Genomic DNA, 144,179 nt, shown 5'->3' with positions numbered 1-144,179 from the left:
CAACACAGGTTTTCCTATTGCTCATTTTTACATGACTGACAAACAATTGCAAAATGACCTACTTTGTTGCAAAGATTGCATGTGACATTTTTTGCAGGACACGGCTTACCACTTCTAAAATGTGGCAAATTACCACATCTAAAACATCTATTGCTTTGTTTAAAAAATGTGTCAGATTTAGTGTTATCTTTACTTTGAACATTTCCGGCTATTCTAAGTTTTTGTTTAACTACGTTTACCTTTTCAGTTTTCTTCTCTTCCAACTCCTTCACAGATATTTGGGAAGTCTCTATGCTTTTAGCAAAGTGAAGTGTTTCTTCAAGTGACGGGTTAGTTAATGACAACAATTTTTGCTGAATCATCTTATTCGAGCAATGACAAATAAATTGATCTCTAACTGATCTGTAAAGTTTTTAAAATGACATTCAGCAATCAATCTCCTTAATGCAGAAACATAAACATCAACACTTTCTCCAGACATTTGTTTTCTCATGAGAAATTTGTGCCTTAAGACCACAATGCTAGGTTGCACATCAAACCGTTTTTCTAATTTTTTTAACACATTGAGTGTAATCGTCCAGTTGTTCCTCATGAGAAACTTCAATGTTAGGCAAATGCTTGAAAATGGCCCGGCCTTCAAATCCCAAAGAATGTGTTGATTCCAGGATGAACCCCAGATTGAGTGCGTGGTTCGTGGGTGTCGGAGCAGCTCCCAGGGCGGTCGGCCACCAGGAGTCGTCCCATGCAGAGGGAGTGGGGACGAGGATGAGGACCTCAGTCTTGTCCAAGTTCAGTTTGAGGCAGCTGAAGACCATCCATTATAAATTATATGGAAAACACTCTGGCGGAAAACTTGCCCAGACCATCTGGTTAGAAGGTGTAATTAAGTCTAGGCAGCGATGATGTTTGGAAATCCTGACATTCTGCAGCGCTTACTACCGCCTCCTGGGGGAAACGTGAGAGCCCTTGCAATTTTTTTTAAACCAATTAAGCACTGACTAGAAGGTGTGTAGTATTGCCCAAGGAACTAGTCTGGGGCACTGAAAGCAAACTCAGTGCTGGACAGTGAAAAGAGACTGCACTGCTGGTGCATACAGACATAAGCGGGCTAGACGGGGACCAGGTAGCTTGCATCTCATCTGCCACTGATGCTTCTGTAGAGCTAAATTATTGGCTCGGGGAAAGGGGGTTGGGGAAGCCAGAGGTGGAATTAGTTAAATGAGATGCATCCCCAGAGACAAACCAAGGCCTGAAAATATTTGCGCTTTTATGCTAAACAAAAAATCCCCCAAATGCTGCGAACGCCACATGAGCAGGAGTCTAATACTGCCATTATTTTACTCCTATTAAAAATATGTGGTCTCTGCCCATTAATTCCAGCTGGGGGCGGGGCGTGGAAAGGGCGAGACAAAGGGCTGAGGCAAGGTGGTGCTAGAGGGAAAACAGAAGGCTGTTGAAGCCTGGCTCGCTCCCTCTGCAGCTGGATCCTTGGCTGGCACTAAGGTGTGTGATGACAGCCCCTGTCACCCAGGCCAGTGCAGGGCCGTTCTGGTGCAGCTAAATTTAGTTCAGCAGATGTAGTGGTGCCAGGAAAGAGGTGGGGGGGGGATATGTGTGTGAGAGATAAGAGGGTGACCAACTGCATCGCCAATGATGGCTTTCTTTCTATACCTAAATAAAATGAAGTGGTATTTTCTTTATTCGCATCGCTGTCCATCCAACCTTTACTCCACCGCTGTGGGGAAGAGCACATGCTGCATCTCTGCATATTTAACTGAATAGGTTTCGCATGCAAAGCAATGTTTAAAAGATTCAATAAAACGGCATATTGTCACAATTTCAATTTTAGTAAGCGAAAAAAATTCTTGATGTAAGGAGGTGCAAATAAAGCATTCCTGGATAAACTAATACTACTGTAATGGAGATTTTTTCCAAACCAATCGTAATTTTATTTGTAATCTGTATCTTCATTTTAACCAAACAGGTCAGCCAAGTCATTCGTACATTAAAGCGAAATTTTATAATCGAGCCGTTCGCAAGGCTGGAGGGGGAAGGGATGTTTTGATTGTGGGTTATTTGAACAAACGCGCGCGCCTCGCGCTAAAAGTAAAACAAGATAAGGCTGGGCGCAGGCGCGTAGTGGTGCGGGCGTGCACGCACACACACACACACCCCCTTGTGGGAGCGAGCAGGGGAACCAGATAATTACAAACGTGTCACCAAAGCTCGCTCCTGCAAGGGAATCGCCAAATGTGCTCACTTTGCTAATGAAAGCAATGCAACACATGCACGTTTTTGCCCGAAAAAGCGAATCATTTTCAAGAGGTCTTTGCCTATGCAGCGCGTGCACTCCGTAGGCGAGACCTAAAAATGGACATAATCAACAGTTTTGTTAACTCAATTGAGTGAACCACAATATGCATGAACAATGAATTGTATATCACAGTGTGTTCCTATAGTAATCGGTCATAAATCCGTGCACATCGGCGTTTTTTAGAGACAAAGACGAATGAACGTGCACACCATAGAACAAGCTTCTTAAACAGCTAAAAAAAAAAAAAAAGAAGAAAATCTGAAGTAGCTGTACACATCAGCGAATAGAAAGAAGCAAATGGGTTGCTCAACACGCAGCAGATGGTAGAATATAATGCTGCCAACATGAATGATTTGATGAAAACCACATCCAATGAGCGAGAAACTTCAGAGCGCGTAAGCGATGTTAAATATAGCTGCGCGCATCAGCGAATTAAAGTTGAAGCTTTGCGCATTAAGTAAAATGAAGCTGTGCACATCAGCAGAGTAGAACTGTAGCTGTATGTGTTAGGCAAACAGGACTCGTAACCATGGATATGGTGAAACCATGGAGCCGGCGAAGTAGATGTGGAGTGTACGACATCACAGTGGGCGGTAGAGTACGCGATGTAGACATGCAGCGTGCGACTTCACAGTAGGTTGAAGACTGAGAAGATCGCAGTGTGGCCTATCTTTGTGGAACACATAGAGACTCGGTGTGAACCGCAGACAATCACCGAGGTCTGGAGAAGAAACAAGGCAGCAGCAAGCAACCACAACTCACACAGCAATGGGGCAGTGACAGAGACAACATGGAAGAAAGGTAATCTGTATTTTATCTGAAGACTTGACGTGAAAAGTACTTGCGATTAAAGATCACGGAAATATGCATAGGGTCCGATAGTGTGCCGGCAGCTCCAGGATCGTCGCCAAATGAAGTGTGTGGTATCCCACAGGAACAGAAGACAGGGATACACATTGTAAATCATAAAATGTTTAATCGTACAGGAGCTGCCGGGGAAAACGACCACCCAGCAAAGAAACCAAAGTCAAACGTCCGAAATAGAACGGTACAGTGCCAAGAATAACAGAATTCCACATTCCAACAGCAATCTCAGTGCCTGCTCACGCTCATGTTAGGACCAGAGATTGCTGTTGGGATGCTATAGATGGTCGCTCTATTCTGAGGAAAAAGGACACTTTTTTATGTAACTGCCCAAATAAAACAGGAAACTCTTGTGCTCAATCGTGAACGGCAAACCCAGGTATACAGCAGCTGTTTGCCTCCTCCTAGGCTCATTATTATATGACAATAGACTCAAGAAGTCTATCAGACCATTTAAAGGGTTGCAAGTATGGAGCCTCTAGGTGCTTCATGGATATTGCATTTCAACAAGTTAAGAAGATTTTATGCAACTAGGTAGAAGTCAACTGGGTGGATGGCACTTCTAACATCAGGTAGGGTGGAGTGGGGAAACTGCTTGTTTGGTGCTTTCCACTGAAACTGGACACCCTGTAACAATAATTGCTGATCTAATTGCGGCTTCAACTTTCACAGTGATCTTGGAAGACAGTTGGTTGCTGAAACATAACCCTCAGATTAACTGGGTTACAGCGAGTATTCATTACATTTTGTGGAAGTCACTGTTTCTAGTGGAAGGGCTGCTCAAAGAACAACCCAAGTCACTTTTGACGGTACTCCTAGACTAGAACCTATCAGGTGTTCCTGAATCTTAAAACGATTATGGAGATGTTTTGAACAATAAAGGAACAGATACATCACCTCCACACTAACCATATAATTGTGACATCAATTTACAGCCTGAGGCGAAGATTCCTTATGGACACATTTACCCATTAAATCTAAATGAAGATCAGATCCTGAAAGAATATTCTGATATTTAAATACGGGATTTATCTGCCATTCTACCTCTCCTGCAGAAGTTCTCATCTTGTTCATCCCGAAACCTGGAGGAGACTGCTGGCCTTCTATAGACTCTCATGGAATTAAATGAGCTCACCATCGCTGTTGCCCAGGTTTCTGTTTTGCTCAAACAGCTGCAAGAGGCAAAGACTTTCACAAACCCTGATCTGGAAGGAGATGATTGGAAAACTGCTTTTAAGACCGGTCATGGGAATTGTGAATATTTAGTAATGTCATTTATTTGTGTAATGTCTAGCTTTTCTAAATTTTATTAATGTTGTCTTTATGATATAATAGATTCCTTTATTGTCCTTTAATGAGAACATACTCATCTTTGCCAGCTTTCTTGAGAAACATCAAACCCATGTGAAAACAGTACTGGAACTTCTAAGGTCTAATTCTTTGTGTGCTTGGGGAGAAAATGTATATTGAAACGTAAAGAAGATGGCATTTAAGGGTTCCCTGTCTCTGACACAGGTATCCACTTGATAATGACAAGGTTAAAGCGGTCAGAGAATGTCCTATCCCTTCAACAGTCAAAGAAACTCAAAAGGTTCACAAATCAGTAGTTTATTGAAGACCATTTCAGGATGGCCCTCCCTAAGAAGGATTGTTCTCACCAAGAAGGATGTTTCTTTGAATTGGAGTATGGATCAAGAAAATGCCTTTCTACAACTCAAGGAGGCCTTTATACAAGCTCCCATATTAAGATATCCTGATCATATTTATTGTAAAAACAAGATGCTTCCTCATGTGCAGTTGGAGCAATTTTGTCACAAATGTATCCCAAGACTCAAAAGCTAGTCAAGAAACTTTTGGGAAGGAGAAGCTTTCTCAATCAAGGGTTGGACTGACCATAAGAATCTTGATTACCTCAAATCAATGAAAAATATAAACCCTCAACATACACATGGTCTCTCGTCTTTTCATAGTTTCAGTATAATAGATCATATCACCCTGGTAATTGCCATGGAAAAGCAGATGCATCCTCTAGGACTTCGAATGAGGTTATCCCAGTAACGGAACCTCCTACTATTACTTTGTTAAAAGGGACCCCTCAACGGGAAGCGGGTTATCAGAAATTCAACATCAACAGAGAGCAACCTCCAGGAAAGAATGGATTCAAGAACAACCAGAAAAGAGGAAATATCACCACAGATATTTAATCCATGATAATAGACTTTTTGGACCCTATGTTGCTTCCCAGGAAAATATTTTACAATTGTGTCAGGACAATCCAGTATCAGCACTTAAGATCAGGTCCAGAGACACTTTTGGTGTGACGGAGGAATTAAGACTTATGTAAATCTTTGTGGAATCTGTTTTCAGTCTAAGAAGGCACACATTTAAAAAAAACAAAAAAAAACAGGGCTGTTACCATTGCCCAGTCTAACCCAGCCTGGACACACAATCTATGGACTTTATTGTGGAACTTCCAAGGCTGAGGGAAGAAGTCATTCTGGTGGTGGTTGGCTATTTTACCAAATGTGCCCATTTTATAACTTTCAGCAAACTACCCATTGCCCTTGAACTAGCTTTGATTTTCCTCAAGTAGATCTTTAGGTTACACAGGTAACCTGAGGTAATCATCCCAGATAGAGGGGCCCATTTTATTGGTCATTTTTTGAAGAAATTAGTGAAGAGGGTGGGAGTTTGTTCATTTACATCCACTAGTTACCACTCACAGACAGTCAGACAGAGATTACATCAAAAGTTAGAACAATATTTATAATCATGCAACATCAAGCATAGAGGATAGAGTGGTTACCTTTAATTTGCTTACAAAAGTTCATTGCAATCAGCCTCAGGGCACTCTCCATTTTACTGTTCTTATAGCTTCTACCCTTACATTTGCCATGACGTTCTAAGCCCCTCTAAGAAGTACACGGTGCAGCCTGGGTTACATCACAACCTAGAAAAATGTGTTACAACAGCTTTCAAAAGCAACCTATTAAAAGATTCTGACTGACACAGACCACATCATCCCCAGTATACTCTAGGGGCTCTAGTATGGCTATTTTCCAAGAATCAGTTTACTCCAGGGTCCCACCATAGAGTCAGTCATATTTTGAGAGTCCTTTTAAGATCAGTGGGTTAGTCTGTTGCAGAGCCATGAGATTAGCACTTCCCTTCCACTGGAGTATTAATACTGTGGTTCATGTCTCCCAGACAAAAAATGCTTGACACATAAGCTAGTACACCACAACCTCCAGTCATGATTTATTGGTCTCCTGGATATGAAGTGGAGAAATTGCTGAACGAATTTCTTAAGAGGTTCATGAGGAAACCAGGCCCGCAACAAATAAGTGGGCAGCCTTTGTGTGAAGTATTTTCATGAATCAGTCTCAGCATAGGGGTTTTCCAGAGGTCAGGCATACAGAAATAGATTTTCAATCAGTGGTGACACAGTTTTCCAGAGTCCCTAACAAGTTACAACAATGGCATAAATATACACAGGCATGGAAGCTCTGTACACTGGGTAGATAAAAACTGGCATGGCCTTTATGGCTGGTGCTGTAAACCTGTAGTAAGGGGCATTCCTTTGACGATGATTCGAATAACTTCCAGGACTTCAGATTGGGTAGAAGGGAATAAAGTTTATTCCAATAACAGATGACCCACGACTTGCTCTTTCAGTGACTCAGTCTTCATCTGAGTGTTACACCAACATTCTAGAATCAGACAGAGTCACATAGAACACTTACGCTCCGACGACACCTTAAAGTAACCACAGACATATTGTGTAATTACATAATACATACACTTACTACACACCCTCCCTTTTTACACAAAAAAGAAATTGACACAGACTATGGGAATAAAATTATCTTTGAGAAATAAGACAATGAAATGTAAACCACCAAGAAAAAACAATAAATAAATAAACTGAAAAATTAAGTCATAACGTAGTCACGGAAACGGAGAAGTGCTGACCTTATTCTCAAACCAACAGAAGTGCCACAACTACCATCCCCTTCTCCTGTATGAGATGTAGAACAAGGTGAGATTTGATGTGATGATGTTACATTAGAATCACCTCTATCAGATTGATCTGAATGACTAGGAGACGAGTGACTGAACTAGTTTGAGTGCAAATATTATCACAGACACCAAACCAATCCGAACCCAAATTTTCAATTACATCGGTGTTAAGTTTGTTTCCACGAATAATGTCAGCTTGTCTATTGGTTATTTTAATCAGTGCATTTCTGTTCCACCAGCCTCTATCCTGTAAAAGAACAGACATGCGAGAAACCTTTATAACTTGAACAGGAGATGAAAATTTTGAATGACCTTTGGAAACTTTAATTGGTTTCCTGATCAAAACCCAATCACCAGGAAACATGCATGCGCTTATCATAATCATGCTTGTAGTTATCTTGTTTTTTAATTACATTCTCTCTAATTTTGTTTAAATCAAGAGGAGCATGAGAAGATTTCTCAAATAACCATGACGGATTAAGTTTTGAGGTTGGTATGCGGCCTCTTAACAACATGAAAGGTGAAACACCTGTGGTAGTGTGTGGTGTGGTATTGTAGTTCCAGACTTTCTGGAATAGAAAAGAAGGAATGTTTAAACCACTAATGACAGCTGTTTGTACAGCATCTTTTAACAACCTGTTGGCACGGTCAACAAGTCCATTTGTAGCTGGACTGTACAAAGGAGCTAGAGTATGTTTGATATCTAATTTTCTTAAAAACAAGTTAAAATCATGAGCGGTAAAATGAGAACTATTGTCCGTTAAAATGTCATCAGGTGTTCCTTCAGTGTAAAATAAACTTTGCAAAAATAAAATGACTATCAGAATCTGCGTTTTTGACAAAAGAAAAATAGATCCATTTTGAAAAATAATCTACAGCCACAATAAGATACTTTTTGTCAGAATTGAAAACAGAAAACGGACCGGAATAATCTAAACCAATTTTCTTCCATGCTGCAGAAGGCCATTGAACGGGACAAAGAGGAGAATTAGCAGACTTCCAATGCTTGTCGGAGCAAAGACATTGAGGACATTGATTAATATGAGTTTTGATTTGATTGTCAATACCAGGCCACCAATAGATTTGTTTAATTTTGTTAACCGTAGCCGTGGTACCTGGATGTCCCTCATGAGCAAGAGAAATAATCATGTCCCTAATGCCTCTAGGAGGAACAAATTTATCTTGCTGAATTAAAATATCATAAGAAAAGGATAATTCAGAAGCAATTTGTGAAAAATGTCTTTCTTCTACAGAAAGACTTCTATCCAAAGGCCAACCATTAACTAAAAACTTTAACATTCTGCAAGCAATCATCCTGCTCAAACCTCCGTACCCAATCTTCCTGAGTGATTTTGTAACTTTGTACGACATCTTCGACAGAAAAAACACATTCAAGCTCTTCATCAGAATCAATAATTCCTTGACTGTGAGGAAGAGGAATGCGTGAGAGGCAATCGGCTCTAATATTTTTACCACCAGGAAGATATTTGATATCAAAATTAAATTCCTGAAGTCTAGCTAACAACCTCACCAACCGAGAAGATGCTTTGTTGGAGGAACTGTCACCAAGCATGTACATTAATGGTTTATGATCTGTAAAAAGCTGAAACTTAGTTCCCCAAATATACATGCGAAATTTTTCCACTGACCAAGTACAAGCTAATGCATCACGCTCAATGGTACTATAGTTGAGTTCAGCAGAAGTCAATGAACGAGAAGCAAAGGCTATCGTGGACTCTTGACCGTTAACAATCTGCATGTTTTTTTAACAAATTCCTAAGAGGCTGTACAACAAGGGCATATCCTTGAACGAAGCGAGCAGAATACTCACTTAATCCAAGAAATGCTCTCAAAGAATCCTCGTCTGAGGGGGCAGGTGCAATTTTGATAGCATCCAATAATGAATTTTTAGGTTTAATACCTTCACTTGATAGATTGTGACCTAAGTAATCCACATTCTGGGCAAGAAAATTGCATTTCTTCATATTGACGGTCATACCTTGTGTTTGTAAGTTTTGCAAAACTTTTTCAATTAAATTGTAATGTTCTAAAGATTCGGAGTGCACTAATATATCGTCCTGAAAAGCTTGAATGCCGGAACAATTCTCAAAAATTGTGTCCATCTATCTCTGAAATATACTGGCAGCTGATGCTAACCCAAAAGGAAGTCTCTTATACATGTAAACCCCAAATGGAGTTACAAAGGTAGTTAAAGGTTGAGATTTAACGGACAAAGGAATTTGGTGAGACGCAGAGCGTAAATCAATAGTAGAAAAGAATTTGCTGCGACCCAACTTTGCAAGCATATCATGAATTTTGGGTAAAGGATGTGCATCCACAACAATGTTGCGATTGAGAATTCTCAAATCCGCACATAGATAAATATCACCAGAGTGCTTACGTGCCACTACCGCTGCAGAAACCCACTCTGATGATTCCACAGGACAAATAATATCTTGAGAACACAATTGATCAAGATGTTTTTTGAGATCATCTCTAACAGAGTGGAATAGGACGTACTTTTTGAATAACTGGAAAAACTTTCTTCTTCAACTTTATAGTGTGTTCAAAGTTTTTGACTAAGCCAACATCTGAACTAAACACAGATTTGTATTTATCAAACAATCTACCAAGAATAGGATCCTGTGTTTTGTTATCGTCAACAGATAAAACAGGAAAATCACCAAGGACAACAGGTTCAGGATGACCAGGTTTCAATAGTATTCCCAAACCCGCTTGGTCACGCCAACCTAAAATGTCTCTACCATCCAATGCAACATAAACCTTTGTGTTAATAACCCTTCCTTTAAAATTAATAGTGTCATTAAAATACCCACGCATGATGTCATATTCACCAAACGCTTTGGGATTCACATCAGTGGAAATTAATTCTGTGTTTGGCCATAACCTGTAAAATGTCTTCTCATCTAGGATGGTGATTGGCGAACCTGAATCAGCCATTACATCAATGTCAATTTGACCTATCAATACCTTGCAATTAGGCCCTTTAACTTTTTTACCATCAAGAGAATTGATATGTACCAATTAAGAAGACACATTTAAAGCATCACAAATTTCATCATCCGTGTAAATGTAGTTCACTTTGCTCTTGTCCTTAGGTGCTCTACACATAGTAAAAAAATGACCAATTTTTTTGCAGTTATTACATCTCTTGCCTTGAGCGGGACAATTAGGGTCATTACCCACATGAAATTTTGATCCACACCTGTAACAATAGATGTTAGGTTTACGCTCAAACATTTTTTTTCCTTTAAACGATTGGTAATAGCATTAACATCAATTTGGTTACTATTATCGGACGATATGTTCATAAGATTGGTGTTGTTGGATGCACAAGCAGTCTCGACTAAAAAAAATTGCGATGTAACAGAGCACTCAATGCTCTTTGCGATAACAGTAACTTCATCCAAGGTTGGATTTTTACAACTCAATATGCGTTACTGTATTTTTTTGTTGTAACAATTAAATACTAATTGATCCCAAAGCGCAGTATCCAAATAGTAACCAAAATCGCATTTTGAAGCAAGAACCCTTAACGTTGCCAAATAATCCTCTATAGATTCTTCTGATAACTGCTTTCGTTGAAAAAAAAACATGTCTTTCAACCATTGAGGGCTCATCTTTGTACTGCTTCCCCATGCGAGCTAAAGCTTCAGAATATACATTCCAAGAATCATCTGATGCTGGATGTTGAACAGTTGGTAAACTGTCGAATAATTGTTGTCCCGCATCACCCAGACGATTAAATAAAATGGCCCTTTTCCTTGATGAAGAATACTCAAGTGCATCAATTGCTTCTAAATAGTTAGTAAATACACGTAACCACTTGTGCCAAGGCGTAGGTGGCTTACCTGCAACCTTCAGGAAAGATGGTGGAGCTACAATGCTCTCATTTGAATTAGGCATTATGAATTTTAAACACTTAACAAATAAAGCTCTACTCTTTTTTTTTTTTTTACTCTTCTCTTAATAAAATATCCAAGGTAACTGGCTTCGAATTAAGGCAAAACGAGAAGAAGAAAAAAAACCGATCTCCGAATAACGTGGCACCAGTGTCTTTGAATGGAAACAATCCCAATTGTGCAAAATGGCCGCTCCAGCGTGATGAAGCAATCACACGTTGACGTATTCCCGACATTCACCTGAGGCGTGTCAATAATGAGCAGGCTTCCGAGTTCCGATCCTTGGAGTGAGAGCGTGAGCGCAAACACCAGGGAAGCATGCGCTCGGAATTGAAGACGGGATTCAAACAATGCCACCGTCAGCCGATCAGCATGAAAAAAAAAACGTTGCAGGACGAGACACAGGTGACTGAAAATGCAATGTACTCACAAGTGCCCAAACTCAAAGAGTACTCCAGTCATATGTAGGATGCAGCAGTTGGTGGGTCTTTTTCATTTTCTTTCTCCACTTCCCAGTATTTCTCGGTTAAGCGCATTTCCTCAAATCAAAAGCGCTCTGCCCGAACAAATCCCAGTGCGTCGTCAATATATGTAGTAAGGGGCATTCCTTTTACGATGATTCAAATAACTTCCAGGACTTCAGATTGGGTAGAAGGGAATAACGTTTATTCCAATAACAGATGACCCACGACTTGCTCTTTCAGTGACTCAGTCTTCATCTGAATGTTACACCAACATTCTAGAATCAGACAGAGTCACATAGAACACTTACGCTACGACGACACCTTAAAGTAACCACAGACATATTGTGTAATTACATAATACATAAACTTACTACAGAAGCTCAGCTCGGAGGGGTCAGCTGTTGGTTTCACTTCTCGGTTATGAGAGGCAGTGCCAATTAAAGGGACAGCAAGCATGGAGTATTGTGCTTGGCAATATTGTTTGTTAGGCTTTTTCCACTATTGACTCAGTAAACCCATCAGCCATTCTATTACATTTTTGTGTTTCCCTCCCCACGGTTTCCTCAGAGGTTAGCTCTGTTTTCCCGCTTCCCTCGGTTACATGCAGTGCTTTGTTACTTACCATTTGGCATTCTTTTATTGATGGTGTTCACGTACCAATACATCTACGATCAAAGCTCTGCTGGACTGATTCTTTGTACCCTTTCTGGTCTCTGGCTGTATGCTGGTAGGGGCATTGGTTACAGACCTTACCTTACTTTATCTCAGTTAGCAGTCTGAGACTTGGAGTGATACGCGATTGTTAAAGATTTGCTTCTAATGTGTTGAATGTATTTGCTATAATAAACGTGAAGGTTTAGCAAGTCTTTGTCAACTTATGAGAAGTGCACAGCCACCTTATCTTCCTTGTCTTTCTTACCTTACCCCTCTTTTCCCCATGGCAGTGTTATCTTCAGGGGTGTTATTTATCACACTGAGAGTGGGCCATCTTAGGGAGAGAGGCAAATATTACGTTTATAAGTGTGGCCGCTTTGCATCAGCATGTGTAAGAGCAGGCAAACCTACACACCTAGTTCAACCTCTGCTCCAGCACATGCAACTGCTCACTAATAATTGGTGTCCCTCTCAGTGGAAGCCACTCCACCGCGCCAGCCTCACTGAGATCAGTGCGCCACCACTAGGCCCAGGCCGCTAGGCGCTGTCAGTGGGGCAGGCTTTCATCTTTTAGTGCAGGCCTCTCTTTTCACTGGGTGGCAATTGGGGTACAGATCGCACTCCGCCGCTAATGCTGCTAGTCCCCGCATGCCTCTGACACAATCTGGCGAGGGTAGGGACAGCCGTCCCCCAGTCTATTCAGGGCCCTGCAGGCAGAAGGAGCTGGCTTCACAGTGACGGTCCGCTGCAGTGCCCTTTGAGTCCTGGTACAGGCGCCAGCTCACCTTCACCTCTGACAGCCCAGATGCCCCTACGTGCTGTCGCCCCACCGCACACCCATGATCTCGGCGGGTGGACTCACCGTTCCAGCCGCGCTGCAGTTGAAGGGGCCTCCAGCAATCCGGTGTTCACAGTGGAAATCGCTTTGGGCCTCAGGCAGTTGTGGCCCCCCCAGGTGGGAAGTGCTCTGGAGCGCAGACCAGGGAGACCGAGATGCGGGGCGCTGCTTGAAACTGTTCCTTCTGCCGTTGCAGTCCAGTCGGGCCCCCTGTCGCACAGGCAAAGTCACGGTAGTGCGCTGTGCAGGGGACAGCCAGGGCCTACAGGAGCCACCGCGCCATTTGCTCAGCGGGCGCCATTTTACAATCAGCCCCACCAGAGTCGCATCGTGGCATCGTGAGCGCACCCGGGCCTCCACAGGACAGCCCAATGCCAAAATAGCACTCAGAGGGCTGCAGGAGTGTCCCGGGGGGCGGCGGTATCCGCTGCAATTGGGCTCCGCATCAGGCGCTTCAGTGCTCTCACGGCCAAACCACCATTTTGTCTCAGTCTTTCCAGCTACCACAGCAGGACATCGGGACAGTCTTGCCGCCGGGCACATCGAATTCCACTCTCCCCTCAGTGGTCCAGCGATCCGCAAGGCCCCTCCGAGTGGCGTGGGGACCGCCACTTGGCGCAGCTTGTCCGTTCACCCCGCCGGCCAGCAACGGCCGCAGGAATCACAGTCCATCCGCCATCTTGGTTACGGACTCACGGGCCAAAATTCCATCCGTTTGCTCGCAAAAGCAGAGATCGTGGCATTGCACCGCTACCCTTCAAAGTGCCGGCATCGTCCAACACCCAGCAACGTGGCTGCTGGCTCTCCCCGCTGTCTCTGCGGGTCAGGATCACGGATTACAAGGGAGCGGTGGTTGGAGCTCTCTAGCTCACGTCCATCCTCATCAGCTGCAGGCCACGACCCCCGTGGAAGGATCTCCTGATGTGACAACTGATGTGACAACTTCCTCACCTACCACTGACACCATGTCTTGTAATTCTTCTTGTAGTTTAACCAGATAACTTTCAGGAATTTCTTCTCCTAAGTTGGCAACAACACAGGTTTTCCTATTGCTCATTTTTACATGACTGACAAACAATTGCAAAATGACCTACTTTGTTGCAAAGATTGCATGTGACATTTTTTGCAGGACACGGCTTACCACTTCTAAAATGTGGCAAATTACCACATCTAAAACATCTATTGCTTTGTTTAAAAAATGTGTCAGATTTAGTGTTATCTTTACTTTGAACATTTCCGGCTATTCTAAGTTTTTGTTTAACTACGTTTACCTTTTCAGTTTTCTTCTCTTCCAACTCCTTCACAGATATTTGGGAAGTCTCTATGCTTTTAGCAAAGTGAAGTGTTTCTTCAAGTGACGGGTTAGTTAATGACAACAATTTTTGCTGAATCATCTTATTCGAGCAATGACAAATAAATTGATCTCTAACTGATCTGTAAAGTTTTTAAAATGACATTCAGCAATCAATCTCCTTAATGCAGAAACATAAACATCAACACTTTCTCCAGACATTTGTTTTCTCATGAGAAATTTGTGCCTTAAGACCACAATGCTAGGTTGCACATCAAACCGTTTTTCTAATTTTTTTAACACATTGAGTGTAATCGTCCAGTTGTTCCTCATGAGAAACTTCAATGTTAGGCAAATGCTTGAAAATGGCCCGGCCTTCAAATCCCAAAGAATGTGTTGATTCCAGGATGAACCCCAGATTGAGTGCGTGGTTCGTGGGTGTCGGAGCAGCTCCCAGGGCGGTCGGCCACCAGGAGTCGTCCCATGCAGAGGGAGTGGGGACGAGGATGAGGACCTCAGTCTTGTCCAAGTTCAGTTTGAGGCAGCTGAAGACCATCCATTATAAATTATATGGAAAACACTCTGGCGGAAAACTTGCCCAGACCATCTGGTTAGAAGGTGTAATTAAGTCTAGGCAGCGATGATGTTTGGAAATCCTGACATTCTGCAGCGCTTACTACCGCCTCCTGGGGGAAACGTGAGAGCCCTTGCAATTTTTTTTAAACCAATTAAGCACTGACTAGAAGGTGTGTAGTATTGCCCAAGGAACTAGTCTGGGGCACTGAAAGCAAACTCAGTGCTGGACAGTGAAAAGAGACTGCACTGCTGGTGCATACAGACATAAGCGGGCTAGACGGGGACCAGGTAGCCTGCATCTCATCTGCCACTGATGCTTCTGTAGAGCTAAATTATTGGCTCGGGGAAAGGGGGTTGGGGAAGCCAGAGGTGGAATTAGTTAAATGAGATGCATCCCCAGAGACAAACCAAGGCCTGAAAATATTTGCGCTTTTATGCTAAACAAAAAATCCCCCAAATGCTGCGAACGCCACATGAGCAGGAGTCTAATACTGCCATTATTTTACTCCTATTAAAAATATGTGGTCTCTGCCCATTAATTCCAGCTGGGGGCGGGGCGTGGAAAGGGCGAGACAAAGGGCTGAGGCAAGGTGGTGCTAGAGGGAAAACAGAAGGCTGTTGAAGCCTGGCTCGCTCCCTCTGCAGCTGGATCCTTGGCTGGCACTAAGGTGTGTGATGACAGCCCCTGTCACCCAGGCCAGTGCAGGGCCGTTCTGGTGCAGCTAAATTTAGTTCAGCAGATGTAGTGGTGCCAGGAAAGAGGTGGGGGGGGGGATATGTGTGTGAGAGATAAGAGGGTGACCAACTGCATCGCCAATGATGGCTTTCTTTCTATACCTAAATAAAATGAAGTGGTATTTTCTTTATTCGCATCGCTGTCCATCCAACCTTTACTCCACTGCTGTGGGGAAGAGCACATGCTGCATCTCTGCATATTTAACTGAATAGGTTTCGCATGCAAAGCAATGTTTAAAAGATTCAATAAAACGGCATATTGTCACAATTTCAATTTTAGTAAGCGAAAAAAATTCTTGATGTAAGGAGGTGCAAATAAAGCATTCCTGGATAAACTAATACTACTGTAATGGAGATTTTTTCCAAACCAATCGTAATTTTATTTGTAATCTGTATCTTCATTTTAACCAAACAGGTCAGCCAAGTCATTCGTACATTAAAGCGAAATTTTATAATCGAGCCGTTCGCAAGGCTGGAGGGGGAAGGGATGTTTTGATTGTGGGTTATTTGAACAAACGCGCGCGCCTCGCGCTAAAAGTAAAACAAGATAAGGCTGGGCGCAGGCGCGTAGTGGTGCGGGCGTGCACGCACACACACACACACCCCCTTGTGGGAGCGAGCAGGGGAACCAGATAATTACAAACGTGTCACCAAAGCTCGCTCCTGCAAGGGAATCGCCAAATGTGCTCACTTTGCTAATGAAAGCAATGCAACACATGCACGTTTTTGCCCGAAAAAGCGAATCATTTTCAAGAGGTCTTTGCCTATGCAGCGCGTGCACTCCGTAGGCGAGACCTAAAAATGGACATAATCAACAGTTTTGTTAACTCAATTGAGTGAACCACAATATGCATGAACAATGAATTGTATATCACAGTGTGTTCCTATAGTAATCGGTCATAAATCCGTGCACATCGGCGTTTTTTAGAGACAAAGACGAATGAACGTGCACACCATAGAACAAGCTTCTTAAACAGCTAAAAAAAAAAAAAAAGAAGAAAATCTGAAGTAGCTGTACACATCAGCGAATAGAAAGAAGCAAATGGGTTGCTCAACACGCAGCAGATGGTAGAATATAATGCTGCCAACATGAATGATTTGATGAAAACCACATCCAATGAGCGAGAAACTTCAGAGCGCGTAAGCGATGTTAAATATAGCTGCGCGCATCAGCGAATTAAAGTTGAAGCTTTGCGCATTAAGTAAAATGAAGCTGTGCACATCAGCAGAGTAGAACTGTAGCTGTATGTGTTAGGCAAACAGGACTCGTAACCATGGATATGGTGAAACCATGGAGCCGGCGAAGTAGATGTGGAGTGTACGACATCACAGTGGGCGGTAGAGTACGCGATGTAGACATGCAGCGTGCGACTTCACAGTAGGTTGAAGACTGAGAAGATCGCAGTGTGGCCTATCTTTGTGGAACACATAGAGACTCGGTGTGAACCGCAGACAATCACCGAGGTCTGGAGAAGAAACAAGGCAGCAGCAAGCAACCACAACTCACACAGCAATGGGGCAGTGACAGAGACAACATGGAAGAAAGGTAATCTGTATTTTATCTGAAGACTTGACGTGAAAAGTACTTGCGATTAAAGATCACGGAAATATGCATAGGGTCCGATAGTGTGCCGGCAGCTCCAGGATCGTCGCCAAATGAAGTGTGTGGTATCCCACAGGAACAGAAGACAGGGATACACATTGTAAATCATAAAATGTTTAATCGTACAGGAGCTGCCGGGGAAAACGACCACCCAGCAAAGAAACCAAAGTCAAACGTCCGAAATAGAACGGTACAGTGCCAAGAATAACAGAATTCCACATTCCAACAGCAATCTCAGTGCCTGCTCACGCTCATGTTAGGACCAGAGATTGCTGTTGGGATGCTATAGATGGTCGCTCTATTCTGAGGAAAAAGGACACTTTTTTATGTAACTGCCCAAATAAAACAGGAAACTCTTGTGCTCAATCGTGAACGGCAAACCCAGGTATACAGCAGCTGTTTGCCTCCTCCTAGGCTCATTATTATATGACAATAGACTCAAGAAGTCTATCAGACCATTTAAAGGGTTGCAAGTATGGAGCCTCTAGGTGCTTCATGGATATTGCATTTCAACAAGTTAAGAAGATTTTATGCAACTAGGTAGAAGTCAACTGGGTGGATGGCACTTCTAACATCAGGTAGGGTGGAGTGGGGAAACTGCTTGTTTGGTGCTTTCCACTGAAACTGGACACCCTGTAACAATAATTGCTGATCTAATTGCGGCTTCAACTTTCACAGTGATCTTGGAAGACAGTTGGTTGCTGAAACATAACCCTCAGATTAACTGGGTTACAGCGAGTATTCATTACATTTTGTGGAAGTCACTGTTTCTAGTGGAAGGGCTGCTCAAAGAACAACCCAAGTCACTTTTGACGGTACTCCTAGACTAGAACCTATCAGGTGTTCCTGAATCTTAAAACGATTATGGAGATGTTTTGAACAATAAAGGAACAGATACATCACCTCCACACTAACCATATAATTGTGACATCAATTTACAGCCTGAGGCGAAGATTCCTTATGGACACATTTACCCATTAAATCTAAATGAAGATCAGATCCTGAAAGAATATTCTGATATTTAAATACGGGATTTATCTGCCATTCTACCTCTCCTGCAGAAGTTCTCATCTTGTTCATCCCGAAACCTGGAGGAGACTGCTGGCCTTCTATAGACTCTCATGGAATTAAATGAGCTCACCATCGCTGTTGCCCAGGTTTCTGTTTTGCTCAAACAGCTGCAAGAGGCAAAGACTTTCACAAACCCTGATCTGGAAGGAGATGATTGGAAAACTGCTTTTAAGACCGGTCATGGGAATTGTGAATATTTAGTAATGTCATTTATTTGTGTAATGTCTAGCTTTTCTAAATTTTATTAATGTTGTCTTTATGATATAATAGATTCCTTTATTGTCCTTTAATGAGAACATACTCATCTTTGCCAGCTTTCTTGAGAAACATCAAACCCATGTGAAAACAGTACTGGAACTTCTAAGGTCTAATTCTTTGTGTGCTTGGGGAGAAAATGTATATTGAAACGTAAAGAAGATGGCATTTAAGGGTTCCCTGTCTCTGACACAGGTATCCACTTGATAATGACAAGGTTAAAGCGGTCAGAGAATGTCCTATCCCTTCAACAGTCAAAGAAACTCAAAAGGTTCACAAATCAGTAGTTTATTGAAGACCATTTCAGGATGGCCCTCCCTAAGAAGGATTGTTCTCACCAAGAAGGATGTTTCTTTGAATTGGAGTATGGATCAAGAAAATGCCTTTCTACAACTCAAGGAGGCCTTTATACAAGCTCCCATATTAAGATATCCTGATCATATTTATTGTAAAAACAAGATGCTTCCTCATGTGCAGTTGGAGCAATTTTGTCACAAATGTATCCCAAGACTCAAAAGCTAGTCAAGAAACTTTTGGGAAGGAGAAGCTTTCTCAATCAAGGGTTGGACTGACCATAAGAATCTTGATTACCTCAAATCAATGAAAAATATAAACCCTCAACATACACATGGTCTCTCGTCTTTTCATAGTTTCAGTATAATAGATCATATCACCCTGGTAATTGCCATGGAAAAGCAGATGCATCCTCTAGGACTTCGAATGAGGTTATCCCAGTAACGGAACCTCCTACTATTACTTTGTTAAAAGGGACCCCTCAACGGGAAGCGGGTTATCAGAAATTCAACATCAACAGAGAGCAACCTCCAGGAAAGAATGGATTCAAGAACAACCAGAAAAGAGGAAATATCACCACAGATATTTAATCCATGATAATAGACTTTTTGGACCCTATGTTGCTTCCCAGGAAAATATTTTACAATTGTGTCAGGACAATCCAGTATCAGCACTTAAGATCAGGTCCAGAGACACTTTTGGTGTGACGGAGGAATTAAGACTTATGTAAATCTTTGTGGAATCTGTTTTCAGTCTAAGAAGGCACACATTTAAAAAAAACAAAAAAAAACAGGGCTGTTACCATTGCCCAGTCTAACCCAGCCTGGACACACAATCTATGGACTTTATTGTGGAACTTCCAAGGCTGAGGGAAGAAGTCATTCTGGTGGTGGTTGGCTATTTTACCAAATGTGCCCATTTTATAACTTTCAGCAAACTACCCATTGCCCTTGAACTAGCTTTGATTTTCCTCAAGTAGATCTTTAGGTTACACAGGTAACCTGAGGTAATCATCCCAGATAGAGGGGCCCATTTTATTGGTCATTTTTTGAAGAAATTAGTGAAGAGGGTGGGAGTTTGTTCATTTACATCCACTAGTTACCACTCACAGACAGTCAGACAGAGATTACATCAAAAGTTAGAACAATATTTATAATCATGCAACATCAAGCATAGAGGATAGAGTGGTTACCTTTAATTTGCTTACAAAAGTTCATTGCAATCAGCCTCAGGGCACTCTCCATTTTACTGTTCTTATAGCTTCTACCCTTACATTTGCCATGACGTTCTAAGCCCCTCTAAGAAGTACACGGTGCAGCCTGGGTTACATCACAACCTAGAAAAATGTGTTACAACAGCTTTCAAAAGCAACCTATTAAAAGATTCTGACTGACACAGACCACATCATCCCCAGTATACTCTAGGGGCTCTAGTATGGCTATTTTCCAAGAATCAGTTTACTCCAGGGTCCCACCATACAGTCAGTCATATTTTGAGAGTCCTTTTAAGATCAGTGGGTTAGTCTGTTGCAGAGCCATGAGATTAGCACTTCCCTTCCACTGGAGTATTAATACTGTGGTTCATGTCTCCCAGACAAAAAATGCTTGACACATAAGCTAGTACACCACAACCTCCAGTCATGATTTATTGGTCTCCTGGATATAAGGTGGAGAAATTGCTGAATGAATTTCTTAAGAGGTTCATGAGGAAACCAGGCCCGCAACAAATAAGTGGGCAGCCTTTGTGTGAAGTATTTTCATGAATCAGTCTCAGCATAGGGGTTTTCCAGAGGTCAGGCATACAGAAATAGATTTTCAATCAGTGGTGACACAGTTTTCCAGAGTCCCTAACAAGTTACAACAATGGCATAAACATACACAGGCATGGAAGCTCTGTACACTGGGTAGATAAAAACTGGCTTGGCCTTTATGGCTGGTGCTGTAAACCTGTAGTAAGGGGCATTCCTTTGACGATGATTCGAATAACTTCCAGGACTTCAGATTGGGTAGAAGGGAATAAAGTTTATTCCAATAACAGATGACCCACGACTTGCTCTTTCAGTGACTCAGTCTTCATCTGAGTGTTACACCAACATTCTAGAATCAGACAGAGTCACATAGAACACTTACGCTCCGACGACACCTTAAAGTAACCACAGACATATTGTGTAATTACATAATACATACACTTACTACACACCCTCCCTTTTTACACAAAAAAGAAATTGACACAGACTATGGGAATAAAATTATCTTTGAGAAATAAGACAATGAAATGTAAACCACCAAGAAAAAACAATAAATAAATAAACTGAAAAATTAAGTCATAACGTAGTCACGGAAACGGAGAAGTGCTGACCTTATTCTCAAACCAACAGAAGTGCCACAACTACCATCCCCTTCTCCTGTATGAGATGTAGAACAAGGTGAGATTTGATGTGATGATGTTACATTAGAATCACCTCTATCAGATTGATCTGAATGACTAGGAGATGAGTGACTGAACTAGTTTGAGTGCAAATATTATCACAGACACCAAACCAATCCGAACCCAAATTTTCAATTACATCGGTGTTAAGTTTGTTTCCACGAATAATGTCAGCTTGTCTATTGGTTATTTTAATCAGTGCATTTCTGTTCCACCAGCCTCTATCCTGTAAAAGAACAGACATGCGAGAAACCTTTATAACTTGAACAGGAGATGAAAATTTTGAATGACCTTTGGAAACTTTAATTGGTTTCCTGATCAAAACCCAATCACCAGGAAACATGCATGCGCTTATCATAATCATGCTTGTAGTTATCTTGTTTTTTAATTACATTCTCTCTAATTTTGTTTAAATCAAGAGGAGCATGAGAAGATTTCTCAAATAACCATGACGGATTAAGTTTTGAGGTTGGTATGCGGCCTCTTAACAACATGAAAGGTGAAACACCTGTGGTAGTGTGTGGTGTGGTATTGTAGTTCCAGACTTTCTGGAATAGAAAAGAAGGAATGTTTAAACCACTAATGACAGCTGTTTGTACAGCATCTTTTAACAACCTGTTGGCACGGTCAACAAGTCCATTTGTAGCTGGACTGTACAAAGGAGCTAGAGTATGTTTGATATCTAATTTTCTTAAAAACAAGTTAAAATCATGAGCGGTAAAATGAGAACTATTGTCCGTTAAAATGTCATCAGGTGTTCCTTCAGTGTAAAATAAACTTTGCAAAAATAAAATGACTATCAGAATCTGCGTTTTTGACAAAAGAAAAATAGATCCATTTTGAAAAATAATCTACAGCCACAATAAGATACTTTTTGTCAGAATTGAAAACAGAAAACGGACCGGAATAATCTAAACCAATTTTCTTCCATGCTGCAGAAGGCCATTGAACGGGACAAAGAGGAGAATTAGCAGACTTCCAATGCTTGTCGGAGCAAAGACATTGAGGACATTGATTAATATGAGTTTTGATTTGATTGTCAATACCAGGCCACCAATAGATTTGTTTAATTTTGTTAACCGTAGCCGTGGTACCTGGATGTCCCTCATGAGCAAGAGAAATAATCATGTCCCTAATGCCTCTAGGAGGAACAAATTTATCTTGCTGAATTAAAATATCATAAGAAAAGGATAATTCAGAAGCAATTTGTGAAAAATGCCTTTCTTCTACAGAAAGACTTCTATCCAAAGGCCAACCATTAACTAAAAACTTTAACATTCTGCAAGCAATCATCCTGCTCAAACCTCCGTACCCAATCTTCCTGAGTGATTTTGTAACTTTGTACGACATCTTCGACAGAAAAAACACATTCAAGCTCTTCATCAGAATCAATAATTCCTTGACTGTGAGGAAGAGGAATGCGTGAGAGGCAATCGGCTCTAATATTTTTACCACCAGGAAGATATTTGATATCAAAATTAAATTCCTGAAGTCTAGCTAACAACCTCACCAACCGAGAAGATGCTTTGTTGGAGGAACTGTCACCAAGCATGTACATTAATGGTTTATGATCTGTAAAAAGCTGAAACTTAGTTCCCCAAATATACATGCGAAATTTTTCCACTGACCAAGTACAAGCTAATGCATCACGCTCAATGGTACTATAGTTGAGTTCAGCAGAAGTCAATGAACGAGAAGCAAAGGCTATCGTGGACTCTTGACCGTTAACAATCTGCATGTTTTTTTAACAAATTCCTAAGAGGCTGTACAACAAGGGCATATCCTTGAACGAAGCGAGCAGAATACTCACTTAATCCAAGAAATGCTCTCAAAGAATCCTCGTCTGAGGGGGCAGGTGCAATTTTGATAGCATCCAATAATGAATTTTTAGGTTTAATACCTTCACTTGATAGATTGTGACCTAAGTAATCCACATTCTGGGCAAGAAAATTGCATTTCTTCATATTGACGGTCATACCTTGTGTTTGTAAGTTTTGCAAAACTTTTTCAATTAAATTGTAATGTTGTTCTAAAGATTCGGAGTGCACTAATATATCGTCCTGAAAAGCTTGAATGCCGGAACAATTCTCAAAAATTGTGTCCATCTATCTCTGAAATATACTGGCAGCTGATGCTAACCCAAAAGGAAGTCTCTTATACATGTAAACCCCAAATGGAGTTACAAAGGTAGTTAAAGGTTGAGATTTAACGGACAAAGGAATTTGGTGAGACGCAGAGCGTAAATCAATAGTAGAAAAGAATTTGCTGCGACCCAACTTTGCAAGCATATCATGAATTTTGGGTAAAGGATGTGCATCCACAACAATGTTGCGATTGAGAATTCTCAAATCCGCACATAGATAAATATCACCAGAGTGCTTACGTGCCACTACCGCTGCAGAAACCCACTCTGATGATTCCACAGGACAAATAATATCTTGAGAACACAATTGATCAAGATGTTTTTTGAGATCATCTCTAACAGAGTGGAATAGGACGTACTTTTTGAATAACTGGAAAAACTTTCTTCTTCAACTTTATAGTGTGTTCAAAGTTTTTGACTAAGCCAACATCTGAACTAAACACAGATTTGTATTTATCAAACAATCTACCAAGAATAGGATCCTGTGTTTTGTTATCGTCAACAGATAAAACAGGAAAATCACCAAGGACAACAGGTTCAGGATGACCAGGTTTCAATAGTATTCCCAAACCCGCTTGGTCACGCCAACCTAAAATGTCTCTACCATCCAATGCAACATAAACCTTGGTGTTAATAACCCTTCCTTTAAAATTAATAGTGTCATTAAAATACCCACGCATGATGTCATATTCACCAAACGCTTTGGGATTCACATCAGTGGAAATTAATTCTGTGTTTGGCCATAACCTGTAAAATGTCTTCTCATCTAGGATGGTGATTGGCGAACCTGAATCAGCCATTACATCAATGTCAATTTGACCTATCAATACCTTGCAATTAGGCCCTTTAACTTTTTTACCATCAAGAGAATTCATATGTACCAATTAAGAAGACACATTTAAAGCATCACAAATTTCATCATCCGTGTAAATGTAGTTCACTTTGCTCTTGTCCTTAGGTGCTCTACACATAGTAAAAAAATGACCAATTTTTTTGCAGTTATTACATCTCTTGCCTTGAGCGGGACAATTAGGGTCATTACCCACATGAAATTTTGATCCACACCTGTAACAATAGATGTTAGGTTTACGCTCAAACATTTTTTTTCCTTTAAACGATTGGTAATAGCATTAACATCAATTTGGTTACTATTATCGGACGATATGTTCATAAGATTGGTGTTGTTGGATGCACAAGCAGTCTCGACTAAAAAAAATTGCGATGTAACAGAGCACTCAATGCTCTTTGCGATAACAGTAACTTCATCCAAGGTTGGATTTTTACAAGTCAATATGCGTTACTGTATTTTTTTGTTGTAACAATTAAATACTAATTGATCCCAAAGCGCAGTATCCAAATAGTAACCAAAATCGCATTTTGAAGCAAGAACCCTTAACGTTGCCAAATAATCCTCTATAGATTCTTCTGATAACTGCTTTCGTTGAAAAAAAAACATGTCTTTCAACCATTGAGGGCTCATCTTTGTACTGCTTCCCCATGCGAGCTAAAGCTTCAGAATATACATTCCAAGAATCATCTGATGCTGGATGTTGAACAGTTGGTAAACTGTCGAATAATTGTTGTCCCGCATCACCCAGACGATTAAATAAAATGGCCCTTTTCCTTGATGAAGAATACTCAAGTGCATCAATTGCTTCTAAATAGTTAGTAAATACACGTAACCACTTGTGCCAAGGCGTAGGTGGCTTACCTGCAACCTTCAGGAAAGATGGTGGAGCTACAATGCTCTCATTTGAATTAGGCATTATGAATTTTAAACACTTAACAAATAAAGCTCTACTCTTTTTTTTTTTTTTACTCTTCTCTTAATAAAATATCCAAGGTAACTGGCTTCGAATTAAGGCAAAACGAGAAGAAGAAAAAAAACCGATCTCCGAATAACGTGGCACCAGTGTCTTTGAATGGAAACAATCCCAATTGTGCAAAATGGCCGCTCCAGCGTGATGAAGCAATCACACGTTGACGTATTCCCGACATTCACCTGAGGCGTGTCAATAATGAGCAGGCTTCCGAGTTCCGATCCTTGGAGTGAGAGCGTGAGCGCAAACACCAGGGAAGCATGCGCTCGGAATTGAAGACGGGATTCAAACAATGCCACCGTCAGCCGATCAGCATGAAAAAAAAAACGTTGCAGGACGAGACACAGGTGACTGAAAATGCAATGTACTCACAAGTGCCCAAACTCAAAGAGTACTCCAGTCATATGTAGGATGCAGCAGTTGGTGGGTCTTTTTCATTTTCTTTCTCCACTTCCCAGTATTTCTCGGTTAAGCGCATTTCCTCAAATCAAAAGCGCTCTGCCCGAACAAATCCCAGTGCGTCGTCAATATATGTAGTAAGGGGCATTCCTTTTACGATGATTCAAATAACTTCCAGGACTTCAGATTGGGTAGAAGGGAATAACGTTTATTCCAATAACAGATGACCCACGACTTGCTCTTTCAGTGACTCAGTCTTCATCTGAATGTTACACCAACATTCTAGAATCAGACAGAGTCACATAGAACACTTACGCTACGACGACACCTTGAAGTAACCACAGACATATTGTGTAATTACATAATACATAAACTTACTACAGAAGCTCAGCTCGGAGGGGTCAGCTGTTGGTTTCACTTCTCGGTTATGAGAGGCAGTGCCAATTAAAGGGACAGCAAGCATGGAGTATTGTGCTTGGCAATATTGTTTGTTAGGCTTTTTCCACTATTGACTCAGTAAACCCATCAGCCATTCTATTACATTTTTGTGTTTCCCTCCCCACGGTTTCCTCAGAGGTTAGCTCTGTTTTCCCGCTTCCCTAGGTTACATCCAGTGCTTTGTTACTTACCATTTGGCATTCTTTTATTGATGGTGTTCACGTACCAATACATCTACGATCAAAGCTCTGCTGGACTGATTCTTTGTACCCTTTCTGGTCTCTGGCTGTATGCTGGTAGGGGCATTGGTTACAGACCTTACCTTACTTTATCTCAGTTAGCAGTCTGAGACTTGGAGTGATACGCGATTGTTAAAGATTTGCTTCTAATGTGTTGAATGTATTTGCTATAATAAACGTGAAGGTTTAGCAAGTCTTTGTCAACTTATGAGAAGTGCACAGCCACCTTATCTTCCTTGTCTTTCTTTCTTACCTTACCCCTCTTTTCCCCATGGCAGTGTTATCTTCAGGGGTGTTATTTATCACACTGAGAGTGGGCCATCTTAGGGAGAGAGGCAAATTATCTCAGCTTCAGAGAAACCATGATCAGTCTCCAGTATATTCTGGTTTGGCCATATTTTCTTAGTAGGTCTCTTGATTATGACTTTGTGTGTAATACCAAGTGAAATACACAAGAAACTTTGATATGATTCACATTTGTGCCATCATGATCTATGTATGAACTTGTGGGGGGAAATAGGTGTGCAACAACTATTCATACTTCACAACACAGGAAGTCTTCACTTGCACATGTCTAGTCAGTTGTTTAACATATTGTCAACCAACGTATTATATGTTTTTGATGCCATAATGTTTGTACTTCGCTTTACATGGGTTACATTTGGTGTTACCTCAACATAATCTTTCTCGGAACACTATCCCATTTAATTTATTGTAATGCATGGCATTTATGCGAAATATTTGGTCTGCTTCGTGCTGTATTGTTTACACTTTACTCATGGTCTTTGCTCCTCTCCTTTTTCTGTTCCTTGTTCACATAACTTTTCCTATCCATCATGTATTCCACACAGTTATAATCTTGCCCTCCCTTATCTTAACTTCGCTCTATTTCCATTATTTTAAAGCACTTTCGCTGTTCGAAATCATGTAGTTAAATATTGGAGATATCTAGTTTAATTCATAATTGCATATCCTAGATTCTTCCTTCAGTATAATAGTCTCTTTTCATGTTCTCTGAAGCCCTAGGATTGACGCTGTGCTCTGGAATTTCACTCACTTAACAGAGCACTGTATTCCTTGTAGACCTCTCACATATATTGTATTGTGAAATCTCCTTTTTCCTACTGTCTCCTTTGCATATATCTCTATTAAAGAAGTTCAATACAGTCCTGTTTCTCTGAAGCTTTGTATACCATATACTCTTTCAAATAGATAAGAGTAATTACTATTTCTAACTTTTCCCAAAATGTTTTGCCTGCTAATGATACCTGGTTGGACATTGTGGTCTTTCTATAGTCTCTAGTTCGGACAGTATTGACCTATCACTGGGCACTCCCAAGTCATGTGGTAGATCCCCGCTCTTCTTGATTACATCTCTGACATGCAGAGTTGGAGTTTTGGTATAGTCTGGGTTTGACGTTCGTCCTATAAAAGTAGTTAAATTGGATACTTTTGAATTGTTAATTTCTGGATACTCTTGGTGTGCGTTTCAATACTCTATTCCTAACATCATCTGGCATCTCTCCAAGTCTCATTCCCAATTGCATTAGCGGTAATTTCAAGGTATATATTAATGCTTTATCTTGGCGTCACAGCCTTTCTTTCTGACACCATTGTATTTAAATTTGACATTACTTGGTGTGGGGGTTCCCCATTTCCCTTCTTTCCAGATTGTATACATCTCAGCAGTCATTTTTTCCGTAAGCTTGGTGCTGGTCCTTTGGCAGAGCCAATTCAGTGGCTAGATCCTGAAAGGAATTGCGTATAATATTTTCTTATAAAGCACAAGTGGCCAACCCCCTCTGTTAACCAGATAGTTATAACACGATTCCAGCCCTTTGTTTGTAGGCCCAGAAGTCTCTGGATTGGTATCTATGGGAGTACGCCATTAATGTTGGGTTTCTGTGCCGGATAGGAGTCCAGCAGCATCTGGCTACTTTAATCTGCCTAGGGAGACTTCCCTGGGGGCCCTTTTTGCAGCATCAGAGCAGTAAGCCGTCCTATTCGAATGTGTATCTGGCCTCTCCTGAGGGTGTCTCTGCTTGCCGTTGTAGTTGTGCTGCTATACAATAAATCGCCAAGTCCAGGGCACCCTTTCCCTTTTGTGAATGCATTTCCATCTCGTTGTTAAATGTTCAGTGGCTTGCGACCGGATTTGGGAAGGGATACCCTTGGCAACCCTTCTATTTTGCAAATGCATTACCAACTTCTTTGAGGTGCTGGTAAATTTTCAATGTTTTGTGACCGGATTGTAATCACAAAACATTGATCGATAAAATACAGATTTGTCATTTGAAAGTGTCACCTACAACACACCCCTTCCAGATACCAAATCAGTATCCATTCAGAATACCATTTTAGGAGCCAGAAAAACGTTTCCAACTCCCAAAATAGAATTAGTACATAGGAAAAAGACATTTTAACAGTCACATATACTGAATTTTCATGATTGCAACCATTAAAATGCTTAGTACATCTGGCTCTTAGTATAGCTTGTAATAACAAAGGAAGAAAAGGGAGGAGTAGGTTCAGGTGTCAATGTTTAGTTGTTCCCCATTGATGAAATGAATTGTCAACGCTGTAGGAATATTGTTATATCATAATAAAATGTTATTTTATAGAGAATCAATAACATAGCAAATAATATTTCTTATATGAACTGTTGGTGAGAAAAGAGCGTCTTTATTCAAATGTGAACTTGTATATACCCATGTAACATCAGAAGTAGAGTTATGGTGAGCATGGATGTAAAAGGGGTAGCTCTTATTTTTTTTTTTTTTTAATACAATGCACATGAACTGACCTTGGGTCTTGATGTGTACGCAACCTAGGCAGCCCAGTTGAGACCGGCAAAGAAAAGATGAAAAACAAAACAGTTACAAAGAAGAACAGGGCCGAGGCTCTGCTTTAAGAAATTGATTAGCAAGTAAGAGAAAAGGTTCCAGTCCACAGCAATGGGTGGAAAAAAGGAAACTGCCAAAGATGTGCTCCCGCACAAGGGAAGGACTTTTGAATAGGCTGTTGTACACTTTGTCTGTCATCTTGAGAATGACAAATGTCATTTTCTCGGTGCTTCCACAATCCAAAATAAAATAAGATGGAAGCAATGCATTAGAATGAATTATTTCATATGGTTTTAATTATTTAGAGGTAAAAATCCTTAAATCCAGACACTGAATTAAAATATCTAAAAGTATAGTGAAAGTTATGGCATAATGAACATAGAGGTTTTTTTACCTTTATACTAAGGAGCAGGAATCAAATGCAATTTGCCAATTACTCCCCTTTTATCATTTCAACTGCCACGATCCAGAGGGTACTCCGCATCTGCTTTGGGCTCGCTTGGAAGTGATAGTGAGGTGTGAATTTCCATCCATCACCCAGAATAGCACTAATAGAATTTCCAAGCTTTCTGTCCGCAAATGACCAACGGAGCAGAAGTCCACAAAGTGTAATCCTTTTGAAGTTGGAATGAACTGGGAAAGTCAGAATGGGAGCTGGCTTGCCGAGCTTCAACAAGATGCCCTGCATGAACATTCTAGATTGAGCCTGTAGGAATCTGGTGAGAAAAATGGATTGCCTGCCCTTGTGGCGGGTGTGAGTTGTGAATAAAGTTCCTTGTCTCTTATTAAACTGTGATAATCCAAGAGTGTTGACTAACTGCTTCCCTTGGCCTCAGGGATGTAGATAAAGTCTGCATTGTCCGTTATCCACCTTTGGAGCTCTAAACGTGGCAACCACAATATGCCTATTGTGCTTTAATATTTTACTTCCTTCTTTGGCAACATTTTTCTCCCAAGTCTATTGTTTCCTACAAAGGAAATGTTACTGTGGTATCTTACCAGACGTAGAAGATTTGTGTCTTTGTAGTTTCTTTAATATGTCTAAGTTACAGGTTGGTATCCCTGTACATCACAATGGTAATCATGTACATCAGCTAGGTAATCCATACACTGCAGCTGATAGTTCATATACAACAGCCCCACCAGGAGCAGCCTACCTGCTGCTCAGCCCATCATGCACCCAAACATTCCATGCATCTCGGTCGCACCAACATTCCACTCAGAAGACTCACATTGACTGAGCAGCTAGGAGCTAGGTAAACTGGGATAAACATAAGTAATTAGGCAAGATATAACAGTTAACTTTTAATAACTATCTACACTCCAGTCTGGTTTTGAAGATTCCTTTTTTCCTTACAAATAACTTGTAGGACAGTTATATTTTTTATTTGTTTCATAAAGGTCACTAATACTGGTTAAACTCTGCAGTACAAGCATTTTCTCTTGGGTTTTTGCCAGATTGCTCATGCTACAATGAAGGTGAGCTGGGATGCCTCTGAGAAGCAAGTTCATCTCAGTGGGCAGCCACCAGATCCCTAATGTGACATTTGAAATACAGCTGCATGCTTGGCATCGACGCACTATGCGGGTTAAATACCTACAGGAAGTAGTTTCCCGTCCTTTCAGTAGGTGCAAGGTATTCAGAAGTTCAAAGGTTGAAAACAGGAAAGAGACCAGACCTAAATAAAACTCACTCAGCCTGAGGATTTGCAGGATAAGGTATTTGGGCTTCAAATTTAAAGGTTTGAAGGGACGATCCTGGGCATTTCACTGGCTTTATGATGGGGAGCAGTTTACTTTTTCAGTGACCAGACCAAAGTTGGCCATGATCTGAAAGTATTCCATAAAGCTGAGATGGAAAAAGCGACAGCTATCGTGCCACTTTTTATTTTCCTAATGGGCTACTAAACAGTTTATTCCACCATGCTGTACTCTCCATGTAATAACCTTTACTTCTCACACATTACCTTTGTGGACATGGAGCACTATATCTGTCTCTTACTGCCTCCTGTTTGGGCATTTTCTAACACTTCGTGCACAGGACCCTGGTGAGACAAACAGGCATATACACAGAAAAAACAAATCCGGCAAGAAAAGGTGTAAGCATGTAAATTTTTAAATCAGTATTTGGAAACTTGGACTGAATCCAGCTACATTAGGTTAGGATATGTGACCATTGGGCATTCGGACAATCTGGAGAAGTCACTCTATAAACATGAAAAAAAAAGTTTTGCTTTTTATTTTTTTACAAAAAACCTGTAAAGTTAAAAGATGGTTGAAGCATTATGTGAAAATACGTCAACACCACAGTAGGCAGAAAAATATACAAATTCAAAGAATACCAAAAGGGGATTCAAGAGGTGAGAAAGTAGTCATTTTAATACACCATGGAAGTTTTTCAGTGAAATAAATTTATTGAACGCATGGCAGCAGTAACCACAATTTGTACAGTAAATCTTAAAAGGTTTGACCTGAGAGAAAAAAAGGACTACAGTTTGACTTGATCACATGGTTCATACAAAATGGCCACCTTGCTGAAGCAAAAGTAGCCTCATTTCATGTAAAAAGGCGTAGAAAAATACATAAATGATTTTCATCTGAGTTTTTATATTTTTTTATCCAAAGAAAGCACCAACATCATCAAGTGCCATCAATCTTGCAGCAGTACAATATCAACATTGTCGTGTACGCCTTGAAGCAGTAGCTCCCCGTCATACGAGACGATGTTCTTCTTTTTGGCAGCCTTCAGCGTCCCCACCAGCGCCTCAAAGAGATTGGCACATCGGTCATCGGCAAAGAGGACCCCAAATTTCACTCTGCATTTTCCATCAGCACCTAAATCAACACAAACACAGCGTTAGCTCACGTCAGTACATAACTGCATCCAATCAGGCTGTGTGGCCTAACTTGAACTACAAAGTAGCTGATACAAGGTGTGAGCGGTTGGGTATTCTGTTTTTGAGTAGTGAGAGGAGGGCAACGGAGTGACAATATGATTTTGCACTGTTTGGGGTGACAGTTCACGCTATATAATTTATCACATAATATTTGTTAGAATGGTGGTGTGTCTACGTGCAGAGGTGCTTTTAGTTTCTCTAGTTGATAGGTGAGATGGGAATGGCTTGACTGACGTTGTAATGGTTGTGGTACAGTGCAGACAATCTGTGTAATTTATTCTATATGGATTTAGTGCTGTTGAGGATCTGTGTTATGCAAGGTTTATTACTTGCTCCTCTGTTGGGGGCATTGGAGTGTGGTGGTGTGCTAATTTATTCTAGTATGTTTGCTGCATGCGTTGTAGACATGTAGTTTTAGTGATGTGTCCAATTTCTTTTGGATTTTCTAGTAGTTCAGGCGTTTAGTCTGTTTTTCTGGTGTCGTTTTAGAGTGGCCAGACACCGGAGTAGCTTTTGGTGCAGTGTAATTGTGTGATATTCTTGCACCTGGTGCGTTTACATAGGTTTGCTGCATTGCTTATGGAGTCACAAACACTTCACATCACTCTGTCCCAGTGTCTACCTATCCCGAGTACATTTTCACATATATGGGCGGTCTCTCCTATCCCAGTATCAGTCTATGCCTATCCACACAGCAATCTATTCCATGCCAGATACTTATTGTTCCAATGTCAGAGTCTGACTGACTGTTTATCCCCCTTTCCAACTGTCCACAGGGCGGCAGAAAGACCACTAGACATCAGCGAAAGAAATAATAATGTAGGGGTCAGGACAGGCCCACCATGGGCATGGCCATGCCCAAACCTCAAAAAAGGTGCAGACTTTCTGCTACCAAGGGGAGTGGATTGAGGCAATTGCCCCAATTTGCCCACTAAACAGGCATTTCAACACAGAGGCAAAACAAACTAGGGTGCCGCAAGCTGGCTAAAATCAACCAAAGCCCATAAGTGGGGTTCAAAACTCAGCGGCCTGAACTGGATTTATTGGTTCGCAAAAGGGCACGGTGTGCTACTACTCTGCCTGCTCAGCCTGATGTCCGGCAGAGCAAACATGTCGCCCATTGGGGACAAAGTTTAGCAGTTGGTCACAATCATTCGGTCTCCAATCGGCTGGTCACAATCCATTCCACAACCACACTACCAAATTCCACCGCCGGCCACCCACCAGATTACGAGTTTTCTTGTTGTCTGGTGGGAGGTTCTTTGGCAGTCCGACAGCGGTGCCTTTGAAGAAGGCACCACAATGGGAGCGCCAAGGCCCGTCCCTGCATGGCATGGACTCTGCAGTCCATGCCGTGCAGGAACGGGGGTGCATGCACACAGGGATGGATCCCCATGGCATGAGGCTCCAGGGGGGCCTATGGGTCCCTCTTAGTTCCCTCACTGCCAGCCTTGTCATGAAGGGCTCATCACTATGAAAAGGCTGGCAGTGATGGGAGGAGTGCTTGCAATGAGTCTAACCATTGACACAGTAGTATTCCAACCCATCATTCTTTTGCCCACCGTGCCAACTCAATTTGTAACCAGCCATATGCAAATCAGTCTTAAACTTGCTGCTATAGGAACAGTCCAGACCGAAATGCCAGGCCAGGTCCTTCCTTAACTGGAACACTAGCAACCCAAAACTGGTCTCACACTTTTGGGGCTCTTCAGTCGGGTGTAGCTTGATTCCAGCGGCACAGAGAGAATGGGACACACGCCTGGACATACCTTTTTTTTGTGTGCAGATTTATATAGCGCAAACTCGACCCAAAGGTATTAGAGCGCTTTACATGAGCACCGGTTACGTTACACAAGGACACATTCATATTTATTTTTTATTTTTTTGGTAGGCATGGGGAGATTGAGTGATTTGCCCCGAATCACAGGATGTGGAGTCGACACCGAGGCTCGAACCTTGGTTTCCCAGCTCCAAGGTCGGCAGTCTGGCCGTGAAACCACATCCTGTCGGCCCAAGTACCCTTGGACACTTAAGGAATCACAAACTGCACAAAAGGTGAATGGAGGGATGCTTGCAATAAGTTTAACCAATGGCATTCGCTCCTTTAAACTACCACCGAAAAGTCTTCCCCACCTCCCCCGTCACCTCTTCGGCACTCCCAGTGCCCACAGATAGGCATCAAATAACCATTTAAACATCCTTTCCGCCCCTCAGCGAGCCCCCAGAAACAATGCACGCTACACAGCGAGCACAGACTGGTTTCGTGCCCTCACCAGGCTCTAATCGAGGGCACTGCATCTCAGATTCCAGACAGGGAGGTGAAGCTGCAGCCCAGGAGTCAGCACTAGTCCGTGTCAGACACCACAATGCTATGTTCGGATGAACATTGCAGGAGCTACGACAGTCACCAGTGGTAACGGCAGGTGGGGTTTATTCATCACCAGGTGTATTAATCCAGTGAGACCAATATTAAAGATTCTTTTATGAATTAAAAACAATATCCCTCAGCGCAGACATTGCAGCTCCAACTCCCATATTTCAGGTGAGGCCCAGTTGGCAACTAACATCAGCTAAGCCTACATCTCCTCAATAAACAGGAACAACCCAAAAGAGTGGAAATATATTCGTGAATGTGCAGTTTGCTGGCTGCAGGTGCCTTTGGGCTATAGGTTGTAACCCAGGTTCTGAGGAACCGGTCTTAAGTGACTTATAAATGTATTATGTGTACAAAGTAGCAGTCTGAATACTCTGCTTCTAAAAAGTGCAGCCTCTAAGCTTTTGCAGCTATTTTTAGGCGTACAAAAATACAAAGCTTTCTTTTAATATATTAATAACGCAGGAGGAGTGCAACAGGCACCACGCTGGCAGCTTCAGAGCGCTTTGCCGCAGCAAGTGGCCAGCAATTAGTATTAACACAATGAAGAGGCTAAACGTCTTAAGCTCAAGAGAGTTATTTTTATTGACAGCGATGCTGGTGGACTATTGTTTAAAGGTAATTCAGGGACGTACAATGTGTGCAGTGATTGTGTACTCGCATTCCTCTGCCTCGGATGTCTAAATGTTCCATATTATTTCTCCAATGTTCCATAGTGGATGAAGTATGGTTTCAGGATAGTTTACGGATATGTTTACATGTATTTAATTTTGAAAAATAGTGAGATTCGCCGTTAGGAATTGAGAGAGGTAAGACGTTGAGGAAAAGAACAGAGGAGGAGGAGGTACAGTGGAAGAAATCGGGTGTGATGAGTGAAGAGAAAGTGGTGGGAAGGCAATCGAAAGAATAGGGAAGAGAGTAAAAGAAGGGTGACAGAACAGGGGTGAAAAGTGAAAATGTTATAGAAAAAAATAGATCAGGAAAAAAAAGAAGAAGGTGATAAGAAGTAAAAGCAGAAGAGGAGTGAAAAAAGAAGAGTAGGAGCGGCGACAGGGAGAAAAGAAAAGAGAAGGAGGAAGAAAAGATGGAGAAGAGGTTGAAAAGAATCGGGGATGAAAAGGACTAAAAGAGGAAGCAGGGCGATCGGTGGGGGGGGGTGGGAGGGTCAGTTCAGAGGGGTATTATGCCCCAGGCCATGCGCTTCCAGGGCCGTGTGCTCCTTAAACACTTATTGAGAATCTCTAACTGCAAGAAAGCCTGCTGCCTTCATTGATATTGAATCAGATAACAAAAAGAAACCATGAGGATTTATTCAATTTAAATTAATTATTTAAACAGTCACAATAGTGATCTTGATTTCCAAGAACTCAGAAAGAAATTCGAAAAAAGAAACTTTCAAAAATGACCCAAGTTCATCTTTTATCAAAAATTATTTTATATATTTTCGATATTTTCATTCAATAAAGTAGTGAAACAATCCACTTAACATTTCATGAATGGCAACATAACACTACTGTCTCATTTAGAATCACTTCAGCAGTAGTCAATGACACTTTTTACAAACAAATACAAGCCATCCACATTTTGGCCATATGTTGAAATCAATCAATACAAACAGATGAATTTACTAACAGCATCAAATGCCTATTAGTTGTGTAAAAGAAGTGTCGTAGCGTCGACGTTTCGGTCTCACTATTGAAGGATCAATCACAGAGACCATCCTCAGGACAAAAGTTGCACCATGAATTTCATCGTGAAGTCGAAAATTTCAGCCTGTTATATGATTTAACAGCGTTCTTCAGTAAGGGAAGCAAGAAAAGGCGGCAACACTCGTCTACCCCTCTTTGATTTCTTTTATTCTTAATATTACTCCGGCAGCTTGACTTTCCCGTGCCTCACTCGCCAAGGATCGATCGATAAAAAAAAAAAGAGTATAAAAGATGAACTTGGGTCATTTTTGAAAGTTTCTTTTTTCGAGTTTCTTTCTGAGTTCTTGGAAATCAAGATCACTATTGTTTAAATAATTAATTTAAATTGAATAAATCCTCAAGGTTTCTTTTTGTTATCTGATTGAATCTACCCAATTCCTTGGGGAATATTGGGTTGCCCTATTGTTATACTTCATTGATATGGAGGCAGCTTTTGTCACAAATCCACTACATGTCACCAGACACCATGTTTTCTCTGTCCCTGATCTACTTAGAAAGATAGGGCTGCCTTTTGCACTGGCCAAAATAGAACAAGCCTTGGCATAGTCAATAGGTCTCGCCTTTGGGAACTTATAAGTGTTTAGCGAGAGATATTGACTTTTCCCATGTCTTTAAGCTGTGCTGTATAGAAGTCTGCAGCATGCTGAAAAGTTATAATAAAGAAGTGTCAGAAGCATTTTTGTTACCTTAGATATGACCAAGAAAGCATTATGTACAACTGAACGACCATAGTAAAAAAGTATTAATAATAAATAATGGCTTGAGGTTTTTTTGTCCTTTCAATGCTGGCAACTTGTATCTGCCTGTCCCAATGGCTGCTTGTTATGATTTTTGTTGTTAGCGGGGCATAAATAACAGGAGGGTGAAGGTCAGTCAGTTAGAGAGAGTGTGAGTGAGAGACAGTGAGTGAGTGAGTGAGAGAGGGCGAGAGTGAGAGAGGGCGAGAGTGAGAGAGGGCGAGAGTGAGAGAGGGCGAGAGTGAGAGAGGGCGAGAGTGAGAGAGGGCGAGAGTGAGAGAGGGCGAGAGTGAGAGAGGGCGAGAGTGAGAGAGGGCGAGAGTGAGAGAGGGCGAGAGTGAGAGAGGGCGAGAGTGAGAGAGGGCGAGAGTGAGAGAGGGCGAGAGTGAGAGAGGGCGAGAGTGAGAGAGGGCGAGAGTGAGAGAGGGCGAGAGTGAGAGAGGGCGAGAGTGAGAGAGGGCGAGAGTGAGAGAGGGCGAGAGTGAGAGAGGGCGAGAGTGAGAGAGGGCGAGAGTGAGAGAGGGCGAGAGTGAGAGAGGGCGAGAGTGAGAGAGGGCGAGAGTGAGAGAGGGCGAGAGTGAGAGAGGGCGAGAGTGAGAGAGGGCGAGAGTGAGAGAGGGCGAGAGTGAGAGAGGGCGAGAGTGAGAGAGGGCGAGAGTGAGAGAGGGCGAGAGTGAGAGAGGGCGAGAGTGAGAGAGGGCGAGAGTGAGAGAGGGCGAGAGTGAGAGAGGGCGAGAGTGAGAGAGGGCGAGAGTGAGAGAGGGCGAGAGTGAGAGAGGGCGAGAGTGAGAGAGGGCGAGAGTGAGAGAGGGCGAGAGTGAGAGAGGGCGAGAGTGAGAGAGGGCGAGAGTGAGAGAGGGCGAGAGTGAGAGAGGGCGAGAGTGAGAGAGGGCGAGAGTGAGAGAGGGCGAGAGTGAGAGAGGGCGAGAGTGAGAGAGGGCGAGAGTGAGAGAGGGCGAGAGTGAGAGAGGGCGAGAGTGAGAGAGGGCGAGAGTGAGAGAGGGCGAGAGTGAGAGAGGGCGAGAGTGAGAGAGGGCGAGAGTGAGAGAGGGCGAGAGTGAGAGAGGGCGAGAGTGAGAGAGGGCGAGAGTGAGAGAGGGCGAGAGTGTGAGAGGGCGAGAGTGTGAGAGGGCGAGAGTGTGAGAGGGCGAGAGTGTGAGAGGGCGAGAGTGTGAGAGGGCGGGCGAGCGAGTGAGAGGGCGGGCGAGCGAGTGAGAGGGCGGGCGAGCGAGTGAGAGGGCGGGCGAGCGAGTGAGAGGGCGGGCGAGCGAGTGAGAGGGCGGGCGAGCGAGTGAGAGGGCGGGCGAGCGAGTGAGAGGGCGGGCGAGCGAGTGAGAGGGCGGGCGAGCGAGTGAGAGGGCGGGCGAGCGAGTGAGAGGGCGGGCGAGCGAGTGAGAGGGCGGGCGAGCGAGTGAGAGGGCGGGCGAGCGAGTGAGAGGGCGGGCGAGCGAGTGAGAGGGCGGGCGAGCGAGTGAGAGGGCGGGCGAGCGAGTGAGAGGGCGGGCGAGCGAGTGAGAGGGCGGGCGAGCGAGTGAGAGGGCGGGCGAGCGAGTGAGAGGGCGGGCGAGCGAGTGAGAGGGCGGGCGAGCGAGTGAGAGGGCGGGCGAGCGAGTGAGAGGGCGGGCGAGCGAGCGAGAGGGCGGGCGAGCGAGCGAGAGGGCGGGCGAGCGAGCGAGAGGGCGGGCGAGCGAGCGAGAGGGCGGGCGAGCGAGCGAGAGGGCGGGCGAGCGAGCGAGAGGGCGGGCGAGCGAGAGGGCGGGCGAGCGAGCGAGAGGGCGGGCGAGCGAGCGAGAGGGCGGGCGAGCGAGTGAGAGGGCGAGCGAGCGAGAGGGCGGGCGAGCGAGCGAGAGGGAGGGCGAGCGAGTGAGAGGGCGAGCGAGTGAGAGGGCGAGCGAGTGAGAGGGCGGGCGAGTGAGAGGGCGGGCGAGCGAGTGAGAGGGCGGGCGAGCGAGTGAGAGGGCGGGCGAGCGAGTGAGAGGGCGGGCGAGCGAGTGAGAGGGCGGGCGAGCGAGTGAGAGGGCGGGCGAGCGAGTGAGAGGGCGGGCGAGCGAGAGGGCGGGCGAGCGAGCGAGAGGGCGGGCGAGCGAGCGAGAGGGCGGGCGAGCGAGCGAGAGGGCGGGCGAGCGAGCGAGAGGGCGGGCGAGCGAGCGAGAGGGCGGGCGAGCGAGCGAGAGGGCGGGCGAGCGAGCGAGAGGGCGGGCGAGCGGGCGGGCGAGCGAGAGGGCGGGCGAGCGAGCGAGTGAGAGGGCGGGCGAGCGAGCGAGAGGGCGGGCGAGCGAGCGAGAGGGCGGGCGAGCGAGCGAGAGGGCGGGCGAGCGAGCGAGAGGGCGGGCGAGCGAGCGAGAGGGCGGGCGAGCGAGCGAGAGGGCGGGCGAGCGAGTGAGAGGGCGAGCGAGCGAGAGGGCGAGCGAGCGAGAGGGCGGGCGAGCGAGTGAGAGGGCGAGCGAGTGAGAGGGCGAGCGAGTGAGAGGGCGGGCGAGCGAGTGAGAGGGCGGGCGAGCGAGAGGGCGGGCGAGCGAGAGGGCGGGCGAGCGAGAGGGCGGGCGAGCGAGCGAGAGGGCGGGCGAGCGAGCGAGAGGGCGGGCGAGCGAGCGAGAGGGCGGGCGAGCGAGCGAGAGGGCGGGCGAGCGAGCGAGAGGGCGGGCGAGCGGGCGGGCGAGCGAGAGGGCGGGCGAGCGAGCGAGTGAGAGGGCGGGCGAGCGAGCGAGTGAGAGGGCGGGCGAGCGAGCGAGAGGGCGGGCGAGCGAGCGAGAGGGCGGGCGAGCGAGCGAGAGGGCGGGCGAGCGAGCGAGAGGGCGGGCGAGCGAGCGAGAGGGCGGGCGAGCGAGCGAGAGGGCGGGCGAGCGAGAGGGCGGGCGAGCGAGCGAGAGGGCGGGCGAGCGAGAGGGCGGGCGAGCGAGCGAGAGGGCGGGCGAGCGAGAGGGCGGGCGAGCGAGCGAGAGGGCGGGCGAGCGAGCGAGAGGGCGGGCGAGCGAGCGAGAGGGCGGGCGGGCGAGCGAGAGGGCGGGCGAGCGAGCGAGAGGGCGGGCGAGCGAGCGAGAGGGCGGGCGAGCGAGCGAGAGGGCGGGCGAGCGAGCGAGAGGGCGGGCGAGCGAGTGAGAGGGCGGGCGAGCGAGTGAGAGGGCGGGCGAGCGAGTGAGAGGGCGGGCGAGCGAGTGAGAGGGCGGGCGAGCGAGTGAGAGGGCGGGCGAGCGAGTGAGAGGGCGGGCGAGCGAGTGAGAGGGCGGGCGAGCGAGTGAGAGGGCGGGCGAGCGAGTGAGAGGGCGGGCGAGCGAGTGAGAGGGCGGGCGAGCGAGTGAGAGGGCGGGCGAGCGATTGAGAGGGCGGGCGAGCGATTGAGAGGGCGGGCGAGCGAGTGAGAGGGCGGGCGAGCGAGTGAGAGGGCGGGCGAGTGAGTGAGAGGGCGGGCGAGTGAGTGAGAGGGTCAGTGAGTGAGAGGGTCAGTGAGTGAGTGAGAGGGTCAGTGAGTGAGTGAGAGGGTCAGTGAGTGAGTGAGAGGGTCAGTGAGTGAGTGAGAGGGTCAGTGAGTGAGTGAGAGGGTCAGTGAGTGAGTGAGAGGGTCAGTGAGTGAGTGAGAGGGTCAGTGAGTGAGTGAGAGGGTCAGTGAGTGAGTGAGAGGGTCAGTGAGTGAGTGAGAGGGTCAGTGAGTGAGTGAGAGGGTCAGTGAGTGAGTGAGAGGGTCAGTGAGTGAGTGAGAGGGTCAGTGAGTGAGTGAGAGGGTCAGTGAGTGAGTGAGAGGGTCAGTGAGTGAGTGAGAGGGTCAGTGAGTGAGTGAGAGGGTCAGTGAGTGAGTGAGAGGGTCAGTGAGTGAGTGAGAGGGTCAGTGAGTGAGTGAGAGGGTCAGTGAGTGAGTGAGAGGGTCAGTGAGTGAGTGAGAGGGTCAGTGAGTGATTGAGAGGGTCAGTGAGTGGGTGAGTGAGTGAGAGGGTCAGTGAGTGGGTGAGAGGGTCAGTGAGTGAGTGAGAGGGTCAGTGAGTGAGTGAGTGAGTCAGTGAGTGAGTGAGTCAGTGAGTGAGTGAGTGGGTCAGTGAGTGAGTGAGTGGGTCAGTGAGTGAGTGAGAGGGTCAGTGAGTGAGTGAGAGGGTCAGTGAGTGAGTGAGAGGGTCAGTGAGTGAGTGAGAGGGTCAGTGAGTGAGTGAGAGGGTCAGTGAGTGAGTGAGAGGGTCAGTGAGTGAGTGAGAGGGTCAGTGAGTGAGTGAGAGGGTCAGTGAGTGAGTGAGAGGGTCAGTGAGTGAGTGAGAGGGTCAGTGAGTGAGTGAGAGGGTCAGTGAGTGAGTGAGAGGGTCAGTGAGTGAGTGAGAGGGTCAGTGAGTGAGTGAGAGGGTCAGTGAGTGAGTGAGAGGGTCAGTGAGTGAGTGAGAGGGTCAGTGAGTGAGTGAGAGGGTCAGTGAGTGAGTGAGAGGGTCAGTGAGTGAGTGAGAGGGTCAGTGAGTGAGTGAGAGGGTCAGTGAGTGAGTGAGAGGGTCAGTGAGTGAGTGAGAGGGTCAGTGAGTGAGTGAGAGGGTCAGTGAGTGAGTGAGAGGGTCAGTGAGTGAGTGAGAGGGTCAGTGAGTGAGTGAGAGGGTCAGTGAGTGAGAGGGTCAGTGAGTGAGTGAGAGGGTCAGTGAGTGAGTGAGAGGGTCAGTGAGTGAGTGAGAGGGTCAGTGAGTGAGTGGGTCAGTGAGTGAGTGAGTGGGTCAGTGAGTGAGTGAGTGGGTCAGTGAGTGAGTGAGTGGGTCAGTGAGTGAGTGAGAGGGTCAGTGAGTGAGTGAGGGTCAGTGAGTGAGTGAGAGGGTCAGTGAGTGAGTGAGAGGGTCAGTGAGTGAGTGAGAGGGTCAGTGAGTGAGTGAGAGGGTCAGTGAGTGAGTGAGAGGGTCAGTGAGTGAGAGGGTCAGTGAGTGAGAGGGTCAGTGAGTGAGTGAGAGGGTCAGTGAGTGAGTGAGAGGGTCAGTGAGTGAGTGAGAGGGTCAGTGAGTGAGTGAGAGGGTCAGTGAGTGAGTGAGAGGGTCAGTGAGTGAGTGAGAGGGTCAGTGAGTGATAGAGAGTCAGTCAGTGAGTGATAGAGAGTCAGTCAGTCAGTGAGAGAGAGTCAGTCAGTCAGTGAGAGAGAGTCAGTCAGTCAGTGAGAGAGAGTCAGTCAGTCAGAGAGAGTCAGTCAGTGAGAGAGAGTCAGTCAGTGAGAGAGAGTCAGTCAGTGAGAGAGAGTCAGTCAGTGAGAGAGAGTCAGTCAGTGAGAGAGAGTCAGTCAGTCAGTCAGTGAGTGAGAGAGAGTCAGTCAGTCAGTCAGTCAGGTGAGAGAGAGTCAGTCAGTCAGTCAGTGAGAGAGAGTCAGTCAGTTAGTCAGTCAGTGAGAGAGAGTCAGTCAGTCAGTAAGAGTCAGTCAGTTAGTTGTGTGCCAAACACGCACTGGCAAAGCCATTAGGTCTGACACTTGTTATTTTTGGCAAGGATTAATACGAGCATTTGCAATGCAAAAGGCCTTGCATTTACACAAGTTTGAGCTATTGCCATTGTAATTGACAAAACCTTTTATTTATGTTTTGGTTTTTAAAACATAAATAAAAGGCATCGTTATTTACAATGCCAATAGCTCAAGCTTACGTAAATGCGAGACCTATTGCATTGCAAATGCTTGTTTTAAAAGCTGAAGTTCACGTGGGTGGCATTAAAAAGTCAAGCAATCAAATCTAATAGTAGAGTTCGTCATTAAATTACCCTCACCAGAAATGTTTCTTGTAAACGTTTTCAAATGAAATCTGCATTTTTTTGTTTTTGCATGAATTTAAGTCGACAATTGTGGCTCCTTTGACAAGTTCACTCATCAGCATTATAATTGTGCACATCCCTCCTCAGGGCAAGACACTGGCACATTGGTGTGAGGACCGTGAGACTATAACATGCGCTTCAGAATGTATCCAAAGGTCAGCTGACGTCAGAGGATGAATCTAGTCCTGCAGGGGAGGGGCCAGGACAACATGAAGGGCCCCGTTTTGTGGACAGCCAAGCAGTGTCCATTAGAACATGGTATATATAACACGAAAGTGACTCACCAGCTCAGGGGGACGCTCCTGGGAAGGGCCTGGCCTGCAGCCAGTTTAAGAATATGTCAGAATTGGAAGCCACAGCTGAAAAAGTTATTTTGAGCACTTCAGTCTTTCACTTCCTGACTTCTAACTTTGGAAGTTTGTCTACATTTCTGGCATCGGTAACGTTGGAGATGAGGCCGAATGAAACATTGCATCCATTTTATATTTACAAAACTGCTGCTGCAAATATTAACAACGTGTTTAATGAAGCGCTTGATACCGCACTTCTGCCATTTCTAAGCGCTATTTCTAACAATTGGTATTGTCACCCCTTTGAATCCTACTCAATTTGCAGCTCTAAAAAGGGTAAAAAGCGGAGCTGGTTTTGCCATTATTCAAACTCGCAACCTGTAAATCCCAAAAGATGTCAGCAACGAGAGTTTAACTATCCGAGTCATTTTGCAGAACCTGAGGACGGGGGCGAGGTGGCTAATTGAGAAAGCAGTGTATCCCTTCGAAATGTATAATAAATCATGTGTGTACAGTAAGGGCAAATATTGCCTAAAGAGTTTACAAAATAGGAATACAGTTTTACTTAAAGTTAACTTCAACTGCTCCAGATGTTCCACATAAGGCTGTGCGGCTCATTTTGGGGACACACAGATTTGATGTTGCACTGCCTGTCCTTTGATTTATTTAGAAATCGTGCCAACTGCACCCTGGGCAGCCCAGGGGATGGCTCCGAATTTTAACTAGATTTTGAAAGTCGCAGAGTAGGGAATCACGGAGTTCTCGCGAGAAGCGTGTTGGTGCCATTAGCAGGCAATCACCTCGCGTGTGTGCTGGATTCGACCGACTGTAAAATCTGGTGAGGCATCTAAAGTATTAAGCATGCGCGAGGGGATCACGTGGGTAAAGACGCAAGTGCCAATGTCCGTCACCCGACTACTCTAAGACAGTTGTGGGCACCGCAGTGACGTTAGGATGTCTCTCAAGGACTCTCACCTCATCGCCAAAGCCCTCGTGAAAACCGAAACACGTGAAGATTCAATATCGTGACAGTGAAAGCGACGTAGTATCAGCTCTCCGAGCTATACATCGGAATGCGGGGGTGCAAAAGTATAGAAACGTACTGATCTAACAAATTGGCGTATAACTCCGCAGTGCAGTATGAATTTGCGGAGTTGAAGAACCCAAAAAATGAATCATAGCCTTTATCCACAACCAAGGGACACCGTGGGCAGAAGTAGACTGACCATTCTCTTTTTATGATTAATGACCGATGTGCCGAGTTGTTTTAAAGTCTACCACTGGTCGTTTAATGCTGCTTCACTGCAGGTTCTTATATTATTTCCTATTAGCTCCTGGAAAGGTAAAATGTGCCTCTATAAAGCTGTGTGTGTTTGGGAGGCGGGCAGGGGTTCATCTCTGCTGCATCTATACTTCCCAGGCACCGGGTGTTCATATAATCATTGCTTGACATGGAAATAAAAAGCGCAGGTACTTACTAACCGCAGGTATCACGGAATACTCCGTATGAAGACGTATCCATACCGTCTCATTTTAAATATTGCAACCAGATATTAGGCGCAGTAACTAGCCCTTTCAGACAAAATAAGTGCATGTAAATTTAAGTCACTGCAAACCTTGGACCTTCACAGTCACCTCGTAGCCCTTGTTCAGTGTGCTGGGCATCAAGGCTTCAAGTTTGTCCCACAGCGAGGGTTTATTTAACCTGCTTTAGTCCACTAAAGACCTTAATGGGCGCGTACCAGTAAGCTCTCATCCATAGGAGACTACAATTGGATACTAACACAGACTAGCACCCACAGCGATGTAAAGACCAGTTTTCCCAAATACCATGGAGATGAGGCACTGCAGCTGCTCGCTCCCGCAGGCAAAACGCCAGGGGATGCGAGGAATGCAGCTGCAGCGTCCCACGAGTGGAGTGCGCGCTGTAAGAATGCGGTCGCAAAAGTAAAAGGGACAAAAACCAAGCTTTGAAATGTGACCCGAAGCAGGTGGCACACTGCGTGCCTCTGCACGTGACTGCAAGGTCTAGGCCGTAGGCGTCAACATTCTAAGAAAAGGTGGGACAAAAACCCGCCTTTGCCCAAATGCGTGCTGTCTTTCTTAGAAAGACACATGCAAAGGCCAATAGGCTGTCAGCAAAAAAATACACACGCACGAGCACGTGGTCACACTCAGAAGTCCTTACTAAAGCCTCGCTGAACAGCGTATGCGCGCTGGCTCAGGCGAGACATAAAGAGCATGCATTAAGTTTTGGGCCCATGCCTCCCACTAACACCTGACAAGCCTTAGTGGAAGGATGAGGTGATGGTGGAAATGGGGTTCTAAAAAAACGGAAAAGGAGGAGAAAAGACTCCATAGAAAAGAATAGAAGTGGAGAAAAAGATGGGGAGCATGAAAGGAGGAGAAAATTGAACGAAAGGATACAAAAGAAAGGAAAAAGATAAGTAAAGATGGAGAAAAACAGCATGTTAGATTATCTTTACTCAAGTGTACTCCTGTGGGTCACTCCTCTATCGCTACTGGGCACTCCTCAAGAGAGCACTAACTGACTGAATCTTCTGGTTTTGCTTGAAGGCTATTCCTCCTTAGCTTAAAAGGGGTACACATAAGATCAACTTCCACAGTTTCCTGTATTCAGTCTGCATCTGCGAGTTGCTCTCCTCCTTGTAGGGATCTTATACTGATGATCTGGTAGGACTTCCTCTGTCCAGTGCATGCCATGTACTGATTGCTCTTCTTTCATTCCTTGGTGAATTCTAAACAAACCCGTAATCAGGCAGAACAATAAATTGTAATGTATAGTGTATGCTCCCAACCCCTCACTCCTCTTCCTACAGCAAGCTAAGGGAAGATAAGAGCATGACTGGTTGCTCACCATGATGCCAAACCACTTCCCAAGTAGGAGTCACTGCAGTTGAACACACTTCCAACCAAGCATTTCCCCCAATGTCTAGCGTGCTTACTGTCCACTAATGTGCAGTTCTGCCTCGTCAGGCATATGAAGCACTGTGTGAATACAGCTACAATATGAAAGAATACATAGTACAGAATCCCAATTTGGTTGCGACCTATAGGGTTTTTAGGCCTCGTCTAGCGACGCAGCACATGCGCGCCGCTCGCCTTGGCGAGATCTATTGTTGCCGCTTTCTGTGCCGAAGGGAGACAGGAGATGATAGGCGCGGACAGGAGATGTGCACGCGTACGGACAGGAGATGTGCACTCCATACGCGTGCACATCTCCTGTCCCCGGAGGCTGGCAGTGCGCGCATCACGCACTTCGTTTCCCTCCCCCCGTCAGCTCCATGGAGCCAGCTTGTTGTAATCACTCTCCATTGAGGCACCGAAAGTGCCCTCAGCCTTTAATTGCTTTCACAAGGGTCAATATAGAGGCGGTAATGTTTAATTCAGTGCCAAAATCACGCTTTTCTTTCATCATTGCTGCTCCACGTCCATATATCTATATGTGCGCTGTATGCATGTTAACACTCCTGTGGGCGGGGGGCATAAACAATACCACCTGCAATGTGTTAACTACCCAAGTGTGTGCCCACACTTCCCTTCACTCCCAAGGCACCCGAAGCTCTCCTTCCGCATGCCCCCGAGGCCCTGCACTAGAAGTGGAAATTGTGGCACACTGAATAACAGTGCCCAGTTCCTTCTGTTAACTTGCAGACATGGAGAACTAGACGCAATTGTAATTCTTTTGTTTTTTGCATACATGGTGGCCTGTTCTGAACCCTGGCTGGCATGCAGCGTTTATGGCCTTCGGAGAGCTAGACATGCACTCAACCTCTTCTGCATAAAGTTCTTCAAAGCATTAATTGCAAACCAGACCAGAAGTATTGCTCTTTACTTGAGCACTAGTTACATTAAACATGCTTTTATTTTAGGCACGGTAATATGCAGTTATTTGTCCAGAATCACAGGATGGTGAATCGACGCTGAGACTCGAACCTGGCTGATCAGCTCTAAAGTAAGGAAGCTCTGGCCATAATGTCACTTCCTCTCCCCCCTGAGCTTTACACCGATGTTGTATGCCGATAAGCAAATAGATAAGATGCATGGGACCCATTGCTAGGGACGAGTGTGGCAACAATATAAACTTTTCTTGTTCAACTCAATATTGTAACTAGAGCTCAGTCCAAAATTACGCATGGCTTTAAGAAAGAAAGGCACATGGAATGCTTATGAATGTAATCTATGGTTCCTTTTAGCACACACTCTGTATTGGGGCATTTCAGTGCTTCACAACACAACTACACTGTTATTACAAGAGAGCCAAACATTACATTTCAAATATTTGCTCAACTGTTTACCAGTGCGTGTCGAGTGCCATATCTCGCATCATGAAATATTAAGCTCAGGCCAGGATTCCCACCGTGTTCGTTAATTATGATGGCGGCAGGTCTCGCTGTTGGGCCGTATCACTTGCACACATCGGAGATGTAATCTCATTCGCAGCGACCACCTGCCTTTTCAGCACGAACAGGCAAAATTACAAAGGCAAATGACTACGAAGTACCAATATTGCTCAGGGATGAGGGGGTTCATATATTCCAAAATGGTAGCAGCGGGGAATGCTGAAAAAGGTAATACTTCGGATTGTACCACCCTAAACCCCATGAACCCTGCTAACCACCGAAGGGTGGTTCTAACATCAATAAAATACAGCAGTCTTGTGAGACTTGCACTCACAAGGACGGTTCAAGATAAAGAAAAAAGTAGCTCCCAAAAGAAAAGCAGTGGATGGACACAGGTACTTGGGCCATGCTCCAAGGGACGGTTAAGCAGATAAACAAGCATTTGCAATAGGTCTCACTTTGACCTATTGGTATTGTAAATGACTATGCCTTTTGTTAGTGCAGGTGTTTTTTAAACGCATAAATAAATGACTGTCATTTACAATGCCAATTGGTCAAAATCTATTTCATTGCAAATGCTTGTTTTTGCATATAGTTGTGAGATCGTTTATTGTTCAGGGTTATTCAAGTGACATTAGATGGGTTCACAGTCACTTGAGCCAGTTATGTTGTTGTATGTAGATGAAAAAGAAGTCATGGTAACCCTAAACAGCTACAATTTAGAAGATGGCAATAACAAAAATATAGCACTACCTTTATTGAAAAAGGTATTATATTCAACAAAACGTTAGGTACGCCAACTTCCTGGGGGTACATTTTCACAAGAGGCAGAAATATTTCAGAATTAGTAAACTGCAATTAAAGTGCAAACCCAAAACGACCCAACCCTCGGGTGCATCAAGGACACTGATGACTGAAGGTGTCGTGCTGTCACAGGCTGAACAGAAAGCTAATAAGACACTATAATCAGAAAAGGCAGAAACTCTAAGGCTGAGAGCCTAATGTATCTTAAAGTATTAAAATGAAGCGACACCTACTCTCAGAGCAGAGTGAATTCTGTGGCAAAAATATGGAAATGCCGTTTCAAGACGCGAGCACAGAAAACTGGCTGCTGTAATGAGTGCACATTCACAGGTAGATTGGAAACTCTCAAATGGAAGATCTTGGACTATGTCTATCTGGGATCTAGAGGAGGTCTCAAGAGAAACTAGGGAGCTAATTCCTCTTTAGGTGCTCAGGTCTCCACCATTACTAATCAGCCACCATTTTGTTCTGCCTGTGCCCACCTGCACCTTGTCTGGAAGTAGAGTTCCCTAGAAAGTGGAGTCATAGGATGAGATGGCTACACCGCTCACTGAAACGGGCTGGCTCTCTATGGATTTCTCATGGAGATGGGCAGATAGGGCCGTTGCTGATCTGTATAATGGGCCCTCCTTGTACAAAGTTCGAGTTCCACACAGTGTTAATCTCTGGGGAATATGGCTGGTTCTTGGTAGTGTGTGGCTTTCACTCTCCAATTCTGACAATGATAGTGGGAAACAAGGAGGTCAGACTAATAAAGCAGAGAACAGTCGGAGGCCATTACAAGGGCCCTACCGTGACGGTCACGTGGATAGTCCTCACTATCCATGTGACCGGAGCTGAAATGGGGATGAGAAGCTGGATGGTTAAAACTCCTTTGTGATTTGGCCTTATCCGCACTCCGGTGAATGAATTTCCTTTGTGTGCATTTTCCACCTGGTTGGCCTCAGTACATCCAAGAATACATTCTCAGAACCGTGACGCATTTATGCAACACTCATTGGACAACGTAAATTCATCTCTAGTGCATGCTTTTTCCACAACCATTGCTTACAACAGAAATGCTGCACTCTATTTGCCTGCCATGCTTACCTCCTAGAGACCGGCTACCAAGCCTTCAGGTAGCTATGCCGAACATGCATATACAACAACACTGGTTTAGAAACAGCTTTTTTGGATGTACATATCAACTAAACCCAAGACTCACCACCACACATATCCCTAGATAGTGCATTATAGTCAGCCCTTGCCACATACATCCAACACAACACTAATAGCGCATATATGGTCTTTTACAGGATATCCATCAACAACAGATACTCTAAGAACATCACACACACCATTGTTCCAGTCTCACCTGCATATGGTCACACTCAGACAGCATAGCTGTTGACAGCGTAGTCAACTGAAATCTATTTAGTTGGCAAAGAACTGCCAAAACAACAGTACTGTCATAGGCCCTAGAAACATACTGATAAAAGCAGCAAAAAAAATAATTCATACTCATCTGCATAACATCGTAATTAAAACCATGGCCGGTATTATAATGGACATTGAGAAATCAACAATATAGCTAAGTCACCCCTTATGAGAATAAAAACAAAATATAAAATTCTGTGTCTGGCCTGGGTGAAATTTCAATTTCGCCAGTGTAATTTTTGAGGATTTTGCATTAAGTTTGTTACAGAAAATTCTTTAAATTACACGTCAATTAAAACAGAGTGATGACAAGCAATACAGAAAGCACAGTGTTGAGTCAAAAAAGACTAGAATAAATCTTTCTCAAATTCTCTTGGTTGTGTGTTGCAATTCTTTTATTTCTTGTGTTCTTCGTACAAAAAGTGTACAGCCAACGTGTTTCACCCCAAAGAGGGCTTCTTCAGGGCAAGAGAAAATGGTAAGCGCAATTCTTATTTTTCACAATTCAAGAAGCCGGTGGCAATTTAATTCAATAATATTCCTCCCCTCCACCCCGGGCAGGTATATACCACTTCCAGTCTGTACGCTTTTTGTACGAAGAACACAAGAAATAAAAGAATTTCAACGCACAACCAAGAGAATTTGAGAAAGATTTATTCTGGTCTTTTTTTGACTCAACACTGTGCTTTCTGTATTGCCTCATCACTCCGTTTTAATTTCATTGTATTTATGGCCATGTGGCAGTTGGTCATTTGAGGTGCGCATTACATATGTAATTACATATCAGTGACTAGACCAGGTAGTGCAGTGCGAATTAACCTTGCTGCCTCTCTCTGCTTAAATTACACGTCATTGTGGAATTACTTCATAAAATGATGACACTGGAGTGTGGAAACAATGAAATGACCAGAATTCAAACAGTCATTCGTGTGACTTGACAGGAAGAAATATAAATGGCCAATAATCAATTGACTGTTTTTTAAAACCAGACTAACCAGTTGTCACAACATGATTAAGTACTGATTAAGCATGCATCCATAGGCCTGCGATCTCGTCCTTTACAGACTATTTAAGTGTTTAGAAATGCACTTCGACATTTATAGATTGAGTAATGTATCTGTATAGCAATGTTTTCTCGCCACACTTCCGTTGTTATGGGCGATATATAACAAAATAACAAAACAACATTTTGAACGTATATATATATATATATATATATATATATATATATATACACACACACACACACACACACACGCACACAAAGAGATGGAACTCCCCCCTACTGCCCTACTGGAGTTTTAGGTCGGTGGAGGATACTGCATGGTCACACCCACTGCACATACTTTTGTAATGTCTTAATTTATAATTTTTATTATATAACAAAATAGCAAGCATCACACATCTTCAGCATATAATGAATTACATTTATATTCCTAGAGCATTCATGCAGGTATCTCCTGAATCTAATCCCTACTCTTTTAATGAGAAAAGCCTTTTACTGAGCCAGTTTTATGTGTGGTCTCTGGTTCCTGTGTCTTGAGCATCTCAGCCCTCATTTGTGCTCGGACTCTTCACCATGTACTGGTCAGTCCTAACACCTAATCAAAACAGTCTATAAACAAAAAGTGATCCAACACCTATATGATCAACTAATTACAACCAAATCCAATGTTGAGTTGGTGAGGGAATCAGTGCCCCGGATACCTGTAATACTTTAAAAACCACGGTAGGCCTGGTTGGGGGATTTCTCCACAGCTACACTAACCAACTCCGGTACTTCACACCCCAAATTAGAGGTAGGGCATGGCCAAAGCAGATATTAGACGTGTCCCTACTTACCACCCCCTTACAAGAGAATGGACAAATTGCTCCACCCCATAATTATTAATTGGCCCCACCCACTGTGTGCTCAGGAAAACCCAATCTTCTCCCCTCCACACACACTCCCTTCATTTCACCCGCACTCATAGGTGCGTTAAGAGTTCAGACTCTGATCTTCACCCGCACCCCTCGCCAATGTTCTCTCCCATGGAGGTCTCCAAAGTCCTAGTGTATCTGTATCTCACTCTTTGACTCTGCTGGAGAGGCTTCATCACCTCAGTGGCCCACAATTCACTCTTGATAGTGGTCTTTCTCTCAAAGGGCTCACACAGCGAGCCTGGCTCTGCACTATAGTCTGGGGCTCTATTTTGTTGCAGAGTTCCAGCCAGTCTTCGACCTCTTCTGGAGTGCTGAAGAAGTGAGATTTTCCTTCAGGCAACAATCATAGCATGGCTGGATACAACATGTGTTTAAGGTTCATGGCCTTGAGATTCTGTTTTACAGGTTCAAAGGATTTTGGGAGCATCTTGACTTGTAGTGGAGGGGAAGCATGTCCCCCAAGGGCCTTCTCCAGAATGAAACAGTGAGTGGGCCCGGTTGGTCTGAGGTCCATGGAGATGCATTTTCCAGGAATTATTCCACAGCCTGTCCCACTACCCTCTTGAAAACCCAACAAATCAGGACTCAAACCATCCTGCCCTCCCCTTTGCATCCTGAACCCTATATTTCAACTATATTTCAACTGCTGTGTAAGTTCTGATATGGATATGGATTTAAGCAAGGTTCCTAGATTTACTTTAGATTTCAGCTCTTCCACTAATGTTGGTTTCCTTCGATCCTTCACTTACTGTTGGTAAATCGGTCCTTAACAAATTGACCACCAGTGAGATTGCATCAGTTTTGTTCTTTAGGGTTTGGATAGATTTTTCAATTATGGCCAGGATTCAAGCCTCCTCCATTGCATCTTCTTGGGGCCCTGCTGTCTTAGGGGTAGCCAATGCGTCATATGGTAGACCAGTCCTGGTACCAACTGTTTACTGATCAGTTTTGGTCGGCTGGGTAGCCCTAGACTGCTTATTTTCCACCATCTTTGAAGTCCAAGTAAGTCAGGGAACATCATGCTAACCTTTGCGCCACCCACTCAAAAAACACCAGGGTGCTGCAATACAGAGTTGTTTCCAGAGTCAGCTTTTAGTGGAGAGGTACCATTTAGCCAAGGCAGAAGGTGGTAACATTTCAGAGGAAAATTGCGTCCCAGAGCCCCCACTCTTTACTTCATGGCCCCACCATCACACTCCAGTAGAGTGACCTCCAGAGGAACCCTCCTCTTCCCCTACATTGATTCATCTCAGCTGGGCAGCCCAGGGGTCACAGTCCCCCCCCCTACACCCACTACAATCGAGTTCGATCATATCCATTAAGATAGAGGACAGGAGACAGAGCAGTGAAGCGATGATCTGAGTGTGTCCCTGTCTCAGCCCTTGGTGTGTCCTATGGAGGGCACAGGATGTTGTGTTGCCAGTTTCCTGCATCACCAATGACTAGCAAAAGAGACCGTGGTCCTAAACACCACATACGCAAAGTAGAGCCGGAAGCAAGCCCCCCTCATCCAGGCACAACTCTTGTATCCTTCCTCCTTGCACTCCAGCTAGTCAAAGTGGTTTTCACAGGGCCTGAACTCCGGCCAATCCAGTCCCCAGCACCAGGTCCACGTTGATGCCACCCAGGGTGCAGCATACCCCACACCCAACCAATGGTCCAGGAGAGCTCTGCAAACTAGAAAGCTCACCTTATGAAATTCCAGGGGAAAGCCTAAAAATAAGGTTTTGATTTTGTTCCATTTTTACTTGGGATCGTTGCAGTTTCCATCTTGTTTTTTTATTATCACATTCATAAATTCTTTTGTTTGTAAGTTAGGAAGGTACACAAGAAACCTAAGTGTTAAACTGGTGTACCAGGCAAGAGAGTGTAAGACCAAGAGAACCTCTTAACTGGTTGAGGCTGATCAGTTTTATTAGTGAATAAAGCCGCTTTTGATATTGGCGTGGATAATATAATGCTTCGAGGTCTAGTTTTAAAATTTTTGTAAGAATTTTTTTATAGTTAGTTCAGATTCATCGTTTTTCAATACCACTGCTTAATGAACTTCGAGCGATTCTGTGACTTAACTTTTTTAGTCTGTGAATTAGACAGCATAATTACACAATACTCACCTTTTGTACCGAGGCGTTGAATCTCTTCTACTAAAAGCCCAACTTCATGAGCCACGTTCATTATTATACCTAAAACAAAAATAAGCATTAATTTTTGTTAATGTTGTGTGTAAACTTGATGTGTCACAAGTGGCTGTAACAGCGAGGTCTACTAGTGAGGTTTTCGCTGATACAGAGTTTAACAGTAAAACCGTGTAAACACGCTTGCAAACTTTAACAAAACAAGGCTTAGTATAATACTCCCAGAATTCTCCCTGATTAAAAGCAAATATTTGCAGTAGCTTGGAAGGAAGATTGAGGATTCTTTGCTTTCAAAATTGAATGTTCACAAAACAAGCATTGGCATAGCCAATAGGTCTCGCCTTTGGGACCTTATAAGTTTTTAGCCATGCAACAGTTGATGTTATTGCACCAAGGATATTGTGCTGCATAACTAAATACTTATAAGGTCCCAAAAGCGAGACCTATTGGCTATGCCAATGCTCGTTTCCTTTTAGTTCACAACCATAACTCCACTTTAACTATTGTTTTTCCATCGAAAATCTTCATTAATATATGTCATGTCTATACAAGTGCACGGTGCACTGTGTAATATCTATATATCTGCAAATATATGTTTGAAATATATTGGAGATTATATTGCAAAAATTAAATAGTAGACACGTCATTAACACAAGACTGTTAGATATACACTTCAAATAAAATAACGTTTCCACAACTACAAATGACATGAAAATATTTGGTACCTAACTAATACACAATTTCTTCTCAGAGAGACAGCTATATATAATCTGAAATACAATTGGAAAAATATATCTTTAATAATCTACATATAAATATTGAAAAAGATGCCATAAGTCCCCTACTACGAGATTAAAATAAATGTCAATTGGATTACATTACTGCTCATAATGTTCAAGCCGGATTGCCGCAAATAGTAAATAAGAGTTAGGCATTTTAAGAAAATGTCGTCTCCATGACAATTTATAATGGCATATGTATTCGCGCTAAAATGAAGCATTTGGTATTCGTCTCTAAATTGAAGGCTTAAGTGGCACATGAATGCCCACAGGTAATTTTAAGATCACAGGGAAGAACTTCCCTATTTAGTCAACATAGACCGTTGCACCAATTGGAAAAATGGACATATTTCAGATTCCGGAGGCATTGCAGGCTGAACAATTCTGAAAACTGTTCTGAAATTCGTCCTCTGTTAAAGGTGGAGGATACCTCAGCCCCTGGAACAATAATGGCGTCTTAGAGGCAGGAGTCACGTACATTACCCGGAGCTCTCCAGGGTGGCGTGCAATCAGAGGTCAGAATCGAGCCAACAGATGCAACGTAACGCTATCAGAGAATGGGCCAATTGAAAGCGGCGCGCGGACAGTCACTGGGGTCAGGGCTCACATAATTGCACTAAAGAGGAACACTGTGTAGTACACTTTTAGAACTATCATTTCAGGACAAGAATTTGCAATGCAATAGGTCTAGCATTTACGCGAGTTTGAGCTATTGACATTGCAAACGGTAATGCCTTTTATTCTTGTTTTCGTTTTTGAAACATAAATAAAAGGCATTGTCATTTGCAATGTCAATAGCTCAAACTTGCATAAATGCGAGACCTATTGCATTGCAAATGCGAACGGCTGTCCTGCAGTTCCCCCGGGGCACAAGCAGGCATCCACATCTGTGAGGACAGCTGATCTCAGCAAAAAGACAGAAGTGGATGCCTGCATGTGCCCCGGGGGAAATGAAATTTAAAAAAAAAAAAAAAAAAAAAAACACGAAGCGGCATTTTGTTGCTATGGCAACAAAATGTTGTGGGACTGTCTACAGTCCCACGGACACGCGCATGCTGTTTGCAATGGACAAATGGTGAGAGCAGGCGTCTTGTCCATTGCAGACGCGTGCATGAGAGCCCTCGCAGAATTGATTCCAAAAGGTGGTCTCCTGGCTAGGACAGCGCATGCACTGCTTTCGCCAGGCGAGACCTAAAAATGCAACTAGGAAAAAATGTTTTGCTAAACAACTGAAATTTTAGGTACCATTTCTTTGAATAGTCATTTTATGAGTGCATGCTAGTATTTCCAAAAAATATTAAAAATGGAAAATCGGTGGAACTAGTTTTAACAAAATTATGGGAAAAATGGAAATTAACAAGCATTGGCAAAGCGAATAGGTCTGACATTGATGGTCATCCTTTTGGTTGTGTCACTGTGTGTGGTGTTTTTTTTATGCCCAACACCATTTTTTTTTTTAATGTTCATTATTTTATTTTAAACAGCACAGCATATGCAATTTCTGAAATGTTACAGAATAGATAAATATTCATGATACATAATACATGTTAGGAAGCAAAAAAACATAATATATTATTGTTAACTATTAGACAGGCATAGAAGGAGAGGGAAAAAGAAGAAGAGGAGAGGAAAAAAAAAAGAAGAAAAAAAAGAATATATAGTTCAACGTATGATATGGAAGAGTAAATGAACGACTAGAAAAAAGTATGCAAACTATTACATATCTCAAGCTTTATCCAAAGCAGGAATGTTATTTAAAGTCCATTGTGGGTCAATGATTCCTTCCAACTGTATATAGGAGCACATATCCGTCTACCTAAAATGTTCCCTCTTTTACCCTTCCTTTCGTATATTCCCCTTTCCAGATTGAATATTGGAAGAAGCCGAGCAAGCTATACCTGGAATGTTGGTGCAGCTTGATCTAGCCAAGCTGATCCAATAGTTATACGTAAAACAGCCATCGCGAGAAAAAGAAAATAGTCTAGCATTGATTGCCCCTGGCTGTTATCCACCCCGAGGAGTATCAGAGCTGGAGTTAGTTTAGCTTTAAAACCCAAGGTAGATTCAAAGAATTCCATTATGGATGAATTGAGTCCGTCAAGACATGTACAGGTGGCGAACATATGAATTATATCAGCGTTAAATGCTTTGCATCATGGACAAGTAATACCCTCTTGACCCCCCTATTGTAATATCTTGGCCGGTGTATAATATAAAGAGAAGGCTGTTTTATAATGTTGGGCCTGAAGCCCGGCAGAACCAAGTACTATCCGTGCCATCTCTAGGGATTGAATAAAGTTATTCGAATCGACGCCCAGTCTATCCTCCCATTTCTTGCTGTCTTTTTCAAGGTCATCTGATTTTATTACAGATAATTCATTATAAATTCTTTTAATAGTACATCCCTGCATACTTTTTATTGCCTCAATAGTTTCAACCTTACTAAATCCGATAAGCTCACCGACCTTTTTGCTAAAAAAACTTCTAAGTTGAAGATATTTGAAAAAATTCCTGGTGTCAATTCCAAACTTATACTGAATATGCTTAAATGGGTAAAAGCCATCTGGACCTATTAGATCCCCGACTTTTGTAAGACCATGCATTGCCCATCCTGCCATAATTCTATCCGAGAAAATTTGTGGTAGCGTAGGGTTGCCAAACAGTTGTGTATAAAAGTTCATTCTTCCTAAGACTGTATTTTTCTTTAGTGCAGCCCATATTTTAAAAGCTGCTTGTATAGTCTTAAATGTGGTTCTCTTAAAATAGCTTGGCTCACTAAATTTCAAAAAACAATTTACTGCATCTTCCCCAAACAATAGCCTGTATACATCTGGTATCTTGTCTTCCAAGTCAGGTTATTTAGTACCGCCGCCAGCCAACCGACACATATACTGAAGTGCCGCCGCCCAATAATAAAGCTTAAGGTCTGGTACCGCCCAACCTCCTCTATCAAAAGGTAAAGTCATAGCGTAAAGCCCTTCTGGTTTTTCCATGTGCCCATATAAAATCGATTAAACATTATCTAACATGGTAAACCATTTTTTCTCAAATTTCAATTGTGTGTTGTGTTTTGACATAGTTTTTGTAAAACTTTATTGTTGTGGGAGCTGCCAGGCCCTCTCCACTATAACAAACATTGGCAAAAGCAAAAATATTTTGGGGTCTTAAAAAACACACATTGCAACGCTAGTTCTTGGCACTGAACAAACCTGCTTTGTGTGTGGAGATCTGCTCCTTGTGAAAGAGAAGAATGCGGTCACTCACAGTGAGGCTGGCTGATAGACAGACAAGATTGGAATTTTCATGAAAACAAAATATTTGGTATACCGAAGTAGAAGCCCAATTCTTAAAGAAAGTCACAAAAGTACATCCTTGGTTTATGTCCTTGCAATTGTACAGATTTATGGCTTTCATGAATTTACATGTATTTACAGAGGTAGGCCAAGAAACTGTACTCCTAGAAAATATTTGTGAACTGCATTTTAACAAGAGCAAACAGGCATGTGGAGACCTGATCATGTGAAAATCCTTTGAGTGCTTACAAGTTCACTTTCCCTCAAAGCACTTTTTTCCCCAACCCTAGAAGAAGTTATACTTCTGCCCTTCTCAAGAATAAAAATGTCCAACCTTTCGCCGTATGGGAAATAATTAGAGAAGAGCTGGTGAAAACCTCTAAATCAGGCAGGTCAGTAGGTTTACACAGATATAAAAGGACATTCTAAACCTGGATCTATTGCCAACTGCTACCTCCAGCCCCAGTATGCAGATCTGTGGAACGGTGGCAAAGTAGGGGAATTGCTAGTATTCAAACTCTACTATAGTAGGAGCACTGGCATAATCAGAAAGGTTATTATCAAAGCTCTTATATAATGAGATTGCTGCCATAATTGGTCACCGCACTACATAGCACCAAAGGGACCAGCGTATTTCTTTTTACAGGACAAGTAGATTTATGAAGCAAGCTGTCCCATGGACGAATAGCTATTTTATTAAATTCCCCACTTATCCCATTGACAAGTAGATGTTTTATTAAATTCACAATCTTAATGTCAAAAATCAACTGATATATAACGAGAATGCACCAAGAAAGCCAAGGGTTCCCGCCACTTGCAGCACATTTCGAAGAAATCATGGCCCACTAGTGAGCTCCAAAAAATCATCTCTGAACTCCATTCCCAGGACTGAAACTCAAACACAAGAACAACTCTCAGGAGCTTTGCAACTCACTTCCTCATTGGAAAAGCTATCAGCCAGAAATCCGATTTCCAAATGAGAACAGGCAGTGACACTTCTTTCATGTGCATTCAAAGTTCCCAACTTACTCAACTAAAAATATATATTCAACAAACTAAAAATGTTGTACATTAAGTCAGTGCTTAAGAAACTATGGAGTTGATGAATCGGGCACAGCAAGCTACAGACCAATTGCAAATGGATCAGGAGGGATCCATAACATAAAATATTTGCATGAAAATCTCGGGTAGCTCTATATGTGTGAAACCATTCCCTGGAAGCTCATTTAAAAAAAGATTTTTTTTTAATTATATATCTTTTTTTTTTTTGTTTGTTTATTCTAACAAAGCCACCTCACTTCTGACAGAAAGAATGGTTTCCCTCCTGGAAGACAAGTTATTTGCCGTGTGGGACAACCTCAAGACTATAGTAGACTCCAATGGCATGGAGGCCCTCCTTATCAACTGATAGTCAGCCTATAGCATTGTTAACAATATATGCTCCAAAGGCTGAGTGACCATTGATTCTAAGGTACCCTTCATTACTGGATTAAATCCTACCTGAAAGGCATACTCAAAATCGTTACACTTCATTCATCACTGCATCAACCACTGGACGAGCCACCGAACAGGAGCCATCTTTCTACAATCAAGGCTCAGATTCTACCAGCAAAGGCTGAAACTCAGATACACGCTTGATCAACCCCCTTTAAAAAAAAAATCACTACTGAGCACGTGATCTTTTCCATTAATAACGAGCAAGCTCTGAAACCTGTTCCCAAAGAAAATACAGATAATAAGAGATAATTGGACTTAAAAAGGCCATTGTAGGTCCTTTGTCAGCATCAATCCAAACTAATTTCCCAGCTCGCCTGGTAGTCACTGGTAAGGCGACAAAGTCGAATGTCATTTTCTCTGAAATGGGTGCAGCTTACTTTGCACCCAACACCATCAGACCTCTAAGGTTAGCATAGTGCACTCCATCTCAGACTGCTGTTGACATTGTCAGCCACTGGGTTTACATTCCAAGAGACAAACCCAACAGAAATAAGTAATGCTCTGAGTGGCATTGCTGTATTTTATCTATTATGTTGACAAAGTCCAGACGTCAACCTGTCCTGGTCTATAATTTAGGCCAATGAAGGGAAAAGACCTAAAAAAAATAGGAATTGTGAAGGAATTACAATTTTGCCAAGACAGCGTTCTTGATATTTTAGGCTCCTCACACATCATTGGGCAGACTGAGTAGCTTTAAAAATCACCCAATTGATAGAGGAAGGGATCAGAGTTACACGCCTGTTAAGAAATAGCAATGCTTCTTTTTCAGCTGAAAGAAGAAAGCCTTTGCCGATCTGGATTGATTAATGGCTAGCCCACACATGGCATATAAAAGTTGATTTGAGGCCAAAGCTAATTTTTTTGCAACAAATCTATATATAGGACATTTCAAATTACAGCCAGTCGTTTACTTAATTGGTCAATGTGGAGCAAACCCTAAAAAAGGTACCTTTCACCAACACAACTGGTTAAGACCTTAATAAGAATCCACTAGACAAGCTTATACATCAGGCCCATGACTAATATTTATGCCCAATGGAGAGGCCATTAAGGAGGAAGATCGTGTTTGATTAAATCTTTGTCCCTGAGAAAGGCGGTTGGTAGACTCTCTCTCTTTCTTCTTTAGTGGAGGCTAACAACATCGCATACCCAAGTTCCCTGTTCTAGAAGTACACAAGGTACCAAATAGAGTTTTATTCACACCTAATCCAATTGATTGCTCCCCAACTTCTAGTTCTCTCAGAACAGGATCAAGTGTATTTGCAAAAAGATACTTTTCAGTTGTTGCAGAAGAGGGTAATAGAGAGGGCTCTTTTGTCTGCAGGTTTTATCAGCAATGTGTTTCTTGCACGCAAAGTAAATGAGGTTTTCATCCAGTCACAAATCTTAAGTTAATGAATGGTTTTCTCCTATAAAGATATTTAATAATGGAGGATACTCATCATCTCAGGGACTCCCTATTGGAGGGGGAAATTGGACAGTAATGGTGGACTTAAAGATGTTCATCTTTCATTCCTGGTTAGACTCTACATCGTCAGTTTCTTCAGTTTGCATATAAACAAAAGATTTTCCAATTCAGGTCACTTTTTAATCTTTCCGTAGCCTCCTAGTGTTTCACCAAGCTCCTAAAGCCAGTAATTGCTTCGCTGAAGTCCAGAGGAATACAGCTGACTCTGTATCTGGACGTTGTGTTGTTCAAGTGCCAGGGCACATTGAGCTTGGGGAGTGAAATCGATATGTCAGTGATGGACAGAAATCTGTTCTGGTTCTTTCTCAAATAAATTCTAGAGGTTCTCAGTTGATATGGTTCAGGCATTTGTTTATTCAAAGCTATAAGAGAAATATGGGGTGGTATGTGTAATGTTTTTAGGCACATTATTTTCCATGTTTATACAATCAGGAAGCAGATTGGGGGACCAGGTTTCTTCAGAAAAGAAGTGATCTGGCTTTGGATCAGGGAATTTGCATGTACATAAACATGCCGTGTTGATATGCATGATCTGTAGCTCTGATCTGCCTGCTGCTCATCTGTTGGAATTTTCTCATGTTTTTCAGTTGGCTTTGGGATCTGGAGGTGGGAGCTATGCGGTTTCCTCCAATCTTGGAAGCAGTCTTCAGACCTATCCATTGCAGCCTTTGTTCCTTCTTTCATGTATTAAGGATCCGAGGACTATGGAAAAAAAGGCGCGTTGGTCTTGGTGTCTCCCATTTGGCCTGAGCAAGTGTGGTACTCTTAAATTATGGAGTCAAAGAACTTCCCAAGATAGGTCCATCCTTCTCAGACTGCAGAGAGATCCGCTAAGATCTCATTGCGATTCATTTCTTCTAGTCGTGTTCAGCCGATGATTGAAAGGCTTCAGGGGTTATTTGGATGCCTTTGGGATAAAAAAATATCAAATCATTTTCAGTCATCTGAGATACTTGGGCTCCATCAAATCAAGCAAAATCTAGAAACACCTGGTCTGTCTGGGTGAAGCTGGTGGTGTAACAGCACACCAATCCTGTTTGTGCATCTCCTGTAGAGCTGGTGTTTTTTTTTGTACCACTGTTTTCTTAGGTTAGGGCCCACAGTACTGTTAGGGGATAAATATATCTGTAGGTTTGGGTGGTCATCTTTAATTAAAGGGTGAGCTGGTGGGTTAATATTTTCTAGTCAAAAAAGTCCCGTACATTCCATTCAGATTGAAGTTTTGCAGTATTCAGTTTTGCATGATATTAAGATAGTTTTGGACTTCTCGTTGTAGTGGTGGCCTAAGGAATATTAATCATCAAAAGCAAGTATCTACCAAGTGGCCTATGCTTTTGTGTTTCATTTCCTTTTGAATGGTTTCAGATGTGAAAGTGCTACACTTCGAAAAATGAATATTCTTTCTACTAGTGGTATCTTTATATATTGCAATCCTTCATCCCACTTTTATTCATGATGTTGAACATTGTACTGTTAAATGGCTTATTTTCTGAAACACAGGCTATGGCTTTCGTGTCCTCTTCTGCTCGCATCTTTTTATTTCTTCCCCATCTCTAGTAAGAGGGGTTATATGGTTAATGACTTAGTCCAGAATTGCTGTATCTGTCTTTGGTGCTTATTCAGTAAAAAGAGCTAATGCATCGGAGACATTTTTTATTTCTTTTAGATTGGATGACATTATGAAAGCAGCAGACTAATCTTATGCATTTACTTTAAGAGCTTTTTATTATACGCATGTGGCTCATTTACCTCAGAATGTGACTGTCTAGCTCTAAACTCGTCACCACTGAGCTTCCAGTCCTGCCATCGGATGCAAAATCTCCCCTACAAGCATGCCCGAAGGTTTCCAATTCTAATAAAGACACAGGGGCGATGATTATCCCTCCCAACCTCTGCGTTGTGATGTCTTTTTTCTCTCTCTCAGTTTGAAGTCCAAGTCCACCTAGGAGTTAAAGGGTTTTTGGAGTTGCAAGTTCTGGGAGCTGTTTGTCGTCTGCCAATAAACTTTCTGCTTTCAATTCCAGAGGACATTAATAGCTGGACTGTCCACAAAGTAAAGGAAGATACCATCGTGTATCTGCCGGACAGCATTTTAGTTGGCGTACGCTGTGTATTTTTAAAACGCGCTATATTGTATCGCGCTGCTGCTGCTCTTGCGGTATCTACCCTTCCACCTGGCATCTGTGGGGACAGTAAGCGGGGGTTCTAGATTAGGCTCACCTGCACCATAAATTGTACCCTCACCCGCACTTTGCGGGATTCAGTCAGTGGGGTCGGGGTGCTTCGTGCTTCGTCCGCCATCTTGGGTAGGGCTGAGGCTTGGACATTCGTAGCGCCATTTTGGGTGGGGCTAGAGGCTCTAGCAGCCGGAAGCCCGCGCATTGGAGAGCTTATTTAAACTGCTCTCTTTCAACTCTCCTTAGACTTCTACCATCGTGTATCTGCCGGACAGCATTTTAGTTGGCGTACGCTGTGTATTTTTAAAACGCGCTATATTGTATCGCGCTGCTGCTGCTCTTGCGGTATCTACCATTCCACCTGGCATCTGTGGGGACAGTAAGCGGGGGTTCTAGATTAGGCTCACCTGCACCATAAATTGTACCCTCACCCGCACTTTGCGGGATTCAGTCAGTGGGGTCAGGGGGCTTCGTGCTTCGTCCGCCATCTTGGGTAGGGCTGAGGCTTGGACATTCGTAGCGCCATTTTGGGTGGGGCTAAAGGCTCTAGCAGCCGGAAGCCCGCGCGGCGTAATACTATTAATAGGTATGGGAAAGCAGGCGCGCAGCGGATGCGCGCAGCGGTCGCGCCGTAGTTGCGCCGGAGGTGCGCCAGAGGTAAGCCCGTTTGCGCCCGTTCGCGTCCCGGGCGCCTCTGGCCACTCACTTGGTCGACAACTATGAGGATGGTAACAACTCACCGTACCGCACGGGGGACGCGGCTCTACATCGACTACGTCCTTCAGCGGCCAAACCTCTTTCCTGCGGCCTACTGAATGTTCGCTCTCTCGTGAAGCATCATGCCGAGATAGCCCTGTTACTGGAATCCTTAAAAATGGATATACTGTTTGTAACGGAAACATGGACCACGACGGACGGTGGGTTGGAACTCGGTTGGGCTTGCCCACCAGGCTATCTGATTAGACATATACCTCGTGCCTCCGGTAGGGGAGGTGGAGTAGGTTACATCTATAAAGATTCGATCTCCCTGGTGGAATTAGCAGTTAGGGAAGTAGTGGGGTTTGAGCTCATGGGCTTTTCCATCATGTCCCAGAGTGGCTCTCTGATCACAGGGTTGCTATGCTATAGTCCTCCCTCCTCGACCACAACCTCTCTTCAGCCATTGGTTGATTTAATTTATGATCTTTCAAATTCCCACGCTAAAGTTTTAATATTGGGAGACTTTAACCTCTGGCCGTCCCGCCCTCAAGATCTGGCCTACAGAGAGCTTTGCCAATCGTGTGGTAACATTCAACTTACACAGTTGGTTTCATCACCCACGCATGTTAAGGGACATGTGTTAGATCTGATCTTCGCTGATCCGGAGGTGGTGGCAGTGAAAGAGATCCTGGAGCAGGGTTGGACAGATCATTTTTTGATCAATATGTCCATTGGTCTTTCTGGGCCGTTAAAATCAACTAATACAAGTGGCTTTAAACTTAAGCGCCAATGGGCCCGCCTTCTTAGAGAGCCAACTCGTCCTATTTTACTGCCTAGGGGTTTCCAGGTGGAGGACAGTGTAGATAAAAGCTATACTGCACTCTGTCAGCAAATTTCGACATCCCTAGACGAATTGGTTCCTCTGCGGAGGGTGAGGGAGAGACCCAGAGTGACTAATGCCTGGTTTAATGACGATCTGAGACAGCATAAGATCCGCTGCAAACAGGCTGAGCGTACTTGGAGGAGAGGATACAAGTAGTTGGATAGGGTAGCGTACAGAGTGGCCTTACAAGCATATAAGACTCAGCTGAGAAGCGCTAAGGCTAAGTTCTTAGAAGACACCTTGGATAAGGCCACAAATAAATCGCAAACCCTATTCAAGCTGGTCAATAACTTATCTAATCCATCCTGTACAGCTTCAGCTATCCCGGCCTCTCAGGAGCTGTGTGATTCTCTGGCCGCTGTATTTGAGGAGAAAATAAGGACCATCTTGAATGGACTCTCAGTGCCTGGACAGCTGGTGTCACCGTTACCTCCCTCACTGGAGTCTCTCCGTTACTCGGTGTCGCTTCGGGATAATAACAGGGTAGATACTTTTTGCTTACCTGGTTTTCCCATTCCTACATCGGAGGAATTTGATGCACTGGCCAATGGAGTGTCTTCAGGCTCACCATTGGATCCAATGCCTCATAAGATCTGGAAGGCATTTCAGGATGAGCTGTTCCCCCCCACTCTATTCCATCTGCTGCCAGTCACTGATGACGGCGACAGTTCCAGCTAGTTGGAAAGTGGCAATAGTAACTCCACTATTAAAGAAGGCTTCTTTAGATCCATCATGTCCAGCCAACTATAGACCCATCTCGCTCTTACCTTTTGTAATAAAGGTCCTCGAGAGATGGGTCACAAAAGCCTTGTCCAACTATCTGGAATTAAACTCTTGCCTGGATACAGCTCAGTATGGCTTTAGGCCGGTACATGGTACTGAGACCGCATTGGTTGCCGTGTTGGATGAGCTACGAACACGTGTCGACAAGGGCAGGTCAGTTTTTCTGGTGCTGCTGGACATGTCGGCCGCGTTCGACACGGTTGACCATGCGGTTCTCCTGAAGCGTCTCCATAGCGCGGGAGTAACCAATCTAGCTTTAGGTTGGTTAACGTCTTATCTCAGTGACAGACAGCAAGCGGTGGCTTTACCACCTTTTCGATCAGCCACTCGACAGGTGAATCAGGGAGTTCCTCAAGGGTCGGCGATCAGCCCGATCCTGTTTAATTTATATCTTCGACCCCTCATAGTACTGATTAAGTCATTCGGCATATCAGTCATCAATTATGCCGATGACACTCAACTGATTTTTTCATTTGAGGGTAGTGAGTCGGTTTCGAAAGACACCTTTCATCGTTGTATGTCGGCTACAGCCGAATGGCTGCGAACTAACTCACTTCAGTTCAACGGGTCTAAAACAGAGGTTCTCCATTGCTCTCCTGATCGCCTCCCTCGTGCGCTGCCTGATGATTTCTGGCCACCTTCTATTCCTGGCTCTGTGGTAGGAGCTAAATCGGCTCGTAATTTAGGAGTGGTATTTGAACCGGATCTACAGCTGGATGGTTCAGTAAATAAGACCGCAGCGACTTGCATGGGCCTGCTTCGTACCTTACGCAAAATCCTGCCAATACTCCCAAAAGGTTTTAGAGCAGAGGTGGTGCGCAGTATTATACTCAGTAGATTAGACTACTGCAATGCACTGCTTCTAGGAGCTCCTAAAAAACTGACCCTTAAGTTGCAGAGGATCCAGAACATGGCGGCGAAACTGGCTTTATCGCGTCCACGCTCTGCTTCCTCCTCCGCAGCCCTAGCTGATCTCCACTGGTTGCCGATACAACAGAGGATCGTGTTCAAGGCAGCATGTCTTGTATTTAAGGCGCTGCATGGACTTGGACCAATTCCACTCCAGGGCCTGTTTTCATGGTATCAAGCTGCCCGGCCTCTGAGATCCTCATCGGCATTTCTGGTGCGGATTCCAAGGATCACTAGAGTAAGGATAGGTGGCTGCGCTTTTAGCTATGCGGCCGCCTCACTATGGAACTCCCTCCCTCTAGCGCTGAGGGGTCATCAAGATCTGCTCCCCTTTAAAAGGGACCTTAAGACCTATCTGTTCCCAAGGGCAATGTAAACATTCTTCCGATGGTTTAATGAGGTCTCAGCGCCAGGATACCCTTGGGGTGACAGATGCGCTTTACAAGAAATAAATACATACATAAATGTGAGACAAGATCTTATGTGGGTTGTCCTGCTACAGAATTTGTGGATTATGTAGGACAGAGGGACAGGCACTAGACTGTATTTATGTTGTTTCACTGTGGAACGTTTTTCTTCCTTGTTTAAATGACTGCAGAAAAGCTCTGACAATCTTCAACTCCGATTCTTTTATGAATTTAAAATATTGTATTGAGAATTATACCAGTATAACGCACATAGGGACAAAGGAAACCAAAATCCTGAATCTTTAAAAAAAAAAAGCTTAAACTCCTGTTGCAACAGCGATGGGGAGATTACATATATGTTAGGGAACCCTCAACAATGCAATCATTAACCCTACCTGTGTGCATTTTAGCAATGGGGAAAAAAAAAAAAACATCACAGGCGTTAGTGTGAAATTTCACAATTACCTTCTATTTTTCAATCACGTGAAAGTAACTTTAATTGTGAAGGCTTGCCATATTACCCTTAAAAATGGGGGTACTACATATGCACATACTTAAGTTTAGAGGTGTACGCGGTGCGGGAAAGGCATTGCAAATGTTGGCAAATACTGAAAAACACACCACTTTGTGTATGTGCACCACATTTGTATGAAACAAATCCTCTATAAACGCCCAAACCCCTTGCATACGAGTAACGGTTATAGTAAAATTCCATGTGTGGCATTCGTCATGAATGCCACACATGGAATTTTACTATAACCGTAATACATCACAACACAATTTTTTTTAATAAAAAAAAAAAGCAGCAGATGCCGACTTAATTATCATAATGGTGCCCGCAGACTTCACGTTTTGTTTGTTCATGTCATTTTTGCTCACATATAATGCTCGGGCCTTGTGGTGCACTCTAATATATAGTTCCTATGGAGCTTGGTCGGCATTTGCAGCCATGTCGTGAATGCAAACAAATGACTGGTCTGCCCTTCAGTTTTAGGTCAGGGTTTGCATCAATGTAATTGTATTTATATAGCGGTTACTACCACCAACGAGGCGTCGAAGCACTTTCAGGCCAGTAGCACGCAACTCCGGAACCAAAAAAAGGATTAGTAAAGGGAAATTAGAGTTCAACAAAATCGTTTCCACAGAATACTTTCGATGCGGAAAATGGTAAATGACCGACTCTGAAAAATGCGTTCTAATAGCTGAAAATGCTTATATCGTGCCCGACAGTGAAGTGGTGAAAGCGGGTAAAATGTTTATGAGCAGTGGCTCGTTCCTTTGAATACTCTGGGGTGTACTGTGCTTTGAAGTAACTTAATGGCACGAGGAATAGCGCGACGTCCCTGTATTTTACGCCGGTTGCGTACCGTCGTGTCCACTGGATGTCACGCGAGAACATGAAATAATGGGATCTACACAGGACTAGGTTTCTTTAAATAATCGCAGCTCGGTGCGGAGATCATATTATTCATTTGTGGTCTGCGTGCTTGTACTGCGCTCCTGTTTAGAGGCGACGGGGCGTCTCGTCCACTAACTTGGAACACTTCGAATCCATATAGTAGCTGTCCTTCTGGAACAATAAGAAATAAGAGGTTTGGGCTGAAGCGTGACAGACTTGTGAAAGGCTCGCCAGAACAATTCGGCTGCTGTACTTGAACGCTTCCTCGATGCGGCTGGGGCATGCTGCGTTTTCAGAGGTAATGAAAGATTGTCTCGGCCTGCCCTTTCGGACACTCTCGGCTACATTCAGAGCCGAGCGCCGGGTGTGTACATCATGTGATGTCTCGTGAAGCTTTTCAAAATGCAGGGGATACTATGAAGGTCCCTTCAACCAGCGCGAAGTCTGGCACTAACTTTTTTTGACAAGTATTCAAAAAATCACGGCGCTCCGTTTCAAAGTGTAGGACCTGTAAGAATACGCCCCTGTCAAAGTCACGCTGCTTTGCGTGTTCTGTTGTGTGAAACCTGAGAAAGGGGGTCCATGGAAAAAGTAGCAGCTGCATATTGAAATACAAACGTCGTGCACACAAGGCAAGTTATTTAACCTCAAGCCTAACAGACATGGTAGGACAAAGGGAGAAAGGAAGAGGCCTGCTTAGGATGCAGGAGGCAGCCTCCTCTCCCTTGGAAGAAATAAATGGCAGGTGCGGAGCGTGGGCCTCCTCCGCCCAAAGTCTTGGTCCATCTGGGAAGCAGGGTTACCACTCCCCTTGATGGCATTTACACCACAGTTTGAGGGAATGCTGGGAAGTTTCTCTGCCAGGGCTCTCATTTTTCAGTGCCTCTGAGAACTTGACGTTTTTGAGCATTGAGCTTCGCCCCAAAAAATGCTGGCCTTGTGTTAAATACAATCGTATACAATGTAATAATGTCATCCAAGCCATGTTTGGCAAGCGTGAACGCGTCTAGAGTCAGGGTGGAGGATGGTGGGATGCATTCGGTATGGAAAATGGTGTTCACACCACCATCTTACATACAGAATCTAGACACGTTCACGATTGCCGAACACGACCTGGACGACTGAAGTACTCACTCTGATGTATCGAACACCATTATCGCCAACTTCGCCTCTACCTTAATTATAATTCAAGATCCTTTTCTTGAATAAGAGTACCTTGGATGGTTGCTGTTGTGGAAACTCATGAATATAATTAGTTTTTTGGACGCTATTTGAACTGATTCTTGCCCTGGGGAAACCTGTGATAGGGCGAAACGCATTGGCTGCACTGAAAAAGAAGAATAAATTAATATAAACTGATAAAGGAAAATTGGCTGATTATTATTGTGCATGTTTTTTTTCCTTCAATTCCTTCATTACACACTTCGCCTATGTTGCCTCTCTAATGTAAATAAAATATTGTACAGAGAAAGCTGCCTTACTGGCCAGTACTACTGCAGTTAAACATGGGGCTCCTCTTGGAGCAGCCAGGCTATAAGAGGAAGACTACCACAGTACTAGGTGCAGGGGGAAGCCCACCTCAACCCACCAGTGCTAGTGCATTGTAGGAAGGTGGAATCTGACTATATGGTTGCCCCCAACTTTCTGCCTGGTATTTGAATGGTTGTTGACTAGTCTGGCTGGGATCCTGCTATCCAGGACCCCAGCCTATCTGCTTCCTCTCTAAACTGATGCGAGTACCCTAGGTACATACCAATTGGATACTGAGGGCACCCTGTCAGCCACTTGTAGATGGTACCCTAGGAACCCAGGGCATGGGTCCCTCAGAGGCCTACCAGGGGCTGCAGCACTTATTGTGCCAGCCCTGGGACAGCCATGCAAACTGACACCACCAGACCACTACTGTAGTCTGGGTAAGGTGGTGCTTGCACCCCTTACAGGGATATAGGTATCCTGTATCCCAATTAATACAACACATCTATCCTCATAGGTCACCCCTAAGGCAGGCCTTGCTAATCCTACAAGGCAGGGTGCTGATATGTGTGAGAGGGAACCCCTGCCTGAGTAGGGCCCCTCTGCAACCTTCATAAAACTATTGCTGGGTTGTTTGTAGTGCAGCCATACCATATACTCTTAACCGCATTATAAGTTATCGCGATAGCGTGATTACTGGAGAGTGGCTGCACAGAACCATGTCAGGTTTGGTGTCAAACATGTAGGAATCATACCCCCAATCCAACCATGGGAATGAGGGCATGATTCCCCCCTGCTAGAGGGGCGATATGGTAAAAGCGGCAGATTTTAGACACCAATTTAAAAGTGCACACGTAGTACAAAATGGATGCTACCTGCCACCCACACGACTCTGGCTGCCTATTGGGCAGAACTCCAGCCACGGCAGCTGGACAATAGGGATCTTGTTGCAGGGAGGTGCTCACACCTCCCCAGACAGACTATGTGGATTGGAACTGGGTGGGTGCACCATAGGATGTCTTTCAGACTTGCACGTAGGCTTCCAGTGCCTACTTCTGCATACACCGCCTCAAACCGGTTCAGGGGCATCCTGTCCAAAGCCCAGGCAGGAAACCACACAAAGGGGAGAGGGTGTATTGGTGGGCTCTGATCTGGACACTCCCCTAATCTTTGGATAAAGGTGAATACAGGGTCCCCAGAGCCTCAGCTTATTCTTGGACTTTACAGACTTGAACTTCGACTTGCTGCCGCACAGCTAAAGGAAGAAATCTCCCTTGGGGTAAAAGAGTTACCCCCCTGCTTGGCAGACACCTGAAACACTACAAGTGACCCGGTTGGAACTTCGCTGCTCCTACGGACATAGACGACTCTTTCCTATCTTGAGGTGGGTTGCCAAGCATCCCAGAGGCCAGTGAGTGTGCACAGCAAATCTCAGCACCGTGGACGCTGAGATCCCCAATACCCCAGGACACCGGCCACCTCTTGCACAGCACCTGACCCCGACGAGTGGGGAAGTTGTGCTTTGGCCCATTATTGAGCCAACCTCTCAGCATCATCTGTGCCAAAGATCGACGCCCTAGCCCGCTCCGGCGACCCGTGGGCGCATCTTTACGCACGCCAAATTGCTGCCTCCCGCGGTCCCTTGTCTCTCGACTGGTGAGCCCCGGCGGAGGTTAATCTTCACTTCCAAGAGTTCCCCTGGTTGCTCCAGGCCTGCTCTTCAGTCTCCTCGCTGGAGACCTCGCTCAGACCTTGTGGGTCTGCACCAGTAGCTGTTTTGTGATTCTTGCATGGGTTGCGGTTGCCAAGGCTTAGTGGATCCAATCCGGACACTAACACCCCAGCGACCCTCATCCTTCGTGGGACAGTCGCCCTTCAGAAGCTGGCCTTCCGTGACGCCTCCTGGACCCCGTGGCTGACGATCCAAGCTACACCTCTTCCACCTGGAAGCACCCGACATTGAAGGGCTCTTTCTCCTGAGCCCCCTGGTCACTGTGCCGTGACCCAGACTCTGTCCCCTCTGCTTTCAGATCCTTCTCTTCAAGATCTACATCTTCAATCTTCACGACATCGACAACGCTTTTTGCTAGCAGCAGTTCTTCACGTTTTGCCATTGAAAATCAGCCCGCGACTTGACATCGAAAACGACCTATGCACCCGGATTCCCTGGGGCAGGTAACAATGGTACCTCGGTACTCTCGTGGGTGTGGGCCCTTCAAAAGCTTAACTCTAAAGTATTGAACTTGAACTCCTGCTAGAAGTGTTTTTAATATCGTAAAATTCAACCGCGACATTCTCCATAGGCTTTAATAGAGATCCCAACAGTAGCTTCTGCCACTGCACGCGTCTCCCGTGGGTCCCCTTCCTCACTACCTTGGATTGTTTCACAAGGGGCCAGCGACCCTAAATGCCCTAGGCATTGTCTGTAGAATTGTCGTGGTTCTTATACCACTTTTTTGATATATGGTTTGGTCCCCCCCTGGGGCCCTATGATTCCAGTGCTATTTATTGTAACTATCAATGCTTGTTTGAATTGTATCTTTACCTCCAACCTCATAAAGAGACTAGTGGTATTATTCTTAGAATAAATACATATATTTTATATATATATATATACACACCTGTGTGGATTACTCTTTCATTTGGTCATTCAAGAGGTTATCTATGGTAAAACAATAAGCTCAACACTCCTTCAAGACTTAGCCTGAAGGCTGCTCCACAGCTACAATTAGGATAGCTTTCTTTAAAGGTTGTCTGTTAACCTATCACCATAAAAGTCGAATTGGACTGGTACAAGGTGTCCCCTATATCTAGTGGACAGCATATGCCAGGCCAACTTCTCACATGCATCTTGGACTGAAACGGTGCTGAATCTATGTGATCCTGAAGCAACTCATCTGCTGGGTGAGACATGAGCTGTGTCTCCACTATGTTAGAGTTGCGAAGGCCACCTCGACACAAAGTGGATTTGAACTGGCCCCTGCTGGGCGATTAAACATGCCCAATCATTAATGAGCACAACTATGCATCTGGTTAGGTGCCTGACTTTGCTCCGGAACCATGGGGGGAGTGGAAAATCAAGGCGTAACTCTGTGCCTTGGCTTTGGGATGACCGACCCTCTTTGGCCCATAGCTGGATTATTATTATTATTATTTTTTTAACATAAACCAATCCAGGCCGACCTACACCGGGAAGAAAGGCACTTGGTCATAGGCGCAGGAGTGCGAATAGACCAAGACTCTGAGCCCATGGAGACGGGGTAGGACACATGTGAGACGGGAGAGGTAAAAAGCCTCCTCCTAGAGATGAAATATAGCCTGGCCACAATCGTCCCTAAAACTCACTGCCTCACTAATTGGACAATATAAAAGAAACGTTAGATAAGCAGCACACATGCATAGATCGGACTGCCCGGCATATTCTGAACAGAGGACAACACTGTGGCACAGTCCAGGCTGCAAAAGGATGCCGACAGATGGAAAAGATCAAAGTAAAAAGTAAGACCTGGAGGCACATTTCTGAAGGAGGAGTCTACTGATAATCGAAATACTGGCGTCCACAGGCATGGGACGAGTTGAAGACTGCAAAAAAATAAATTCTCCTAAAAATATTTTTCCACGACAATCTCTCCCCAGTCTTTGTGGTGGAGCGGGTACAACGTGCCCTGACCTCCAAACCAGTCCAAGGCACCCCGCAAAAGCCCTATCCTTGCCAAACTGTTGACCTACAGAGACCGAGAATGGATCTTGAAAATGGAAACTCATTAAAATGGAATCCAATACGCTGGCTCCTCTGGTGCCTTTCACGCCTCTTCACTCAGAATGTGCAAGATGCCAGAAGGAAATGTATTCAAGTCAATAAAAAAGCTCTGCAATATGGGCATTGAGTGTGCCATGCTTTACCCGGCCAGGCTAGGTTCTAGGCAACTTTCATTGAACAAGTCTTCTGCACGTTGAAAACAGAAACAGGCTGCATCCCCATCACCAGACCATAATCCACATCACCCTACCAGAACCGTAGTGATGTGGAACAACTGGTCATTGCCTTGCTTAAACAACCTTTCTGTTAGAAGTGGAGGGGCTTTCCCCGGCGGGCCTTGGTGCCTAGTCATCTGTTAATTTACAGAATTGAATATGTGGTCATACGGTCTCAAATAGCTTATACTGTGATGTTTACTTTGTCATGCCCTGCTGTCTAGATGCCTACTTCAGGTCTGTGCGCCTATGGTGACTGGCTGCATTTTTCTTCTCTTTTCTTGACACAATTTATCATCACAGGTTTGGATGGGAAATGTAGTCTGCTAATGCTTTGGCCATCCCTACTGTAGACCCAGGTGAATTACCCTGTCCATTCGCAGGGTATGTGTTGAGCCTACAAGGCACTTCAGCAAGGGGGGGGGGGTGTTTTGGGTAACCAAGATATTTTGGGCTCGATGGGGGTGGGGGGGGGTGCGTAGTGTCTTAATGCCAAAGTTCTTCTGGTACAGTCAAAAAGCACTGACATCGGAGCACACAGGTGACGATGTGTTGTCATATTGTTCTTACAGAAGGGTGGTGTCTGCATGAACCAACAGCTGTGTGTACATCAAGGGTAATCACAAAGAATGTGAGGAGCCTGAATATTTATTGCAAAGCTCGTCAGGATCATCTTAACAGGCGCCTCAATTCAAGTTATCATTTTTTTTTTTTTAAACAAGAAATGCACCTCGCCAGTGATGCCCTTTCAACTTTGCTAGTGGTGAACCCACAGGTCTATACTGACAAAGTGTGAAATGTAGGCACTTTAATACAGTGATAACAGGGTCGATACCTAAAAGTTAAGGGGACCCTCGGTGCTTCACATGTTGCTCTCCTTAACATCTATGGCCTACATTTTCACAGCCCTGATGTTTTTCCCTACAGTAATAGTGAGTTGTGCGGGCCTCTCCCTGAACTCAATTATATGGTAGGAGGGGGCTTCAACCGTACCCTACACGCGGAATTATAAAGTAGTGGCAGTGGAGTTAGGCAAAGTCAGTTGTGAGATACGCGGATCAACATAATGCAGTAACATGAACTACTGGATATCTTGCACACCAGATACCCTTCAGCTAAGTTCTTGCTGGACTCCATATTGAAGGTGGAGTTCAGGCTAGTGGTAAAATCCTACTTTGAAAAAAACAAAGAATCAGTTGCCACTTATGCCACATTGCGGAAGGCATTTAATATAGTTGTACTGGTGAGTGAATTGCGAAGTATTTTAAAGTCAATTAGCAATAAGCTTAACATGTTAGACAAAGACAGAGCATTGGAAAGAGACCATACCTGAACACGATTCTAAACTCTTACTGTACCTGAACTCTAAACTCGCTGACTTTAGGGACGCTGCAGACAGGAAGGTAAAATTCCTGGAAAAATATGCTGCAGCTAGGTGATATGGGGTGGGGGGAGGGGAGGGAAGGAGAATAACCAGCCATAGTCTAGTGCGACTGATAAGATCTACATGAGTAGCATTTGATATAGCCCAGTATAATCAAATGAGGGAAAGCTGCTGAATCACCCCAAAGACCCACTGAATGCATTTGTTACATTCTACACTCAGTTATAAACAGCAAGGTCAGGTGGAGAAGTGTGGCTCAATGGTTAGAACGGCAGACCCTGATGCAGAGGTCTGGCCCGGGACCAGGGTTCAATTCCCCACCTCGGCGGGTCTTGGGCTCAAAATTCCACTGACCTGACAATTCTCGCCTCGGTGCCTATTCCAATCATGGAGTCCCACTCTGCAACTCTGGGCAATAGCTTGCTTAATCTCCACAACGGCCCCCACAACGCTAAGGATGCCTGGCCTCCACCTTGGGGGTGCCCAGGAGTGGACACCTCACAGGGAAAGCCAGGATGGGTTCCACAGCGGTATTCGTACAAGCGCCTTGAGACCCTTGCGGGCGAGTAGTGCGCTATACAAGTATCAATTTACATTTACATCTGAACACCCCCAGCATTCATGAATACTTGGATAGAGCCAAATTGGCATGGCTGATGCCCCACGAACGTCAGCCACTATGCGCCCATATCACCTTTGAGGAAATATAAAACGTAATCATGAAGATGAGAAATTAGAGCTCCTCTCAGGTCGAATTTAACAAAGAATACTCTGCACATCTGCCCCATTGCAATTGGCAGTGTACACGGAAGCATTTAAAACGGGGAATACTTCTCCCAGCAATGCGTGCGGCTATAGTCAAAGTTTCTGGAGTCCGGTCAGCCCTCACACCTTTGTGAGTCATATAGACCATTATCGCTGATCAACGTGGATAATAAGATGCTGGCCAAAATGTTGGCCTGTAGCCTCCACCCACTGCTGCCAGGTCTGGTCAGACCAGATCAGTCTGGCTTCATTCCCAGTAGATCTACGGCGGAACAAATTACGCACTCTCTTCACAATTACCCATCAAATTAATATTATATCGGCTTCAGCTAATTTTTTGGGTGAGGCTAAAGCTTTTGACTCTATTGAATGGACACATTTATTATTAGCAGTGTCTGAGAGAAAGGGCATGGGGAGAGCTCTACTACAATGGGTCAAACTACTTCACACAGACCCGAAGGCCAGAATTATAATTAATAATCAACTATCCTCCGCAATTAAGATCAGCAGAGTGGCAGGGCAGGGATCCCCCATGTCACCATTTCTATTTGCCCTAGCTGCAGAACACCTAGCTAGCATTCTAAGGGAATTCCATCAGGACCATGGCATTAAGTTCGAAGCGTGAAGAATTCTGCTTTTAGTGTATGTGGATGATGTCCATCTGCTACGTAAATATCCACAGTACAACCTGAACTCTATAATAAGAGAAATCGTCACTTCTGGTAGATGGTTAGGCTTATTGATACACTGATTCAAGTACGTTATGCTTCCCTTTATCAGAGACATAGCACAGAGCCTTGGGATTTACCAAAAAACATCAGTTAGAGCCGATATGCTACCTGGGAATGCAATACAATTGGGACATTGTCAGAGCGAACTATGGAAAGTACATGACATGGAATCTGTAGCAAGGCTCATGCAGAAGTGGATCAGGGAAAGGTAAAGCTAAAGAAAATGGTGTTGACCAAGCTGCTGTATTTATTCTACAGCATCCAGATTCCAATTCTTCGTTGATCAGCCCAGGTCAGTCAGTTTTTTTTTTTTTTTTTTTTTTTTAAACAACTGAGTTTTATATAGCGCGAACTTGACCGAAATCGGGTATCAGAGCGCTTTACATAGCACCAGTTGCATTACATGATGACATATTCATTTTTGTTAGGCACTGGGAGATTAGGTGACTTGCCCAGAATCACAGGATGTTCAGAGTCATTGCTGAGACTCAAACCCAGTTCCCCAGATTCGAGGTCGACCACCCTAGCCGTTAGGCCAACTCCTCTCCAACTCCAAAGTTAACTTTGCCTGACTGGGATGGGAGCCTAGAATAGCATGGAATAAGAGGCCACTACTAAGCGGGAGGGTTCACTGCCCTAACTTCAAAATTTATTATCGTGTAGCCCAACCACTATCTATGTGTAGTGAGGTTTATGAATCCATGCTTCGCTGTACGTCACTTCCTAGAGATATCTAGGGCCAGCTATGTGGGTAGGTACCTCACTGAACATGCTGACCAGCACTGATCACATATATTGGGTCACAGTATACATGTGCGATTGAAATGTGAATTGATAGGAGATTGATTTGAAGTATTATATGTGGTTCACCGTACCAATACCTGTATCTGCTACACTGCCACAACTTGGGATAATAGCCATCGGTTTGTACTATTGTATTCTATTGCTTTGTATTTGTTGCCATGTTACAACTCTAAAATAAGAATATTAAAAAAAATGTTTTAAACTCAACCACAGGGATCCATGGAAATTGAAGAAGAGCTTGTGACACAATTAAGAGAATTTGCAATAAAGTCCCAATTTGGAGATATGTTAGACAAACTAATCAAAGACCAGTTAATTGTACAATGCTCAAGCACGAAAATTCAACAAAGACTGCAGGCAGAGAGAAATTCAATACTCAAAGAAGCAGTAGACATTGCCTAAACTGTATGACAGAAATCAAAAACATGAAGAGTAGGTAAGGTGTTGGAGTAGCAACGGCCAAAGAGGAAATTAGTAGGGGGGGAATGTCATAAGTAAGACAACATTTGGCCAAGTGAAGGGGTCAGGCAAAGAGGCTAACAATATGATAGGAGTATGAAGCTTTAAGTGCTGTAACAGATTTAGGACCACATACCGTAACACTGATTTCAAAAGTTGTTATGCCTGAAAACACTGCAAGACAAAGGAATAACCATCAAGCCAACAAAACAGCGGAGAGAGCAAATCGAAGTAAAAAAAAATAAACAGTGGCAGATGGTGTGGAAGAGTCAGTCAGATGTGAAAAGAAGTCTGGCCATATTGAACTTGGGTCAATGAAATTACAGGACACACAGTTGTTGTCTGGGGGGTTTATAAATGTGGTTGGAAAATGGCCAGAGATGGTGTATCAGAGGAGAGGTGTGTGAGGGTGCTGGAGTGGTTCAAGAAGGATGTAGTGGTGTAATGAAGAGGGATAGTTGAGTGCAGAGGAGGTCTCAGTGTGGTGAGAGAAAAGTGTATTTTGGAGCAGTGATGAGGTTAGTATTGTTATGAAAGTCAAGCCGTGCAAAAGATCTGACCAGAAGGAGAAAAGCACCTGTCAAGCTAGATGATTGTGTGGTAACCTTCAAGTCAAACCCTTCTGGGTTTTGTCAGTCGCTTTCAGTTACAGTGTAGTAGCTTTGTATTTAGCTTTGGTATGGTTCGTAGAAAGTTGTTCTAGTATTATTTTTACTTCTGGTACTTGCTATTAAGAGTGAAAAGGAGATGTGTTATAATGTGTACAGCCCGCGTTTTTCTGCCAGTCTCCGCTCTCCTTTCCCGCCGCTGCATCCCCTGCGGCCCTGCCCCCCGCACGCCCATTCGTCCTGCTCCCCCTCCCACCTCCCCTTATAGCGACCGCTGTGCGGCTGTACTGCTGGCGCGCCTAAGGCAAGCCTGTCTGCACCCGTCCGCCCCTGGTCCGCGCCCAGCGCCAGACCCCCTGGTCTCCGCAACCGCCATGACGACCGATGCCACTACGATGCCAGCACCCTCCACGCACTCAACACCGGACGATCACACACCTGCTTCCTGGCCGCCCGAAGCGCACCCAAGGACCCTTCTCCTGCCAGAACTACAGCTTCAGCAGCCTCCGAGCCGCCAAACCGCCTGCCAAGAAAGGACGCAACCACCTCAGATGCATCCTACTCAATACCCGCTCCGCATGCAAACACGCCATTGAACTCTGGGACCTGATCGACACGTCCACCCCGGACGTCGCCTTCCTGACGGAGACCTGGATGAACACCTCCTCTGCGCCAGACATCGCCATAGCCATCCCGGACGGCTACAAGATCACCTGCAGAGACCGCACCAACGGAGTAGGAGGTGGAATCGCCATTGTCCACAAGAACACCCTCAGGGTCTCGACCAGCACCGACGACACCCTCAGCACCGCTGAACACCTACACTTCCAGATCCACACGGACCCAAACACCACCCTCAGAGGAACGCTCGTCTACAGACCCCCCGGACCCCGGCCTCAGTTCAGTGACTCCATCACCGACTTAGTCAGCAAGCACGCCATGGCCTCCACAGACTACATCCTCCTCGGAGACCTGAACTTCCACCTCGAGAACACCAACGACAACAACTCCACCACCCTGATCGCCAACCTCGGACTCAGACAGCTCGTCACAACGCCCACCCACTCCGCCGGCCACACCCTCGACCCCATCTTCTCCGCTAGCTCCCACGTCTCTTTCAGTCACACCACCGAACTCCACTGGACCGACCATCGCTGCATCCACTTCACCTTCCGGAAACCCACCACGCACCACCACACTCAACAGATCCCCCGCCGCAGCTGGAGCAAAGTCACCGATATCCAGCTTAACACCACCCTCGCCTGGAGCCCACCCGCCGACCCTACCGACACCGCCGCCCGCGAACTCAGGTGATGGATCGACGACTGCACCAACACTCTCGCCCCGATCAAGAAACCCTCCAACAGACACACCGGCAAGAAAGCCAGCTGGTTCACCGCAGACCTCCAGGCCTCCAAACAAACCTGCCGGAAACTAGAGAAGAAATGGCACCACAAACAGACACCGGACAGCCATGAGGCCCACAAGAACACCATCCGCAGACATCATCACCTCATCAGAACCGCCAAAAGGGCCTTCAAGAACCGCCTCGACAACAACGCACACAACAGCAAATAACTCTTCAACATTGTGAAGGAACTCTCCAACCCGAGCTCCAACGACATCCCACCATCACAAGACCTGTGCGACTCCCTTGCCACCTTCTTCCACCGCAAGATCGCAGACATCCACGACAGCTTCAACAACCTGACCGCCTTGACAGCCAACGACACCTCGGACCCCCCGGCCACCATCTGCATCGACCCCATGCTCACCTGGACCGACGTGAATGACAACGACACCATCAAAATCATGAACACCATCCACTCCGGCTCTCCGTCAGACCCGTGCCCGCACCACATCTTCAACAAAACTAGCGCCACCTTCGTACCCCATCTCCGCAAAGTCATCAACATCTCCTTCGAGACCGCGATCTTCCCGGAGAGCTGGAAGCACACAGAGATCAACGCCATACTCAAGAAACCCAAGGTGGATCCGAGAGACCTCAAGAACTTCCGGCCCATCTCCTTGCTCCCGTTCTCGGCGAAGGTCATCGAGAAGATCGTCAACAGACAACTGACCCGCTACCTCGAGAACAACATCCTGGACCCATCGCAGTCCGGGTTCCGCAGCAACCACAGTACCGAACCTGCCCTCATCGCCACCACCGATGACATCAGGACCCTGCTGGACAGCGGTGAAACCGCGGCCCTCATCCTCCTGGACCTCTAGCCGCCTTCGACACGGTCTGCCACCGCACCCTATGCACACGCCTCCACAACGCAGGGATCCGAGACAAGGCCCTGGAATGGACCACCTCCTTCCTCTCCGGCAGAACCCAGAGCGTCTGCCTCCCCCCATTCCGTTCCGAAGCCTCCGAGATCATCTGCGGCGTACCCCAAGGATCATCCCTCAGCCCGACACAGTCCAACATCTACATGGCACCGCACGCCCACGTCGCCAGACTGCACGACCTCAACATCATCTCCTACGCCGATGACACCCTGCTGATTCTCTCCCTCACCAAGGAACCCCTCACCACCAAAGCCAACCTCAACGAAGGAATGAAGGCAGTCACCGAGTGGATGAAGAAGAGCCGACTGAAGCTGAACTCGGACAAGACGGAGGTCCTCATCCTCGGCTCCACCCAATCAGCCTGGGACGACTCCTGGTGGCCAACCACATTGGAAGCAGCACCGACACCCACTGACCACGCACGCAACCTGGGGGTCATCCTCGACTCGATACTCTCCATGACCAAGCAGGTCAACGCCGTCTCGTCCTCCTGCTTCAACACCCTACGCATGCTCCGCAAGATCTACAGGTGGATCCCCACCGAAACAAGAAGAACTGTCACCCAGGCCCTCGTCAGCAGCAGGCTGGACTACGGAAACGCCCTCTACGCGGGGGCCTCGGCCAAACTCCTGAAACGACTGCAACGCATACAGAACACCTCTGCACGCCTCATCCTCGACATCCCTCGCCACAGCCACATCTCACCCCACCTGAGAGACCTGCACTGGCTCCCCGTCAACAAGAGAATCACCTTCAAGCGCCTCACCCACGCACACAAAGCACTCCACAACACCAGGCCGGCATACCTCAGACGACTCACCTTCTATACCCCGAACCGCCAGCTCCGCTCCGCTCCGCCACCCTCGCCATCGTCCCCCACATCCAAAGAGCGACCACCGGCAGAAGATCGTTCTACCTTGCGCCAAGACCTGGAACACCCTCCCCATCCTACTACGGCAGACCCAGGACCTACTAACCTTCAGGAGGCTACACAAGACCTGGCTGTTCCAGCACCTCCCCCACCCCCACCCCCAGTGCCTTGAAACCCTCACGGGTGAGTAGTGCGCTTTACAAATGTGCTGATTGATTGGTTAATGAATGTGAGCATTTTAAGTGTATTAAACCTATGTCAATGGGGGCGTGAGGACGGTGTTCTGTTGTGAGCCAGATACCTGTAGGCTACGCCTGGGAGACACCGGCCTGATTGGTATTGTGCTGCAATAAACTACTCCAAAGACTTCACTACATATATATGGCAGCTACTGATCTATTTTGTTAATTGTAAACATAAACAGAACGATTGACCACACTTCACAGATCAGCAACAGAGTGCCCACTCAAAAAACAGCAGGATTCAGGTTCCTATTTTGGTAACAACACAGACTAACTAGCCATTCAATCTTCAGTGGTTGTTAAAGTTAACACCATTCTGTTGACCAAACATAGCAACAGTCATTCAAGCACCTATAGTCAACCATTTGTGGCCTGCTCCGCATGGTTATTAAATTAATGCAGTAAGAGTAGTCCCAAAATGACTTTAGTTTGCACTTTGATGCCACAACTTGGGGTAGGCTTGATAAGTTATACAAACCTAATGATAGTCATCAAATGCTGAGCAGATTTTTGCCAAAGGTTTCCGCATACAGAGAAACATACATACTGGGGAACTAACATTTAAGAAAGTCAGCGCACAAACCAGCTTGGCTACCACTGGTATTGTACATATAAGAGGGGACTCACATATGAGCATGGTACAAGTCCTACAAAAAATATTTTGACGAGGACTAACGACATCACAGACAGTGACATCACAGGAAATAACACACTAGAATAACCTTCATGTAAAAGGAGATGTGCCTACTTTACAGTCAAACCGGATACACAGACTTTGCTAAATATGAAAATTAAACTAGAGGTATACAATGTATGTATTCATATAAAAAACAAACGTACACATACTTCAACTTATTGGTGAATGCAAAGAAGGCAATGTGTTAGACACTAAGTGAGTCTACATTTAAAGCATAATCCATGCATTTATAAATATCTAATCATTTGCATGGTATGAAATAATGGACAAGTGTGTTTACTTGTTGTAAAAATATACAATTGAGGAATGCAAATACTAAGAAACCATGTACTCAAAGTAGTCAGGTACACTTGGAAATAATGAAGTTATCAGGGGTGCTATATTAAGATAAATGCAATTATTTGTGATACATTAGAAATTGCAAAATGGTGCATGAGGTTTGTGATCAGAAATGTCTTAGTGACTCCATAAACATTTTACAAAAACAACAAATGAATGCATCAAACAGAAATGTAAAAACAACTTTTTTTTAAAGTCGCATGCATGACTTCCATACACCAATGGGAAAATGAGCTCAGAGATGGCCAAAAGTGACAATTTTTTAACCGCGTGGAACTTGGGAATTACATTTTTTATCGATACTTCTAATCATAGACTCCACACCTAAAACTATTTGTAATAGCTCCTATGTGCCATAAGACATGCCCTCAACGAGTTGCATATAGGCATCAACCATAAGCCCTACTTTCAATTTTTTACCACTTTCAAACCTGATCCAGGGCTCCACTCCTACCATTTTCAGGTTGCTCAAAAACCTTTGACAATTTGCAGGAATATCACCCTACAACATGTCACGGCTCACTTGCAGCAAACTGAGCGGTGTTTGCGGCAAGCAGAGGTCAGTCATGGACCTGCATGATGTGTCTAATGTGCCTCAGCACCAACCATGGTTCCAAGTACGGAGACACATGCTTTCAGATGCATCTGAAGGCCATTGGAGAGTGAGAAACTAAACTAGTAACCGAGCACAAAAAGTGGGGCCAGTCTTATTCCAAGTTACAGAGACATTCCCGGACTCAATGTTCATGTAAATCCAAGATGAGCTTGAGTGACTAGCTAAAAAGAAAATAAAAGCAGTCCAAGCAAGGCTCTTCATCTCCCAGACTCCCTCGATCAAAGGGGAGGTCTTACAGTCATTTTCAGTCTCTGATCAAATTGTGGTTCTGGAACTGAGCCACTCAACTTCTCCGGGCCATCGGGACTTCAGCAAATGACGGCCTTAACATATGTGTTAGAACTGCGACATTGCGCTTGTCCCAACATCGTTCCCCTTCACCCATCATTGCTGGCCCGCATATAGACTTGAACACAATTGTTGGTTACAGGGGGAAGAGGTGGCACCTGGAAACTGCAGCAGCTGGGGAAAGCAAAGGGAGAATGTTGCAATTGAGGGAGGTGGCAGTCCACACCACAAGAAGCTCCAGCATATGCCACACAATGCAGGGAGCGGCAAGGTGCTGGCAGCCAAACTCGGTTTTGTGTAGTGCAGCTCACTCTGCTGGTGCCCCACCCTATCTCACACACACCCAATGCAATGACCTCGTTCCAGTTCCTGCCTCACTTTCCTTTCTCTTTTAGGAGAGTTCCCTTGATTCTTATTCCCTCCTGCTTTGGACTCCTCGTGACCCTTATTATTTTGACTCATTTTCACTCCTGATCTAGTGAAGCTATCCTTGTGGGGTTCCCTCTGACCGATTACACACACTTGAACTTGTGCCAGTTTACAAAAAATCTCCTGTGGGCTTTATCATCATGTTTTGAAGTTACACTGGAGAAATAGATCAGAAGCAATGCATTCTGGATCAGGTAGTTCACTTTGGAAGTTGGGCAGAGGGTGGAGGTCTGGGAATTACCCTATTCTTGTTACAGCTCCCTTAGTATCACTGCTATCTGTAGCCTTACCCCTGGGGAGGGGGCAGACAGAGGCGGTTGTGAACTCCTTACTGTCCAGTCTGCTATACTAGCTAGCAGCGGTCCCTTATGGGGTAGGAAGCTTGGTCCTCGGATCCAGTTTTGAGAGTACATCTATTTCCAGCCACCAGAACTGGACAGGAGACCATGCTGCACTTCATGATGATCCCAGGCCCCTCTGGCATGCCTTTGGGCCTCCACTCAGGCTTCGGCCAATAGTTCTTCCCCTTACTGATCCCACACAAACTCAGCCTGTCTCGACTCCGGCACCGGGCCACATTTTTACTCCTTTAACACAGACTCTGCTGGTTGTTCTCATCATTGGTGCCCCAGTCTCCAGACGACCTGGTACCACATCCTACTCCGAACTTTGATCAGATATTGGCTTTGGCTAGGGTGTGCCATATGTCATGCTACACATTCAACAAGGCCCATCTTCAGTTTAAGAAATACTTTCTTCCTGTTCCCTTACTTCAGAGGCAGAATTTCAAGAGGATGGAGGCTGTCTTTGACTCGGATTGTGATGCACTTCAAGGGCTTGAGCATGTTCGCAAATATAAATAAAGACAACTGTGAGAAGGTAGACCACTTGCTCCTCTCTCATTACACAGATACCGGATTGTATCATCATTAAAATCCCAGTGGCTTGGACACTTCAGAGTGAATTTAATTCACCTTTATAGCATTGAACTGAAGAAAGTGTCGCTTTTGTGGTGGTGGTTCGCAGAGAGATACTAGATTTGCAGTTTCCTAAAGTGGTGGTCAAGGCTAATCTTCCGATGGATATTTTGCAGCCCTTCAACTTCAGAGTCCTTACTGCCATTTAATAAAGCATGGTGGCCTGGTCTAAGCCTTGCTTGTCCCCATTAGTGAGCTGCCCTATAGCACAAAATCAACGAGTTATACTATGTGATCCATCCTTGCTGAAGCGGTATCCTACTGCTATCAACCTTATAGTTCATGTCTTCACTAGCCACCTTTGATGGGCAGAGACCCAACTAGGGTGAAACCAGTCTTGGGTTACTTGTGTTCCAGTTTGAAGAGGACCTGGCTCAGCAGTGTAGGCTGGCATGTTCGAAGACTGATTTGTACATGACCTGGTCAAATCTGAAGTGGCGTTGTGGGGAAAAAATGATGCCCTGGGATGCAAACTGACTAATTACCAGTGTCTGATAACCATGCAAACATTCCACCCATGAGTTTTTAGTTTACTTCAGTGTGACACCCTAAGTGTGATGGGTATGCCCAGACGTGGGTCCTGTGAGCACTATGCCACTGAAACCTAGCTGCACCTGACTGGAGAGATCCAAAAACCAGTCTTGGGTTGCTAGTGGTCCAGTTCAGAGATGACCTGGCTAGGCAGTTCGGGATGGACGGTCACTACTGGAGCAGAACCAAAACTTATTTGCTTATGGCTGGGTCTAATCGGAGGTGGTATGCGGGCAAAAAAACGATGGTCTTGGATGCAGCCTTGAGTAATTACCAGTGACCAAGATTAAATCAAGCGTTCCACTCACCACTATTTTGACAGTGTTAACTCTTAATAGGAGAACTCACAGTAGATCCTAACACCTTGATCGCGGCAGAATAAATGATAGCCAACATTCATTCCAAAGATGAAAGTAAACAATTACAGGATTTCAGAATAAAACCGATAAAGGCAAGTTTTCCCCCCTGGCTGTACGGTTTGACGGATAGTTTAAAGGAGCAAATCAGGTGACAAAAACAGTAATAAGTTTTGCCTAGCAATCAAATGCGTCTTTGCGGTACTTCAAGTAAGCATTTGGTTATCATGCAGTAAGTGCTGCTTTTACCAAGATGGCTTTCAAATAGTCCCAGTTAGACCTTGCAGCTCCTGAAAACAATGCACGTTATTCACGGCAGTGGATTTATTCCATTAGGAGGGACGGGGGAATACATCTAATAGCAAAAGTATGATTGAGACAGAAATACGCCTCTGGGTTGATCTAAGAAGTTATTGACAGCCACAAAACAAAGGAGCTGACCCAAAGCTCGGGGAGAGGATGTGGTCTCATGGCTCGACTGCCGACTTTCGAGATGGAAAACCAAGGTTTGAGCATCGGGGTCGACTCCACATCCTGTGATTCTTGGCAGATCACTTCATTTCCCTGTGCCTAACAACAACAAAAAATGAATGTGTCCTTGTGTAACATAACTAGTGCACATGTAAAGCGCTCCAATACCTTGGAGTCGAGTTCGCGCTATATAAATCCGCAAAAAAAAGCAAGAAATTGCTGAAGGTGGCTCAAGCAAAGACCACTATTTTTAAAAACCAAATACCCCAATAGTTAAAAGGACAATGTTCAACCATGCCAAACTCTTAGAATGTGCATCCTGCTAGCAAACACTTAGTTGAAAACCAAAATCGCTTGCACTAATCACCAGCAGTTTACTAAATATTCTACAGTATAGGGGGGGGCGGTTGTCTGATGACCTTAGGATTCAGTTACAGTTCTCAGCACCATCAACCACTCAAGTGATAAAAGGCAATAGGAAGCAGTGATCGAGTCTAAAATTGGGTGGTACATTTACTAACAGAAAGATTCCAAAAGGTTTCTTAGCCTGCTCCTCCCAGCCACATAAGGACACTTCTGGTGCCTTCAAATCTCCACACTATTCTATCTTCCTTTAAATACCGTTCTTACTCCCTTCATCTGTTCTTTTAGTTTGATGTGCTTCAACTGTACTAAGCACTCGAAACATCCTCAAAATGAACAGCAGAGTAAGTACTGGTTTCACATCCGGAATAGGGCAACTCATAACCACATAAAACTAAACCCAGCAACTCATAACCACATTAATCTAAACCCGGAGAAAAACTGAAATACTTCTTTGTGGAAAACACACTTAACAACCCCACACACAAATTGGTCCCCTACATCCGTCCCCTTCAAAACCCATAAGAGGCACATTAGTCTTGATGGGCTGCGAGTTTACAGCTTCCCAGAAAAAAAAGCATTTACAATGCAATGGTCTCGGCATTGTTAAAGTTAGAGCTATTGGCATTGCTCATGACATTATTTTTGTTTATGTTTTTGTTTTTAAAACATTTAAAGAAACGGCATTGTTATTTACAATGTCAATAGCTTAATCTCTCTCAAATGCGAGACCTATTGCATTGCAAATGCTTGTTTATTAGCGTTTTTGGGTTCATGGAGATTAAGTTAGTTGAAACTTTGTTCCAAGATTACAAAGTAAAGGACTTTGGCCCTTAAAATTCAACTGCTTGGATCTTTACATAGTGCTTCATACTACACTTATATAGTGCTTCTAGAAGGAAGTTTCTATAGCTGAAATTAATGGTACTCAGTTTATCAACCTTTGAAAAATGGATTGCTGATTGTGCCTTGCAGGATTTGAATTTGCCATACATCTTTTCTCATTGTTAAAATTATTATAAAAGATTTATTATATTTTACATAACAAATGTGTTATTTTTTTTTTTAAACTTTGTGTCCAAATGTAAACAGTACTTTAAACCCAAAGAATTCGTGAAAACATTTTCCTTTCACATCTGCATATATTATACTCTTCAAGCATTCAATAACAGATTTCGGTGTAGCGTAGGCAGGCAGCTGTGGCGCTTTTAAGGAGGCATAGACAGATGGGCAGGCACAAACAGGCAGCAGTGATATTTCTATGCCTCCCTCTGACGTCGCGGAGCCACAAAGAGACAGGGTTGCGCAAACGGTTAGTGTTGGACGAGGCCTGGCGACCAACACGGCCGCCCGGAGTTCCTGACGTCACTGCCAGGAAGTAGATGGGCCTTGCACCGTAGAAAGAAGCAGCGCCTCCCGTCCCGCCCCCGAGACAGAGGGGAGAGCTCTGCGTGTGGCCCGACCGGTAAGTGTCTTGGGCTGGACCGAGCAAGTGCCCTCTGCACGTCGCAACTGCCCCGCACTCGCGGGCACCTGCAATTGGGGGCCATTCTGCCCACCAACGGCGGCAGGGCGTGTCTGCCCCTCGCGTCTTGACCCCAACCTTGGGGGGGGGGGAGGGGGGGCGCGGGGGGGATTGTTGTTGCTAACTCAGTGTGGCAGGGAGAAATCAAGGTGCGGCCCCCTCCCCAGTTGACCGCACAAGACGTAGACAGGTCTCCGACGTGTAGTCCTGCTGCAGCTGCCCCCAGTGCAATCGCGGGCAGCTGCTGGATCACCTACCTTGGGGGAATTGCTCTATTCTTGTGGCCATTGCGGGGCGGGCATTAAAGAGCAGGACAGGGTGGTTATCCTCAACGCAGGTCCCGTACATACTCAGGCTACTATAAAAACAAGCGCAGCCTTCAGTAGCCGAGACCTAATGAACACGAGAACGTCCCTGTAAAAATAAAAAAATAAAAACACGCCCACCAGTGTAAAAGGGACGGGCTTCAAAAAGAGAAAGATGCGAAAAAACACGCCCCCAAATCCGAAAAAGATTGGGCTTGTTTCGAAAGACAAAGCTCTTCTCCAATGGCTGACCAGCATTTATGAGGGCAGCCAATGGAGAAGAGGGGCGGGTTCAAGCCCCACTACTGAAAAACATTAAATCTCGCAAGCGAGACTGCGCAAGCACAGCCTTCGCTAGCCGAGACCTAAAAACCTACCCCAATTCTTTTACCAAGTTCGCCTTATAAAGGCAGCTACTTAAAAGACTGCAAGGAACATACAAAGCTTCCATTACACCAGAAACCACATCACCAAGCCGTATAATGCAGGGTTGTCTTTAAAGCACTGCATAATCATGGGACTGGAATTCCTGCAATCTAAACTACAGAGAGCCTCACCCAAGTGACCGCTACGCCCCGTTCTGTGTACCAACTTACTGACTCACTGCCATAGATTCCAAGTAGGTGGAACGTTCTTATTGATGAGCAAGAAACACTATAATTTCTCCCAGAAATGCGGCAAGTAGTAACACCCTTTCCAGTACATGCAGCAAAACACTTGCACAAATTACCCAAACACATGCATCAACCTATATCTCCAGCATTCAGAAAAGTAATAAAAAATGCCTAAATCCAGGTTTCCCTTCCGAAATAATGCATGAAATTCACTGCACAGACCCAACAAGCAATGTGCTCCTGACTCACACCACACACCCACATTTATGTCGAGAATTTGAAAAACTGCTACCATTTCCCACCAAAAAGATAACAATGTCCTGTGGTAACGCCCAAGTTATATTCCTCCATATTCTCTCACACCATACAAGAAACCAACCACCCGCCCAATCAACCTTCACCACCTTCTTTCAGCAACTCAATTCTGCAAATACCTCCAACACATTGCAACACACGCAAAACTTACCCTAGATGAGAGTGCCATGTATGCAGAGCACACCCAAAAACAACCAACAGCAATACAAGTATAGAGAATTGGCACAGCTGCACTTTACAAACAGTGAATAACAAAACATTAATGAACAAAATAAAACGTTCTGGAATACACTAAAAAGATTCATCCTGCACCAAGTCATTGACTGAAACACTCCACTTCATTGAAACATAAGATGATGTAATCTTTATTTATGTACAGGGCCCAATTACCAGATTCTGTGTTGGTCTCACAGAAGGTCGGACTGGCCTATAGGGCAATCAGGCATTGCCCTATGGGCTGGTCCAATAGGTCACTATGTGGGCCAGTTTCTTGCCTGTTTGAGGGTCTGTTTTATGGTCAGCTGGGTCGGTTTTTACTGTTGATTTCCTTAATTAAAACAAACTTTGTCAGCAACAAGATCAAATCCATGCACTCTTCAAAACCGTAGAAAAATACTTATACAGCATGTCTTTACAAGTTGAAAACTGCACCCTTTTGCTAACATGAGCCAATCTAATTCACTAAAGTGGACAATTTTTACTTTGGTGCCCGGGTCTATTTTCTGTCCCATTCTGACCCTAGTCTCACTTGAAGACATTCCACCCTAAAAATCATCATAAATACATGAAGCAAAGTACAGTAGGGCTGTACTCAAACTACATGCGAGCCCCCAAGCCTAAAACCAACTACCACCACCTACTAAGTTTATGACCTGTGCTCGGATTACTTAGTTCAGCCAAAAAGTGTTTCCAGCCTATCCAGCTATGTGTGGCCCAAGCCAGCAGAAGCCACACACTGCACCAACCAGACACACCTCTTACCTCTGTGCGAACTTCCATGACTGTTCTCCTCCTCCCCCCTTTTGCCAGTTCTCTCCCCACAGCATTTAGTGGAGGTAAAATTTGCAATGTGCAGTACTTACTAAAACCCACCATAAATTAATGAATAAACTGAGTCAACTAACCTTGCGGCAATTTCACAACTGAGGATCAGGTCTCAGCTGACAAACAGTTAAATAAATTTAAAAATCGCATGGACTCTACAAAGAAGCTTTTTGCAGACGAGCTGATGCCTCCTTAAACAAGTCATCAACAGGTCTCACCACGTCTCGCCTATTTATGGGCACAATTCCTTGGCAAGCTCACTCCATCTGGCATGGCTCTCCTGCTACACTCGATTAGTGGAATGTGGCTGCCTGCATCGCACGTAGGGCAACAACTTAGGGTAAGCAGCAGCTCAGAGCAGCATTCCCCCACCAGGATGCACACCTTTCTCCCCCTGCTTTGTGGAGGGGGGGGGGGGGGGGGGGGGAGATAATGTCTGGGAAAGCAGGCTAAACCCCCTCCTGTTGAGTCACTTCCGGACCAGGGCGAGTGTCCTTTAAATAAAACACAATCCCTTGGGTCCTCTTTGGGAACCTGCAACAGAATTTTCTCTAAATAAAACTTATGTGGTCTCACTTGTTTGCCTGCAAACGTTTCCTTTGCATGCACTTATCCATTGTATTGGGTAGGGGTGCACATGGCTATGGGAAATCTGCACTACGCCACTGACTATGACAATGGCTATGCAAAAAAATACATTTTACTAGGGAGAAGGTACCACAGCACCCTCCTTAGTCTGCTATTCATGGAATCCAATGTGGAGATCTTGCCTCCCATCTCCCCACCCCTCAACGGAGGCAGACAGCATTTTTATAGCTACTGCACACAATTGCGACAGGGATTTTTACATGTAATATTGGACGTTTCCTGAACCGTGGAACATTTCCATACGAGGAGTGCCCTAATTCAATGCGATCAGTTAATTTTTGAGGTGGCTGGTACTCCATCAATAAAAACAATCATTGCCAAAGGCCCAAAGCCATTAGGTCGGGTGTTGGCCACCGGCATTTTGGCTTTGTCAAAGGTGGTTTTGTTTTTTCGAAACCATATTGTTGGGGAAGCTGCTTGCCCCGAGCCCATCAAAAAAAAAAAAAGCTTCCGACTACAAGCAAAAATATTTTTGCCTCTCAAAAAGCACACATTTCCGTAGGAGCCTCTATCACTTAATGGAACTACTTTGTGCAAAAGTGTGCTCTTTGTGAAAAGGCAGAATGTAGTCATTCACAGCGAAGTTAGCCAATGGTTGAATCGGGCTGAACCACTGGCCGTGCTGTTTAGTGTAGGGGGTGGAAGAAAAATGTGAATGACACAATAATGAACCAATGGATAAAGACTGCTGGCTAAAAACCAGTATACGAAAGTATATTATACCTATACTTTTCATAAAAATCAAAAAGTCTTGACTAATGTCAGCCCTAACAACATAACGCCATTGTTCATATACTAGCCTATCCAGTAGTATAGATCACGTTCCCCTTTGAATCTCTTTATCGCTCTTAGAAGAGATGGATGGAGACCTTTACCTTCCTGAAATTCAGTGGTACAATTTGCTAGTCCTGTGTGCATGGTGGAAAGAACTTTTGATAATTTTGGGAGTGTGAAGCTGCATATATTTTCTGTGCCTAATAGGCGTAGTCCTTGCAAAAGTATTTGTAGTTCGCGCAAAAGGCTATTCTGCTTAAAAAGATGGACTTTTGTGATAATTTTATACAATCGTGTAAGTTTTAGATTGAAGCCTACAAGAGAGCGCAGTGGTCTGGTTTGCCAACGACATCTTGGGGACATTCTGGAAGCTTCCCTAGGAATGAATACCGCCCGTTACATACCATTGGCTTTGTAACTCATATTTACTTGCTTTCTATTTGCTGGCTTTGTTTTAGGCTGTCCAGCTTGAGTTTGTCCCTTTCGTGGCTCATACCTTATTTACTGTCTCCGTCTGAGTGCTCCCTTTCTGTAAATAGGCCTTTAAATCTTGTTCTTATCTTGTCACATTTGCTGTACAATCAAAGACAGAGGTAAAATCCCAGGCTCAGTCTTCTTAGGGAGCTTAGGGTTTACTTTTATTTCTCCGACTTCAAAGTAAGAGGATTTATATGACAATCATGCTAGCTACTGGGGGATTATTGGAGGTAGGCTGTACGATTTTTTTACAGGACATAACCTTTAAATGTATGTAAATTAACTGTGCAGATATTTAAGAATAGATCAAAATTATAAAACCACAAATAAAGCACATTTTATGGTAATTCTGAAGTGTGTTGGAAACAAATATTTTAATGTGATCAAAACAAATCCATACACTAGGTGATGACTTTTCCACACATTATCATTTGTGCACTGTATACTTTGATCAGTAAAACTTTGTCTGTGCAAATGTAATGATCATTTCAATTGAAGATGTGTTTGTTATTGCAGTGCACTACCACACCATACATACTCCACTTTACCCAAGTCTACTCTGCACCACTCCACACTGCGTCACCACACTCTACCCTGCACCACGCCATACCTCTCTACTGTACTCTGCATCACTCTACTCCATGCCAATGCACTCTACCCCACTATACTGTGCGACTGCACTCCACACCACTCCATGCTACTCCACTCTGCAATACTGCACTCTATGCTACTTCACTCTACTCTGTACCACTCCAGTCTACTCTACCCCACTTTGCGCTACTCTAATCTACTCTGCACCACTGCACTCTATGCCACTGCAACCCCATGCCACTTTACTCTACTCTGAAAGAACCTACTCTGCGCCACTGTAATCTATGATGCACCATTCCACTATGTGCCACTGAAATCTACTCTAACCACTGCACTCTATACCACTTTACTCAAAACCAATGCATTTGATGGTGCTGCACGAAATGCCATCTCCTCTGCACCAATGCACCATACCATACCCCACTGCACTCTATAACAGTGTACTCTGCAACACTGCACTCTCTGGCACTTAACTGTATGCCACTCCACTCTGCCCCGCACCACTCCACTCCACTCTTTATCGGTCCACTCTCTGCCACTGAACTTTACGCCACTCTACTTTGCACCATTGAACTCGGTTCTACACCAATCTACGCCCCTCTACAGTATTCTTTGCCAATGCACTGTACACCACTACAATCTACGCCACTCTGCAGCACTCCACTCTAAGCCACTGCAATCTACGCCAATCCACTCTACTCAAATATACTGTATGCTACTGCACTCTACGTCACTCTGTGACATTCTAGTCTATGCCACTCCACGCCACTACAATCTACCCTGCACCACTTCAATCTTTATCACTCTACGCCACTGCACTTTACACCCATGCACTCTACATCACTTTACTCAAAAGGAAAACACTCTATGCTACTGTACTCTACATCACTGCTCTCTATGCCACTCTAATCTACTGTGCTCCACTGCACTCTATGAGACTTCACTCTACACCACTTTGCTCTATGCAAATGCACTTCACTCCTATGCACCACTGCACTCTACACCACTTCAGTCTGGGCCACTACACTCTTCTCTGCACCATTCCAAACTGTACACCAGTGCACTCTTTGCCACTACTCTATGCCACTCCACCCTGCACCACTCCACGCCACTTAACTTTAGTCTGAAACAATCTACTCTACGCCACTGCACTCTACGCTGTACCCCTCTAGCCAACTCTACACCACTCAACTCTACACCAATGCACTCTAATCTGAAATACTCTACACCAGTGCACTCTACGCCACTCAGCAGTATTGCGCTGTATGTCAATGAACTCTACGCCACTCTATTCTACCCTGCACCACTGTACTATGCGCAACTGCTCTACAGCACTGCTCTGCAGTGGCGTAGAGCATTGCACTCTATGCCATTGTACTCTGCAAGACTGCACTCTGCCACTGATCTCTACGCTACTCTACACTCTGCCACTGCACTACTCAACTCTATGCCACTCTGCTTCACTCTACACCACTACACTCTATTCTGCATCACTTCTCTCTACCCAGCACACCTTCTTTCTACTTTGAAACAATCTACTCTATACCATTGCACTATGCTGAACCACTCCACTCTGCGTCACTGCACTCTACACCACATTACTCAAAACCAATGCACTCTACACCACTGCACTCTAAGCAGTGGTGGCTAGCATGTCTCGTGGGGTGTTAATTTAATTAATAATGAAAAAATATTTAAACCTACCTTTTCGCCGGCCGGGTCCTGCGTCTTCAGGAAGCAGGCAGCCTCCCTCCCCTAAGCCAATCACAACGCTCCAGTGGAGCATTATGATTGGTTGGGACGCTGCCCAGGAAGGGGCTTACGGGGAGGCCATGTTCTCTGTGTAGGCTGCATTGCAGCCTGCACGGAGAACTATAGAGTACGCATTACTGGTTTAGGCGGCCCCAGAGGGCTGACCAAACAGTCAGCGCCATCAGCATGGGCACCCCACTCCTCCCCTGCCCTAGAGCAGACCCGCCCACCCACAACCAAAACCTTCTGCTTTCTCGCAGTGCGAGAAGCAGAAACATAAAATGGTAGTTATTACCATTTTATGTTTCTGCTTATTGCACTGCAAGAAAGCAGTGGGGCGACGCTCCTCCACACTAGTGGAGGAGCCGCACCCAAATCCACGCCAATCTACTCTGCACCACTGTACTTTACGCCACTTCACTCTAGGCCACTCTACGGCACTCCACACTATGATACATACTCGACAATACTCCACTCTATGCCACAACCGCTCTGACATTCTACACTACTATTCCACTCTATAATGCCCTACACAGCTCCCTCTATGACACTCCATGCCATTTTACTCTGCTCCAGTCTACAACACACTACACTCCACTCCACTCCACTCGGACACTCTAGGACAATCTACAACACTACTCCACTCTATACAACACCCTCTATGCCACTCCATTCGGCTTGTCACCACTCCACGACACGCTATGCCCTTCTACTTTACGACAGTCTACTGCCTCCACGCCACTCCATGACAATCCACTTCACTTCACGCTTCTCAACTCTACAACTCTCTACGCTACTCCATAATACTTCACAACATTCTACTTAACGACACTACTCCACGCTACTCTCATTTACGCCACTAACTTTTAGCCATGCTGAACAGCAGCCACACTGGTGTACAACATGGCTAAAACAGATTGGCAAATCCAATAGCTCTTGCATAGGTGAGACCCTTTGGCTTTGCCAATGCTTGTTCCTTTAGTTGCTCACGAGGAAAAGCGGCGCAAGATATCTACTCGCATGCAAAATGCCCGCAAGCTGCACACACTTAGTGTACACGATGCTCGCAAGTGATTGGCTGCCACCTAAGAATTAAGACAAAGTTATACAGGGACATACATAGATAGGCGTATGAAAAACGAGACACTGCACGTAGAACTGCACAAAACTACGTGCACGTAATAAAAGCTTAGCACACCTCTACAAATCGGAGTCGGGCGCAACGGCTTGCTAAACTCTATTGTTTGAAAATCTTTTATGATGTCAGAAACATTGACCATGTTCTTTTTTTAAAAGACAGTTCATACACTTATGCTGTATCACCACTCTACCGAGCTACTCTTCTCAGAGACCAGAAACAAAAGTGCCCGACCACAGGATTATTCATCATACCGGTGAAATCTATTCCAGATCTAACCACTAGGCGGCGCGAGTGGCATACAAAAACTAAAACACCAAACTAGTGCTTCACCGAAGTTACTCTTCCTAGTCTGATTAGATGCTTAAGAGCCTTAAATAATCCGCAGCAGGAGTCAGGAAACCTATCTTAAAGGTACAGCCGTTTTATCTTAATTAGACAAGGAATAAAAGGCAAATCCTCCTTGACAAGGCGCACACGCTCCACAGTCTGTTCATGGTGAAAACCGTGTCATCGGCTGCCTGAGCTCGGGTTTTCCCGCCGCGATTAAACGTACCCCACTTCTCCAAGGCAAGCACGTCGAACACAAAGTACAAGCAAAACGCTGCCCTTAGCCAGAAAACAAACCCAACGAATATATGAAGCAACCGCTCGCCGTTAGCAAACGTAAAATGTGGCTATCACGTTCACAAAGATCTAAAGACACTGACATTCACAGCTGAACTGGGGGGACGAGGTGGAGCTAACACATTAAGCAGTAGGCGGAGCTAACAAAAGGGGATGGGCGGAGCTTATAGGCCAAGCAATGGGGAGGAGACACTCGCATTGCAATCTGATAAGGAGTAAGAATGCATCCATGCAGCCATTCTTGAATTCACCCACTCACCCTTCTGCAATAAAACAGACAATCTCAGCAGAATAAAAACACTGTGGCAAGGCGAGCGGCTCGGTAGGGCTGCCAAGGGAGCTGCCAACGCCAAAATACTTGTCAATTTCAGTAATCTGGAGATTCTGTGTAACAAAAAATAAAACAATGCACAGGCTTTAAAGCAGTATGACAAGAATCTACCCTTAACGGTCAACAGAAGTTAACATGCGATTCTCACAATACGTCAGGCCTATTGCATCTGTTGTAATTTTTCATAATAAACAGGTTCAACCTATGGCATCGGACATTACTTTTTCTTAATGAACCAATAAGGCCTATAACCTTCATCATTGGCTCATCACCAAAACCAACTCAGGCCGACCATAACAGCCATAAATAAGGCTTCTCACAAGGCAGCCATCGGGCAAAGAGTCAGCAAAATAACAAATAACGATAAAATGAAAGTTGTTTTGATAAATGCATTTCATAATAGGTACGTCCGGTCCCGTTCCTTTGCAGGAACATGAAGATATGCTTTTTACAATAAGTAAGTCTCAGTTCTAACTTAATAAACAGATAAGACCAGATAATTTCTCAACAGTCAAGCATATAGACTTTATCACCAGCTTCTCACCATAAATAACTCCCGACATAATGCATTTTGAACAAGCTTGTCCAGAAAGCAATCGTCAGACACAAAGTTGTAAAAGTAAGAACATGTGAAAAGTTCAATGGGGTAACCAACACCTAAGTACTTGTCTAAGACCGCAATCTGCGAGACTCCATGTAACAATATATCTGAAATACCCATCTAGAGTCTTTAACACAGTGTAAGGCCAATCGACCCTTAAAGGTCTATTGGCTTCGATAGCTGTGTTCCAGAATAAATAAAGTTGGTCATCTTTTCATAATGGCATCGGACATAAATTGTCCCAATGAACCAGCCAAGCCCACTTTCTCCATCATTGGCTCGTCATAACCAAAATGAGGTCTCTTGAATTCTGCATAAACTGGCAACCATCAAGTATACAGTCATAAGATTACAAATATATACAGAAATGCATCTGGTAAGACAATATACAACCCCTCTGAAAATGGCCTAGCAAAAATGATTCCATTACAAACCTTCAACACCAAGGGTTTGTCAGCGGGGATAACCAATGATGAAAACCTTGCTGAGTAAGATCAACTTTGGGATTCCATTTAACAAAATATCAGTTTATAGCCTTTAAAGCACCCAAATGGCAACCCACTCCTTAATGTCCATCAGCTTTAACAAACCCTTTTTTACAATCGATTGGGCGGGCCTACTTCCTTTGTTGTAACTTTTCAGATCACCAAATCGGAAATATTTCATTGGACTTAAACGTTCCCAATGAACCAATCAGGGCTATAGCCTGGCTTGTCACCATAGCTTATTCAGGCCTACTGAATTTTGCATAGACGTTCCCATAATGCAACCCTCAGGGATACAGTCAGAAAATTATAAATATTCACAAACTATTCAGCCCCCTCCTATGAGATTTAATAAGGATTATTAAAGTGTAAGTCTTCTTGCAAGGTTTATCAAAAGGGGGAACCAACTCCAGAACCCTTGCCTGCTACTGTAAACTGTAAGAATCAATGTAATGCAGTACGCCTATAGGCACTTTAAAAGAGTATAATAGCAATCCATCCTTAAACCACCCATCCTTAGAGGCCTATTGGCTTTAACATACAATTTTCACAATAAATAAGTCAGGCCTACTGAGTTTTGTAAGAAATGTTTATAATAGAAAGATTAGACATTTGGCCTCCAATATACCTTTTCCAATGACCCAATCTAACTATAATTTAAAGTATCTCTCCTCCGGTGCTGTCCACCTATTTCCTAACCATGGTATTGCTCCTCTCTTGCGGTGATGCTATTATGTCACCAATATATGCCCGTCCCCTCCTGTAAATTAAGTGTACATATTGGCTCCCAACTCCCCAGTATGCTACCCACATTTTCTCTTAGAGTGTACCCCTGTGAGTGTGCCGTTTTTATTCTCTCGCTGTTGCTCACTGAATCTGGGGGTTTCCTCCATTGGGGTGCTGCTCTCTTGTTTTCAGAAAGCGCTTATCTGTCACCTTTGTGGTGCAAATCTCTCTTATGATGTTGACCCTATAAAGGGTGATTGCTCACCCTCTGGCTGCTACAGCTGCCTCTTCATTAGGGTGGGATTCTCTCCTTTCCGGGTGCTGCCCTGTTATTCTGAGCGTGCTGCTATCTCTCTGGATACTCCCTCCCACCAGGAAGTGTTCTCTCCTCTGGCTTACCCACTGTTTCTCGCAAAAACACACATACTCTCTGGCTGCTGCTTTTACTTTAAGCTCTTGCTTCTAGCACTGCTTTCTAAAGGTGGTGCTGTACTCTGGTGTTATTTCTCAGTCATTGCCCCTTCCCTGTTAACCCCTTGTGCTGATGTCTCTTTATTGTACTGCCCTCTCTTAGGACAACACCTGGTTTCTGTTGCCTCTCAAGCTGCTCTCCAGTCAGTCTGCTCCCCATAGATATACTGTTCTGTCGTCCTTCTCAATGTACTGCTCTCTTGGGATGCAGTACCATCCCTCAAAATGCCCTCTCCAGGTGCCTCTTTCTTGAAGTGTCCAGCTCCGTAAAACTGATCGTCCCCTTAATGCACTACTTTCCCTTTGAAATGTTGCAGAAAGCAAAGACGTCCCTCACAACAATATGATAAAATCACAAACTAAACAATGCTGGTGGTCAAGAAATTACTAATATGAGAGGACATGACAGTTATTTGATATCATAAAGTCAACAATAAAGTCTTCAAAAAAATGAAACGTTTGCATTGGGTATTTATTAGATACGATTATGTACACAGTAACATAAAAACAATATCATATAAAAACATTTAATTAAAGACACATTATTATGAGAAAACTATTGTCGACGCAGCGTTTCGGTGTGAAATGAACACCTTCAGGACAGTTTTCTAACAATAGCGAAGATGCTATTAGGTTTCAATTTAACTAACATCTGGAGATTGGTCTCGTTGCGGTATAAAATCAAAGAGAGGGAAATGATGATCACCTCTTCATTAAAAACCTTATGGTGCAAGGTATTCACAATGTAAATATGTATACTGGTGCCACCGTTGGTCTATAGGATCGGGATGCGAATTAATAAGAACTTCGTAATGCCAACCGGTGTATGATGATTGGGATTCTGCAGTTTAGGCTCATGTGCCTTCTTTTTTATAGGTCGTCCCAGGAGTGGGTTACTATACATCAGTTTTTGCTGGCTTTTGATTAACCATCTGATAAAATAACCGAGGCCTCCCTGCAACCAGTATACAGCTTCCGGGTTAGGATAAAAAAAAGAAATGTTGCTACAGACTTCCTGTGATGCCCTTCTCAGGGTACTGCTCAGGCTTCCTGCTTAGGGTACTGCTCTCTGTGTGTCACTGCCCCCTCCTGTGCTGTACGTCATTGTGCTATCCCAGCTCTGAAACCCCTCAGAATGCTGTTTGGACTTCTCCTTCTTGGGCTGCCTTTTCTCTGGGTACTGGTCCTTCCTTTAAAACGCCTCTCCAGAGGCAACTTTTTCGCAGTGTTTCCCCGTCCCAACGACAGTCCTCAGAGTACTGTTAGTCGAGGTGGGACTCTCTCAGGGTGTCGCTGTCCTCTCTTGTGTGCTATTTGTCAGAGTGCTTCCACCTCCCTCTGTCTTCCCATCGGGATGCATCTCTTGCTCAGAATCCTACGCCCTCTGCTGCCTTGCAGATTGCTGTCCTTTTCATCTGCAACTCTTATGTTTCTGTTCCCGTCATGACACTGCTGGTCTCTTAAAACGCACCTAGATGGCGGTCCCATCCACCCAAGTTGCTTTGGCTTCCTACCTAAATCTTTGGCATGTTATCCACTTCGTCCTCGTTTGTCCACCGATCACACCGTTTCACTTTCATGGAGTGGGCTTAGTGTCACATAACTGTCCCTGTTCCTCCCATGCATCTAACAAGGAGGACACTTTTGTTATTATTCTGAGCCATTCCCAATTAACCTTTTAATGTAAAAAATAAGCATGTGATTTACAAAAATCTAAAATTTTATTTTCACATTCTATGTGCAATTCTGTTTATCTTATGTGTTGTTTTTGGCCTTTTAATTAAGCCTGGGCAAAGCACTACGCTACGCTTGCGTAGTTTGCGAAGTTCGCACTACGCGAATTGCACGTAGCACAGTGCAAACACATGTAGCGTAGTGCAGCGGTCATTTTTTGCTTGCTCGCGGTCCTTAACGTCAAGTTGGCTACCGCGAGCAAGGAAAATGACATCCCGGCGAGACTTTTTCCTCGTTCGTGATCAGCAACATGAAGTTGCCGATCGCGAGCGTGGAAAATAAACCTCCCGGCGAGATTCTCAACATGGGGAGGTCAGGTTTCTCATTGCGAGTGGTCGCGTATGCTCACGACCGCTCGCGATGAGAAACTACCAGTCTGCGTTGAGAAAGCTGCTGCTCGAGTAAAAATCTACTAGAGCTGCAGAAAACTACAGCTCGCACTGTGCAAGATGCCGTTTTCAATGATTGCACAGTGCCGGATGCTTGTTCGCACTGTGCAATCATTGAAAACGGCATCTTGCACAGTGCGAACAGGGTACTACGCAGTTCGCGAAGTGCTATGCGCAGCTCGCATAGAGGGAAGTGCACTTTGCGTAGCGCTACTTCGCGAACTACACCCAGGGTTACTTTTAATTCTCCATCCCTTAGCACGGTCTTCCTCTTTCAATCCATTGGCTACGCCTCTCCACCAATCTCTGTACTGTGTATCTCTTTAATTCTACTGCTCTACTCACTTCCCACCCATGGCGTTGTCTCTTTGCCTATTCTTCGATGCTCGCCTGCCCACCCATCCCTTCTTCTTGCCTGCCCACCCATCCCTTCTTCTTGCCTGCCTATTCATCCATTCACTTCGTCAAACATTCATCCCTATGTCCTTGCCTTTCCACTTTTCCCTTGGCCCTCACTTGCCATCTTTGGCCTGTCTCCCCATCTAAACCTTGAGCTTGTCTCCAAAAGTGTTATTTTGTCTTGGTCTCAACACCAGTTCTACCCCCAGTTTCTCCACTAATCCCTGTCTCGCCATACATCGCAAGCCATGACTCACATCCCTCCCGCCTTCCTTCATCTCATACTTTGGTTCGGTTTTTAACCCCATCATATTTAGCATGTCCATCCATCCACCCATTTCTGAACACTGGTTTCTCCACTGGTTGCTGGTCTCTCCACGCAGCCCCTGTTCCCATCTATGCAGCCCCCAACCTTTGCTTGCCCGTAAAATCCCTTGCGTCCACCCATCCCATGCCCCTCCATCAATTCCGTTACTTTACCCTGTGGTCACCTCGATCCACTCCATGCCTCCGGGTCACACCGTCCCTTAGTCACCTGCTTGTCCCTTTTCCCTCCACCCATCTCTAAACCTGACATTTTGAGACAATCGCATTTTAAATGCAAGGCAGATCTGATTTTGTTGCCAAGTTTAAGAGACTTGCACAGTAATGTCTGATATCCAGTATCAAGATAGCAAGTGATTTAAATCCCCTGCGGGAAAGCATATTTAACTCCCGAGATAGCACAGTTGATTGATGTGCTAGCTGCAGTGATCAGCACGTAGCCTGCGGGTTAGGTTTACATCCTGCAGCCTGGCTAAGTATTTCATCCTTCTGAGGTCGAAGAAGGGATAGTGAACTATGGAGGGCAAGAAATCCATCTGCCTTAACTTAGAAATATTGCACTGCAGTCGCTCAAGGCCTCCAGCTCCCTCTGCGCTGCCTCGCAGCACATAGCGTTCTCCATCTGACCCTCTAAGGGTCTCCTGGCTCTGCTGGGCTCCCAAATGCACTCACCTGCCCTGCCAACTCCCACTCCTCAGCCAACTTAAGTTGCCCAGCTGGTAAGTTGAAATAGGTGTGCTCATCTTCTGAACTAATCTTGCTGACCGCACTGACTGTTTAAATGGTGGCCGGCGGGGTGGATGTGTATTGAAGGCCATGAATGCTGGGCTCGAGCTACAGCAGGAATTCCGGGAATAGAAACTGGCTACCAGAATCCTCCACCCTGGCCCCCCTATTGGACACACCATTTTCCCACTCCTTGCACGGTTACCAAATTGAGGTCAAAGTCTTGCTCTCAAGGAGAAGTTGCAGCCTGTCTCTATCCTGGGCTTAAGGAAGCAACCGAGGGGGTTGACGCCCTTTTAGCCCAATGGGTGTTGGGCACCTGGGCACCACCACTTATATTTGGTCTCGCTATTCACGTGGTGCCATAAGGGTTGTGCTATAGAATCGTACAGCTCGCCATTCTTGGATGCATGCTTCTGAGCCATCTCTTGACGTGTTCACTTGCTGCCCGTACCATGCTGTGAGGTCCATGTGATATTATTTAGATTGGACAAAAACTGAAGGCTTGTACCTTTGTCAAAGAGCAAAACTAAGTTTGGCTGAAGAGACTGATTCAGCATCACAAGTGTTATAATACGACGGACGCATCCTTGGTAGATGCTCTACAACTGAGCCAACTGTCAGCCATGGACCACTCTGACACCAGAAATTACCATTACCAAGGGGAAAGGAAAGTAAAGGCAAAGACAAGGAGAAGTGGTATAAAGTGTAAACACAATTAATAATAATCTGCTTATATATAGATTTTGTTTTTTTCACAAAAAAAAATCCAAAGTTTAAAATGACATTATAGCTAGGCGAAAATGTTAGTTAAAACATAACATTTCAAACTAAAACAAAAAAACACTGAAACTCACCAGATATAGTTAACTGAAAAAAACTATAACTCGCACCAGCACCATGTATGTATTAATGATGTTATTTCGGTTGTCATCAGTGATATTAATCAAGTCATAGAACATGTTAAGAATGTTGTAACGTGAGGTCATGAGCAGTGCTTGACTAGGGTGTGAGTTATAGTTACTTCAGTTAACTATAACTGGTGAATTTTAGTGTTTTTTAAAAGTTCAAAACGTTACATTTTAACTAACATTTTTACCCAACTATAACATTTCTTTAACCTTTTTTTCCAGTGAATTTGTAAAATAAGAAATTAAAGGCCTTTTTTTTTTTTTTAAAGTAAGGTAGACCTACTGGCTTGGTCAGAAGTTCAGCATATAAAAGGTAGGCCTATTGTCTATCTGGGTGTCAGAACATCATATTGTATAATATATTTATATATATTACACACACATAATCCAAAGTATTCCCTGTATATACATGGCAATGATGCAGCCCTCCCACAACATTTTAAAAAAATGTAAAAATGTGGTCTTGCCCCTTTCAGAGAAACTAGGGGGTGGGAGTTCAAATATATAGCCCTCGCAGGGTATTATGGGGCATGGAGCAGTGAATATTAAATGAGAGGCTGCTCTGCTCATTTCAAAGTTTCTTGCACTTTTTTTTTATTTAAAATCAATAAATATTTACATTTGGGTCCACCGGTCCCAGTCAGAGCACCCAACAACTTGAAAACATTGAGGTCCGTGGGGGAAGCTCCCTTGGCCCCTGCTGCCACACCGACTCCCCCTCCAGCACCCATCAAGGGTGCTTGTGGAAACCAGCTGCACTGGTCTACTTCCACCCGGCTGGCTGGGAGCAGCGTTTTTTCCTGCTCCCACCGGCCGGGAGCAATCGACAGTGTCACTGGGTATGGTTCTCTGGGACACTGCTCTACATAGGGCCATGGGGATGGGGTTTCCAGGTCCACAACGTGGCTCATGGATGAGGGCCCCACACCCCCCTTCCCAAATAAAATATTCAGCCCAAGGGCATGGGGTCTCCAGGACCATTCCATGGCTCCCGGAGTGGACACCATGACCCTTCTAAAAAAAAAAAAAACTACATCAGTCCCGGTGCCTTCAAATAGCTCAGGGAGGGCGGGGCACATGCATCCTCCCCAAACAAAGGACACTGGCCCCAGGGGAGAGGGTCCCTGTGGCCTTTAAATGGCTTGGGAAGCGGCACTGCATGACCACCCCCCCCCCCCCCCCCCAAAAAAAACCAATGCGCCACCACTCCCTTGGGCCCTGGCCCACCTCATGGAGAAGGGGGGCTTCGATTTAAAAGAACTGAAGCCCGCTTTTTCTTTTTTTAATTTAACCATTTAACACTAAACTATTGTGCGTTTTTGGCCCCAGAGAAACCTCCTCTGCCACCAGGCTAAAGGGGGTGGTCAAGGTATCCTTACCCAGACTCCCTATATGTTTTTATAATTCTTTTTCATGGCGGGGGCTGAGTTCCCAAGTCCTAAAATGACTGCTGCATCATTCACAACTGTGTTATATATATGTATTACACAGTGGCGGTCTCCACAGTGTAGTTATTGTTAGGGTCGTGTTTCCATAGGATATGCATTTTTTGGGTTGCTAATAACTTTGGCCTGTTAGTGAATCTCTCGAAACTTTTCCAAAAAGCACTACACCCCCCGGTGGGCCAGGGCTTTGAGGGGGAAGGGGGGGGGAAACACACGACACACGGCCCCCCACACCTCAAGACTCCAAGAGGCCCCAAAGACTCCATTCCCTTAGCTCATCTTTTAAAATAAGGGGGAAGGGGCCTCATAGACCCCTTCCCCAAGCCTCCATAAGACCCCAGGAATTCCATACCCCAGGACCATCTTTCAATTAAAGGGGCTGTGGGCCACATGGCCCCCGCTCCCTGAGCTCTACAATGGCCCCGGGGACCACATCCCTCATAGCACGCTCAGTGACCGTGTCCTGGGGTCCCCAACCCCGGAGACACCGTCTGTTTTCCTGCCCATGGGCAGGGAAAATGTAAAATTCCCCACCAGGCAGGAGCACAAACCTGCGTAGCAGTGGGTTGGCTTTATGTATGGTAACAAAATATTACTTTACATTAATTAAAAAAACTAGAAATTCCCTGGAAAAAACAAAGGACATAGCAACGTTATAGTTTGGTGAAATGCTCAGTAACACAAACTCACCAGTTATAGTTGCAGTAATCTCAAGTAACTACAAGTCGCGCCCTAAAGTCGCTATCACACGTGCCCTCACCAGGCACTGCTAATTTCCCCACATATTACATCACGGATATGATCACTGCAACATTTGCAACAAAATTATTGATGAAAAAACTGCGCATGGAGGGGGCGTCAGCTATAATTATGGTAGGGCATGAGTTGTAGTTACTTGATATAACTAACTATAACTTGTGAATTTCAGAGGTTTTTAGAGTTTATTATGTTACATTGTTACCGAACATTTCACTTAAATATAACATTACCTTAACCTTTGTTTTTTTCTGTGAGATATATGTCTCAAAGCCACAGTTCTCCGTTACAACCAGCCTCGATAGGCCAGCCAAAGCGGGAGGTGCACAGACCGCTGCTATATAACCAAACATTCTCCCAAGATGGAACGCTGTACGCCTGTCGCCTTTGATTTTCAATGCGGGTTTGATTCATAGTATTTTGTGATTGGCCGAATGCAACAAAGTCCAAACGTGTTTCAGCTCCAAGTGAGCCTTGTTCGCAGGAAGGCATGCTCATCCACCCCCTTCACTTTTAAAAGATTACCACATTCGATTTAGACACAGATGAAAGACTATCCAGTATGTCCCATAGTCTTTTCTCAACTTAAATTGTAATGCTCGTGATTTTTACAGTAGTGGCATTTCTCTTCGACAGTTGCGATAGTGTGCCCATTTTCTTTAAGTTGCTTTCCTTGAGGATTACAATGCAGCAAAGATTTGCATCATTTTGCACTTTTACACACGTGCTTCGGGTTATTCCTCGTTTCATTTGGCCGTTCAGTCTTTTGTATTCAGTTGTATCACCATTTTCCCCAAATCACCGGAATACACAAGTGAGATTGCCAATATCTCCCCTTATGAACCCATACCCGCTGCCAATTCCAATTAGGGTTAGAGTACACTCCCAATACCTTAGGTGGCAGCGAGCGGCCCATGCTCCCATAATCGACATCCAAGCCACAGCTCTCTGATACAGGGAGAAGCCAGCCCGGACAGGGCGGCCGGTGCACGAACAGTAACCATATATCCAAACATTCTCCCAAGAAGAACGCTGTACGCCTGTCACTGGTGAGTTTCAATGCGGGTTTTATTCGCATTGAAAATCACCAGTGACAGGTGGATGGCGTTCCTTCTTGGGAGAATCTGCACACACAATCCTGCAACACTGTAGCAGAATCAGATACACAACCTGGTAGCACCACTTGTGGAACACTTCATGGACGCTGGATACACTCCCAATGAGATAAGGTGGAAAATCATTGAGTAGATTGCGCCCAACCCCTGTGGTGGAGACATTTCCTCTATTTCCAGCATTCAAAAGCACAAATGGATGGGCTGTCTAAAATCTATCCAATTTGTACTTAATGATTATGATTCGCACACAGGCCCATATCTGGTCTATTTACAAAATTAGCAATTGTGCGTGCTTTACGAACCCCAGTCTGTGGATACATTCCAGCGGGAGCACTGGTAAGTCTGTTCCACTGCTTCTTCCGCTTGAGGGCACTTGAAACTGAGCTTTTTGCATGATCACTGCATACTTTTGTTTGTAGAGTCCTGAGAATTGGTTATTTCTACCTTTTCCCTCATATTCATTTCCAATGTTGGCTGCAAGAGGAGTGGCCTTGCAGCCTTTATAATGGTTCACATAAGGCACATTTCCTTATGAGACACTTTCTTACATTATTGAAAGTACCTATTTTCCAGAGCAATTAAGTCTTGAATCTCAAGCTTTTCAATTGTTTGCATTTCACTTTATGGTAAGCATCATTGGGCACTCACATGCAATTGTGTTTTGCACCCAAAATGTGTGCTGACCCTCAATCACAGTTGTTAATCAATCGTTATGTTTATTTCCACAGCCTTTTTGGGTTGAAGACTACAAGACAGCGCAGATGTCTGGTTTGATAATGACATCTTGGGGCCATCTGGAAAGCTTCCCCAGGAATGCAATCTGCCCATTGCTTCCCATTGGCCTTGGGGTTTGTAATTCGCATTTGCTGGCTTTATTTGTTTCAGGCTGTCCAGCTTGAGTTTGTCCCTCGTGTGGAGCATTGCCTATTTACTATACCTTCAGAGCGCTCCCTTTTTTTAAACAGTCCTTTAAATCTTGTTCTTATTTTGTCACATTTGCAGTGCATTCAAAGACAACTAAAATGTCAGGCTCTGTCTTTTGAGGGAGCTTTGTGTTTACTTCTTTCTCCGACTTCAAAGTGAGAGGATTTATGTGACAATCTTACTGTGAAAGAAGGGCTTTTTTCCAGCACACAACAAAGTTTAAATGTTGGTAAATGATCCGTGCAGACATTTAAAAGGATATCATTAGGAAAGGACAATTAATTCTGAAGTTTAACGGATTTATTTTTTTTATACGAACAAAACAAATAATTACACTAGGTGATGACATTTCCACACATTATCGTGTGTATGCTGTATAGTTTTATCAGTGTAACTGTATTTCTGTGCAAATGTAATGCTCATTTAAAATGAAGAGGTGTTATCTGTACGCCAACATCATCGCAGAGCCAAATCCCTTGGTGTCATTCGACAAAATCTACTCTCCCACATCAATTCCATTGCAAAGCCTGCTCAATACCAACTGCGCCTTCTTTGGGGGATTCGTCGCTTCTTCCCGGAGCAAGACCTTAAAACCCTGGTTCAATCGGTGGTTCTCTCTAGATTGGACAACTGCAATTCTCTTCTTACTGGCCTCCCCAAATCCCACCTCTCCCCCCTTAAATCTGTTCTCCATTCAGCAGCTAGTTTCATAAATGGGGGCCAAAAGAAGCGACCACATCACACCCATTTTATCCACCCTTCATTGGCTTCCCATCCACCCTTCATTGGCTTCCCATCGAGGCAAGATCTATCTACAAAACTGCCTGTATCACCCACAAAGCCTTGCACTCCTACTCTCCTCGCTACCTGGCAAATAAACAAACTCTCTGGAGGCTCTAGACCACGGGTACTCATAGTACGGCCCACGGGCCGCCAGTGGCCCGGCAAGCCATCCTTGGCGGCCCGCAGACCATGCAGACATCGTACCAGTTTTTTTTTTTTTTTTTTAAAGTGTGTCAGCAAACCCCACCGGACTCCGAGAGAGACTGCTCTATGGGGGCCGGGAGATTCCAGGATAGAGTGGAGATGCAGGGGCGCTAAGAAGAGGTGAAATACAACAAAGCCTCATTAGCAAGTAAATGGTTTTTTAAAGACCAGTGAAGTACTCCGGTGAGGCTGTGTGTCAGCCTGGGAAGCTGTCTCAGCCGGGGCTGTCACACATGCGGGGTGAGGTGACAGAGGACAGCAGGGTGTGAGAGCCCGGTGAGGTGACAGAGGGCAGCAGGGACTGAGAGCTTGTTTTTTCATTACACAGGGGGGAGGGGGGATGGGCTGGTGTCGGGGACGTGTAGTCACAGTAATGTGCACTGCCCGAGGCACAGACAGAGAGACAGGTGTATGCCGGGTCTGGTGGCTCAGCAGGGGCCTGTGTTCAACCTCATGGGCACAGTTTTTTTTTGCTCTAGCCCCGCACCCTCCACCACTGACCCCGCCCCCACCGGTGCGGCCCTCGGCCACAAACCACACTGTAAATTTGGTCCCTGAAAGAAAGTTTGTGAGTACCCATGCTCTAGACCATCACGTAAAGCGGAAAATGTATTGCTTGAACCTCCCACTTTCAAAAAGGAAAGATCGATGGCCCAATCCTTTTCAGGCAACACGGTAAGAATCTGGAACTCACTTCCGCCTCAGCTCCGGACCACCACCTCTTCCCGGTCCTTCAAAACTAACCTCAATGTTCTCCTCCTTCAAAGACAGTTCCAAATCTAATTCACGCCCTCTCTATTCCCTGAAGGAAGTACTTCCACTATAGGCCCGGCAAGCCATCCTTGGCGGCCCGCGGACCATGCAGACATCGTACCCGTTTTTTTAAAAGTGTGTCAGCAAACCCAACCGGACTCAGAGAGAGACTGCTCTATGGGGGCCGGGAGATTCCAGGATAGAGTGGAGATGCAGGGGTGCTAAGAAGAGGTGAAATACAACAAAGCCTCATTAGCAAGTAAATGGTTTTTTAAAGACCAGTGAAGTACTCCAGTGAGGCTGTGTATCAGCCCGGGAAGCTGTCTCAGCCGGGGCTGTCACACATGCGGGGTGAGGTGACAGAGGACAGCAGGGTGTGAGAGCCCAGTGAGGTGACAGAGGGCAGCAGGGACTGAGAGCTGGCTTTTACATTACACAGGGAGGGGGGGGGATGGGCTGGTGTCGGGGACGTGTAGACACAGTAGTGTGCACTGCCCGAGGCACAGACAGAGAGAGACAGGTGTATGCCGGGTCTGGTGGCTCAGCAGGGGCCTGTGTTCAACCTCATGGGCACAGTTTTTTTTTGCTCTAGCCCCGCACCCTCCACCACTGACCCCGCCCCCACCGGTGCGGCCCTCGGCCACAAACCACACTGTAAATTTGGTCCCTGAAAGAAAGTTTGTGAGTACCCATGCTCTAGACCATCACGTAAAGCGGAAAATGTATTGCTTGAACCTCCCACTTTCAAAAAGGAAAGATCGATGGCCCAATCCTTTTCAGGCAACACGGTAAGAATCTGGAACTCACTTCCGCCTCAGCTCCGGACCACCACCTCTTCCCGGTCCTTCAAAACTAACCTCAATGTTCTCCTCCTTCAAAGACAGTTCCAAATCTAATTCACGCCCTCTCTATTCCCTGAAGGAAGTACTTCCACTATAGGCCCGGCAAGCCATCCTTGGCGGCCCGCGGACCATGCAGACATCGTACCCGTTTTTTTAAAAGTGTGTCAGCAAACCCAACCGGACTCAGAGAGAGACTGCTCTATGGGGGCCGGGAGATTCCAGGATAGAGTGGAGATGCAGGGGTGCTAAGAAGAGGTGAAATACAACAAAGCCTCATTAGCAAGTAAATGGTTTTTTAAAGACCAGTGAAGTACTCCAGTGAGGCTGTGTATCAGCCCGGGAAGCTGTCTCAGCCGGGGCTGTCACACATGCGGGGTGAGGTGACAGAGGACAGCAGGGTGTGAGAGCCCAGTGAGGTGACAGAGGGCAGCAGGGACTGAGAGCTGGCTTTTACATTACACAGGGAGGGGGGGGGATGGGCTGGTGTCGGGGACGTGTAGACACAGTAGTGTGCACTGCCCGAGGCACAGACAGAGAGAGACAGGTGTATGCCGGGTCTGGTGGCTCAGCAGGGGCCTGTGTTCAACCTCATGGGCACAGTTTTTTTTTTGCTCTAGCCCCGCACCCTCAGCCACTGACCCCGCCCCCACCGGTGCGGCCCTCGGCCACAAACCACACTGTAAATTTGGTCCCTGAGAGAAAGTTTGTGAGTACCCATGCTCTAGACCATCACGTAATGCGGAAAATGTATTGCTTGAACCTCCCACTTTCAAAAAGGAAAGATCGATGGCCTAATCCTTTTCAGGCAACGCGGTGAGAATCTGGAACTCACTTCCGCCTCAGCTCCGGACCACCACCTCTTCCCGGTCCTTCAAAACTAACCTCAAAGTTCTCCTCCTTCAAAGACAGTTCCAAATCTAATTCACGCCCTCTCTATTCCCTGAAGGAAGTACTTCCACTATAGGAAAGTCTGTACTCCATGCCTATAGAAGTGCCTTCCCAGTGTGTTCTTGTGTTTTGAGTGTCTGCCATTTATTGCAGTTTTATACCTCTACTTGTATCTTGTACGCTTCTATAACTTGCACACGTCACTTTTCCCTCTTGTAACGTATCGTTTGCTACCTCTTCTTGTACTTTGTTTGCTTTTGATACATGCACAATTGTCACTTTTGCCTCATGTAATGTAACGTTTGCTTTTGTAACATGACCACTTGTAATTTTCTCCTCTGGTAACACTGCTGTTCCTATTGTGAAGCGCTCCGACACCTTCGGGTAAAGTCGGCGCTATATAAAAACGCATAAAATAAATTAAAAAATAAATAAATAAAATCTCCCACCTAGCCTTCGACTCCTACCACTACGTCCTACTCTGTGACTTCAATTTCCACATAGATGACCCCAACTCCACCTCCCTCATGGAGAACTTTAACAACATTGGACTCACAGAATAGGTCACCAAACCCATGCACAAAGCCAGACAGACTTTTGACTATCTTCACCTCTAGCAACATTCAAATTTAGCCATGTCACAGAACTCACTTGAACCGACCACACTATTGTCCACCTCACCATCTCTGACGCTCAACACACCATCACCAAGATCCACAGCTCCTCCCACTGTAGCTGAGGCAAGGCAACTGATACACAGTGGACACAGGCCCTGAGCACCACCCAATCTGAATCCCCATCAGACCTTGACCAAGCCATCCAAAATTTCTCTGCTTATATCACCGAATGAGCCGACAAGAGTCACCCTGATGAAACCTGCAAAATCCAACTAAACCTCTAAACAAATCAGCTGGTACATCCCAGAGCTCAGAACCACCAAACGCAACTGCTACCAACTCCAGAAACAATCGCGCACCACAAAGAACACCATTGGCAGAGCTACTCAAAAAGATGCACTCAGCAACTACCACCTGCGCATCAAGGAAGCCAAGAGAGCGGCCATCACAGCCCGCATCAACACAGCAGCCAACCACACGAGAGAACTCTTCAAAATAGTCAAAGAATTTGCCTCCCCGGCAGACACAGAGAACACCATTCACCCATCCCAAAAACTCTGTGACACCCTCTCAGACTACTTCCGCAGCAAGATCGCCACATCTACAACAAATTCGACCCACAACCCACTGCTCTCAACCAAAACAGCCCCAACCAACCAGTGCACACCAGCCGAATGATCACCACCTGGTCCTCGTTCACCACTCAGACCACCTTGGCCATCATGTCATCTATCCATCCATTTCGGGGCACCCACCGACCCCTGCCCCCACTGCCTCTTCAACCTTGGATCCAATCAAATCAGTCTGAAACTAACAAGCATCTTCAATACCTCCATCTCCACAAAAACAGTCTTTGTGTACAGTTGGAAACACGCAGGAGGTCAGACCCCTCCTAAAGAAACCCTCCGCCAACTCCAGCAAACTCAAAAATTGCCATCCAATATTCCTTCTCCCTTACCCGGCCAAGATACTCAAGAAAGTCACCAAGTCACCAACCAATAGCTCACCGAATAGCTGGAACAAAACCACCTGCTCTGATCACCACCACAGACAACATCAGAACCCTACTCGACCACTGGGAGACCGTGGCTCGGATACTCCTTGTCCTCTCTGTGGCGTTTGACACCGTCTCCCACCACACCCTCATCAACTGACTCTACAACAATGGCATTTGACAAAATGCCCTCAAGTGGCTCACCTCCTTCCTCACAGGTTACACACAGAGTGTCCGGCTGCTTCCCTTCACCTTCGAACCCAAGGACATTATATGCGGCATATCCAAGGATCAACCCTTAGCCCCACCCTGTTCAACACCTACAAGACCACCCTCGCAGACATCGTCAGATCCCATGGCCTCAACATAATTTCACACACAGACGACATTCAACTGATCCTCTCACTCTCCGAAGACCCCTCCACCGCCAGAACCATCTTCTGCAACGCCATGACCAACGTAGCCAACTGGATGAGGGACAACTGCCCTAAACTCAACTCGCACCAAGACAGAGGTACTGGTCTTTGGGAAAAACACTTCCATCTGGGACCACAGCTGGTGGCCAGCAGAACTTGGAAGAACACCCACACCAACAGACCATGCAAACAACCTAGGGTCATCCTTGAAAGCGAACGGACCATGAAACGGCAAGTCAACACAGTCGCCTCTTTCTGCTTCCACACCCTGTGCACGCTTGGTAGAATCTTCTGATGGATCCCAACCAGTACCAAAAAAAACGTCACTCAGGCCCTCCTCACCAGCTGCCTCACCTACGGCAACGCTCTATAAAAAAAAAGTTACTGAGACATTGCAGGGAAGCATCGGATTTATGCTTCAGTAATAACTCAGCCCAAGTCTTAGCAAGAGCTGGGAAGTTTGTTAATATTATCCTAATTGCATTGCATAGTGCTCAGCATTAAGAAACTGTCAAACTCTATCCTTACTTGCACATATGAACGTCGATAAAAGTTAAACTCTTTATGATAAGCACTGTGACACTTATTTCTCATACAGCTGATTTATACATGTATACATAATTTCTCTTTTCTTCTGCTTTTATTAACTCTTATATTTTAATCCTTGAATTTTATTAATACGTCTGTATGTTATGGTTTTAATTAACTGCAATAATAAATACTATTAGAGCAACGCTCTATACACTAGCATCTCAGCCAAGCTCCTCAGACAACTTCAGACCACATAGAATGCAGCAGCCAGACATCCTGGACCTCCCCAAAGGACCCATATAACTCCCCACCTCAGACACCTCCACTGCCTCCCCATCCAGAGAGATGCCACTTCAATATCCTCACGCATGCCTACAAAGCTCTATACGATCAAGGACCATCCTACATCAACCATTAATTGAATTTCCACCGACCCTCTAGACACCTGTGCTCCTCCTTACTTTCCCGTGTGCACACCCCCGCATCCATCGCAGCCGCAGCAGGGGAAGCTCCTTTATCGCACCCAAGACCTCGAACGACTTGCCCCTCCATCTTTGAACAGCACCCTCCCTGGCAGACTCGAGAAAGAATCTCAAGACCTGGCTCTTCGACTAAGACATTGCACCCTCAGCACCTAGATACCCCTAGGGGTGACGGTGCTGCGTTATACAAATGTTGATTGATTATAAGGTCGGTGTGCTACCACACCATGTATACTCCAATTTACCCCACTCTAATCTCCACCGCTTAACACCACTGCACTGTACTATGCACCACTCCACTCTATACCACTCCGCGTCACTGCACGTAACACCACTGCACTCGACGCCTCTCTCCTCTACTGTGCACCACTCTACATTATGCTAATACACTGTATGCCACCCTGCATCACTGAACTCTTCGCCATTCTAGGCCACTCCACTCTGCACCACTCAACTCTATTCTACTCTGCACACTCCATTCTATGCCACTCTACTCTGCCACACTGTCCTCTACACCACTGCTCTCTACTCTGTACCACTCCCCTCTAATCTACTCTGCACCACTGCATTTTACACCACTCTACACTACTGCACTCTACCCTGCACTACTCAACTCTGAAACAATCCACTATGCCACAGCACTATTCCACTGCACTCTACGCCACTCTACTCTAAACCACTACACTCTACACCACTCTTCTCAAAACCAATGCACTCTACGCCATTATACTCTACAACACTCTACGCCACTGTCTGCACTACTTCACACTACGTTGCTGCACTCTACTCCTCTACGCCACTCTACTATGCAACACTGCAGTCTCTGCCACTGCACTTTATGCCACTGCACTCTACTTGGCACCACTGTATGCCACTACACTCTATGCCACTGCATTCTAAGACACTGCACTCTATGCCACTCTAGTCTACTCCACACCAGTGCATTCTACGATGCTGCGACGCGACACTCTACGACACACTGCACCACTCAATGCTACTCTACACCACTCTCCTCTACGACTCGAACTGTTAGCCATGCTAAACAGATGCCACGCTGGTGTACAACATAGCTACAACACGTTGCCAAAGCCAATAACTCTTGCATAGGTGAGACCTATTGACTTTGCCAATGCTTGTTTAAAATAGTCTGTGGGCGAAGGTAAGAATTTGCTCGAGCTGTGTGGTCATACCATCTTAGTGGACTTTACCGGTCTCTAGCTTAGTTTTTTTCTCTGTGCTTTTCTAGGGTGCTAGTATTTTGTTTTGTCCTGATGAAGACCGCCCACAAAAATGGGGTTGTAATGCGGACATTATTTAAGTTTCATACTGGATTTAGTTCTCAACGTATAATAGGCATAACGATTGTTCCAAAGCTTGCTCATGGCAACATCTGAAGCAGCCAAAATAAATTTCCAACGAGTTGTTGTGCAAGGTTTTACGTTTTCCATTAACTTAGTCACAAATAAAGCGCATTGCGACATTCTTTCACCTGAAATGCCTCTGTAAATGTTATATGTACAGACTCATTTATTTTCCATATAAATAGTACAGAAAGCACTTTAATCAATGATTTTTAATGAGTGTGCGTGGATATTGCTCATTGCCTTAATGGCAAATGACTCCAACGAAAACATTGAACTGTTTTTGTGTTACACAGCCAGCACCCTCTTCTGGGTATATTTATCACATCCAACCCCCAGACCAGTGGTTGTGAGCTGTAGTTACAACCAGTCGTGTGCCCATGCTACAGAGCTACCCCCTTTACCTCTGCATTTGCTCAAGCAGTAGAACATACAAGGGCCTGTGAACATAAATTGCAGAACAAATATTCTGGTGAAATATCTCCTCACCCAAACGTTGTACATCATCTTTAGAAACAACATCTTGGCCTAGGCATGCAGTGCAGGCCCATCTCCCTGTCCGGCCCATCTGGGCCACGAGCCGCAGAACCGAGCCCTTGGGCTCAGCATGCTTAGCAGAACAGCAGCTTGAGTCTTGGGCACGCAGAGCTAAACCCTCTACGTCATCTGTGCGCATTCTTTGTGTTAGAAAGCAAGCATATGCTTACCGGTCACGCGCAACAGCACCAAGCATTTCCTATGTGAACATGGACGTATTACCTACCCCATTTGAGTCACAGGGTGCCACCGTGTGACACACGATATTGCCCCCATCACACAGTCTCCCAGTGAGAAGCCGATATCACCCGGTGGCAGGGAAAGTGAGCTGAAAACCATTTATTTTTTGCAGATTTATTATAGCGTGAACTCGACCCAAAGGTACTGGAACTCTCTACATGCGCGCCAGTTACATTACACAAGGACACATTAATGTTTTGGTAAATACGAGGAGATTAAGTAATTTGCCCAGAATCACAGGAAGCTGAGCCGACGCAGAGGCTCGAACCCGGTTCCCCAGCTCCAAAGTCGGCTGCTCTGGCGGTAAGGCCACAACCTCTCTCATTGTAAATAGTGTTTTTTCGGCGTGTTTTCCGAGGCGCTGAACTGCGATGTCCATCCAGGAGCTTTTTAGGAGGGGGGGGGGGGGGCGAGAGAAGGAGTTTGGGGGCAGGGTAGGGTTCAAAAGTGCCTCATAGGTACTTCTAGGCACAAGGCCCTGCCCCCTTCAAGGCCCCCGCCCTTTTTTTTGCATATTTATAAAGCGCGAACTCGACCCTAAGGTATTGGAGCGCTTTACATAGCACCGTATTTACATTACACATTCAGGCACGGGGAGATTAAGTGATTTGCCCAGAATCACAGGATATGGACGCGACCTCGAGGCTCGAACCCTGGTTTCCTGCACCAGAGGCGGCAGCGCAGCCAACGGACCACATGCTCTGCCCCTTAAAGGCCCCGCCCCATCCTCACACCGTGAGATTGTTCTTCAAAATGGCAGGTAATGGCGGAGACCAAGAGTTTAACGTGTGATTTAATTGTCAAAGGTGGACACTGCGAAGGTCTACAGGATCCGGTGGCACGATCTGCAGTTTTCAGGATTTCTGATTTTAATAGACAAAGTGAGGATTGGGCGATCAGGGTTCGCTCCTAAAGGTCTTTATCCTCACCCCCCCCCCCCCCCCCCTTTGAGGACCTCTAATCTATACACTACAGTTTGTGACAGCCCTAGCTGGCTAGCTCTGATGGGGCTACACTTAGCCCTGGGTTCAAGGCTTCCACGCCAGAGTACAGGGAGGAAACCAAGACCTGCAAAGTGTACTAACCTACCGCGGTCTCATTCCGCTATCTACTGGAAAAAGGCAAAACATTATTGAGTATATAGCCCCAAACGGGCCAAACCCAAAGTAAGTCTACATTGTCCATTGACTGCAATTAGACCTCCCTCTTAAACATATGATCTCAACCTCACTGGCGAAGAGTCAACGCGTTGACAGGTATGCAGAATCAAAAACTGAAATATAATCCTTCCGTTTGCGGATCTAAATGTTCAGCTTGAGAAATAGAGACCTACCGAATAACTGAAGTGAAATAGGGAAATGCCATCCTCTCGGAAACCATGAAAAGAAAACGTTACTCAGCCCAAGTAAGGGTGTTGGCGGCGGGGTGCAGAACCAGCCCTTACACGTTGTACATTACATGCACACTGTGAGTCACAGCGGCCAACAAAACCAATACAAACGCAGTGAGAACGGAAGGCAGGGCGGGAGGCAGCCGCAGGGGAAGACACGCCACGCACGAATCCTGCCTTGATCACGCTCTGCACGCCCCCGGGCGTCTGCACGGGCAACATCTGCTTCGAAGAGCGCTCCTCCACCCTGACCGGCGACACATCACTGCATAAGTGATTGACACCAAGAACAAGAAAAAGGGCAGGGTATTGTAGCAAGAGTGAGTGAGACCCCCAAGGAGAGTCTGGGCAGAAGAAAACCGGTCCACTGAACAGTCTGCACACTTTACATATATTTATTTTTTTTATTTCCAGACACCACTTCTTTTTAACCTAGAACGCCTACGTCAACTGCCGCAGTGACACCTATCCAAGGGCAGGCGCCGCAGCAGCAGTACTGCCCGGTATCAGAACAGCAGGCTGCAGAGAGTCCCTACTGCCCTAGCCCCTGAGATTCAACGAACGCTCCTGCCTGGGGGAGACATGTGACTGCAACAAGGAAGAAGCCGGTGAGGAAGTGCAGTCGGCGCAGCCAACACCCATTGCCTCCCGGCGGATACAGCCGCGTCCCCCCCAACGGGAGCCGGGCGGTATGCAGGACTCACCTGCAGAAACGACCGTCCGTCCGTCTGTCTGTCTGTCTGTCAGCGCGAGCAGCTGGAATGAACGGAGCCGGGAGACTGTAGGTAAAGGAAAGCAGCAAAAAAGCGTCTAGAGAGTTAAAAGTGAACACGAAACAAGGGGCCGCCCCCAGCAGAGGGTGAAAGCCTATGAGGGCAGGCAGGGGGCGGGAGCCGCGCGCTCGGTGCTGCGATCACGCCTCAGGCGGCAGCTTGCTGTCCCTCGGTCTGCGCCTGCTTCCGTGTCCAGCCTGCAGTGCCGCGTCACACGACAGGCCTCCGTTCCTTCGTGCTCACTGTGAATGTTCTCTCCACCAATTCTGCATTCGAGGATATTGAATACATTAGAGCTAATAAGGAAAATGGCAATTTCATTTGTGAAAAATGAAAATCATGCAATTAATAAACTCCTGCGCCTAACATAAATAAGGACTTGTGTAGCAACATGCAGAGTTATTGAAGTATGCCCTACGGTTAAGGAAGCACCTCACTGTGTGTAACAAATGCCGCTGACCGCGGCCCCCGCAGGGGGCCACTCGGCGGTCGGCGCCTTAGTGGCCCCGGGGCCCCGGTCACCCCTCCCCACTCCATACTTCGGGGGGGCGGGGGCAGGGTTCCTGATTGTGCCCCCCTCCGTGTCAGGGGCCGGAAGTGACGCGAAAGGCGCGTCACTTCCGGGCCCAGGTGTGAGGGGAAGGCTATTTAGCCTTCCCCCACCCTCACTGGCGACCTCTTTGTCGCCCACCTCGCCTACCTCGCCTCATCGCCGCATCTAGGTCGTCGCTTTGTCGTCGTGCTTCTTCATTAACGGTGAGTCTTGCTGCACCCACTCCGCCCCGGCCCTGTCCCTGGGCAGTACCAGGTCGACGGGGCCCTGTGGCACGATTGCCACGGGCGGAGGGGGCACAAGATACATGCTTGTGCGGCGGCCAGAGAGGGCGGAAAAGTTAAGCAGGGGGGGGGAGCTCGAAACGCACTCGGCAGCCGCCGTTAAACACGGTGCTCATGCACAGTGCTCAGAGTACCGGCGGGTCGAGCTCGCGTTGTGACGCTGGCCGATTCATTTAATCTCCCGTGCCAGACCATATAAGTAAATACAGTGCTCATGCACAGCGCCCCAATACCTTCGGGCGAGCTCGCGCTGTGATTCCGGGAAAAGCACTTAACCTCCCCGTGCCTGGAATTTGGTGGAAAAACGGTGCGCTGGGCGAATCACTTAATCTCCGCGTGCCTGAACATATACGTAAATACGGTGCGCAGGCACAGCCCCCCAGGACCTTCGGGCGAGTTTGCGCTGGGATCCTGGGCAAAGCATTTAATCTCCCTGTGGCCGGATTTGATGTAAATACAGTGCGCACGCATGGCGGTCCGGTTACCATCGGGTCGTGATCGCGCAGTGACGCCAGGCGAATCACTTAATCTCCCCGTGCCTGGACATGTCCGTGAATATGGTGCTCATGCACAGCGCTACAATGCCGGTGGGCGAGTTCGTGCGGTGACGCCAGGCAAATCATTTAATCTTCCCGTGCCTGAATGCAGATGTAAATACGGGGCTCATGTACAGCGCTCCAAGGCCTTCGGGTCGAGCTGCGCTGGGAACCGGGTCAAATCACTTAGTCTCCCAGTGCCCGCGTGGGTATGTAGTTACGGTGCTCGGTACAGCGCCCCAAGTCCTTCGGGCGAGTTCGCGCAGGGGCTCTGGGCAAATCCTTTAATCGCCCCGTGCCCGAATTTGTATGTAAGTACGGGGATCAGGTATAGCGCTCCATGGCCTTCGGGTCGAGTTCGTGCTGTGACCCGGGCCAAATCAGTCGCCGAATCTGTCGCCGAGGAAGGTTGCGTGCCTCACGGTGGTCGGAGCACGCGGGCTCCATGGTAATGTTGCCTGCTGGTTACAGGTCCGATTCCCATATAGTCCTTTATTGATTTAAGGGAAGTCATCCTCCTCCCCCCCTCACGCTGCGTGCGCGGCCGCCGAGGGTGCAGGGGGTAGGCAGCAGGCTTCGTTTTCCGGGGCATAATAGTGCGCTGTCGACGAGGAAGGTTGCGTGCCTCGCGGCCGTGGCGCCGTCCTTTACTGGGCCCCCCAGGTGCGATACTGTGGGGGGGGGGGGCGCGAGGAGGTGTCGTCTGCTGCACTAACGTCGCAATGAGGGGATGTAGCTCAGGGGTAGCGCGTATGCTTTGTAGGTACAGTCCCCAATGTAAACACTGTACTATGTAAAGCGCTCCAATACTTTCGGTTTGAGCCCGCGCTGTATAATAGGAGCAAATTATTTAATTTCAAGAAGCCTTCTCTTTATCGGTGCCTGAATCGGTAATGTAAACACGGTACTATGTAAAGCGCTCCAATACCTTTGGGTATTGCTTGCGCTATATTATATGAGCAAATTACTTAATTTCAAGAAGCCTTTTCTTTATCGGTGCCTGAATCTGTAATGTAAACACTGTAATATGTAAAGCGCTCCAATACCTTCGGGTTGAGCCCGCGCTGTATAATAGGAGCAAATTATTTAATTTCAAGGAGCCTTCTCTTTATCGGTGCCTGAATCGGTAATGTAAACACGGTACTATGTAAAGCGCTCCAATACCTTTGGGTATTGCTTGCGCTATATTATATGAGCAAATTGCTTAATTTCAAGAAGCCTTCTCTTTATCGGTGCCTGAATCTGTAATGTAAACACTGTAATATGTAAAGCGCTCCAATACCTTCGGGTTGAGCCCGCGCTGTATAATAGGAGCAATTATTTAATTTCAAGAAGTCTTCTCTTTATCGGTGCCTGAATCGGTAATGTAAACACGGTACTATGTAAAGCGCTCCAATACCTTTGGGTATTGCTTGCGCTATATTATATGAGCAAATTACTTAATTTCAAGAAGCCTTCTCTTTATCGGTGCTTGAATCTGTAATGTAAACACTGTAATATGTAAAGCGCTCCAATACCGCGGGTCGAGCTTGCGCTTATAATATGCAATTATGAGCCCTTCTCTTTATCCTGTCGTCGGAAATGGCAGGGGTTGAACTAGGTGTCTTCACGGGTTGGAGTTAGGCGGGAACCCTAGTCGCGATATCCCCCATTTTGCCCGTGATATATACGTGTTATATTCCCGGTCTGAACTGGCTGCATGCTCTGCTGCTGCTGTCTTAGTGCATGGCTTCCTGATTTAGTATTGGTCAGTACTACGGCAAGCCACCCACCAATACCACAAAGGTAATGCGGTATAGGTACCATACAGTGTACGACGTGTCTGTTGGTGCCACGCTTAATGGCCCGTGCATGGTATCACGGGAAATGGAACCCTGTCGCTTATGCCAAATCACCCCAAAAAAAAAAAAAAAAGTTTTGAGTGGCCTTTGATAGACACAAGACTCGAGGAGGTGCATGGTGTCGCTGGGGAGGCAGTTCCGTTATGGCGGAGCACTTGCTCGGCCCGCGGGAGGTGGCGGGATCGATGCCCGCACTCCATTGAAGTAGTATTTACCGCCACTGCTATCAACCGGTCTGATACTTTTCCGCAATGAAATGCACTCAATGGATTGTCAGGAAATGACGTCAGGCCAGAATATTATCACATTTGGAGATGTTATAGAGCTGGGTATGTCGCTTCTTCAAGGGTGCCCCGTGGGAGGAGTTCAGCTTTACCGAAAGTTACGAATCGATAAAGATGTAGTTAATAAATAGTGATTATTTGGCATATATCCTTTGTAAAGACCTAACTAAAACGTCAAAATGCAAACCTGGTAGCTAGAGGGCGTAGTGGTCAAACACTAGTACCATCAAAGGGCTGTGCAAAGGGGGTGACCAAGGGTTGTCTGCATAGAAGGTGACATCGCTGTAATCTTTCTTGTCAACTCGGAACCCAATACACTTTAAATCTGCATCTGCACATGCATAGTATTTAACTTTTATGATGCGATGGTTGGACGCTAAGATGTACATTTTTGGGTCGTGGGTGAAATCAACAGTCTCTACTTTGTGATTTAATGCAGACTGTTGACGAGTCAGCCTGCAAAGGGACTAGTAGAAGTAGCACTCGATCACGTAATATTGTATTTTGAATTAAGCGCCCAGTGCCTGGATGTGTAACGTAAATAGGGCATTCCTGTAAAGCGCTCCAACACATTCAGGTCGATCTCGCGCTATATTAATATGCAACATGTAATTGCGGGCTGCCTATATAGGCAGATCCATGATACCAGTGCATGCATTGCTCGCAAGATTTTGCTCCATATACTCGAGCACGTAGGAGACTAGCGGGGTTCACGGCCCCAAAACACCAGCACTGCACGGCCGGGAGCTGCCTGGGTCCCCGCTGATCGCGGGAGGTGCAACACATGTGGCGCTCCCTGGTTAAGGTTATCGCCCCCCTCCCGTCGGCTACGCTGCTGTTGAGGGTGGGGGGGCAGGCAGTGGGCTGCGTGCGGCAGGCACAATGGATCTGGCACGGGGATTGTTTAGTATGATACGAATCTTGTATGCTCCCCGTGCTTGAATGTGTAATGTAAATAGGGTGCTCAGGTAAGGCGCTCCAACACCTTCAGCTTGCGCTATATAATTATGCAACATGTATTGCTGGCTTCCTATAAGGCAGATAAATAATACAAGTGCATGCAATTTTCACATACGCGATTACTGGCATTAATAAACCCCCCGCACCTCAATGGAGAATCTGGTGCGGGACTCGCGCGGTTCGGGCGGGGAGCGGGTAATATGGTATGAATGTCGTAAACACCCCCTGCCTGAAGAGGTAATATAAATACGGTGCTCATGTTAAAGTGCTCCAATGCCTTCCGGTCAGGATCGCGCGATATAACTATTCATCGTGTAATTGCAGGCTTCCTATAAGGCGGACACATGATACCAAGACATGCACTGTCCACATCACGCGATTACGGGTATTACTAATCCCCCCCGCCCCGCAAGGGTTAATCTGGTGCGGTGCTCGTGTGGCCTGGCACGGCGATCGTGTTATATGGTACGAATCCCCTATTCTCCCTGTGCCGGCTTGTGTAGGTTCGGTGCTCATATACAGCGCTTCAATACCTTTGGCGTCGAGTTTGCGCGACACAAATATGCAGCATGTATGTGCTGGCTTCCTATAAGGCAGATACTTGATACAAGTGCAGGCATTTGTCACAAAATTTGCACCAATACCTTCCGGTCGAGCGCGCGCTAGATAAATAGGCAACATATGGTGGCTGGCTTCCTATGATGCAGACACATGATACAGGTACATGTATTACTCACAAGAAGTTGCTCGTGCCCACATTCGCGCGCATTAGGCGATCCCGGGCATTACGACTCCTCCTGCACCTGAACGGGTTATTTGGTCGGTGCTTGTGTCCGGCGCTCTAATTATTTGGTGCACAGTACGGTTTGAGCTAATCACTAATCGACCGTGCCCGAATAAGGTATGTAAATACTGGGCTCATGTTCTGCACTCCCAACACCTTCGGGCGGGTCACGCGGTGACTCTGGCCAGATAATTATTATCCACGTGCCTGATGATGTATGTATATACGGTGCTCATGACCGGCGCGCCATTACCTTCGGGTCGAGTTCGCGCGACATATAAGGGCTAATTACAGTAAGGGTCGCGCAGTCCGATCCTGACCACACGTGACCACGTGTCGCTCGTCTCCAACCTTTTTGCTGAAAGGGGGCGTGGGTCGCTTGTCATTGTTGTCTCGTTACCCACCCCCATTGCTTACGGCCTCGCCCTCCCAGGTGCATCAGTCCTTGGGCAGGGCGGACCAGTGTGGGGATAGTCCTAACGTAGAACTGTCATTGCCATGTTAGTAACAGTTAAACACGGGTCGCTGCCGACAGTCTTAAAGAGGTATGCTTAAGCCCGCAACTGGCCCCGCCAACATGCTTATGTGGGCCGCCTTCAACGGTCACTGACATGGGGAACTCACACATATCTAACTGTAACCTAGACACCCGGGTGGGTGCCTAGTCGGGCAGGGCAACGCAACCGAGATAGAATGGTAGTTATTATCTAATGCTAAAGGAAGTCTGGATTGAGCCACTAGATGGTGTAGATATGGGTGCAGCTCAGCGCCCCAATCCCATTGAATTCGGGGACGCACTGGCATAGCGGCAAAAGAATAAGTGGTCACCACATAGCGCATCACTAGGGCCTAATCACGGCAAGGTTACCGGCGTGATTGTCCAAGTGGTTGCGGGTGCGCCGCTCGCGAGCGGATTGCAACCCGTGGTTTTCCTCTGTCTCAAATCGACCGATAGTTCATGGTTAAGCCGTTTGGCCTGCAGAACACTGAGCTGGGCTCCATAACCAAGAGTTAGGCCTGCAGGAGGATTAGCTGAAGGAACCATATAGGAATGGGTCCGGATGTACTTTGGGGGGTATTCCCCTGCAACCAAAGACAGATTTCGGGTTGCGCGATGAAGACCTTCCACCCGGCGGGGGGTGGTATGGTTGTTATATAGCAAGTGTGCGGTCGTTCAAAGTTTGGTAAAGACCACGTAGAGCCCCAGGGCATCAGGGCATTATTGACCGTGCAGCACTCGCTACGTTCAGAATAGGGCCGGTATTTGCACCAAAGTCTCCGTTTGTTTCCCACAGACTTGTCTGCTCCCAAGGTTATCCTCCAGGGGTAGAACTTGACCTAAGGGGGTATTGCCTGCTTCGGCGGCACAAATAAGCAATAGCTACGCCGGGATGGAGTTACCATGCAGGTCCTGCCACCACTGGGTTCCCCCCAGGTGATGGGATCAAGTTAGGTGGGACCGCGAAGTCTACGGTTCTTGGGACACTTCCTGCAGTAGGGCATTTAGCAACAGATAAGATACCAGCTTGTGAGTATCAGATATCTGCTTTCCAGCAGCTCCGTGCCCTGGGAGCACACGCGTTGCCCTAACCCTGTGGCCCTCCCACAAGGGAGCCGGGTAGCAAAACAAGTGAATAGGCTCCTTAGGCGGGCCTCTGGCCTTCAGCTGGGTGTAATCACCATCAATTGAAGACAGGCCCAGGTAAAAGGGGCTTTCCGTAATGCTTGGAGGACCATTGCGGTTGGTGGCACCCCCCACCGGAATCACTGGTCGCGTACGGCAGCTGCAGGAGACTGGTGCTGCTGTCCCAATATCTGCGGTGTCAGCGGGGCAAATACAAGGGGACATTATGACAGCGCGCAACGCTTAAGCCAAACAGATTCCCGAAGCTGGTATGCCTATGGGATCATCACTGAGCGATCCGTAGGGGCATAATTCCTATAAGGTATAAGGGATGGGGGGCAGGGGCAAGAGTCGCCCCTTGCCCATGGTCACGCGCTGGCAGTGAGGTGCACTCCTGTGCCCCAGGTTAACTATCTGAGGGGACTGTACAAATGTTAAGTAACCCTTCTCGTCATAATAGTCAAAGCGGGCAGGCCCAGGATTGTGAATAGGTGTAACCTTCCCGCTGGGGGGGCGAATAGTTATCGCACATCTTCACAGGCCCCTCTATTTCAACAGACCCCATCCGATTGGGATGGCGTCTAGGGATTGGGGACATAGATGGGGCCATCTACAATCCAGGGCTATAGCTCACTGGTATGTCTTGGGCCTGTGGTTATAAGGGATCTCACAGGGTTTGAGTCCCGCCCAAAGGGGTTTGGGCTTTATTCGCCATGAGATGATCCGGGGGAATGTAAAGGGGTACTTCGACTTGGATGGAGTACACCTCTCCCAAAGAGGCATGGATCTGTTTTATTGGATTTAAGCGAAGCATTGGTGAATAGAGGGTGCAGGTAAAGAGCTAGGTTGGTGGGGGGCCCTGGCTGCGACGGTTAGCCGCCTCCAGGGCTGTGGCGGAGTTACAGGGCGATCTGGAAGCAGGCCGGTACAAAGGGTACCTCTGCGCGGCACCACGTGGTGCCTGAGCCAAAACGAGGAGCCTCCAGAGAGGTCCCGGAAGCCGGTCGGCGCCCCGCTAGGCCTGTGGGCGGTTGTGGGCCTGAACAACCGGGGGCTTGCTATGCGACGCTCCGCCCCGAGAGGGGGGGTGTGAGTAGAATCTCAACGGCACGTGATCGAAAAAAGAATCACTTGGGGGGCAGCACTTGCGGGTCGTTCCCGTGCTGCCCGGCTCATCAGGCGGGGCAGGTGAAGTAGATGGCCGCCTGCCCTTGGATCGCCCGTAAGATAACCCACCTATTACATATCCTGGAATTATGTAATAAATCCTGCAGCATTTGTTACCCAACTACAACTGTTTCTTGTGTCTTCTTTGGGTAACCTAATTTGGGGGAGGGGGGTGAGCGGGGTGCCCCTGGGGGTACTATGCCGCTGACCGCGGCCCCCGCAGGGGGCCACTCGGCGGTCGGCGCCTTAGTGGCCCCGGGGCCCCGGTCACCCCTCCCCACTCCATACTTCGGGGGGGCGGGGGCAGGGTTCCTGATTGTGCCCCCCTCCGTGTCAGGGGCCGGAAGTGACGCGAAAGGCGCGTCACTTCCGGGCCCAGGTGTGAGGGGAAGGCTATTTAGCCTTCCCCCACCCTCACTGGCGACCTCTTTGTCGCCCACCTCGCCTTTTTACCCTCCCTACCGCTTACCCGGCGTGGTGTGGTGGGGTGGGGTTTTTGGCTGAACGTTTTAATGTTTTCTTTTCGTTGCAGGCGGAGTTACAGGGCGATCTGGAAGCAGGCCGGTACAAAGGGTACCTCTGCGCGGCACCACGTGGTGCCTGAGCCAAAACGAGGAGCCTCCAGAGAGGTCCCGGAAGCCGGTCGGCGCCCCGCTAGGCCTGTGGGCGGTTGTGGGCCTGAACAACCGGGGGCTTGCTATGCGACGCTCCGCCCCGAGAGGGGGGGTGTGAGTAGAATCTCAACGGCACGTGATCGAAAAAAGAATCACTTGGGGGGCAGCACTTGCGGGTCGTTCCCGTGCTGCCCGGCTCATCAGGCGGGGCAGGTGAAGTAGATGGCCGCCTGCCCTTGGATCGCCCGTAAGATAACCCACCTATTACATATCCTGGAATTATGTAATAAATCCTGCAGCATTTGTTACCCAACTACAACTGTTTCTTGTGTCTTCTTTGGGTAACCTAATTTGGGGGAGGGGGGTGAGCGGGGTGCCCCTGGGGGTACTAGGGCGTGTGGCAAGAGGTCGGTTGTGCGATCTGGACACCACTGCATTCTCTTCATACCAGAGTAGGGTGACCAACTGGCATTGGTGCGAATTCAGGACGGTGAGTGTAAAAATTCAGGACAAAGGGTCAAAATTCAGGACACAAATTCAGGACAGGAGGTCAAAATTCAGGACAATAGGTACGTTTTACAGACACATCAGAGGAGGTCGCGCAATAGTATATACGTAAGCCCAGCCATATCCAAACATATTCAACCATTTGCAAACCTATCCATCATGTATCCTTCCATCTATCATTTAAACTCATCCATCCCTTCATCCATCCTTTCACTCATCCATCCATTATCCATCCATCCACCCTTTCACCCTATCCATCTGTACACTCATGCATCCACTCTTCTACCCATCCATTCACTCATCCATCCAGCCATTTACCCTTTCACCCATCCAGCCATCCTTTCACTTACTCATCCATCCACTCAGTCACTCATCCTTCCACCCATCCACCCTTTCAGTCATCCATCCATCCTCCCTTTCTCTCCCCAACAACCCTTTCACTTAGCCATCCTTCCTCCCATCCATCCACCCACCCATCCATCTACTCATCCACTCATGAATCCATCCATTGACCCTATCACTCATCCATCCTTTCGCTCATCCATCTATCCTTTCACTCCTTCACTTATCTATCCATCCTTTTGTCCATCTACCCTACCTTTCACTCACTCATCCATCCTTACATCCACCCATTCCTCATCCCTCCATCCATTCACCCTTGCACTTATCAATTCATCAATCCATCCATCATTTCACTCATCCATCCATCCACCCACTCACTCATCATCCACCTTTTCACTCATCCATACTTTCACTCATCCATCCACCCTTTAACCTATCCAGCTACCCTTCCACCCATGCATCCAGCTATTTACCTTTTCTCTTATCCATTCTTCCACTCACTCATCAATCCATCCATCCTCTCTCATTATCCATCTCTTCAATCTATCATTCATCCATTCGCCCTTTCACTTATTCATCCAGCCATCCACCCATCCCTTCACTTACTCACTCGCCCACCTTTTCATTTTAATTTTGAGCTGAGCCTTTTTGAGAAGAGGCCCATCAAGAACTTAACCCTCGCTGCAGGAGGCATTCCAGGACTGGGACAGGATCCACCACGGGGGGGGGGGGGGGTCAGGAGCCATCACAGGGTGGGCGGCAGGAGCCATCACAGGTGGGGGGACAGGAGCCACCACATGGGGGGGGGGGGCAAGAGCCATCACTGGGGGGGGGCAGGAGCCATCACAGCAGGGGGAACAGGATCCACCAGGGTGGGCATGCAGTATTCTAGTATCATCTTGGTCTCTTCCAGGGTGGGGTAGGGCTCCTCACCCCCTCCTGGACAGAACAATGAGAAGACAGGCTCTCTTTCCAAAATGTTAGTTTTGCCATCCCCCACTGTGATGTACAGTAAGCCTGGGCAAAGCACTATGCTATGCTCGCGTAGTTTGCGAAGTTCGCGCTACTTCGCACTACGCGAATTGCACGTAGCACAGTGCAAACACGCGTAGGGCAGCGTAGCGTAGTGCAGCGGTCATTTTTTGCTGGCTCGCGGTCCTCAACGTCAAGTTGGCGACCGCGAGCAAGCAAAATGACATCCTGGCGAGACTTTTTCCTCGTTCGCGATCAGCAACCTCAAGTTGCCGATCGCGAGCGTGAAAAATAAACCACTCGACGAGATTCTCAACGCGGGGAGGTCAGGTTTCTCATTGCGAGTGGTCGCGTATGCTCGCGACCGCTCGCGATGAGAAACTACCAGTCCGCGTTGAGAAAGCTGCCGCTCGAGTAAAAATCTACAGAAAACTACAGCTCGCACTGTGCAAGATGCCGTTTTCAATGATTGCACAGTGCCGGATGCTTGTCCGCACTGTGCAATCATTGAAAACGGCATCTTGCACAGTGCGAACAGGGTACTACGCAGTTCGCGAAGTGCTATGCGTAGCTCGCGTAGTGCGAAGTGACTTTGCGTAGCTACGCGTAGCGCTGCTTCGCAAACTACGCCCAGGATAATGTACAGTACTTAAAGGAGATACTCCACGAGAACTGATTTAACTGATTGTCCTCCATACTTTGTTAATCAGTGTGGGTGCGATTGTGCCATTTCTTTATTTTATTACATTATAGACTGCATGCTTGAAGAACCGAGGTTTGCTTAAAGTTTACTGACAGTAATTAAGCTCTGTGACGAGAACCACCACGTGCTGCCTCGGTGTAATCAGGGCCGGTTCTAGGACGTTTGGGGCCCTGGGCAGAAAGGGAATGTGTGAGGCCCCTCTAAATTGCAGACACATGACCATTTAGGGCTGTTTGCATCTGAATAGATGCCCCTGCGCCTGAAGCTTCAGCCCCCCCTCTCAGTCACCTTCAAACACCTCTTAACAGCTCATCAAGGGCGGAAGGTGTGAGGGTTGCCATCCCGCTGTGCCTTTCCAATGCTGCTGGGTATCTGAGCTTTGGTACTGCATCGGAGTCTGTTACACCCGACCTCAGCGGCATCGGAGTCAGGCCCGGCTCCAGGAATTTTTATATGGGTGGGCCAAGGGTGCATTTGGGTGCGCCACTGCGGGCCCGATTTGTCGCATATATGTCTGGGCAGGCCTGCTTCAGGGCCCTCCTTTATCTCTTCTTAGTCTTACAAGGCCCAGTAAATCGCACTCTTTTCCAAATCTTTCTAAATATTATCACTCTCAAAAACTGTTTTTTCTATGTAATTTTCCTTTGATGGGAAGAGGAGGTTTCTGAGGTGGTAGTAACAGGCAAGTGACACTACTTGGGCTCCCTCTGTTCGAGCCTTCATGGAGGATCCCTCTTCATTACTACCTCCACCTGGCCCCAGACTCTGCAACGCACTCCCTTGCAGGCTTGATTATCCACTACTCCTCTCCAGTGCACCTTATCTCACAGCTGACCTTGGGCCCCAGCCCCATATCAGGCATCATCGGGCTCCACTTTCATTTTTCCCGGTAAAAACAGTAAAATCACCTTCAAACTTAAAACATTGAGTATAGCAGTAAATATAATTAGCATGCCCTTTAAAGTATGTTCCACAGTAGCCCTTATGACCCGACTGCTAATTAAATAAACAAAAACAGAAAGGCCATGACAGGGCCGGCTTTAGCGCTGATGTGAAAGTCTTTTTTGGCGCCGCACCAATAATCACTGCCATACGCCACAGGTGCCCCTCAGCTCCCCATAGCCCCTCCCCCTCATGACCTCCTCCTCAGATTCCCTCACTGCCACCCTCTACCAATGCCCCTCATTTCTCTGTAGCCCCTCCCCCTCATGACCTTCTCCTCAGAATCCCTCACTACCATCCTCCAGCAGTGCCCCTCATCTCTCCCTAGCTCCCCCTCCTCCCCCCTCCACCCATGACCTCTTCCTCGGATTCCCTCACTGCCACCCTCCAACAGTGCCCCTCATCGCTCCATAGCCACTCCCACTACCTCCTCCTCGGATTCCCTCACTGCCACCCTCCAACAGTGCCCCTCATCGCTTCATAGCCCCTCCCACTACCTCCTCCTCGGATTCCCTCACTGCCACCCTCCAACAGTGCCCCTCAGCTTTACGTAGCCACTCTCTCATATGCATTTCATTTGTTGTGTAGCGCTACTCATATCAGTGTAGTGTGTGTCAGTACTTTACACCACGCACACATTATACAGAGACAACGAATCATACAAGTATGTAAATCAGCCTACAGGGAATGTCACATAAGCCAATGAGGATTACATGGTGTACGAATCACATCATCCATACTGGTGGGCAGTTATTTTAAGAGGGTTTGGTCTGGAGAAGCACAAACTCAGGATTTAAAGAGTACTCCAGTGGTTAGGGGTTGGCTTTACTGATAAAAATGTACATCTGACCAAACATACTCATTTTAGCAACATTAGAATAATGAAAGACTGAGGAACTTCTAACTATATCACAAAACAAAAAACGCGAAGTTCTAACTATACCATTCAGGTTTGCATACAGCTCTTTGATGACAGTTCATTGGTCACTGTCCTATGTTAGGATTGTAACTTCTGAACTGCAAGTAACACAAGGATCTCTGTCACAATGACAGTAACCCACTGAGATTCCGCATAAAATACAGTTCATCTGCATTTAAAACTACTAACAGAGAAATGATTGCTCTCTCCAGCAGGATCATTAATAGCCAGCGTTATCTGGGCATTTTTTATATTGTCCTATTGTTGTCCTGCATCAGCCATGATAACGATAAAAACTGATTAAATGAAGCACACACGGGGTACATGTCCTGCTGGGCTTGTGCAGAATTTAAAAAGAAAAACAAATAGTGACACATTCTCCTACCTACTCCATTAGTCAAACTTAGTGTCGCAGCCTGATCTGATATGCAGCTGCAGGGGTTGGGAAAGGTGAATACAAATAAACAAACTTATTTTCTCCTGCGCTGCATAGAAAAAGAATATCCACGCAGCAGGACAGTAGGCAAAGGTTACCGTGGCCAAAGAAAGGATTTGTCGCCTTCCGCCATGATGGCCCTGTTGGAGATGAAGGGGTGAAAAAAGAAACAAAGCCTCGTTAACATGTAAATGGTCTTTTAAAGACCTGTGAAGTACTCAGGTACAACTGCGATAATCTCAAAAACTGTCTGTGTGTACGCGCCCGGGCGCACACACACGACGGGGGAGGGGGAGGCGGGGGGCTTTGAAGCACTTTGAGCCCCATGGCGTTGCGCGCCTCCCTTCAAGCCCTCACTGCAAGGGCTAAGGCTCCAGTTTACAAGACACATACATTTAGGGTGGTGCGACCGGTGCCTGGTTAAAATTACGGACAAATAGCGTCCGTTAAAGAATCCTTCACGGACAAAGGACAGACGGCCGAAATTACGGACTGTCCGTGAAATTTACGGACGGTTGGTCACCCTATACCAGAGAACAGAGCGCTTGGTACCCCGAGGCCGTCGCCCACCTTATCCAATGAAGGAGAACACGCTTGCTCGGAAGAGTAAAGGCCACAGTTCATTGGCTGCTTTCACTTACAAGTGACCTCTTCACATTCCTTTCAATTTACACAAGTAAATAGGAGACAGCTTTGTAATATTTCCTTTCCGTAAATGTTCAATGTAGGATGGCCAACTGACATGGGTGCAAATTCAGGATGGTCAGTGTAAAAATTCAGGACAAAGTGTCAAAATTCAGGACAAAAATTCAGGACAGGAGGTCAAAATTCAGGACAAAAATTAGGGACAACAAGTATGCTTTGCAGACACATCAGCGGATGTCATGCAATAGTGTATAAATAAATAGGCAGAGAACATAAGTACAAGTCACTTCTCCTGCCCTGTCACTTTCTCCTGCCTGGTCACTGCTCCTGCCCGTTCATTGCTCCTACCCGTTCACCGCTCCTGCTCATGCCTAATCACTGCTCCATCACTTCTCCTGTCCCAGCACTTCTTCTGCCCCGTCACCGCTCCTGCCCTGTCACTGCTCCTGTCCAGTCAGTACTCCTGCTCGATCACCACTCCTGCCTCGTCACTTCTTCTGCCCCGTCATTTCTGCTGCCCTGTCACTTCTGCTGCCCTGTCATTTCTGCTGCCCCGTTACTTCTCCTTCCCCGTTCACCGCTCCTTGTCTGTTCACCGCTCCTTGTCCGTTCACCGCTCCTTGTCCTTTCACTGCTCCTATTCGTTCACCGCTCCTGCCCATTCACCGCTCCTGCCCGGTCACTGCTCCTGCTCATGCCTAATCACTGCTCTTGCTTTGTCACCTTTCCTGCCCCATCACCACTTCCGCCCCGTCACTTCTCCTGCCCGTCACTTCTCCTGCCCGGTCACCTCTCCTGCCCGTCACTTCTCCTGCCCAGTCACCTCTCCTGCCCAGTCACCTCTCCTGCCCCATCGCCTCTCCATTCCCGTCACCTCTCCTGCCTCGTCACTTCTCCTGCCCGTCACTTCTCCTGCCCCGTCACTTCTCCTGCCCCGTCACTTCTCCTGCCCCGTCACTTCTCCTGCCCCGTCACTTCTCCTGCCCCGTCACTTCTCCTGCCCCGTCACTTCTCCTGCCCAGTTCACTTCTCCTGCCCAGTTCACTTCTCCTGCCCAGTTCACTTCTCCTGCCCAGTACACTGCTCCTGCCCAGTTCACTGCTCCTGCCCCGTTCACTGCTCCTGCCCGGTTACCGCTCCTGCTTGATCTCAGCTCATGCCCCGTCTCTTCTCCTGCCCCGTTCACTGCTCCTGCCCCGTCACAGCTCCGGCCCGTTCACTGCTCCTGTCCGGTCAGCACTCCTGCTCATGCCCGATCACCGCTCCTGCCCCATCACTTCTCCTGTCCCGTCACTTCTCCCCGTTCACTGCTCCTATCCGTATACTGCTACTGTCCGTTCACTGCTCCTGCACACTTACCGCTCCTGCTCATGTCTAATCACCGCTTTTGCCCCATCACTTCTCCTGCCCCGTCACTTCTTCTGCCCGGTCACCTCAGATGCACGGTCACCTCTCCTGCCCCATTACCTCTCCTTTCCTGTCGCCTCTCCTGTCCTGTCACTGCTCCTGCCCCGTCCCTTCTCTTGCCCTGTCACTTCTCCTGCCCCGTCACTTCTCCTGCCCCTTTCTTTTCCTGCCCCTTTCTTCTCCTGCCCCGTCACCTCTTCTGCCCCATCACCTCTCCTTTCCTGTCGTCTCTTCTTTCCCGTCACTGCTCCTGCCCTGCTCACTCTGTGTACAACATTGACAAATTACACAAGGGGGCAAGTTTCCCACAGTACTCTGTTTGGGGAAAGCTCCTCTGTAATCACGAACTACAATCTCACTTGCACATGATATGCTGAAGGCAGACGGCGGGCGCGTTGTCATTCGAAAGGGGATAATCAGCCTCAGTCGGAATGACAATGGGCCTGTCCACAGTCTGTGAGAGCTCAGGGAGGGGCTGCTGCAGCCTCTGGAGTTCAACAGAGAAGTGCGAGCTGGCCCCTGAGAATTTTTAATCTCTTGGGGCTTCTCGCAGGGGAACAGCACAGCTCGCTGTAATTAATGTAAAAAATTACAGACAAAAGGCATCCGTAAAAGGAATGATTACGGACAACGGACATCACACCAAAATGACGGACGGTCCGTGAAATTTACGGACGGTTGGTCACCCTAGTTCAATGTCGGGCAATTCCTTCACTACTCCTTCACATTGTACCGGATGCTTCGTTCAATCAGGCTATGGAGTTATGCACATATGGTAGCCATGCTTAATCATTAATGTAGGGGACAGGGTGTACCCTTATGGCTACAGCGGTCGACTTAAGCTGGGGAACCGGGTTCAAGTCTCGGCATCGACGCTCAACATCCTGTGATTCTGGGCAAATCACTTAATCTCCCCTTGCCTTACAAAAATGAATGTGTCCTTGTGTAACGAAACTTGTGCTCATGTAAAGTGCTCTGATACCCGATAACTTCGGGTCTAGTTTACGCTATATAAAACTCTACCAAAAAAAATGACAAACGAAGGCAAAATGTGGTCATAGTCTTCACACAGAGATATTTCATTCATCTTCAGTTTTTCGGGTTGCCATGCCTCATTCATTCAGACACAATTAGGGAGGCTTCACCTTCAATGGCCGTGCTTCAGCTGTCGAAGTTTAACTTCAGTCTGTCAGGCTTGCAGGATGTCTGTCCACTTTTGGTAGCTGTGCCACACCAGTGAACCTACACGTCCAGAGGCCGTGCTTTAGTCACCCTCAAGCATAAGCCCTATTTCATTCGCCACTAGGCATGCTGGGTGGCTTTCCACCTCCGGTGGCTTTTGCCTCATTCAGTCAGGCCACCTGAGCCCTGCCACCCCCTTAGCACATACTCTGTAGACATTAAATTGGGCAACATGGTGGCAGATTTATTCTCACACCTATCACTGACCATCACATATATACATATAGTGCCATCCAACTTTGTGCATCAACTGAAATCATACATGAACGGCTGTTTCAAGATCTGCTATTATTATACCACGTATTCAGAGTTGTTGTCTTTGCTTAATTTGGGACCCCATGTTGGCCTTTTGTCCAGTAACCCCTCTTTTGTAGCCACCTGGCTTACCTTTTTACCAACTGCTTGACATGTAGTCCGGCTTGTAAGCAAACCCTGGCTGCAGTGCCGAGTCTGCCTTAGGAGGTGATCCCAGTCCCTCCAGCAGCGGGCCCTGCGGCCAGGCACCCCAAGGCCTCCTGCTTTTAAACTGCCCTCTTCGGGCCATTATTTGTGGCCTGGTGGGCTTAATTTGCAGTATGTACTTGTCTTTTTCCGCCATGCTTATCTGCAACTGTGCTTCAGTGCCTGCTATGAGCAGCCCACTGACATTGGACGTTTAGCCTTTTAGGAATTGTTGATTGGGTGAGAAATGACACTTCCTTTAGGTTGTGGGCCCTGCATTAGACCAGGTTCCAGTTGCCTTCTTGCCCCTTACATTTCCCCCTTGCCTGGATAAATTGGTCAAGTTTCACATTTTGAACCTCACCCAATGGTCGGCCCAATCCGCAGACAGACCGTTGGTCCCTCAGTGCTGAATACATGCCAAGCCCCAACCGTTAGGTGCAAGGCCTTCCAGTGTTTCGCCCTGCCTTTTGCTACAGGTAGGAAGAGGTGGGGGGGGTAGTTGGAATGGGTTCAAATCTCGGCCTCCTCCCTTTCATACTGGAACCATCATGACCCACCATCCCTCCCCTCCCAGCCCTCGGTCAGGTTAGGGCTTTGGCCCTTTCAATGCCCCACAGCATGGGCTGGGCCATCCCATAAGAATTCTTCTTTGCTCACATTCCTTTTTGAAGGGAACCAGGAATTCTCTGCTGCAGGGAATTCTGCCTGCATTCCCCTTTTTTATAAAACTGAGACAGACAGATGCCCGAAGTTTTGCATCCACATACCACCGATTAAAATATAATTTTGTCCACCACTATGTAGCACACGGCTCTAGTTACCATCACCAAGCAGATGGTAGTTGGATTGAGGTGGAAAGTAGACATATTAGAGTTAGTTGGGATCAGCACAGATAGCAATGCCTCAGATATTACAGAAAAGAGCCATTACTGGTTAAAGAGAGTTTGTATGACCTGTCGTCTGAAGGCATAACTATATTTTGGGTTACAGCGATTTTACTGGCTCATTACTGAGACAGCACAACTATCCCTCAGCATACCCATCCCTTTCAAGAGCACTCATTTGAATGTGAAGCTATCCTTCATGTTACACAGGGCTTAAAGGGCCAGGCGTTTCACAGCAGAGCTGTCTTTCAGGTTGCTGAACTGTTCCAGGTTTAGGCGTATTACAAAGCTGTGCTTCTCCAGCTTGCATTCATTTATACTTAATTTCAGTATAAAAAATAAAAAAAGAAATCCATAAAAACTAAGAAAATGTTATCTGTATCCCATTAGCAATATTCTAGATTCGGCAACATCGTCATCAAACAAGTGTATGTGTCATTCCAAATACTAGTGCTTACAATTCATTAACTTAAACAAGCACATTTGCATATTTTCTGCATGTTATTTCAAATAATAGTGCTTACTATTCATTGAATTAAACAAGCCCATTTACACATTTTCTGTCATAATTCTAAAATATTAGTTAATCCATAACTATTAATGAAAATTTGCACCAGGTCATCCCCATTATAAAATCTTCTTCAGCTGGAACGAATTGAAATAATACTGATTGATATGGATTAGTCTCAAATATCTATATTTAACAGGTTAGGGATGAAGGAAGTGACCCGATTAGGGCCACAGGGTCACTCGCAACCACCTCTCAGCCTTCCACACAAATGAAGAGTCGGTCATACAGTAGAGAATACAAACCAAGTTATTTTATTAGTATTCGCTTGAACTGAGTCCAGCCTGATCAGTCTCCTTAGACAGCTGCTGAGGGACTGACCCCCTTCCACACAGTAACACAAAATATGCATTTCCAACACCTCTAAACCCCGCCCAGACTGGAATTTTCCAGCCTGGGCACTAACGAACAAAGGGAGTACAGAAACACCAGCTACCATCGTCAGAACGGGTACATGTTAACTTAGTTCCAAGGTTACTTCACCCGCGCTCCTCTCTCTAGGGTGGGAGCAGGGCTTACTCGAGAGGAAAGGTATGCAGAGACAGAACAATCTATTCATTAAGGCAGTGGAACTCAACCTTGGATAGCGCTAAAGAGAAACAATCAAAGCTGACTTTCTGCTAAGGCAAACATTAATGAGGCAGGTATTATATCGATCATGGCACAAAATGGCGGCTGAATACAAAATGGTGCCGCAAATGCTAACTTATTTTGCACATTGCTAGAAAGAGTCAGCTAGACGCATTCTCAGTCCAACAACAGGTACCCCTGCTGTTCACACGTGTATAAAACCATACAATTCACACTTGTCTCAGGCCCCTCAAGCAGCCTAGTGCATTGGTGTTATTTATGAAAGCTAAACAAACTGTAAAAGAGAGGCTGCATGCCCAGGTGGCCCTTTAAGAAGAAGTACAGAAACTGGTTTTCTAATTGTAAATGGGTCTGGGGTGGGCCATGGGGCTACTTTGGGAGGGCCGGGACCCCCCTTTAGAACTGGGACGCGTTTTTGCATGCCACTCTGCAACAGTCGCCACCAACAGCTTCCTTCTGAGGACAAAGGAACAGGAGGGGTGTACCCTCATTGGTCCTGCGATGCAGCCTCAAAACGTCAGACAAAGCCCGAGTTTTTAGGACCCTTGAAAGAGCAGGAGCATATAGACAGTCAATCATATGACATAGGTGCAGCCATGATATCTCAGTGTCAAAGCAAACAAAAGCAATGATAAGCCATGGGCATGGGGGAAAAACATCTTGAATTCTGACAAAATGTAACAGTTTAAAGAAGTTTAGAAACATTTCAAAGTTTATCTTCAGAGCACTAAGCTGCGCTCTTTCTAGAAAAAAACATGTATCTTTTAACCACTTTTGTAAAAATGTTGCAATCACTTACAACGCAAGGAATCATCTGGGAGCCTGTAAAATGACAAGCCGTATGCACAATTTTGGATAACTTAATTCCTTTACTGAAATCTTACTTTCAACCAATGTGGTCCGAAGGTCGGAATCACTTACAAAGAAATTATATATTTATCCAGTAGAGTTGAGAGCATTTTCTTCACAGATGCCTTCATAGGAACTACGGGTAATGTGAAGCCTTCATTAAAATTTCCAGAAAAAGTCCATAGATTACAAAGAAACCCAACATAAGTATTGGTGTAAATGCTGGTTAGGTTGTCTAGAAGTGTGTTTTGAGGCAACGAGGATTCCCAGGGGACTGGGGACAGTGTATAAGGGTTGGATAGTCAGTTGAAGAAGTGACCTACCTTAAGTAGTGGGCTGCACTGCGGATACACCTCTCAGAGTCGGTCTACAGGACAATCAAGCAGTGCTTGATGAGCTGGTATGACAAGTCAGTGTGTGGACTAGTTTTTTGTCTGTTTGTGGCCTGTTACAGTCTGGTGGGCCAGTTTTTACTGTTGATTTTCATGATATTAAAATAAATACTGCCTGCAGCAAGCTCAAATCCATTCAGTATTCCACACCTTGCAAAGCACTTCTAAAGAGTGCAGTGGCGTAGCTAGGCCATAGGCCACCCGCGGCAGCCTGATTACAGAGCATGGGGGGGGGGCTGGCCATTCTTGCGACGGCCATAGGTGAGAGCGGGGGAGAGTTGCTGCCAATTCTTGCGGCCACAATGGCCTCAAGTAAGCGCGGAGGATGGAAGGCCACCCGCTGCCTCCAAAACTCGTGCCACCTGGGGCAGTCTGCCTACACCCCCCCTCCCCCCAGCTACGCCACTGAAAGTGTGCTTTTACAAGATCAAAACTGTCCTACTTTGCAAACATGGGCCATTTTTTTTTTCTTATTCACTATTGGGGGCCACTTTTATTTTTGTATTCCAGTCCAAACCTGACTCTCTATCTCTATCTTCCCCTTGCCGACCCATTCGGTTCCATGTCCATGAACTCTGGATAGAGGTAGCCTTCCAGAGTCTGCGTGAGCTTAGGCTATCGACAGAAGCACAATGTGCGGCTCTAGTGGAGAACCTTGGAGGGCGGCGCTCAATGGATCATGGGGCCCTGCACACAATGAAATCCTGAACGCGCAGCTCCAGCAATTGGTCCCGTTCATATTCTATTCCTCCACTTGAAAAGTTATAGATTATTCAGCGCACATAGAAAAAACAGAAACAGCACCTGGAAACTGAAAGCAGAAGCACACGAGGTGACATATATGTAAACCTAGCCAAACCCAGCTTCTCAAAAGATATACATCACATGGTTTACATGTACTTCCCAATCTTTGTTGATGTTTATTTTATCTAAAGTAAGAATTTGTGAAGCACACATTTTCCCCTTGAGGCACTTTAGCGCTTTATTGTTCTGCGAACGAGGAAGTACTGAGTGCCAATACCGGAACCTGTGAAGCTGGAGCCATCTACATGTCCCTCAATTGGATGTTTTAGCACACTATGCCACCAGACCTGGCAATGATAAAAATGTAAGCTCTGTAAAGGTGTCAATCAGGCCCCCCAAGGAAGTGGTGAACCAGGCCTACTTAGCTCTGTGCATCGACCAAAACACTAGAGCCCAAAATATTAACTGCACGCAGTTGCTGAAATAGTATGGACTGATGTAGAAGCGAACCAAGCCCAATTTTCTTTCGTTTTATTCTCCCTGGGCAGCCGCGTCATACTACAGAGTTGTAGGGATCAGCAGTGGCGTAACAAAACTTGAGGGGCCCCCCAGCAAAGTACAGGGAAGGGTCCACCCCTGAACCCAGTCAGGAGCTCTCAGGCCAGGGACCCGCCATCCAATGCGCAGTGCCGGAAGGTGTGCGCTGCGTGAGTGCGTCCACAAGTGTATCTGGTCACAAGCCCAGTCAGTGTACTGTGCATAGTTGCCAAGGTTTCATTTTGCTTGTGTGACATTTCGATGGTTTCAGTGCACGTATGTGTGACATTTCATTGAACGTGTGACACTTTGAGTGACACTATAGTGAGAAGGACAACAGCTATATTCATATAGTGAGAAAAGTAGCAAAAAGTCCTCCTGTTTGAAATGTAGTAGACTAGAACCTTCTTAAGACAGCTTTCAGCTGGAATTGTAATATGTATGTGATGTACACTTTCTTTTTGCACTGTTTCTCGCTTGCAATAAAATCAATAAAATCTGGTTATAAAAAAAATAGCTGCAACATGCATTAAGTGCTTATGCAAAGTCAGTTACCTGACCCTTTCCTAATATAATCCTGGCCCTTTGCCATTTCCTCCTACTATGTACCTCTGGACCAATTATTTCTGACCTAGTCGGATGATAGGTCACTGTCAGACCAGCAGCCATCATTGACAGCCTGCTGACGAAAACCATTTCCCAGAAACTTCCTGGGAATGGGGTGTGGTAGGATGATGGCGGGGTGGGGGAAAGTGGGGAGAGCGAAAGGGTGTGTATGTATGTGTGAGGGGGGTCAAGGGTAGGAATATCTGCATTCAAAACTGTACTGGTGCTATGTAACTGGCAATCCACAACCTTTAACAATTTTCTGGGATGAAGTCCGAATCCAGTTCTTTTTCTGATTCAGGCCAGTGCTCTTTCTGAATACTGACCAGTGCTGTCTTCCATTGAAAGCAGCTGAAGATAAGGCTAGAAGCTGCCCTTTCAACTCTGGCACAGGAAGTGAATGAGTAAATCACCAACCTCAATTAGAAAATACCTTGGGCCTCATTTATGAGGTTTTGCCGTAGGGCAGCGCAGCAGGCCTTCCTGCTGCGCTGCCTTACAGCAAAAGAAAAGGGCAGGAATGCGCTGTCTCTATAAGATACAAAAACAACAGTTGATGGACAGAATGCAGAACAATGTCATACATTCACCACAGTACAGAGATCTGGGCCTAAATCCATCGTTTTTTTGCTCACCTTACCATTCCAGTTTGAACCCAGCCATATGCAAATCAGTCTTGCCCCTGTGCCTCATGGGAACAGTCCAGCCCGAACTGCCAAGCCAGGTCCTCCCTGGACTGGAAACAAGCATCCTAGGATCGGTTTCGGGGTTTCAACCCTCTTCAGCCAGGATAGCTTGATTCCAGTGGCATGGAGAGCACGGAACTCACGTTTGAGCATACCCGTCCCACTCAGGGTCATAAATACAAAATCAACAGTTGATGGACAGAATGCAGAACAATGTCATACATTCACCCCAGTACAGAGATCTGGGCCTAAATCCATCGTTTTGTTGGTCACCATGCCATTCCAGTTTGAACCCAGCCATATGCAAATCAGTCTTGACCCTGTGCCTCATGGGAACAGTCCAGACCGAACTGCCAAGCCAGGTCCTTCCTGGACTGGAAACAAGCATCCTAGGTCCGGTTTCGGGGCTTCACCCCTCTTCAGCCAGGATAGCTTGATTCCAGTGGCATGGAGAGCACACAACTCTATAAGATACAGCACATTCCTGTCCTTTTCCCCTGCGCCGGTGCACAATGGGCTGCCATGCGCCAACGCAGGCACCTTTGCACCATGGTGCAAGGGTGCCTGGTTGCAGGGATTATTTTTTTGTACAGGATGGGAAACTTTTCTGTACAAAAATAATCACAAGAGGCTTTTTCCTCTTTTATGTGTGCTGCAGAATGCAGCACACATAGAAAAAGGAAAAACGAGGAGAAATAAATATATTTCTCCTCATTGTGCCTCCCTCACGCCTCCCCTGGGGAGGCGTAAGCTTTTGGCGCTGCCTCAGATTTACGATTTCTCGTAAATCTGGGGCAGTGTCAAAAGGTCATGGCTGTTGCTGGGAACGCCCCCAGCAACACCCATTGCACGCCCCTTTAACTCAGAACACTGTGTTAAAGGGACTGATATTTATCGGGCAGAATAAAGCCAAAGAAAGTGGCTTAGTGCTGCCTGATAAATATCACGCAGGCTTCTGCGCCAGGGAACGTCACAAAAAAAGGCGCAAGGAGTCTCATAAATAAGGCCCCTTATTTTTAGAGTCTTACATAAACAGTATGTTGCTCTAAATTAGGCCTTGGGTGAATGCTGGAAACACATCAATGTAATGGTTGGATCACAAGCTTTCCTATCTGATCTGAGTCATAGAGTGGTTTAAAACTCTCAGCAGATGCATATAGTGTAGCTATTCTTAAACACAAGAAGCTGTCCACTATCAGGAAAATGGGCCATGTATCAAACTCTTTGCTTTCATTTTACAAACAATAACAATAAATATATGGCACACGTCATTTCTAAGCGCTGAAAATAACAGATGCTATTATTGTCACAATTATGGTGCACAATTTACAAACTTTAGCGGGAGAAAAGACTAACCCTGCCTTTCTGGAAGGCCAAGTTGCAACATCAGTAACCAGTATAGGCTGCCACCGTAAAGAACAAGTGAGCCGGGGAGAAGAAATATCAATAAAATTGCTTACCTGGCTGCCCGGCCGCCCCCTCTGTCGAGCTCCATCCTCTTCTTGTTCCTGCCAGAAGCAGGAAGCACACACAGGCTCCACTAAGCCAATCACGACGCTGCTGTCACCATGACTACAGCCCAGCCCCACCCCTCACAGCAAACCTACCTCGGTAAGGAAAAATAAAATGATAATAATGTTGTGTTATCATCATTTTATTTTTATTTTTCCACTGCTCAAAGAGCAGTGGGGCGACACTCCTCCGCATTAACGGAGGAGCCACCACTGTCAGTAACACTGCATTTGTCACCAGCCCAACATCAACCCCCTAAACCATACTGTATGCGATAACCATTATCTGTTAATTTAGTGCAGTTGGCACCAGTGCCATAATGCAGTGCTACATTACACACAACACAATCCTTTGTTAAATGAAATCCCATTAAACTGGTGTGCACGTGCCCTCCTGTCACTTTACCTGATTAACCTGATAGAAAACCGACTTGGATGTATGAATAGTCTTTTCTGGTGTCACCCTGGTTGGCGTACTATGCTCCACATACTTTGTAGCTCCAAAGCCGAGATCCACCCATCTCTTTGCGCTGCACAGCACGATATGTCATTTATTGACTATCCACATGGCATGATCTGTGCACGCGCCTCCCCCTAACAGTCACAGATTGTAATGTGAGTACACAAAAGAAGCTGCTCTGAGTATAAATGACCGAGTCTTAGAAGATACTAAGTGAAGGGGCTGGCATCTCACAAAAAAGTGAAGGACTGTCCTCACACACCATCTGGTGTCATGCTTCATAATTGGCAGTCCTCGATCTCTAAAAACTTGGTTTGATAGAGAGCGCGCCTACACCTGGAGACAGGGAGGCACTTCTAAAGCTATGTGGGGGCCCGTGACAGTGAGTGAAAGTCTAAAAATCAGTATAATTGCCAAAATACATTTATTCAAATAGGCAATTATATTATATGAAAAATACAAAACCGGTGAAAAAAGGGGGGGAGGGGTTATTAACCCATCACCGTAGTGGTTAAAGTTGTCGACATTTTTCTGCCTTTATGGCCCAAAGGGTCAGCGGCATTCATCAGGATGGAAAAAAGAAAGAAAACTGGGCTCCTATCCTACAGATTCCA

The 144,179-nt window shown here is 45.9% G+C and overlaps 1 protein-coding gene across 2 annotated transcripts; it reads right to left on the bottom strand.

The window, feature by feature from the left end:
• Nucleotides 1-31,601: 31,601 nt before the first annotated feature.
• Nucleotides 31,602-118,735, bottom strand: ABRACL (ABRA C-terminal like). 2 transcript variants are annotated; one of them, XM_085612471.1, is made up of 3 exons: nucleotides 118,463-118,735; nucleotides 53,585-53,653; nucleotides 31,602-32,046 (listed from the first exon to the last, which is right to left on the bottom strand). In XM_085612471.1, the coding sequence occupies exons 2-3, from the start codon at nucleotides 53,643-53,645 to the stop codon at nucleotides 31,862-31,864; spliced, it is 246 nt and encodes an 81-aa protein (XP_085468597.1). In that variant the 5' UTR covers nucleotides 53,646-53,653; nucleotides 118,463-118,735; the 3' UTR covers nucleotides 31,602-31,861. The 2 variants fall into 2 exon arrangements, with proteins under 2 accessions (XP_085468597.1, XP_085468598.1); XM_085612472.1 differs by lacking the exon at nucleotides 118,463-118,735 and adding an exon at nucleotides 117,702-117,837.
• Between the last annotated feature and the right edge of the window lie 25,444 nt (nucleotides 118,736-144,179).

Source organism: Triturus cristatus, chromosome 6 (assembly GCF_964204655.1).
Source record: "Triturus cristatus chromosome 6, aTriCri1.1, whole genome shotgun sequence".
Lineage (NCBI taxonomy): Eukaryota > Metazoa > Chordata > Amphibia > Caudata > Salamandridae > Triturus > Triturus cristatus.
This window is presented reverse-complemented; position numbering and strand designations above follow the sequence as displayed.

What these genes read in the sequence shown, in the direction of transcription:
- ABRACL (XM_085612471.1), bottom strand. Translation starts at nt 53,645, where the DNA reads ATGAACGTGGCTCATGAAGTTGGGCTTTTAGTAGAAGAGATTCAACGC. An exon ending in TCAACGCCTCGGTACAAAAG is followed by an intron (nt 32,047 to 53,584) that starts GTGAGTATTGTG and finishes GTGTTGATTTAG; the next exon opens with GTGCTGATGGAAAATGCAGA.